The 144,179-nt window shown below is 40.5% G+C and overlaps 2 protein-coding genes across 7 annotated transcripts; both read left to right on the top strand.

Annotated features, from left to right (window-relative positions):
* The first annotated feature begins 23,966 nt into the window (after positions 1–23,966).
* LRRC8D (leucine rich repeat containing 8 VRAC subunit D) lies at positions 23,967–81,095 on the top strand. Its single transcript, XM_063136512.1, has 2 exons — positions 23,967–24,057; positions 78,444–81,095. The coding sequence occupies exon 2, from the start codon at positions 78,446–78,448 to the stop codon at positions 81,026–81,028; it is 2,583 nt and encodes an 860-aa protein (XP_062992582.1). The 5' UTR covers positions 23,967–24,057; positions 78,444–78,445; the 3' UTR covers positions 81,029–81,095.
* Positions 81,096–109,537: 28,442 nt separating this feature from the next.
* On the top strand, positions 109,538–137,478 carry ZNF326 (zinc finger protein 326). Of its 6 annotated transcripts, none has more exons than XM_063136467.1 (12): positions 109,541–109,666; positions 114,200–114,320; positions 116,548–116,953; positions 120,564–120,759; positions 124,101–124,135; positions 126,125–126,209; positions 128,994–129,090; positions 130,785–130,932; positions 131,678–131,777; positions 132,464–132,594; positions 135,469–135,564; positions 136,793–137,478. In XM_063136467.1, exons 1-12 carry the CDS (start codon positions 109,651–109,653, stop codon positions 136,964–136,966), a joined length of 1,605 nt encoding a protein of 534 aa, XP_062992537.1. In that variant the 5' UTR covers positions 109,541–109,650; the 3' UTR covers positions 136,967–137,478. The 6 variants fall into 6 exon arrangements, with proteins under 6 accessions (XP_062992545.1, XP_062992537.1, XP_062992529.1 ...); XM_063136459.1 differs by having other exon boundaries at positions 109,542–109,666; positions 128,994–129,108; XM_063136475.1 differs by lacking the exon at positions 135,469–135,564 and having other exon boundaries at positions 109,538–109,666; positions 128,994–129,108.
* Positions 137,479–144,179: the final 6,701 nt, after the last annotated feature.

Raw genomic sequence — 144,179 nt, 5'->3', positions numbered from 1 at the left:
AAAATTTTCTCCGAGCACAAGGAGCCCCAGTGATATATTGTAGGATACAAGCGAGTTAAGCAACTGGTCAAGGAAAGGTAAGTGAACTTACTTAACTATTTAATTACCTGAGGTAATCATTTATAATCTAAAATTCATAAACAGCTGCTGAAGCCAAAACAAGGCCACAGCAAAGGGAGCTAAATCGCAGAGGAGTAACCACTTACAAACTTACAATAGAGAGCTAAATATCAGGGAGGGAATCCAGCAAGAATTTACAGCTCTTGTTGTAAGACTACAGAGTAGTTGCAAAGAATCCCAGCTACATATTTTAACTAATCCCAAGCTAAAGGGAGGGGGAAGCAATTCGTAACTCTGTATTGATAGGAGCCACTGTACAGGACTAAGTACTGGAGGTGTCTGCTTAGAAACATTAAAAAGTGTACACTAGCTTCAGTTTAGGCTCAGGTTTGGGGCCTTAAAGAGCACTTTATATAAACCAAGTGTAAGAATTTCAGCTTATTGCTTAGCTAAAAAGCAGCAACATATACACAGAAAAGAATAGAATGAAAAAGACTCACTCCATGCTAGTTTCAGTTTAGGCTCAGGTCTTATACCCTAGAGAGCAACCCATTAAGTAAAGCAAGTTTAAGTAAGTTTAAGAACTCAACTTATCCCTTGGTTTTCATCTTTGGTTTTAAAAAAAACCCCATACACATATGGAAATATGTGTATGCTTTATTTGCTAGCTTTATTTTAGGCTCAGCAGGGCTAGAAAGCCAGGGCGGTAAATTCTTCCCTTCCCTACTCTGAGTAAGTAACTTTAAATTAAAACCAACAAACAAACACTAAGCTCTAAATAAACTCCCTACCTTCTCCCAGTAACAGAGTTCTAGTAAACAAACCCTGTAACAACAACAATAATAATAGAACCCAGTTATGAAGGTAGAATGCCAGCAGGTGTATGGGGGCTTCCCAGTGTATTGCACTGAGTGCCACATGTATGGTTATCTGCCTGCTGGACAGAAATCATGGGTGTGTGCCCAGTGTAATAAGTAAATCAGAAGTGCCATGCTGGATCAGACCAAGGGTCCATCTAGTCCAGCACTCTGTTCACATAGTGGCCAACCAGCCCATTTCCACAAGGCATTAGGATTTTTTTAAGGAATGAATTCCTTTATTTATTTATTTTAAAAAAGACATACTACTTTACAATCAAAATAGAAGGAATTATAAAGTCTTCAAATTATATAAATCATATTACACCTGCACAAAATTATATGTTGAATTTAACAAACACAATGTTACATTATTGCATTGCTAATATGCAAAGCATTAGGCTAGGAAGGGGAAGGAATTAACCTACTTCCTTCTAGGCCTTTTCACAGAGTATTATAGGAGTGGGGATTAATCTGTATCTTCCTCAGGCTTTCCCCCTTGTTCTCCCTATGCCCTACAGGCTTCACTTAGGAAAAGGGCAATTGATCTGGGCCTGTGAAGGCCTTTTCTCTTAACAAAAAGCCTTCAGAAGACTTAGAACCAGCATGGAAACCTACAAGGCCTCTCTACCTCTAATTAGTAGTGATAATGTTGCTGCTTTATATTGTGGTTGTTTTTAAAAAATAAATGCATGCATAAAGGTTGTGTGTGTCTTGTGTGTCTTGTGCTTTGGAAGGATCTCAAGCGGGTCTGAAACCTTGGCTGCCCCTCTATGTAGTCTGGTTTGAAATCTTTCCTGTTCGCTAGCTGTGCTGCACTCCACTTTGGGCTGCAATGCTACACTTTTGTCCCTAGAATCATAAAATAGTAGAGTTGGAAGGGGCCTGTCAGGCCACCGAGTCCCTAATGACTTAATAGTCTGCACTTCTTTGCAGTCATAGTTTTGCAGGAAATGTGGCTAACAACAAAACTTCCCCCTCCTCTCTGCTCTCCTTCCATGATAAGTAGATAGCTTTATGATGCTAACTAAATATATTACAGTACACCCTCTTTTCAGGACTCCTGTAGTGCAGTTGCAACTCTAATAAATATATTTCTGTCAAGATGTGAAAACTGAGAAGAAGCAGGTTTCCAATAGCAGGGGGGAAACGACTTTATGGAAAGTAGGTGCAAATGTACATGCAGTAAAATAAGATGGGAAACATATAAAAATGTTACTTTCTTTTAAACAAAATTTCAGTGATTTTTTTCCCATTTCAAATGCCATGGCCATGTGATCATATACTGACTTTAAAAAACCAAAATAAAACTCCCTTAACATTGAGGCCCACTCCATCAGGCTGGCTGGCACCAAGTAATCATTTCAGCCAGTCACTAGGACATCCGTACAAGAACAGGTTGCTTACCTGTAACTGTTGTCTTCGAATATACATCTGTGCAGTCACAGATATGGGTTCTATGCCTGCATAGAGCTTCATTTGGAACATTCTAGAGAGCTAAACAAAGATTCTGGCAGGAGCCCTCCCTCCCCCTCAGTGCACATGCTCAAATGGCTGTGGCTCCTGCGAATCCTGTTCAGTTTCTTTCTCGACTGCAGCATCTTTTTGGAGCCCTCTCCATCTTTCTCTATTAACAATAGGGTGAGGAAGAGGAGAAGAGAGAAATGGGAGGAATAGTGAATAGAGAGAAAGCTCAGCCCAATCTCTTGAAAGAAAACACTAGTAAAAGATAGAGAACACTAAAAATAATGTTCACGCTGGTGGTCAAAAGGAACTGAGCAGGTTTAGCAGAAGCCATGTTCCCTCATTGTGTGTATGGAGTGAGAGTGGGGGCAGACTCCCATCAAAATCTTTGCTCAGCTCTGGAATGAGACGAATGAAGCTCTCTGCTGGTGCAGAACCCATATTTATTGACTGCACGGAGATCACTAAAAAGAACTTTTTGTAACTTCAGAAATTGGTACCTGAACTTGCTTCTTTACTCCCGTTCTTTTCTTAGTTTTGTATTGTGTCTCTTAGATTATGAGTATGCTAGCAGGGATTGCCTTGGTTTTTAGTCTTTGTACAGTGCCTAGAAAATGTTAGAAGTTTCATAAAAGATTAGGAATACTGTCTTTTGAAAAAGTATGAATTAAATATCATTACTGAATTGAAAAGGTGTGTGTGTCTGTGTGTGTGTATTTATTTAAAGTCATGGTTATATTAAGCCACTCTGTTTCTATTGCTTTTGTTGTAGGGTTTATTGGATCAGGCTTATTTCTTGTACAGCTTTTCTCTCCCTTCTCCTTGATCACATCTGCTGTTTGATCATTTCCCCTTCTAGCTCTGTAGTGGGTTGAGAGAGGAATTTCTTCCAGTTTAAGAATCCTCAGTCATTGCTCACCCTAGCAGCTGCAAAACAGTCCTCCTCCTTGTTACTATGTTCTATGTTACTAACTTATTCTTGTTAATATGCCTCTACCAGCACCTGAGAATTGGCTTGCCCTGGCTAATCCCTAAAGAGTAAACAGGGTCTTGAGGATTTAGGCTGTAAGCTCCATCTGACGAGTGTTTTGCTGCACGTTCGGTACTGGGCACTCGCAAATTACTCACATGACGCCCTCTGCCTCTCTCGCATCTTCTGCCCCTTCTGGCCATTATTGCGCTGCAAAAAAACCCTTGTTAAGTCCGGTTGCTGCGCTCTTCTACCGGACTGAATGGGGCTGATTACTTCCTGTTTTCAGGAAGTGATGTGGGAGCGATGGAGCCGCGCATTTGACTAGATCTGATGGTCCTTTGTGTTTGGCGCTGATGAACATTCGCGTTACATTTTGTGCTATTTTGACTGCAGGGCTTACTTATACTTGCAGTGCTTACATATCCCTTTTCTTTTTTCTCCCCCGTTCCTCTAGTTAGTGCACATTTTCTCTTATGCATTGGATTATATCAGGGTAGTTGGCTAGTTTCTTAGGAAGGAAGGGAGTTGTTCATTTGCTACTCGCCTAGAATATCCACTTTGACCTGTGAAGCCCTGAGAGACTTGGGTTCTACATATTTTGAGCAACCAAAACTTTATGGATGCTGTTGCATTCATGTCCTGCTTAGGGGTTTCCCTTGGGCAGCTGGTTGGCCACTGTGTGAACAGAATGCTGGACTAGATGGTGTCTTGGTCCGATCCAGCATGGCTCTTATGTCCCTTAGTTACTTTACTTGCATTTTCTTCTTTCCTCTTGCCCCGAGGAGCAAACAGCAGCCTGGTGTGTGTGTGGGGAAGGCAGGGGGTTAATTAGGGAAAAGGGTTAAATAGTCTTTCTTTCAATACCTCTGCATTGATCATATTCATTATCCCCTGCAGCTGCATTTTGTTAATAACAAAACGCTGGGAAATCGAATCACGGATCTTCTATATAACTTGTAGTTTGGCCCTTTAAGAATACACTTTAATTAGAGTGTTTGGGGGGGAAATGTGTCTGCTACTGCAGAACTTTATTGGAAAACAGAGACAGTGTTATTCCGGTTTTGCTGTGAAGAATCTTCATGTGTTTTGGCAAAATTTGTCTTGCAAGTCAAATTGGCAGCTCAGCACAATGAGTAATGCTTATTTCCACATCACTAATTTTAACTGTCACGGCATGTCTAACTCTAGTGGCAAAAGTTGCTTTCATTCAAAAGGAATCAAAGTTCTTTTTGAGCTACTGCACCTCTGTTTTCTGCAACAGCATTCTTCAGGTCTTGAAAACTGATTTCTTGTCCCTTTTGACAAACAGCTGGGAAAGTCAGCCTGGAAGGATCTTGATCTTATAGCTGTGGAAACTCTGGGGTCCAGGAAGTTGAGGGAGTAGGTTGTATCTCTTGAAGCTCCTGTATATGAGTAAACGAGTTGCTTTGCTGTTTATCTTTTAAGAACCAGTACAAAAGAATCAATACAAAATGAGCACCATTGCATTTGCCTTATAAAGATACTCCTCCCTCTCCTTTTTTTCCTTTCAGAATGGGCCTTTTTTGCTAGTGTTGTTACTTTCAACTTCTTCTTTTACTCCAGGGAGTAAAGCAGGAGTGGGCAAATTTGGGTCTCCACATGTTTGGGCCTACATTTCCCATCAGCCCTAGCCAGCATAGGCAATGTTGAAGGATGACGAAAGTTCTAGGTTAAAACATCTGGAGGGCCATAAATTAACTACGCTTGCTTTGCTCCCTGCCTGCTGTTTTCTCATTGCCCTGCAATGAACCTAGAACAGGCTTTGGGCAATCTGTGGCACATCAGATTACCCAACAGGTTATCAGGTTACTCCCATCATCCCTCATTGGCCAGGTTGGCTGGGACTGTGGAAATTGGAGTCCAGCAGCATCTGGAGGACTACAGTATTCTGAGCCTTGATATAGAAAGTTAATTTTAAGGGGGATGAAGGGTAACCTCTAATATGTCAGTTCCAAGGGCTCATCTATACCAAGCAGGATATTCCACTATGAAAACGATATATAAAAGGCAGGAGCCACACTACTGCTGTATCACAGTATTGAAGTGCACTAGCAACTGTTGGGGTCCATGACACATACATATACCGCTTTCATACCACTTTCATAGTGTTATATCCTGCTTGGTGTAGATGTGTCATGGGCCCCAGCAGTTGTCAATGCACTTCAGTACCACTATGAAGCAGTTGTGTAGATCCTGCAATGCACTTCAATATCGCTATAAAGCAGTAGTGTGGCTCCTGCCTTTTATATACCACTTTCATACTGCTTTCTTAGTGGAATATCTTGCTTGGTGTAGATGAGCCAAGTGTAGGTGAATTAAAGGTGTAGATGAGTTAAAGATGCAATTCACAGTGAAACAAAGTGTAATTTGAAAAGCTTATTTGGTGTATTGGCTTGTTTACAACCCTGTTAATAAACAACAACAACAATGATAGAATGGGTTGGCTTTCTATTTAGGACTGAGGATACCATATCAGAATACCATGAGTTAGAAAGCTGTCAATAGTTTGTAGCCTATGTAGTGTTTGCATATAATTGAGATCTATCATATTTCTGACACTGTAACTGCAGTTATTCTTGTACTACTTCGATAGAATCTATCCAATTCCACTATTTTTGGAGTATAAGCATTTTATCTTAGTGTTTGTGTTTTTTTTTAATGAAGCTCTCCAACAGTGAGAACCAGGAACTTTATTACCGAGAGCTGGGTGTGCTGGTGTTCCAGTTGGTGTTCAGAAGTCTCTTGGGAGTCACGTAATAATAGAGACAATAAAAGGCCATATTATGCAGCTTTGGGAACATTCCCTGGTGCATTCTAATCCTGTTGACTGCAGCTACATTACTGATTGTACTGTAACCTGGACACTGGGAAAACAGTGTAGTATTTTGTAGTTCAACAATGTAATGCAAACATTGTAGTTCAAATTGTACTGTCCCCAATTCTGTGTAATAATGACCACAAATTCTGTGATTAAGATAAAATGTCAGAAAACTCATGCAGAATGTAAGTTAAGTGTGAGTTTTGGGTCTAGGAAGGAAAGTTGGGATATACAGAGTTGCTATTCTAAATGTAGAAGTAAATCCAAATGAACTTCTGAGTAAATGGAGTTGAAATCGAGCTGCAAGTTTACGTTAATTTTTTTGTTCATAATGGAGTGCTAAAAGTGAATGTTTCTATGGGGGCCACAATGTTGCCCCTTAGCGTGAAATCCTATGTATACTCACTGGGGAGTAAGCCCCATTGACCACAATGTAACTAACTTCTGCATAAATATGTGTAGGATTGCGATGCTTGAGATTATATTGAGTGATTTATATATGCTATGATCATGATCATGCAGATCCTTAAATCATGAAGAAATAGCACACAATACTACATCCTTCTAGCTCTCCTATTTCAGAATGTTCCCAAACCCAGTTTGGTTTAAAATTAATTTCTTCCTTTTAAAAATGTATTTATTAAAATGAATTCCTTGTGGCTTTCAGTTTTTCTGCCATATCCTTTATTAAGACTCATAAAATTTTGTGTATAAATAAAATAACTTCTAGTGTGCTTCAGTTTGCTTTTAATCTCTTGCTTAGGCAATGATAGCCTGGACTTTGCTTATTAAATGAAAAGAAGCTGGATTTAAGAGAGTCTGTGTATGAACCTTACTTACAAGGTAGGCCTTAGCCAGATCATCTGAAAACTCCCTCTTGTTCATGCTTGGAGTATAAGCATAAATGATTTCAGGAGTAGTGATTTATTAAGGCAGCTTGAATTTGACTGTAATCTCAGAATGTCTGAAGTCCAGAGAGTGGGTCTAACAAATGCTGATTGTGTATGTGTTTGTGCTTCTGAACACTGGTTTCAAGTAATGAGCAAACAATAAACAAAGACAGCTTGGAATATTCTGGACAACCATTGTCGTCTACTTTAATACCGAACAGATAAGTTGTTCTAAAATACAGGATGTGAAAAAGTCACTTATAATGTCACTTTCTGTTTTGCTGATTAACTCTGCCTCCTTTCAGTCCAGTTATTTAATGAAAATCTGAAACATTCGTTCATATTTCCGTGACTTCTTTTCAGTTCTTATTCTATACAACCATTTATCTTGTAGATGGTAGGGTAGCATAAGAAATTTTCTGGACTGGTATGTAATGTTCAAAGGAAAATTACTTGAACTGTTCTAACTGAAAAAATCATACTTTCATGCCTATTTACTATTAAAGGACCAATGTGGCTAGGACCATTTTCCGCATGCATTCCCAATTGGCTTCATAAAACATTCTCAGAGGACCCTGATTTCATGCTTAATCCAGCAAAGATTTAGAATTACAAAACCAGAAATCATCATGTGTTCCAAACACTTGTGTCTCCCAAACATATATGCATGGTCTTGTTTCCCATCCCTAACTTCATAAGAGACATGGATAAAGTGAGTTTTTTGCTGATCTGAAGAACTTCTGCTTCCAAAAATGCAACTTCTGTTCTTTTGTCCACCATAACCCTTATTCTCCACCCCCCCTCCACAAATACTAAATCTGGTCATAAGTACTTATCTTATTAATTTCAAAGGAAAAGTTAAGCATGTGTTTAATTCTTCCATCAGCTTCAAAGAGATTAAAAGTGTTTAACCTCGGCTGGATTTGTGTCCTGTGATGATTCATTTTTTCACATCACTTGACAAATACCTTTGAACATGATCATATATTCATACTTGGCAAAACTAGATTTCCTTTCTTGTGAAGTAATGAGTTTTATGGATTAAGTAGATAGAAACAGAGAAGAAAACCATGAAATAATTATAGGGAGGAGATGTGAAATCACTAGGAATCTGTTCCTTGAATGAATTCAATGGAAAGATTTCTAGTGACTGTTTTTCACACAAGTGGCAAAGAGAAATAAGTGTAGCATACCTTGGACTAATTTTGGCTGCATATTTTAGCAACAAGCCATTAGTTAAAATGTTCCAGAACTAACAATATGGAATGAATACCAAATTTATATTGATAGATTTCTTCCCTTTTGTCAATTTCCTTCTCTACCATTTCAAGAATTACAGTGCTGATTCTTGCTCTAAATGATTGTAGAACATAAGCTGTAAAGAATGAGAAAACAAGAAAATGTGCAAGGACTAGAGAGAGCAGATCTGTGAAGAGCGATGGAATTTATTTCATTTCTATCCCACCTTTTTTCTTTCAAGGAATTCAAGGCGGCGTACATAATCCTTCACTCCATTTTATCCTCACAACACCAAGCCTGTGAGATAGGTTGGGCTGAGAGTCTATGACTGGCCCAAAGTCACCCATGGGTTTCCATGGCCAAGTGGGGACTAGAACTCGGATTGATACTATAGATAATTTTCAAGGGCAAGGCCATAATATTCTGCCACAAGAAAGGATGAGGACTTGGGTGGGTGAAGGGGTTTCCCACAGAGAAAGAGGAGTCTACAAAGTAATTATGCATGGAATTCTCCGTTGCTGCCCTGATGTTTAGAACAGCCTTCTAGAACAGCTCTGTGATCCTGCCACCTCTTTTAACTTCCTTCAAACCCTCCTTTGGGAGGAGCCCTAGTTCTCCCCCCTTACTATAACGAAGTCTATAATCAAGTACAGGTAACTGAAACAATCAAATATTCTTCCCATTTTTACCCCTGCATCTCCTTTCTCTCCCTGTGTTGTTTCCCCTTTGTTTAATTTTAGATTGTAAGCTCCTAAAGCTGGGAACTGCCCTCATGTACTCTGAGTGGGCATGGGGGAACTTCTTACCCATGGGCCAAGTACAACTTGTAGGTGTTCCCTATCCAACCCACCAAGGCGTAGGACCCTGTGCCAAGTTCCTGTCCTAGGCCCTGCCCCTTTTCCCCGGCCCAGTACTAAGTGGGGGAAAGGAGCTTACCTTTGTTCTGCTGCAGATCAGAAAAAGCCCTTTGCCCTGCTCAGTGCCGAGAAAGAGAGCCACTTTCAGTGCTGGGCAGAGAAAACACATGGATCAGCTGAGGAGGTGGGGCTGGGAAGTGTGCATGTACATGTAGGAATGGGTGTGTCTCTCTGTGTATGAAAACAGGGTGCATGACACTCGCAGCTCCACCCACTGCTGGCATATAGTCCCAGCATCCTGTCCAGGCCTAACTTGGCCTTTCAGGTGAAAATAGTTCTCCAGCCCTGCTGAAAGCATCCTCCACACTGATGTGATATAAAATTATCATTGTCATCATCATCATTCCTATCGCGCCCTGTCTGGCCACTACTGGACTATGGTCAACAGTACCGAAAGCTACAGAGAGATCTAGCACAACTAACAGGTGTGTGTCATATTGCAGTGTTGTCCTCTCTCTCTCCCTCCCTCCCTCCCTCCCTCCCCCCCCCCCACCCCCACCCCCACCCCACTTTCAAATCTGTGCTGGTATGCAACAAGCCACCTGATTTCCATGGTAGGGTGTTGTATGCAAACTGTTCCCTCCACAGAAACAATTGCCACGTGGTGTACTTCTGAAAGTGAGCTCTCTGTGGTGTCTAATATGCATCATCTCTCTGCTGCACTGCACAAGGTCTTTTGTCTCAAAATCAGTCAGCTGTACTAATGTCTATTTATCTAGTGGAATGACCTGCAATAAAAGATTTTGAAGAGCAAGAGCTTGAATTGCTGTTTATGTAAGTACCTTTGTGTTTATGTACTTGGCATGCAGGAAGCATGAGGTAGGAAACACCCTTCTAGAACTCTCTCTGATTACACCTGAAGGTTTATAGAAGGGGAGGTGGGAAATCTGTTGCCTTCCAGATGTTTTTGGGACTCAAGCTACCATCATCTCTGACATTTGGCCCTGGTCGTTGAGGCTTTTGGGGGTTGTAGTTCAACAACTTCTGGAGAGCCAAAGGTTTCCCAAACCTAATGTATGAGTTTTTTATTTTCATTTTCACGATGTATTTTCTGTTCTGTTTTGTTGAGATTCACAATAGAAAATTTTTAAAAAATAAAACAAAAACTAGTTCATAGGAGTGGGATTTCTGTAATATGTTCCTGTCAGTGATGTGTAAAAGGCCAGTCAATTTACTACTAGAAATAACTACTGTGATGCACAAGAACATTTCTTTGACACTATTTGGTGCCAGTAGAGCAGAAAAAGTACTATATAAACATCTCATAATACACCAAGTTGTGTGTTCCTGCAACCAATGCTTTCAGTTGGTAATAATCCTATTTCTATGGCAAGTGGAGTCCAATTCTCATTATTGTCACCTCTGATATGTTAATATATAGAACTTGGATCTGAGCATCATTGAGGGATTTTGTAGGACATATCTTTAGTAGAGCAAGAACCCATGAGACATTTGCCCCCCTCCATAAGGCACCTATTTTTACAATCATTGCAACTGATGAGCTCTTGTGTGTGTGTACAAGAAATGTGAGTCTTCTTAAACAACCTTTTGAGTTCTGGGATCAGCCTTGGAGGGCCTTCTTCAAGTCTCCCTGCCTTCTCAAGTGAAGTGGCTGACAAATAGGAAAGGGCCTTCTTTGTTGTGGCCCCCTGGTAATGGGATGTTTTCTCTAAGTGCTTACCTGGAAGCACTTTCGATGTATTTGCACTTTTATCATTCATATACGATGTGTAAATTTTCTATGTGTTTATACTGGAGTTTTTATTTGTTATTGATACTGTTATGGTACTGCTGCTTTATTTTTTTTTAATTATTAAATAATTTTAAATGTTTAGTTGATGCTGATGCTGCTTTTAAATTGTACCCTGCTGTGATAGTCTGCAGCATGAAGAGCAGTTCAGTGTAAATATTTGTAATAAAAAAAAACTTCCCAATATTTAAGCTGTAAGATGCGCTCTCCACTACCTCTGATTTCTGTCTAAAACAATCTCCTTATGGTCATGCTCCTTCATATCTATCTCCTCGGTTCCTCTGTTCATCAAACACTAATCTTGTTCTTAAGTCATCTTTATCCTGTGTTGTTTCACATCTCCATGACTTCTCTTTCATTGCCCCTTATGTGTGCAACTTTCTCCTCTTAACATTTGGGTGCCTTCCTCTATTTGTTTCACTTAAAATATATATTAAAAAATCATATTTTTCTATGCTGCATTTCCCTCTTGATGATATATTTGTTTTTTAAAACATACTTTCCTGCTTCTAGATTAAAAATACATCAACATTTCCTCCTTCTTTTACTATCCCAGCTAGCGCAGTTCTCCTTTTTCCTTCTTCTTCCCCTCTCCTTTTGCCTCCTATCTCTTAGACTGTCAGCTTGCAGGCAGGAACTTATATTTGTTTTGTAATTATTGTGTTTGTACAGGACCTAGTGCACATTAGGAGCTTTTTTTAATATAATTAATTGTGATTAAGATTAATGGTGCTTTAAGATATTAAAATATAAAGTTTTAGGGAAGTTTCCCCTGATTATAAACTCCCTTGTTCAGATCAAAAGATACAAGATTGAAACTGGTCTCATTTTTTGTCTAAGCCTCTCTTGCACCTTCTGTACTTTGCCTTCAAAACAAAGACCAAACTCGGTTTCAGCTCCACCTGGAGTTGAAACTTGTTTTTAATCAATCTAAGTTAATGCAAATTGGTTAACAATACTTAGCTGAGAATTGAATCCAAAGAACATTTGAGAACTCTTCATGGAATCTTGTTGACCTTCGAGTAATGCTAATGCTGCAGGTAGGCTGAGAGAGATTATAGCATTCACTAACGCTCTCTCGGCATGACAAATGTGGACTTGGAGCCATTACATAAGAACTAGTCTACTTACATTTTTGTTGGTTAAACAAATATGAATCCTGACAGCTTCAACTGCACCAAAACAGGGTGGGGAAAAACGAAGGACGTTGAGATCAATGATGGAGTTCATCAAAGGTATCTCAATCCCTTTGATGACAGCATCAATAATTAATGTCTCTTTGAAATTGCTTCTGGAAAAGTTGTATTAATTGCAAGCAGGAATTTTCTCCAGAATGTCAAATTGGTCAGTAATGTCAGGAAGCATTTTTCACCGAATCTTAGTGAGGTAGTAAACCTATGTCCGGTCTATTCCATTTCAGGCTGTGGTAGAGCCTTACATGATGAAATGCTTTTCCATACAAAAGAATTCTCTCCACTTAGAAAATTAGCACACTCTCCTTTCAGGCAGTAATGTACCTGGAGTTTGAAATGGTACAGCCCAGACACAGCTTTAGGCCTGAATTTGTAATAGATTGTAGTAAATATGAAAAGTCTGTGGTATTACAGAAAGTGTCGAGTTTGCTTTAGAATGTGCTAGAAAGAAGAAGAAAAAGTTGATGGAAAAGTACTGTAAATGTGTCAGACCGAATGGTGTAGTGTGGTGTGGATTAGGGAAACCCAGGTTCAGGTCCCCACTCAGCCATAAAGCTCACTGGGTGACATTGGAGAAATCACTGACTCTCAGCCTAACTTACCTCACAGGGTTGTTGTGAGGATAAAATGGAGAGGAGGATCATGTACACTTGAAGGAAATAGTCGGATATAAATGTAACAATTAAATCCTATATGTTGGACTTGAAAAGAGAACAGATATGGCAGGGGTAGTGTGCCCTTGCTGGTGCTTTTGGATCTCTCAGCAGCTTTCGATACCATTGACCATGGTATCCTTCTGGAATGCCTGGGAGATTTGGGAATCGGGAAACTGTGCTTCAGTGGTTCTGGTCCTATCTCTCGGGGAGGTTCCAGATGGTGATTCTTTGGGATAGTTGCTCCTCAAAGAAGGAGCTGTTGTATGGTGTACCACAACGCGCCATCCTATCCCCATTGCTATTTAACATCTGAAACCGCTGGGAGAGATCATCTGGAGGCATGGGGTGGGGTGCTATCAGTATGCTGATGACACCCAAATATACTTCTCTATGCCTTCAACAACAGTGTCAGCTAAGGGCAGTGTGTCTCCTCTGAATGAATGTTTGGAGGTGGTAATGGGCTGGATGAGGAAAAACAAACTGAAGCTGAATCCAGACAAGACGGAGGTGCTTACTGTCAAAGGCCATAATCTGGGTTTGGAGGTGTGTCAGCCAATTCTGGATGGGGTTACACTCCCCCTGAAAGACTGCATTCTCAGCTTGGGGGTGCTCCTGGATCTGTCGCTCCAAATGACAGCTCAGATAGATGCGACTGCCAGGAGTGCCTACTATCAGCTTTGGCTGATACGCCAGCTGCACTCCTTCCTAGAGTTGGAAGACCTAAAGACGGTAGTGCACACGCTGGTAACTTCAAGGCTCATCTTCTGCAATGTGCTCTATATAGGGCTACCTTTGTGCCTAGTCCGGAAACTTCAACTAGTGCAAAATATGGCAGCCAGGCTGGTCACTGGTACACCTAGAGGTGACCATATTACCCCAGCTTTAAAATCACTATACTGGAGTTCCGGGCAAATTATAAAGTGTTAAGCTTTAAAGCCCTACATGGTTTGGGTCCAGGTTACCTGCGGGATCGCCTTCTCCCATACAGTCTGCCCCACACACTCAGGTCCACTGGGAAGAATTTACTTCAGCCAGCAAAAAGTAGATTAACAATTGTTACCCAGAGGACCTTCTCTTCTGCTTCTCCCAGACTGGAATGGCATGCCGGGAGAGATTCGCCAACTCAGTAGTCTTTCTGAATATAAAAAAGCAATAAAGACTGATCTCTTCCGGAAGGCCTACGTAGTTGAATGTTAAGATGTCTGGCTGTTATTTTAATAATGTATTAGTCTTATATGTTTTAATCAGTTTTATGTATTTTATAATATTTTTGTATTCCATGTTGTTCCCCACCTTGTTCCAAAGGGAGAGGCGGGTTATTATTATTATTATTATTATTATTATTATTATTAAAATGCTTCATTATTTACTGATTCCCTTATTACTTCCTTTGTATTGTATTTATGTTTTGATGAATAAATGAGACAAATCCATACTCTTAAAGCACTTGGAAAATCATGTGAGTTGTAAATGATAGTGGATTGTATGACCGTAGCATCAATGTTTTCTCCATCTCTTTAGAGCACTGTCAGTCATGTTTTGGCCAGCTCTCTCTCCACATTGTGCCATACATAATCTGACAAAATTGACACTGTGTTTGACAGAATGATTTCATCATCTATCAAAAGATCTGATCAAGACAAAAGAAGTGACATAGATAATAAAAGATCTTATTTGATCATTTTTTGTGCAGTTCAGGAAAGATCATCTGTCTTTTTGGACATCATTCTAATGACAACTTCAACCATTGAGTTCAACTGTCGTTTATTGTAAGCAGGATGACAGCATTTCCACCATACTTGGGACCCAGGTGATCTTTACTGCATCTTCTTGTGATTTTTATTCAGGAATTTAAATGGAAAAGTCACTTGAGAGCAGTTGCAAAAACGTAGATTGAAGATATGGGATGCTTCTAGACAGACGGCACCTGGCACTACCAATTGAAAAAACTCACCCCCCCCTTAACTGATTTTTCCTGGTAAGAAAAAAGATGGAAGAAGCTGTAAGAAAATACAGCAGGGTTACAAATGGAAGATGACGACATTTGGATCCACCATAAAATGTTGTAAATGAGGCAGGCCATTGCTCAAAAAAAGCCTTGTCTGGAAGCATCCATGGTTTTCTATTTGGGTTAGATTTAACCTCCAATGAATGTTGTACTTCAAACATCAGACACAGATGTGACGGCTATCATGGCTGAAAATCTGTAGATGTACAAATATATAGTTAGAAGTGGAACTGCAATTTAGTACTCACTTTAGCACATTGCTACAACAGTACTCACAAATTAGCTGACTTTCTTACTATGTAAAACCATTTACTGGATTCTACCTTATCTTCAAGAAATAGAGATGTAAAGCCATTTGCCATCCCTGAAAGGAATGAAAAGGCCTAGAAAACCCTCACTTCATTGGATTCAAAAGAAAAGGAGGGATATCTGGATATTTGAGAAACTTGTCTGTGAATTATTGTATGTGAATGAACTTTTTAATGCATTCTTTAAAAATGCTTCATGGCAGCAAGCAAAAGGGTTATTTTTTCCATGGGCCTTTGCTCTGTCATATAGCTGGAGATTTGGCATAACAGTATAATCAGTGGATTTGTGCAAATGCACCCATGAGCCATAGGGTGATACACACACCCTCGATCCAAAATGGCTGGGAACTAGTTTATGCAAAGGTACATTTGCTGATGGTTTAATAAAGAGCAAACCCTATCATTTGAGGACCTTCCTAGTACCAACACTGAAAGGTGTGAAGTATTGGTGAGAAGGTGAGGATACCAATGTGAAGATGGGTAAACATGGAGCGAAGTGCAGCCTGCTCCACTGGATTTGTCTTGTAAAGCACAGTACACATTTTTTTGGGTAAGGAAATAAGACTGCACTGTGACAGCTTGCTTATTGTCACGAAAAAAAAATCCTGAATAAATGCAACAGCATAGTTGAGGAAAAGGACTTCCTACAGTGGTGAGAAAAAGTTTGTGAATCCTAATAATAATTATGGAAATCCCATAGTTTTACCATGATAAGCCTTTGTGAATCAAAACACTCCTGTTCTATGTATTCAATAGGGTTTATATTAACCAATTCCATGTCTTGTGAAATAAAACGATGTATAAATTAGGCAAACAATGAGTACTTAAGAATCAGGTTATGTGCAAAGTAAGTGAACCCCTGGTTGCATCAGTTCAGTTAAAGGGAATAATTAGGATCAGGTGTTTAAGTATTAGGTATATCTTTGGGGGGGGGGTGTTTGGGAGCTCTCTCCTCCCCCACCCCATAAAAATATCAGAAACTTAGTAAGTTTGATCTTCACTATATGGCTCTCAGGAAACATGTCATGCCACAATCAAAAGACATCTCTGAAGATCTCAGAAAAGCAGTTATTGCTGTTCATCAGTCTGTACGGGGTAATAAAACAATTTCTAAGGGTTTGGAGATCCACCAATCCACTGTCACAGATACTCTACAAATGGACAAGCTTCAGAACCACAGTCACTCTACCCAGGAGCGGTCGTCCTACCAAAATCTCTTCAAGAACTAACCAATGCACCATCCAGGAAGTCAAAAATAACCCCAGTGTAACACCCAAGGATCTTCAGTCCATACTCGCCTTGGCTAATGTGAGTATTCATGACTCAGTGATCAGAAGCAGACTGAACAAGAATGGTGTTAGAGAATAGCTAGGCAGAAATCACTGCTCCCTAAAAAGAATATTGCTGCCCATCTGAAATTTTCTAAAGATCATATCGATGATTCCCAAGACTTCTGGAACAGAGTTATTTGGACAGAGGAGTTGAAGGTAGAACTTTTTGGCTTCAATGAGAAATGTTATGTGTTTTTTTCGCCGAACACTGAGTTCAAACAGAAGAACCCAACTCAACCATGGTGATGGGAAGGTGATGGTTTGGGCATGCTTTACTGCTTCAGGACCTGGACAGCTTGCCATCATTGACACAACCATGAATTTTGCAGTGTACCAGAAGATTCTAGAGGAGTGTCAGGCCATAAGTCTGCGAGCTAGAGCTGAACTGAAAGTAGGTCATGCAACAAGACAATGATCTTAAACATACAAAAAGTTCTACAAAAGAATGGCTGAGAAGGAAGAAATTCCACGTTTTAGAATGTCCTAGTTAAAGTCTGGACCTAAACCCCATCGAAATGTTGTGGCAGGGCCTGAAGTGAGCTGTTTATGCAAGGAAGCCCTCAACTTCACGGAGTTGAAGCAGTTCTGTAAGGAGGAATGGGCCAAAATTCTTCAAAACTGACCAGCAGTTACAGGAAATGCTTACTTGAAGCCATTGCTGCTTAATCTAAAGGTTTACATACTTTTTTGCACATGGATATTGAGTGTTGAATCAATTGTGGATAAATGTTGAAAAAAATATGTGTGTGTCATTTAATCAGGTTCTTTATTGTTCTTTATCTAGGATTATGGGGTTAGATTCAGTTCTAATAACATTTTCGTTTGAAAATCTGGCAATCCTAAGGAATTCACAAACTTTTTCTTGCTGCTTTATACAATGAATTCAATTTATTAGGCTTGCCTACTTCATTTAACCTATTCAAGGAGCAGGGTAGAGCATGACTTATCTTCTTTTGGCTGGAGGGAAGGAGATTATTCCTATCCTATTATTTCCTTCCAAGACTCTGGCACACCATCTTTAGGCCTGCCAGTGGAACACTATGAGTTACTTCCTCCTTGTCCTTGCTTATGACTAGGCTCTTACTCATTAATAGGCCTGTTCACTTGCAAGAAGGCTATTAGTCACAAGGAGACCTACAGTATGTCAGGGTACAGGTTGATGGGGAGAATTGCTGGCTTTATCTCCCACTTCTTTTGACCCTGATGTTTCCTTTAGGGCATCCTTTCCCAATTTGGGTTCCCAGGGGACATTAAGTAATAACTCCTCTCTTCTTTAAATACGATGGCCAAGATGTTGTAGTCTAACAACATCTGAGGACCCAAGGTTGTCAAAGGCTGATCTAGGGTTTTTGGAAAGGTAGAAGTACCACTGAACACCCACACACTGTTCATGTAGTGAGTGTAAAAAGTTTGTTAAATCTGTTTGGTTTCATTGGCTCTCCAGTTTTTGCTTTCATCACTAATTGAACAAATGCATTTTATATGGCGTGTGTATGTGTGTGAGAGAGAGACTGGCGGATTGAGCTCTAAAATGTTGGTTGTTTTTTGTGTCGGAACATGCTGCCATAAATTTAACCTTATTCTGTAAAATGAAGATATGGGGTGGTTATGAGCATAAGAATTGTCTAGAGTACATATATAGACATACCAGTTTATATATTTTATATATCCTGGATTTTATGGATTGGGACTAGAGATTTTGCCAAGTTTCATAATTCCTGATTTGACAAATCCTCTTTAGTCATAATCCTCACTTCAAAAACAATGAGAGCATTAAGGCCCTGAGGGTTCCTTCTCTGAGTCAGGATTTTAATCCAAGCTAGAGAAGAAATCCACTCCCTCCCATCCACTTCTTTTGCTTTCTGCTGCTCTATCATAGTCGCAGTTGGTGGTCTCTTCTTCTCACAGCTGACTCACAAATTTAGGAGTATGCCAGTCACCAGAGGGCGGGGCAACTTTCCCTCCTTTCACTGCTTGAAGGGTTTGGAGGCTTACTATGGGTGGAGCAGCAACCATTTGGGCTGTAACAGAATTTAGTGGCTTAGAAAAAAGCTAATTTACAAGTTTTGGTGAAAATAACTTTGTTTTCTGAGCCCAGTTATAAGCCCTAGCCTTGGTGACAGTAGTGTTTGCATGGGTTAATCCTAGGATGTTTCAACCATGAACCTTTTAATGATGTAGATTGGAGGGATTTCTGTGGTTTGGGGGTGGGTGGAGTCTTTCTAGCAGGGGTGCAAAACCTCAAACCTGGGGGTGAATTCTCTAGGCTTCGCCAGAAGGGCCTAGGGCTCATCTACACCAAGCAGAATATTTCACTATGAAAGTGTTATACTGTATAAAAGGCAGGAGCTACTGCTTTATAGCGGTATTGAAGTGCACTGCAAGATCTGCACTACCGCTTTATAATGGTACTGTAGTGCACTGACAACTGTTGGGGCCCATGACACATCTACACCAAACAGGATCTAACACTATGAAAGCGGTATATGGTATGTGTCATGGGCCCCAGCAGTTGTCACTGCACTTCAATACCGCTATAAAGCAGTAGTGTGGCTCCTGCCTTTTATATACCTTTTTAATACCGCTTTCATAGTGGGATATCCTGCTTGGTGTAGATGAGCCCTTAGTCTCTCTTCCCTATTTACCAATTATTTGCTTGTTTTCTGGCTTTTGTGAAGTTTTCCCTCTGTTCTAAAAGATTGTAATGCCTCTCCTAAGGCTTAGTTACCAGCAGTATTTATTTACTATGTTTCTATACTGCTCAGTAGCTGAAACCCTCTAGGCAATAAGAGTTTACAGCTATGATATGGTGGTATTTGGGGTATTTTTTGGCCTCATCCCTTTTGTTTTTGCCCTCTCCCCCGCCCCCCAAACTGGAATGTGTCCCTAGAGAGCTTATCCAAAATAGAATTTGAGCCTCAGGCTGAAAGAGGTTCTGCACCCCTAAACACCCACAAGCTGTTGCGTTTCACATTATTTGTATGCATATGCAATAGCTCATCTGTTGCATTGTTAGGGAAATACCGTATTTCTTTGATTGTAAGACGCACACTAATTTCAGTACCACCAACAGGAGGAAAAAAAAAACACTAAGACACACCCGCGATTCTAAGACGCACCCCATTTTTAGAGATGTTTATATGGGAAAAAAGTGCGTCTTAGAATCAAAGAAATATGGTATGTCATTTCTGTGCAGGGGAAGTGCAATACAGCTTTTCTAACTACAAAATGTGCAGTGGATCTTAAACTGAAGATTGGACAAAATGCAATATTATTGCATTTTGAAATCTTGTAAATATGGAGTCCAAGTGTATATTCATACTTTCAGTTCTTGGCTTGTAGTCAGTAACTTAAAATGAATTTTCAATCACTGCATCAGGTTTGATTGTTCCCTAAAGTGAATAAAATATTATTTATGAGGCATTCTTATTTATTTATTTGCTCCATAATCATTTGCTTCTACCTATCACCTATTTGCTTCTTAGTATACTGTAATGGAACATTAAAGATAGTGCCTAAAGGGGAGGATTTGCCCCCAAATCAATACATTTTCAGCTTTCAATTAAGAGATTTGAAATAGCACAAAAAGCTTTGCAATGTAGAGAGACATGGGGTTGTTTGAAATTACTCTTGAAGATATATCACAATCTAATGGAAGAAAAAGGGTACAAAGATCTGTTGTTGAGGAAAGTACCACTAGCTCCAAATTGCTTGTTCCTTCAGTCAGGATTGCTGTAGGTGTTACATTTTTATGGGGCATGTTAAAGAATAAATGTTCATCTGAGGTGAACTCTATTCCAGGAGTTACAGATATGTGTGTGTGTTGTTGCCACATGTAACATGCTGTCTGGACGTGAGGCTAATTGTAGTTCTGTAGTTTTCTTTTGTGGTGTATATGCAATTAAATAAATGCATGTATCCACCACATTACTGGGTACAACTGGGCACTTGTTCAAAGTGTAATCCATATCCATTAAGGGTGTGAGCTTGTTTTCCCTGCCTGGAGTCAGGGCAGGGTTTGAAGGCGCCAGTCCTGATGGGCAAAGAGCAGTGCTTGACAATGACAACACAAGGGCTTCTGTTTCTTCCCTATGCCCATTCAGACAGGCTATTCCTGAAAGGAATTAAGAGTAAACTTTATGCACATTGAGGGCTGAGTCAGATAAAGAAGACTGGAGCAGGGAAGCAGCGGTCCGGTCCGTGAGTGGAATGGGGTTAGGGAGAAGAGACTTGGCAGTATTGACTTCCTTTCTGCCTTTCCCTTCACTTGCTCTTGGGATAATGGCTGCTGAATAGGCTACTTGGCTCACATGTCAGCAAACAGAGCAGGAAGGCTAAGACCTACCTCTTGGTCCCCTGCTATGTTATTGGCAGAGGGTACACACCTTGCTTTCCATGTAGATTGAGCAGGACTGTGCTCAGTCTTCAATTACGTGGCTAAGACTCAAAAGATGTCCCTGTTTATAAACGTTAGCAAGGACCACATTTCATATTTACTAACGGAAAAGCTCACTACCTGAATTTTTGAACTGTAAAACTCCATGGCTCTTGGAGCTGTTTATTCATGTCATATCGATTTAGGATTAGAAATCCTGCTGTTGTTTAAATGCGTGTTCGTTAAACTCCTGAAGAAGAATGCATGAAAAGATTTGTTTTGTAATGCACATAGCGATTTAAAATTGGGAGTCTGGCTCAATTTTACACACGAGCTTGGAAGTAAGGGATGAGTTACACACTACTCAGTGCCTATATACAGTTGATAGTGAAAATCTCTAGCCTTGTATGTCAATAACATTTGAAATGCCTCTGCCTTAGGCGTAAATCTGAATTCATGAACAGTTGGAAACCCTTCAGGGGAGCTGGCATGTGAATACCCTTTGTGCTCACTGCTGGGTGGCTCACCTGTGTGCAAAAGGAGACTAATAATTTGTAAAATGATCTTCTCTTCCCCCAGGCCTATAAGCGCTGTTCCTTCACTGCCTTTAACAAACAGGAAGTGCAACTGTTCCCCTGCAAGTCAGCTGAACTTCCTATCCTTACCCTTCATCTTGTCCACAGACTCACCAGAATGAAGAGGTTAAATGTGTTGCTGCAGCCAACTGTTTCTGAGATTACAAGCTATAGACGGTTTATTAATTATTATTTATTTATTACATTTTTATACCGCCCAATAGCCGAAGCTCTCTGGGCGGTTCACAAAAATTAAAACCATCATAAAACAACCAACAGGTTAAAAACACAAATACAAAATACAGTATAAAAAGCACAACCAGGATAAAACCACGCAGCAAAATTGATTTAAAATTAAAATACAGAGTTAGAACAGTAAAATTTAAATTTAAGTTAAAATTAAGTGTTAAAATACTGAGAGAATAAAAAGGTCTTCACGTTGGGGATGGGGTGAGGAAGAAGCTGGGAGGGGGTGGCCAGAGTGTAGTTCCATTATTAGTATGTCTAAAGCTGCTAGTTTCCTCATCATCACTTGCTTTAGGGTGGATTCCTGCATTGAGCAGGGGGTTGGACTCGATGGCCTTGTAGGCCCCTTCCAACTCTGCTTTTCTATGATCACAACCCATCCCCCTGCCTCCTGCCTTGTGTGATATCTTGAGGCCTGTGGTCCTTTCATATCTATGGACTAGGGACAGCAAAAACAGAATATAGGAAGGTGAAGAGATTTCAGTGGTGGTGGTCCAAAATTTACAGCAATGTTCAAAGGCTACTTTTAAGTTTAAATTAAAACTGCTTATGCATTTTTAGTACCTCCATAATAAATGAGAGAAGCCATATATTCTTCCAGATGGAATATATGACCTGAAGTAGCTTCTCTTGATGAGCTGCACAATCATCTAGTAGGACAACCTCTACTCTGACACTCATTTGGATGGATGCTGGGAGCAGAGTTTATAGCCTAGGCTAAATGCCAATGTAAGCCCTATGGAGATTAGGCCTGGGTGCATAGGACTAAAGTTGGATTTTATCCCATGTCTCTAGTGGCATGGCTGCATGAGATTCATTTGAGTGTCTGTTTGGATAGCAACCAGATGATCCTAGCCCCTGCCCTGGTTTAAAGGGTACAAGCAGCTCTTTGAACGCCTCTGGAAGGGCCATGATTTCTCTCTCTGCCCTAAAAAAAAAAATTGTTATGCAAGCAGATGTAAGCTCAGACGCAGTGTCCCAATCTAGCCACTTCTGCAAAACGAGCCGCCCGCTTTGAGGCTGCCGCTCGCTGCAATATGTCCGAGCCTGCTAGTTCCCGCCTCACCTCCGTCTGCAAGGTGCCGCTGTAAACCGTTTTTCATCCCGACCCGGGAATCAGCCTAGGTTGGAGATTTAGCGGGGGAAGGCAAAGCAGAGGCGCCAGAAATTGGAAACTTTGCGGTCTGTGCAAAAGAGATCAGCATGGAGCCAGCTGAAACTCAGTTAATTGGGGTGCGGGTGGGGTGAATGGGAATGCACCACCCAGGGGACGCATTGAAAGAGGAAGGGGAGGCGGGCTAGTGGGACCAGGAGCACTAAAGTCCGCGGATCAGTGTAATCGGTATTAAAGGAGAGAGGGTGAATGAGGAAGATCTCTGTTCCAAGAGCCTTGAGGGAGGAAACGGAGGGAGCACCGCGTTTTAAAGCGGCCGTGCAGCTAGCCGAGTGCAATCTAAATCCGCCGCCCCACCATCTCCTTTTCATTTCTTAACAGGAAGCGCCCTCGTGTCTGCAGGGCCGGCCAAAATGACTGAGTGACTCTCCTCTGGGGTTCGCTTCTTTTGTGCTTCCTCCTCTCGACCCCCCCCCCCCCGTATCACAACCTTCGCCGACCGGGGAAGAGGAGGCTTAATCAGGTACAGAAAGGAACCGGCGTGCGGTTGAATGGCAGCCCCCCCCCCATGTGCTGAGGTGGGGTGCCGGGACTCTCGGCTGTCAAGTCATTCTTGCAGCCCTACTGCGCGGGGCTGCCTTTAGCCTTGGACCTGTTAGCTGGAGGTGGGTGGACGGGTGGGCGATGCGCTTCTTCTAACCATTCCGGCCCCGGCTGCTTGTTTGCTGCGCGGACCTCTCGGTGCTTTTGCCAGGCGCAAATGCGCAGTTGATAAGTCTCGGGCGGGAGGAGGAGGAGGAGGCGGCGGCGGCGGCGGCGGCGGCGGCGGCGAAGGGAGGGGGAAAGAGCGAGGCGGCGATGGGAAACGGCACGTTGTTTTCCTCTATTGGGGCTTCGCAGTGAGCATGCTTCTCCGCGACCGGCTTATTCCAGCCTGTAAGCGCCGGCTGCTGCTGCTGCTGGCGGCGGCTCTTTGTTCGTCCGTGCAGCCACCCGAGGGACTTGATCACGACCCAGGGAGCCTCGCAGACAATGGTGGTGTCGGCCAGGAAGCAGCCAGAAAACCACGAACACCAGAGCACCCCGGCCGAGGACCGGAGGACGAGGAGGGGAATTGACACTGCCGAACTGCAAAAGCCACTTTGAAGAGGAGCAGGCGCAACTCTGGGGGCGCCTGCTCTGCTCCCCTCGATATATAAAAAAAGAAAAATAGAGGGGGAAGGGCCTGCGGTCGCCTTTGTCACCTCTTCCCTGTCAAAGCAGTAAGTTCAGCTTCTTCAGCGAGAAAGAAACAGCTGGCCAGGTTTAGAGTGTGTTTGATTTTAACGGCGATCATTTTATGTATTAGAGGCAAATAAGGGTTTCCGGTGCAAAGTTCTTTTGGCTCAGCCATTGAGGGGATGGGAGGGCTGTATTTGTCTGTTTAGCATACATCTTGTCCTATCGCAGCTGCAAGCTCTAGTAGTGATATGTCCAAAAGCAATGATGACTACTTCTTTTTTTAAAGAAAAGAACAACCACCATTAATTTTTAAATATATCCGTCAGCATTATTGGATTGTATGATTGTACCATTTAAAATCCTAGTTCCGTAGACATCAGTGTCACTGGCTGCATAGGTAAGGGCCGGTGTTTTTGTGCCTGCTGTGATGTCCCTGCAGTGCTCCATACTGTGACAGTTCTGTGTCCCCTCCATTTGCTGCCTTTTAATATGGCAAAGCTGCAAAAGGTTGGCAAGATGTGAGTAGCTGATATAGGAAAACAAGGCCTGAGCAGAAAAAAGCAAACCTACTCTTGCATTGAGGAAAGCATCTACTGGGCTTATTTCTGGCCAGGTCGACTCTCCTCCCCTGTTTCTGTGAATACAAGGTTAATTGATTTTGTAAGGAGAGTTTCTGTTCTGAATGTGGGAGTGGGTCTGTAAACAGCCACAATATAGATCAAAGAAGGACTAGAGACTAAAGATCCCTGATTACAAGCGAAGACCTTTCATTCTGTCTTCTGTGAAAAGACATCTTGGTCAGCAGAATTTGGGGGAGCAGGGGTCTTTACCTGTATAAAATTGCAGCCTCGGTTTCTTGTCTCCACTGAATAATTGGATCTGATTCTACAGTTTTGATAACTTTCCTCATAATAACTTTGCTTCTACGTCATTTATAGTTTGTTGTTTCTAATGTGTAATGATTTTTCCTTTTCCAATATTGCTAGGAATAACTTACCTATACATACTGTCTTGCAATGTGTAAGGATAAACAGGGTTGGAAAATAGCGACATTATTCATAACACCAAAACCTGCAGCTGCCATTTTAACAATGTTTCGTCAGGATGCCCAGAATTAATGATGACTCTTTGAGTGATCAAAACACAATTTTCTCACTGGGGCAGGTGAAATGTTTGTAGTGGTAGTTGCAGAGGTAAACTAACAATGAAGTACTAGTAATTGCTGCATATCCAAACAATGCAAGGCTGCAGAGAGAGAGAGAGGGAACGAAGAGTACAATCCTATACTCTCAGATACCTGGGAGTAGCTACCATTGAACTTAATGGAACTGTTTACATGTGTAGGATTGCATTATAAGAGCAATGTCTGGAGTCCAATCTGATGGGTTGTGTTTAAAATCAATGGGGAATGGATGTTTCTGTGACTGGATTGGATTGCATCCCTTGACTTGCCAGGGTTTCAACTTTAATAGCAAGCCTTCGGTGCCTTTAGCAGCTAGCTGACATGCAGAAAGTTAACGGATGATGCTCTTCCTATCATATTACATTCATGCCTTGAATATTTCTGAGTAGCACAGGAACTGTGATGGGAGAAAAAATGGCAACCCTGTGTATTGCTAAATACTACTCCAATTTTTCAAGCAAGTCTGTTAAAAAAAATTACTGCCCATTCTCACTCCAGCACCCAGAGGAGCTTTAAGATGGTTCTGGCTGCAGGCTTCACATTTTGGAAAATGAGCCCAAATTGCTTCCCCCTCCCTTCAATCCCTATAAATGCCTGAGATTATGGAAGAAGGCAGATGTCTGGCTGTACTCTGCAATTCAAGAGTGTAAGGTGTGTAAAGAGTGTGTGTGTTGCAGTTATGTAGAAAATGTTCAAATCTGCTTGAGTTTGCAGTGAAACTGGAGGGGAGGAACCCTCTTTTGGTAGCTTGATTGCTCACATCAATGAATATAATACATATGTGCCAATATGCTTGTGAGTCCACAGTTAGAAATTTTGTAGAGGGAATATAAAGCCTACATTGCTGTATCTGGCCTACAAGCTTTTTCTTAAGGACCAAACTAGATATGATGGCAGCAACAGATCTTGCGTAGTAAACACAGGTCTTGATCAAAGGATAGAAGGCAAGGTAAAAATGGGTTAACAAAAATGGGTTTGGCTATACCTTCCAGCCAGGAGGCATGGCCAATACATGGTGGATACCTTTTTCCCTATTTCAGCTTGGCAGAGCTGAGCCATAAAGCCTGGAGCAGAGAGTTTTTTTAGGTTGTTTTTGTTCTGGGCATGTTTTTGTTTTGTCTTTTGCTTTGCTGCAGCAGCTTCCCCTCCTAACCCTTTTCATTACTCCTCCGCTGCTGGCCACCCTGCGCTCCCACCCCAATTATCTTAATTCTTCCAGCATGATTCCTGCCAGTGTTTGGTTCTGCCATTACCGTTATTTCCCTCCTGTCCTGTTCCCAATGGGAAAGGGCACAGGAGGGTAGTCCAGTCTGCACCAAACACACTCCATTACCTCCAGTTCTGTTCTAAGGAAGAATTTGGTGCTAGCAATACCATGGTGGTTAGAAGATCCTTGCACTGAAGAAGAGCAGCCAGAGGAAGAGTTTGGTGCTAAGGACATTTTCATTAATGGGGTGTGTGTGGCCTTAGGGCGGGTGGCCTCCTGGTCCCACATGAGGGCTCAGTGATAAGGAGTCCTCCACAGAAGAGTCAAACATGAAAAACATCCCAGGCATGAGAGCTGTGAATGCCTCTTTCCACATACCCTGACTGCTGTTCATAGGGGACCTGCCCTTCTTTTCTATTGTCTCTGTACAGTCCATGGTCTGGATTCTGTGCTTGTGCAGAGCAATGTTCTGAATCTTCTAGGTGGTGAAATATGCTCAAAGGGACAGGGTCTCTGCCTTCTTGCTTCTTTCTTGACTGCTGCAGCAGTTGCATTGTTGGAACTTGGTGTAGAAATTCTTCTATGGAAAGCTGGGCCCTCTCTTTCTACTGTCCTCCTTTTCCCTTACTCCCAGTTCTTTACCTTTTTCAGTGATTACGTTTTATTTTACCTCAGTAATTATCCCTGGGAGCGTGAGGCCTCTGTGTCATTTTGGCACCTTCCCAGCAACAACTGAGCATCTTTGTCAACATATTATAATATGTTGAGGCAGGGTACAACACAAATGGAAATGCCATAAAATACATATAATTGATTAAAACATTTAAAACTAATACATTATTAAAAGCAGCACATTATTAAAAGACATCTTTTAATGGGTGCCCTTTAAAAAATGTTAGATTTCTAGCCGCAAACACTCCCCTCTCTTTTTTCTTCCTCAGTGAGGGGCACATAGTGAATATCTGCTTGTATCCATGAGATAGGCATGAAGAACATATCTCTCCATCTTTCGGTAACCTTGTAGGAGCAAGTGTTATTGCAGCAGGCTCTGAGAACCAAGACAGTTGAGCTCCCTGAACACCAGCTACATAACTGCTTGATTCTAGCTCTGCTGCTTTCAGTGCTCAGCTGAACCCTTTCTGAGTGTATATTACTCTGCAGACTTCTGGAGTGGTGGCAAGTGCCATGGGCTATGCTAAAACAATGCCATGGCGGGAATTAGCCCTACCCAGCCATGAGACGTGATTAGATGTGGCCTTGCTGATCTCAGTATCAGTTCTGGCTTCAGTAGTGGAGCTCTCTGTTGAGGCTGTTCCTTTGGCCTTGAATGCCAGTAGACGTACAAAAGTGAGGCCACTTCATTGAAGGCATCACTCCAATGACTACTCCTTACCTACTAATATATCAGATCTCCAAAAAGGAACAGCTTCAAATGCTACTTCCTCATCAAGTCAAACAGCTGTGGATGATGGATTTTTACCCCAGAACTTGTCCAAAGGGGTTCACCTCTGAGATCCCAGCAGGACAACAGGTCGCTTACACATGCAGGTCTGCCAGGCTGAGGAGAGTCTTTCCAAGAAGGGAAGAGGCAAGACATTTGGCCCTCAGCAAAGGCAGCCCATCAATTGGCTGGAACTTGAGTTGCCCACCCTATGGATACATGGATACAGAGCCAGTGTGGTGGAGTGGCTAAAGTGTTGGACTGGGAGTTGGGAGATCCGGGTTCTAGTCCCCACTCAGCTATGGAAACCCACTGGGTGTCTTTGGGCCAGTCACAGACTCTCAGCCCAACCCACCTCACAGGGTTGCTGTGAGGATAACATGGAGAGGAGGTGGATTATGTATGCCGCCCTGGGTTCCTTGGAGGAAAAAAGGTGGGATATGAATGCAATAAATAAATAAATAAATATGCCAAACTGGCACAATAGAGTTAAGCAGACTTGTATTATCAGTGGGTACCCTGCAACGATAAAAGCTTCTCTTCATGCCTTGCAAAAAGGTTTTAATCCTGAGACTGTAAGATCTTCTTAATTGGGTTAGTTTTAGTGGCCAGAAGTGTGGGTCTGTTCACACAGTGCTGGATATGTGTTGGCCCTGTGTGGAAAAGTATGTGGATGTAACTTGTGATAGTATTTGGATGTGATTTCTGATAGTTGTGAGTACCCACTTTCAAATAAAGTATTCTAGTATGTATTGGAAATCACATTTTCTTCCTGGAGTTCCTCAATGGCAGTTGATGTACTTGCCATAGGCTGGGGGTGGGGAGCACCACATGAAGGCTTTTAAAGTGCTTTTCATGCAGCAACCACATGCCAATATAGTCATGTGCATAAGTCCTTATGAGGTTATTCTGAATTTAATTCAGCATATTTAGTGGACATTCTGTTTTAAATTGTGCTAGCTGTTCCTTTGGGAACAGGCTAGTTTACAAATCTCCCCAAAATAAGTTGAGTGGTTTGAGAATTCTAGATTCCAACTTCTCATTACAATCCTTTTGCCTTGGTCTAGCTTTTTAACAAGACCCGTTGGGGCTAGGGAGTGCTATGATAATACTAAATGAAACTTGTCTAAATTGTCAGGTTTAAGGCTTTGGGTGTCCTCATCCCTATAAACCGACATTTTAAAGGTAGCTGGAGAGAAATGAAGAACTCTTTTTTTTTCTTTCTTTTTACTGCTGAAGGTAAGTAAAGACGGAATGGATTTTAGATGCCGAAAAGTAGATTTTGGGAAGATAACCCCTGAGCCTCCTTGTAGCATTTCACCTCTGTGTTTTGTTTCATTTTCCCCAGATTTCCAGGGTTTGAAAAATGCTGCCTCTTGTTCACAGAACCTGCAATGAACTGTTTCATTGGAGCCTTCAGAGATCAATTACGCAGCATTTATTTATCTTTAGTTCTTCAGCTATTGTGTGCTTTCCACGATAAGCTGTGTCCCATAAGAAATGTTTTGAGTTCATAGATAACAAGGCAAAATTCTTGAATGTAACTAGTAATTTGTGCCTTTGCTGTTTTTATGTATACGAAGCATGTAGTTTGTTTGGAAGTTTGCCTGACAGAAAGCAAAGCATTTTAAGTAACTTGCACCTAGTTGTGAGCTGGTTCTTTCTGTGAGGACTTCTGATGTTCCTGCAGAAGCACGGTCATCCAGCACTTCTTCATTCCACTGGTGAAGCTGCTTGTAACATTTGAAGGGGACCCTTGGTAGAGCAACCTGTTCAAGTTGTATCAATTAATGCAGCCTGTGCACAGTCCCTGCTAAACCAGCTCAGTGTGAAAGTAGAACTGATTGCACACGTGTCTGGCCGTACTTGTTCAGTAGCATCTGAAGCAACTCTTGAGTAAATTTAAGGTTACATTTGTGGTTTCTGAATTGGGACATTCAGAATTACATACACATTACTGGTGGGAGGAAAGGCATAAATCCTGTTGTAAGATTAGGGGAGGCCAATCTTGCTTGCTTATTCTGGAACTGGAAATATGTGGATGTAGCTACATTCAAGATGGGTCTAACGTTGATCCTGGCAGTGTGCAGGATCAACTGGGTTTCTATCCCTAGGCTAGGCTAGACACCTTATCCCTTGCGCTTTTGTCACTGTGGTCCAGATAAGGTTGAAGATCTTCCTCATCATTTGTTTAATTATTCTTTGATGCAAGACACTAAGCCAGTCTATTTTGTTGGCTTGCTAAGCATTGGAACAAACTCCATAAGGTGGACTTCTTGATTTATGACAACGATATTGAGATCATGAGAAGAGTCACCACATTCCTACTAGCATTAACTAAAGTCCACGCCAAACTTAATAAGGAACTATCTTACATTGGAGAAGATTGATTGTTTAGATTATAATTTTAATCTTGTATATTTTTATGTAGTTTGGTCAATAGACACTTTTATAAAAGATGGAAATTAGTCTCACAGAATTTTTATTATTAATTTGAGTTTGTCAGCGCTGACTTACCAGTAATTGTCTTTGTTCTGTGCTTAATTCATCTATTTTTACTTTTGTAATATTCTGGATGGTTTCTTTCAGATGTATTGTGATGGCCAAGGGGTCTAAATACTAAAACTAAACTGAAATATCTCCAGGTAATGCTTTTATCTAATGGGTAGTATCCTATGGGGCTGCTCTGCTTGCATCAATTCCATTGTGCGAACAGGAGTCACTGCTTGCATAACAGAAATTTAGTGCTTTATAAAGCAAGACCCAAAATGAGTGGAAATGCTCGTTTCCAGATCAAGACAAATTGGTGGAGCCCCATGATGCAAGCTGCACTGACCTGTCCTGTTCTGGAAATGAGTTTATCTGCTCATTTTCAGTTCCTATCCAAAGTGCTAAATTCCCTTTATCCAAAGCACTAAATCCCTGTTGTGGTTCTCACTGGTGCTTGGGCAGTTTTGGATACTGCCTAATATTAAATCGCATATCTAATTTAAATCCCATTCATTTAAGTGGATCTACTCTAAGTAGTATTAAAATGAGATATAACCCTATGGATGGGAGAGATGCATAGCCTAAATTTCTGGAGAAAGCAATTGTTTGTTGAACGATTAGGATGTCTGTTTTACTCACTTTCAAGGATACAGTGTGATATTAAACAACACAAAGTCTTGTATAATAAATGTGTTGGTCTTTGATGTTTTGGCAGCAAAAGACTAACTTGGCTGCTGATTTTAAGATAAATACTAGCATTAAAGCAAGCTACATTGTTTTAAAATCGGGAAGTGGTGGTTTTGGGGGGGGGTGTTTTTGTCAAGACATCTGACCTAGCCTAGATGACTTTCTATATGTGTGTGTAAATGAACTGCAATTCATTCAGAAAGCCTGGTTGTTGTTTTTTATTCAAGGGAACAAAGATCTATTGGGGTGTGTGTGTGTGTGTGTGTTTGTTTGTGTGTGTGTGTGTGAGAGAGAGAGAGAGACAGACAGACAGATATCATAGAAAGGTTTCAACAAACCAGAACTATTTTGTTTGTTCTTTCAGAAGAATGAATATTTATGTCGGATATCCTGCTTTTAAGGATTATAATATTAGTGTTTCAGAATATCTCAGTTCTGTAGCATTCTCCTGGTTTTGAAATGTTAATTTGTGCTTCCTGTTAGAATCCCAATTATCCAAATCTCAGTTACCTGTTCTTCTGAATGTTCCTCGTGAATCCTTTGTCATTATAAACATAAAAGAATGAAACAAAGGGTTTAGATGTCCCACGTTTATAAATGTTTTGATGCACTTTAATGAGAAGCAGACTATACCCTGAGCTATTTCAATCTGAAATGTCATTTTAAGATTCCAAACACAATGTATTTTCTTTCTTGTTTGTCTGGATCATCCTATTAAGAAGTTATTGGAACCAGTAAACAAATAATAAGCTTGTTCAGTTTTCATTTTTTCCCCTCTGCTGTCTCTCTCCCCTCCCTCTGCCACATTTTCAACATGTGTTACATGAGATGAAATGTCATTCTATGTGAAGCAAAGCTAGGAGAAAACCACGTCATTGGGTCAGTTATGCAAGTTTTAATCAATGTAACAGGGGCATCCTAACTGTTTTCCATCAGTCTGGCTATCCTATGTATGCTGCTGTTTATGCAACATCCGTCCTGGTTTTTAATATTGATTCTCTCTTTTATTTCACACACCTAAACCATGTAGGAGGATAATCACAAGAGATGGTAGAGAATGTAGCCAGCAAAGGCTACTGCCATGGTCTTTTGTGCTGCTTTACAAATGAGTAGAAAGGAATAGAGGTGAGAATGAGTTCAACAACAAGGTCCTTCTTTGAGCCTGGCAGTAAATCTCAGAGGCCTTGGTGATCTGCATTTCTTCTGACCCCAACCCTAGAAGCAACCTTGGCAGCATCCTTTATTTTAATGCCTTATTACTGAGAGAAGGTTGCATTTGCTTAAGCAACAGTGAAATAAATAGCTTCTGCTTAGGCAAGAAAAGTACCCATGTTTGTCCCCCAAATTAAGGTTGCAGTCATAAATGCACTTACTTGAGCGTAAGCACCATTGAACACAGTGGGACTTCCTTCTGAGTAAACACGCATCGGATTGTAAGTATAGCAGAGCAAAAAGTGAAAGAAAATACCATTCACATGGCTTTAGTTCTGCTTTTATGACTGTGTGGGAATCTCAAGTCTTCTGTCTCGTAGCCATGGATATCAAATCAAGCTCCTACCAAGAACTCCGTCGTGTCTCTCATGCAAGCGGTTTGTCCCCTTTTTGAAACAAACCATAATTTCTGCTCCATTATTAACACCAATGATGGTTAGGTTTAAACTAGATTTTGCAAACCCATTTCTAACCATGGTTACTAACTCTGGCTTGAAGCAAACCATGGTTAATGCCAACGTAACACTACTCTATTATTAAATCAGACAAAGAACGGGAGTGTGGAATTGACATGCAAGGGAGAAGGCCACAAAACTCACTGCATGTTCTCCAGTCTCTTAGTTAGGAGACCAGGAACATTACAACTGCACTGGACAGCTAAAAGCGATGTGCCTTCTTATGTGAATTTGCATAATCCTTTGCTAGGATCCTTAAGCTGGAGCCAACTCTAGAGCATGAATAGAATGTAATGTGTAAACAAGGCCTAAGTGAACTGCAAACAGTGAACTGCTTAGGCTACTACAATGTATTCAAGATCCGTAAACATGGGTGGAACATCATTTTTATAATCTGCTTAGGCATCCATGTACATTTGGCATCCATACACTACACTCAACATCTAAGGTCCTCCTCCGGGTGCCTATCCTGAGGGAAGCTCAGAGGATGGCAACAAGGGAGAGGGCCTTTTCAGTGGTGGCCCCTCAATTATGGAATGATCTCCTCAACAAGGCTCGCCTGGCGCCAACATTGTTATCTTTTTGGCACCAGGTCAAGACTTTTCTCTTCTCCCAGGCATTTAACAGCATTTAGCGGCATATGCTGAGTTTTTTTAACTGACCCCAGAATAGTTGCTTTAAATGGATATTGACTGTTTTCATTTGTATTTTATGCTTTTTATGGTTTTAAATTTTGTATATTTGTTTTTAAGGTTCACTGTTTTTAACTTTCGTAAACCACCCAGAGAGCTTCAGCTATGGGGTGGTATATAAATGTAATAATAATAATAATAATTTCCATTACATATTTTATGTAATGTAATTTCAAAACTATAAGTACTAGAAGTTTTCTTTCAAAAGTGAGATTTTCAATGTAATAAAAATCATTAAGCCTAAAACATTATTTTGGAGAGGAATGGGGGTAGTAGGAAGTTGATAGTTGCTCCATTTTGCGAACTCTTCTCAAAATTGGTTCAGGATGCACAATACTCAGCCATGTGCTAATAGTCAACTCCACGGATGACTATTAAGGGGGCACTCGCCACACAACATGCTATTAGTCATGCATGGAGTTGACTATTAACACATGGCTGGGTATTGATGATCTCTGCCCACCTGCTCTCTGCCCTCCCCACTGAGTGGCAGCGTTGGTTCTCATGAGAATCCCCCTTCGTGTCAGGTCTCCCCACTGTCCGTACCTGACGCTGTGCCCTCTTCCTCCTGTTCCGATGGTGGGGTGACCTGGTATAAAAGGGGGTTCTCATGGGAACCAGCGCCACATGGAACAATTGCGGCACCCCCATGTTCCCTGGGAACATCCATTTGGATATGGGGGTTGGGATGCTTCCATCCCCCCACAACACCCTATCTAAATGGATAGAATAGCATGGGGGAGGGAGAGGTCTCCCTCCACTCTGTGCTGATATCCACAAATGGATAGTGGGGCGGGGTGGAGGGAAATACTCACCTGACGCTATCAAGGACAGAGTCAGGTGACCGTTCCCCCTGCCCCCCGCTATCCATTTGGATATGGGGTCTGGAGGATGGAAGCATCCCCCTGACCCCACATCCAAAGGGATAGTGGGGGGAGGGAGATATCAGGCAAGTGTCTCCTCCGCTCTGCCCCACTATCCATTTGTGGATATTGGCACAGCCTGTGAGTGTCTCCCTCCGCGCCATGCTGATATCCACAAATGGGCTTTGGATATTGGGGAGGAGGGATGTATGGATCTGTCCGGTGGCTGTAATGTCAAACTGTGGAAGAAATCAGTCCGCCGTTTGACATTACAGCCACAGAACAGATCCATACATCCCTCCTCCCCAATATCCTTTTGGATATCGGGGCAGAGGGGGAGGACTTCTCCCGTGGTTTGATGCTGCAGCCGCAGGAGAGAGCCTTATGTACTTTCACCCCAATCACCATTTGTGCCCATCCCGGGAAGCGTGGGGGCAGCAGCTCTCCACGCACTTCCCAGGATGGGTGACACATGCCTACAGAGCCCCGCTAGGCAAGAGCAACAAGGGTTTCTGTATTATTATTTATTTATTACATTTATATCCCACCTTTTTTCCTCCAAGGAACCCAAGGCAGCTTACATAATCTTCCTCCTCTCCATGTTATCCTTACAACAACAACCCTGTGAGGTAGGTTGGGCTGAGAGTCTGTGACTGGCCCAAAGTCACCCAGTGGGTTTCTATGGCTGAGTGGGGACTAGAACCTGGACCTCCTGACTCCCAGTCCAACACCTTAGCCACTACACCACACTGGCTCTCTCTATAGGCACGTGAAATAGTCTATGGAACCTGCCACACGACACAATAATCAACGGTTGTGCAGATAGTCAGCTCTGTACACCGTTGATTATTTGCATTGGTTATTTCTGGGAAATAACCAACGCAAATAATCAACAACTTATCGAGCATTTTCCAAACAAGAGCTGGTTATTTTCCAGAAATAACCAACTGTTGTGTGGAAAATGCTCGACAGACGACACAATAGTCAACCGTGGACTATTTAATCAGCCATGGTCTATTTAATCAACCTTTGACTATTGTGTCGTCCAAATGCAGTCAGTGAGATATGACAATATAGTATGAGCAAAGTAGTTGAATCTAACTGCTATTGGTATAAACATATGCCACTACAGATAAAACCTGAGCTGACTTTTCTAGAACAATGTGGTGTTCATTTTTACCCTTTTTGTTATTTGATCCATTTTGATACAGGTAAGAGTCTATCAACTACTCCTAGCAATCAAACAAAAGGCAGGTCTTGTCACATCAATAATGTATTGAATCGTCTTACTTGGTTCTTGGCTTTTATGCAGCTAAGCTGCAGGCGGGTGGAGGGGAATACAGCTCTTGCTTGTTCGGTCACAAATAGACTATGATTTGAATAGATGATAAATTTGGGGCAGGTTACTTTTTAATGTTCATGGTTGACTTAGATTCCCCATTATGCATTTCTTTCAAGGAGCTTCCTCTCCCTTCTCCCGTTGGGATTTTCCCGTATGATAAGGGAGAGCATTTGTCTGAGATCTGATTCTCACCGTCTTTGGAGGGGCAGCTGCTGTGTATGCTGTCTTCTAGCCACAAGTGCTGCATGTGAGTCATTCACATGCGCAGAACTGTTTGTATCAATGTTGCCCAACATCGGGGCATATAGAGTTCTGCACATGGCATCAACTTTCACAGAAGCAGCTCCTCTCATAAGCACCACTGGCTAGAAGTTTCTACAAAGAGTGGCCGCTGCAGAGGAGACTGCTGCTGTTCATGGCACTGTACAAGAGGACAGGTCGCTGGCCCTAGGACCTTACAGTCTAAAATTCAACACAGGGGAAATTGAGAAAGCGGAGGCCAGGTTAAACAGGAATAGAATATTCAGTTCCTTCAGTTACATGAAATTAAGCTTAGTTGCAGTAGGTGTTTTGTGAAATTTGCCTCTGAGATAGTATTCATTGCAGGGTGATCTTGCCTTGTAGTCTGAAAATGAGTTTTAAACTATTGACCAACAACTTCTAGGCTGCAACAGAGAGAGCCTTATTATCGAGCTCTTAATGTAAAATATCAAATGAGATTTGAAAGTTGCAAACAAGGTCCTATTCACTGAAAGTGCTGCTGAGTTCAGTATAATATTCCTAAGTGTCCTCTATCCTTTGCCAGTTTTCACTTCCACCTCATGCAACAGCAATACTTCACTCACATCATTCCTGCAAAACACTAGCTGTGGCGTTACACCCCACAAGTCAATTCCAAATGTATGTCTGCAGTTTGTAAGTCTGTGGTTTTTAGAATGTTGGCCTGAGTGGGCGGAGTTAGAATGTCTTGGGAGGGGGGAGGAGTGCTATATATAAGGGAATGACTGAGGGGATTGGGAGTTCTTGTTCTTGTTCTTTTCAGGAAAGCTTTTCAGGGAGACTTGTTAGGTACTCTTAGAGTCGGTAGTGCTCTCTGTATTAATGGTACTTAAGTTCTGGGAAATTTGAGAGTCAGTGTAGTGAGTGGTGTCTTTAGAGTGTGGTGTGCACGTAGTGGAAGTATATTAATCAATACTGATAATAAAGAAGGTTCAAGAGTGATTGTGTGAGAAAAAGGAAAGCACGAATGTGAGAGTGACAGGATTGTATGGAAGGTTTCAAAAAGGTTTTTAAATGTTGTTATTTGAAACAAAGCTTATGAACTTTTAAAAATAAATTTTGATTGTTTGTTTTAAAACCACCACAAAAATCCCACGTGTCTGTTTGGTGTTTATCATCTTAAGTTTACACATTCAGCACCCACTCTGACAATCATTCACCTAAGCAGATATAACTCACAGCGCATTATTATATATATTAAAATCCATTCTCAATTTTAAACCCCTTTCTCCACATAGTTTGGAGGAAGGTGGGCTTTATCCCTTGCCTTAGGCGTATCAAGCGGTGGTGCTTGGCTTGAGCAGGGAGTAGCCTTGGCCGGGTCTGGTGTTCAGAGCCTGTGTCGCCCCATAAGAAGTGGTGGCAGACGTGAGGTCTGGTGTTCAGAGCCTGTGTCGTGGCACTAGCATTACTTGGCTGTTAAATATTTATCTGGGATCACTTCTTCTCTGTTGTGTAGGGTTTAGCGGTGTATGCGTGTGTATATATGGAGTGAAGAAAAGTCGAGTATGGCAGCGTGTGAAAAAAGTCTTATGCGTTGTTGATTCTAAAAATTGGTTCAGACAAATCATTTTTAGCTTAGTAAATCATTGTTTATTAAGCCAGAGAATGAGCTTTGGGCCTGCACGCCTCCCACCCGCTCCTCCTCTCAATGTTTGGCACTTTGGGTCTGTTTAAACCACAGTTTGGCATTACATCTGGAATGGGGAACAGTGGTTTAATGTCGGTTTACTAACCAGCATTAGAAAATGGTTGATTAAACCATGGTTTACTCATCTGGGAATATTGCATCTGAACAACTCTTAAGAGTTGCTTCTTGCTTCTTTGCCTCAGTTAACTTGTAAAATGGCGAAGGGGAAGATGATGAATCTCCAGATACTTGGGGCCATGCATTTGAGAAACACTAGGGAGGCAGGGGTGGTTGTTTTTCATGGCAGATGTCCACTGCATATTTAGAAGTGCATGACTTCGTAGCAAACACTGGCATACCTGTGGCACTAAGTGTGCAACAGCTCTTAGCCACTTGTTTCACATAAAACACTGCAGGGTAAAAATGGTTCAGATATATACATGGAGTTGTTCCCGGATGATCTTTTCATAAGCTTTCTTTTCCTGTGTGAATGTTTCCTTTGGAGTTCTATGGCCTTTTTATTTGTAATGTTCTATCACCTGAATATTAGGGCTTCCAATCTCCACATGGAGTAAGATGCTTGTGCTGGTCAGGGATGGCCTGGTTCATTTTTTATTACTATTGACAAGTCCTGGTTAAGAATGAATGCACTATTTTCAGTGGTCACATTCTGTAATTGACAATTAGAGCTATTAGTCCACTTTAGATGCATCTGATGCAAGCTATGTAAGCACAACCTTTTCCATTAATTAATAATTCCTTGGCTCTTTGCCAGTTGTAGCATTAAGCACGTTGCCCGTATGGCATGTGACTGCTACTGCTGACTCGGGTTTCTCTTTATGAGTCTAACCTGAGTGGAATAGTATTTTTTCCACTTCTATGTACTTGGTATCTATAAGTAAGAGTAGTACGGTACTGCTAAAGTAATATTTTATAGTTAAATAAGTATGAAACAAACTAGTGCAAAATCATAATTCTTGCACCCATTTTCTGTGACTCTGCTCATTTAGACAATGTAAGCAAGAAAACTAATGAAGCAAATTATGGTATGGATTTTCTTATTTAGAGTCTTGAAACTTGAGTTTTCAGAGCGGTTCATTTTTGTCTCCTAATTTTGCTTGGAACAGAAAGTGTGTTTGTGTGTGTGTGCGTGTGTGTGTGTGTGTGTGTGTGTGTGTAAAAAGGGAAATAATATAATGGAGCTTTGGTTGTGATGTCAACATACTCAGGGGTCCACGAATCTTAGCTAGGCTTAGTAGTCATTGATTATTTCTAGTAACTAGCAAGTGTTGGCTTTCTCACTTCCTGCTCTACACAGGAAATGAGATGTGTCTTTTTATTTCCACTCTCTAGTGAGGTAGTGAAGGGAAGTTTACAAGTGAGGATTGGCAAGTGAGGGATGTGTCTGTATATGGATTTGTAGCAACCCCTCCCCTTGAACCCATGTCACAGATGCAGTATCCTCCCGCAAGACACAACCTGGTACCATTTTGAAAGAAACACACTCTGCCTCCCTGTGCTGCTAGTGGCTTTAAAAAAAATGTTATTTCTGTGATACTGGAGGCTTTCCCTGCTCATTGCTCGTTACCCTATCTGTGGGTCCCTGAATATATTGATAAGCCAATCAGCAGAAATTGAAGCAAGGCTCAATGGAATGTAGATTCAGATGACTACTAACTTTCTGGTAGCCTTTTGAAAGCTTGCCTTGTGAGAGCTAGTAACTTGGCCCAAGGCTACCCGGAAGGTTTCATGCCTGAGTAGGGATTTGACTTCCAGTACTAAAGCCCAACATTCTAGCTACTGCATCACAGTGCCTTGGAAATCTGGAAGAGTGGGAAAGTGGTAATGTTGAACTGTACTATGTGATTTGAAGCAACAATTGAGCAGTTTTACAAGTGGTTATAGGTGCTAGGCGGTAAGCTTTTAAATGCCTACTGTTTGGTTCTTTGAGTATCACTGTTACCATCCCTGGAGAAATAAGATGGGATCTAGATACTTGGGGTGCACTCCTATGAACGTTTAGATGGAAAATAGATGGAATTCCACAGCCAGCCATGATAGGGAATGGTATGAGTTGTAGGTATATTTCTAAACATGCATAGGATTGCACACTTAGTTGAGTTGATGAATTTGGGGGGGATACTCAGGAGTAAGAATAAGAGTCATGGCTATTACTAGGTGACAAGCCTTGGACAATGCAGGATCTGGATGCTTCTGAATGAGATTTAAGATATCGCTGTGTAGACTCTGTGGAGTGTTTTGAAAGTTGAGTTGATAATTCACTAGGGAATTGTGTAAACCAAATTTAAGTTCTGTTGCCAGAATGGGGGTTAATAGACTTTTATACCCAGAAGACATCTCCCCTTGACAGAGAAATAGACATTTAGGGGTCTGGTGGCGGCTGTACATTTGCAGTAAGCTTATTCCCTTTTTTGTGAAGATACTGTATATAGACATACTTAATTAAGATAAATCTTTTCTATATGGAAAGTAATCTTATTGGAATTCTGAAAAACACTCTTAATCTACTAGAATTGTCTGATAGGGATTTGGAAAGAATTAATACATCCATAGTGAGCTTGCATTCCTAGAATTACTGAACTCATACTGTTGGACTAGTTTTGCAGACAAATTCCAAGAGGTCAAATACCCATTTGTGATCTCTTTGTCTGTTGTAATCATATATGCCATAGGAGGTTGTTTTTGGCATGTATTTAAAATGTCTTTGCAAATTCGAACGTTGGGTTTAAAGGCTTAGATATTTGTTTTATTGGTAACTGCCTTAAATATAATAAATCATGGGAACTGTCTTTAGTCCATAAATTAACCATTTTCTCAATAATAATAATAATAATAATAATAATAATAATGCTCAACAGAAGTTAAAACAAGTTTTTTTAAAAAATGTGGGTAGTCATTACCCACCAGTGGCTCAGTTTAGGCAACACATTAGTCAACGCAGTATGAAAACTCCACTCAACAGTTGAATTTTAGGAGGTACGCTCCATACATCATGTTCTAACTCCATAGTTGTGTGATTGTGGGCTACCGTGGAGTTGAGTAAAATCCATCATGATGTTTGATTGACTCCTCCACCTTCTCTCCTCCCCCGCTCCTCCTGATGGTATCCCATCAGCCATTGCTGCAGAAAAATAACAATTTGCTCCTTTTGCTGCTCTTGCCAGGGAACTTTGTAGCCAGTGGGAAAAGTCAACTCAACACAGTGGAAAACTCCACGGAGCCCAACACACAGCACTATGGTTGTGCAAGAACTGTCCTCTGCACAGTGTGGATATTCTACGTGGAGTGTTGTTTTTTTAAAAAAAAAACCTCCACTGTTGCGTGGAGTTTTCCTGCCAGACAACACGTTTCTCAACGGTGGTGTAAAACTCCACTGTGGAGTTCTAAAACCACCATTGAGAAACGTGTTGTCTGAACTGAGCCAGAGACATGGTGATTCTCAGATTAATTCTGTAATGAGTGTCTAGTCTCTTCTGTTTGGCAGAAGAAACAAGCAAACACTTCCATGAACATATTCAATATTTCAATATTTTTCAATATTTAAATTGGTGAAATTTGGTGCTTGCTGCATTCTACCGACAGCCTGAGAATCTCTGCCTATAAGGGACAAAAGCAAAATAATTAGACTGAGGCACCTGTTAATGTCCATACATGATGGAAGCTGGCAGAACCAGATTTGTTGGAGACCACGCTCATGGCTTTCTCTTCTATAATTTAACAACAACAACGGCAGGTACTGCTGTATGGCCCAATTGTCTCAGAAATGTGATTTCTCCCAGAAACCTCTTAAAACTGAAATGAGGTTTTGACATTAATAGGGAACCTCTTGGAGCAGTTGTCATGTTTGCATATGCTTCCTGACACAAAATTATGACAAAAGGTGGTTCTTTGAATGAGTCCCCAACTTTTGTTTACCTCTGAAAGTACACTTATCATTAGCAATTGGGAGGTGATACTTGAAGGCTGGGATACAAATGTAGACTGCCAGAAATCTCTTTAGTTTTGCATACTTTTTGCTTTTAGGCAAAATAACTGTATTCTCTTGCATCAGTATTTGGTGATTGAATTGAACCTCTATATTTGCTTTTGCCAAAGTGATACTATATAATTTTTATATTTGTATTGGATTATTCCATCAAGTGGGGGGAAAGGTAGCTGGTCCGCTGTCCCCTTCCAGTATATTACTCAGATGAAAACTACAGCTAGATCATCAGCACCTGTATTCTAGCTTTCAAAGTCCAAATTATAAAAATGTTGGAATGTATTTATTTTGATGTCATATTCCTAAGCACTGAAACCTTGTTAGCTCAGTTGTTAAAATAAAAACCGTGGGCATTTTTTTTGATACGGATATGGAATGCTTCTAAATTGGGCTGTATGCTTACATACAGAAGATGCTGGGTTGAGTCACTAGCCTATTCCTAGCTTGTAAGACATTGATACATCTTTAAAATAGAAATTTGAACATGCTGGCAGTCTCTCCTGCATAGAATTATTTTCAGGGATTCTAGGGAAAAGCTAGATTTTTTTTTCTTATGTGGTATCTCTGTTGCTTTAGAAAAGGGATGGGAAAATTATGACCTGGTGAGGTGCTACAGTGACTCAGAGGTTTGGGAGATAACAGAAAGCCACCTCTTCCCACCTCTCAACCGTGCAAATGTTTTATGAGTCAGACTCCTAGACCTCTTGTGCTACAAATAGAAAGCAGGAGTGAACAAGTTACCAGTAGAGTAGGTTGTTCCAACAAAGTCAAATAATGGGGATTTTAGGCACACTGGTTCACTTGACATCCACAAGCTATATAATGTCTCTGTTTGTTTTTCTGCTGATTGGTGCTAACCCAAATGACAGGATGAAACTAAGCTGGTAGTTTCAGCATGGGTGACATAGTCCAAAACAACAACTGCAGCATAAAACTCTCATGCTAGTTGTAGAGTTCATTGGTACATTCATGGCAAAACAAAACCCGTGCAGTGCACGTTTTATGCAATGGTGCAAAAGCTTTTGAGTACCCGAAGGTTATGTCTGTGTAGGCCATGTGCCACATGTATAGAGTGGCTTCAGTTGTCCTTGAAGAACCCTTGCTGTCCAAGGTGCTGAGGGTCCTTTTGTCATTGAGGGTACCGTTGAATTACATACCTGTACTGCAAATGTGGATATAGGCTTTCTGCACAACAGGTTATTGAGAGAGCCATTTGCAACTAATTGGGTTTTTTTCCTGAACACTCTTAAGCATAAACTGGTTGGTCAGAGAACTTAGTGATTTTTCAAAGAAAAGAAGTTGTCTGATGATTATGCTGATTAATTTATCAGAAGTTCACGGTTGCATAGCTGAGCAAAGCAATACTGGTCTGATGGAGGCTTAGACCTTTATTCATTTAAACAATTATAAGTTGCCTTTCTGCTCTCCAGGGTGGCTAATAAATAAACTACAGTCAATGATTATAATACAACAATAGCAACTGAATCAGCAAAAACCAGATCAGTAAAAATACTATGACAATTGATATAATATTGGTTCAAAAGCCTAGTGAAATTACAAATAAAAGTCAATGCCCCCTGGAGGGAGCCTTAAGAGCATCTCTTGTGTCTTTTGGTCTGCAATAGCTTCTTGCAATATGTCAGAACCAAACTTTGGTTTGGCTCTTCACCATGTTTTGCCTTTCTATACCATCTAAAGGAACTGATGGGGAACTGGTGAAGGAGTTTGGTACATTTAGCCTGGAAAAGAGAAGAGTAATGTTAGGTCCCTTTGGGGTGGGGATTCAGAGGGCAGAAAGTTTTTGCTGGCTGGAGTCTGAGTTGCAGATGCTGACAAAGCTGTGGTCAAGTTGTGAAACAATGGACCAGTGTGAGAAGATACAATGCTTGTTATTCCTTACAGCTAGCAGCTCCATGAGTCTGGAGTGTTCCTGTGTACCTTGATAGGGAATCATTGTCTGCCAAAAACTATGGCAAAAGACTGTTTTTGCAGTTTTCTGCCAGCCCAACATTTTGCAGTCTAGAACCGAATCTTACAGTTGCTGACTAGAAAGAAGGAAAAGGAAGTTGGTGGTGGTGGTGGCTTTTAGGCCATAGTTTGCATGTTGGCTTCTTCTTTTTTTGAAAGAGAAAACATTTTAAAACATTTTCTTCACTTCCTTTCTGGATTAATTTTCCTATCTGTACTTTGTTGAGTTCTACACCTTGGACCCTGGTAAAGGCCTCCTCCAGTCTTCATTTGGGTCCACATGGGTCTGTTCGTCAGATCTCTGCTTGGGATAGGTAGCTATAGTTTTCCTTCCCCCCTTCCCCACCCCCCAAAAGGTTTGGAGGACACTATTTATGTAGTTGAAAGCTTTAGGAATTTCATTTAACTAGTTTGGACTGGTGGAAGTTTAAGTGGGCTTAGTAAGAATTCAAACTGCTGTTAGTTTGGCCTGCTGAAATTTTTGTATGCTATGGCCATTTCATTGAATGCACTGATATAGTTTTCCTAATATTGTTTTCTAATAAACAGCAGCAAGAATTCAACTGTAGTTTATGGTGTAATCTCTGCATGTAGCAGTCACACCGCTTTTGTGGTTCTTGGGTACAAATGTATTTTCTCTGTAATCATTGCATGTTTCACATTTTAATACTGCATGTTCTTTTGCATTTACTTCTCTCTATAAACCATTCATTAGACTTCCTGTCTATTTCAGCTTTGCTTACATTCTCTTGCTCAAACCCAGAACCTTATTTTCAGTGAAGAGGCAAGCAGGGAGGGGACATAGCTCAGTTGGTAGGGCACTTGCTTTACATGCAGAAGTTCCCAGTTCAATTCTCAGCAGCTCCAAGTAAGGCTGGAAACACCCCTGCCTGAAATCCTGTGCTGGTCAGTGTCGCCTATACTGGACTAGATGGACCAAAGCTCTTACTCAGAATAAGGCAGCTTCCTATTTTCTTACCTTCAAATATTTGAAGTGTGATGGAACAATGCATAAATGTGGTGTTTCAACAGCCCCCCCCATCTAGTTGTCAATCTTCCTATGCTTACAGCTTTGGGTGGCATTTCTATTCCTGTTGTTATGACTGAAAATGTGAAAAACATGCATATAAAGGTTTAGGGTCAAAGCGATCACGCTAAATACTTTTAAAATGTTTTAAGCGACAATCCTATGCATGTTTAGACAGAAAAAGCATCCTATAACTCCCAGCATTCTGCAGCCAGCTATGCTGGACATTGTAGGACTTTCCTCTGTCTGAACATGTATAGGACTGCACTTTTATTTGTCTTAATATCTTGAGATGCTTAGCTCTGAACCGGGTTTTTTTCCATGTCTTGTGAAAAAGGAGTGTAGAGAAAACAATGTTTTACCTGTTTTCATAACAGACAAATTGCTCATTCTTCTTGTTCACTATAAACGACATTAGGGTTAATAGTAGCCCACAGGTTTACAATATTTTAATAACATTTTCTTTTTCAGTTAGAACCTTCCTTAGGACCCAGCGAAACTGATCTCCCCTCCCCCCCACGGTTATTTTCTGAGTTCATGTTGAAAAATACTTACCGATTTTGCTTTTGGTGTCATTATGTTTGCCTGCAACCTCCATCTTCACCTCGGTAGTGGCCAATCTAAATGGCCACTTTCAGTCAAGCACCTTCAGATGGCCACTTACCTCTGTGTACAGGATACTACCAAATGTGTTGTTGGGAGTTGCCCTCAGGCATTTTTGTAGCCAGCAAGCCCCAGAAGTTCAAAACCTAGGTCAGACAGTAGTTAAGAAAATAGAATGTGTACACAACTCTGGAAAAAACACATATAATAACTATTAACTTCTTCACCAGCATGCTGTGAGGCAGGGGATTAGCTAAGAAACTCAAGTGTGAACAGCAGCATTTTGAGTTTTTCAGAAAATTTGATACTTGAAAATTTTGTGTGAAAGAAAGACAGTGATTCTACTTGCTTCAATGCATAAATATGGAGCAATCTCAGACCACAATTCCCAGCCTGAAATCATCTTTATTATTTTAACTAAACCAAAGGTTGTGTGGGCACCTTTGACTCACATACACATCCAAGTGCATGATCAAACTTTGGTGGCCAATTGTGGTTTTTTAAGATGTATTAGAAGAACCCACAATGGAAAGAACATCCCAAAAGACATCTCTTACTAGTAGACGTGTGTCTAGTACACCGCTCTGAGATCTTATTGATATAGGGCGAGATAGAAATGTTTTAAATAAATAAATAGTTGATCAAACCTTTGATTCAGTCTAGAGACATAGCTCACTTGCCTCAGAAATAGTAGTGCCTGCCACTATTCACACCAAGAAAAGGGGCAGGTTGACCCAATGATAGGAAACCATAGCAACAAAATGCATTGTATAATCGTTGTATTTGTCCAATTGTGAAATGTGATTGTCCATAGGTTGTTTGGGTATCATGTGCTAAGGTGGCAAATTAGTCAAGATTTGTTGCTACAACTCTAGATTATGTAACTGTTATAATTATTTCATATGTATGTTAATGGCACGATAAGTTTAATGATTTAAAATCTGTGAGGTCAGCTAGACTCCACACACTGATCTTACAGGTGCTATGTACTTCACACTGTGGTGAACTGTTGATCATGATGACCACTTTGCAAGTATTTTCTTCTGCAGGAGAAGAAAGGTTCTCAATGAAGGCATAGTGTTGTTGTTGTTGTTTTTAAATAAAACTTGCAAGTGTGAGAGCCAATGTGGTGTAGTGGCTAAAATGTTGGACTGGGAGTTGGGAGATCTGGGTTCTAGTCCCCACTCGACCATGGAAACCCACTGGGTGACTTTGGGCCAGTCATAGACTCTCAGCCCAACCTACCTCACAGGGTGGTTGTTGTTGTAAGGATAAAATGGAGAGGAGGCAGATTGGGTTCCTTGGAGTAAAAAGGCGGGATATAAATGCAATAATAAATAAATAAATAAATAAATAAGACTTTCCTGGGTTCATTTCACCCTTAAACCAGATTGATACTGGTGGAGGGTTATGTATTAAAACAGCTTCCTTTTTGGCTTAAGGCTTTTGATCTCTCCACTTTCTCTTTTTCATTCTTCCCAGAAACATCTACTACTACTACTACTGTATTCTTTTGTGGGAAATATGATTGTAATCTGTATATGCGTGATTAGTTAATTATTTCTTGTTTGAATTTTTGTCACACCTTTATTTCTAAATGCAGTGTAATGCAGCTAACATAGGCCTTAGCTAGACCTAAGGTTTATCCCGGGATCGTCCCGGGGTCGTCCCTGCCTGCTCCTGGGATATCCTGTTTGTTATTTACATGAACAGGGATGACCCCGGGACAATCTCGGGATAAACCTTAGGTTAGCTAAGGCCATAGTCTGTAAAACAGCAAGCCAAATCTACTACAATTCCAGTCTTTAGCAAAACATAGGATCATGAACCTTAGGCTTCACGTGTTTGTGCAAGGACACAGCTTGATTGAGTTCTGAGAACTGGCCCTTCCCTGGAAAATTACCTACATGGAGGAGAAGTGCAGAACGTCCCATGGAATCAAAGAGTAGGGAGGGAGCTGAGAGAGGAATGTAACTGAGAGTACTATTTCATCCTACATGCTTCCATGCCCACTTCAGAACTATTAATTTTTAGGTGGCTAATATTACATTATATTATACACCAAGATTGTTAAAACACTTTCAGCCCAAGGACCAGAATCAGTTATAGAGAAGTTCTCAGGGACCTCATTCCATGGTGAGCAGGGATGAAGGCAGAGCCTAAGATACCAGCATATTTTAGCTTGAAGCTCTTATTGCCAGTAACTAAGACTCAGGAGAGGCATTTCTTCCTTATAGAATGGGGGGGAAATCTGCACCAAAGCCGAGAAACCACCAAACAATTAGTATTTGAGGGAAATGGGGTAGGGCTCGGGACAGAGGTGTGGCCCCCTAAGATTCCCTTAATTTGACCCCTGGGGCTGAGGTTCTGCACCCCTGTTGTACACCTTTATAGTTACTGTCAAGGATTTCAGGCCTTGAACCCAGAAACCTCACGGTCCAAAGTGGGAGCTATCATGAAGGGTGTGCCCTTTGATCTTGGAGCCATCTTCAGATCACAAAGAAGCATTGGGGTGTGCAACATTAAACTATGTTACTGGTAGGCAGTGTGAAGCCTCTGGATTGGCCAGGGCTGGGACCTGACTTACCTTGCTTGGTCCGTTCAAACCACTGCACTTCAGGTTCCAACTTCTCCAGTTTTCGGGCTCATCTACACCAAGCAGGATATTCCACTATGAAAGCAGTATGAAAGTGGTATATAAAAGGCAGGAGCCACACTACTGCTTTATAGCGGTACTGAAGTACACTGACAACTGTTAGGGCCCATGACACATCTACACCAAGCAGGATATAATACTATGAAAGTGGTATGGAAGTGGTATATGGCATATGTCAATTGGCCTGAACAGTTGTCAGTGCCCTTCAATACTGCTATAAAGCAATAGTGTGGCTCCTGCCTTTTATATACTGCTTTCATAGTGGAATATCCTGCTTGATGTAGATGAGTCCTTCAGTTCAAGATCCCAGCTCCAGCTTCCTCTCACACAGTCTAGACAGAAAAGAAAAATAACCTTTTTTTCCTGGCCAGGGTAATCATAGAGAAAGAGTTGCTCAAAAGAGTTGCTCAACTAATTGAAGATGTACTTCATAATACACTCTGTTAGTCTGAAATGATTACTTTTCAGCAAAAGGGCTTTTGTTTATTTTTTTGCTAATCTTGCTAAGAGCTGTAGGCAAGCAATAGAATTGAAAATCCAATCACAGGCAAAGCGAAGTCTTTCTAGATTTAATTCAGCTTCTCAAGCACAGAACATGTCTTTATAACCCATCGTTAGTCTTCTCTTTCAAAGTTTACCTCATCATTCTTGGTGTTATAACCATATGTTAGACAGCAATGTGAAACTCATTGGACCTATTCAAACAACACGCTAAGCCATGGTTAGGCCTCTAACCCTTTTGTAGCAAATGGTTAGTGAGTGTGTTTAAACCGTGGTTAAGAAGCCACCATGGTTAGGAATGGTTCACACAACACGCTAAGTCATGGTTCACACAATGTGCTACGCCATCATGTTTCACTCAAAATGCTTGAACACCACGGGCATGAAGTATATGGAATTCTTCTGCAGAGCGCATAAACTAGTATGCATGCTATTGTTATATGCTAAACAATACTTAGCTGTGCCCCTTCCACCTCTCTTTGTCTTCGAGTATGAAAGAAAGTGGCTGTTCTAATGAAGTTTTTATTGCACTTAAAATAACATTAGTTTGCAGATATGCTGTTGGTATTGGCAGTGAAATTCCTAGAGCTATATTACGTTCGAAAAGAGCTGTAGTGGGAGCCAAATACATTGCATGGTGGTGGGCTGAGATTTGCTGAAGATAACGTCTTTTATAATAATTCATACATCTGCTTTTTCCAAGGCTAGCAAAACAATCAGTTTGGCAGATATACCATCCTGAAGAGCTCAGTTCCAAGGCAGCCTTGTTGATTAGAAAGTACACAAGGTGTGAAAGGAGTATAAATGAATTACTCTGCTTTCCCTCTAATCCGGAAGTTTTGATTCACTTCATGTTGCTCTCACAAACTTCCTTCACATTATATAAGTAATAGCCTCTGAAATATGGCAATTCCTTAAAATAGTTACATCTTCAGAACCCCAAAAACCTGTATTATGAAATGAAAAGTTGAAATATTAGAATGCTTTCCCATCTGGTACAGTTCTGAATGTTTTGAATAAATAACACATGTATTTAATCCATTTATTTATTTATTTGATGCATTTTTATACCGCCCAATAGCCGAAGCTCTTTGGGCGGTTTACAGAAATTAAAACCATAAAAATCACAGTATAAGGGTGCCAAAATGGCAGGAAACTGAAAAATCAGGCATAGGACAAAGCGCTTGATGGTAATAGGTCAAATATGAATAAGAGGAGATAGATCAGTTTTTAAAATAAATATTTGGGACAAATTTGATCAGGAGGAAGGAAAATTAGTGAGCAAACAAGTCATGCTGCTATTTTTCCAAAGTTGAGATAAGATCACAATGTAACATCCCCACAGAATTCACTGACGAATACAGCATGACTACTCTTTGAGTAATATACTTGAGATAAAAATCTTCTTTGAAGATCTTGTCCAGCATTCCTAAAAGCAGAGTAGAAGCAGCATGTTTAAGTCTTATTGATTGCAGTGGGAGAAGTAAGCAGATGCTTAAATCTATCCCATTGTAATAATTGGTACTTAAATGTTGTACTTCAGTTGTGTCCATATAATGTGTATACACACACACAGACACATAATTTTTATTTTTTAAAAAAGACATGTCTTTTGCAATATTTTTGGTTTCAAGTCTTGTAAACTTAGCTCTCTTCATAATCTCTCAGTGAAAGACAGATTTGTAGGGTCTATGTGAAAACTTTCAGAAAATTTAGCAAGATCCAGTGTTTTGCCGGAAGTGTTAGTTCTGTATATAGCTGTTCTTTACTGGCAGGGGTAGGTGGGGGAAACCATACACGATTTTTCCACTACTATCTTCTTGCAGTGAACTTTATTTCTAAGGTGATGGCTTTGCTATTGTTGACAGGATCACTTATCCAGAGATGAAAAAGAGGTGAGTCATAACTCTTGAGCAGCTCTTGGTCTTGCTGCGTCCTCCGATTAACCTCTTGACTTGTTTATATGAACAGGGTTTGAAGAGATTTCAGGGCTTTATCTCAGGATAAATACCATTTGGAGTGTGTGATCTAGTGCTTGCCTTGAATGTGGCGTGCACTCAACCACAGCTCTGTGAGGTCAAGGGGTGGTGTGGAGAGGAAAGAAAGAGAGAGAGAGAGAGAGAAAATGACAGAGAAATCCCATGTAAAGAGGGAATGGTTAGGATGTACTAACCAGGGTGGGTAACTTGCGGCTTTCCAGATGTTTTGGCCTAAAATTCTGATCACTCCTAGCTAGCATTAGCAGTGGTGAGGGATCACAGGTAGGCCAGAACATCTGGAGGGTCCCAAGTGGCCCACCCCTGCATTACCCTCTTGGTTTATTAAAAATCGAAGGTGATCCAATTAAAATTTGTTTCCAAAGCTTTGCTTTTAACATCTTAAACATGATCCTGTAATTAAAGGTGTAGGTTAAATACTATGGGTTGTATCCAACCCTGAACATCCTCCAGCAGAACAGAACTGTTTCCCCCCCTCCACCCCAGCAGCCCCCCAAAAATCTGCTCCGAAGGCTTGAGGGTCCATCCAGAGCAGATTTGTAAGGGTGCAGGGGGAGGAAAGCCAGGAAGTGTCTGTCTGTTCAACATTGGTTTAAGCCTTTATCTGTAGCAATCTTGCCTTTCCCCCATCTCTGGAACTGCCTCAAACTTGCCTTTGTGGTCCACCGTTCACTTCTCCTTCCCTAAGTGCCTTTAAGAATAGCGACTACTCTGCAACATTCAACTAATGTAGGAGATTTCTTACGGCATGGCAGAAATGTATTCTGGGCTTTACATGCCCCTATGCTCTGTGTCTCTTTATTATTTCCTGTTCTGGTCCTTTGGGATTAGGTTTGTCTCCTATTGCCTTGTTGTTATATTCCCCTCTGTCTTCCTCCTTTTTTCCTTTGTTGTTGTTGTTGTTATTATTATTATTATTATTATTATTATTATTATTATTTATATAGCACCATCAATGTACATGGTGCTGTACAGATAACACAGTAAATAGCAAGATCCTGCCACATAGGCTTACAATCTAATAAAGTTGTAGTAAACAATAAAGAGGGAAGGAGAATGCAAACAGGCACAGGGAAGTGTAAACAGGCACCGGGTAGGGTGAAGCTAACAGTATGGAGTTAGAACAAACTCAATATTTAAAAGCTATAGGGAAAAGAAAAGTTTTTAGCTGAGTTTTAAAAGCTGTGATTGAGTTTGTAGTTCTCAAGTGTTCTGGAAGAGCGTTCCAGGCGTAAGGGGCAGCAGAAGAAAAAGGACGAAGCCGAGTAAGGGAAGTGGAGGTCCTGGGGCAGGCGAGAAGCATGGCATCAGAGGAGCGGAGAGCACGAGCGGGGCAATAGTGTGAGATGAGAGAGGAGAGATAGGCAGGAGCTAGACCGTGAAGAGCTTTGAAGGTCAGCAGGAGAAGTTTATATTGGATTCTGGAGTGAATTGGAAGCCAATGAAGAGATTTCAGAAGTGGAGTGACATGGTCAGAGCGGCGGGCCAAGAAGATGATCTTAGCGGCAGAGTGGTGGACAGAGACCAGCGGACTGATGTGAGACGAAGGAAGGCCAGAGAGAAGAAGGTTGCAGTAGTCCAACCGAGAGATAACCAGTGCGTGAACGAGAGTCTTGGCAGAAGAGACAGACAAAAATGGTCGAATCCTGGCAATATTATACAGGAAGAAGCGACAGGATTTAGCTACTGCCTCGATATGAGCAGTAAAGGAGAGCGAGGAATCAAATATAAAGCCAAGACTACGAGCTTCCTTGACCGGAGTAAGCGTGACATCGTTGACAGTAAGAGAGAATGAGAGGTGAGGAGAAGGTTTAGGAGGAAAAACAAGCAGTTCAGTTTTTGCCATATTAAGTTTCAAACGACGATGAAGTAGCCAGGCTGAGATATCTGAGAGACATGCCGAGATACGATCGTGAACATCAGGAGAAAGTTCCGGAGATGAGAGATATAATTGTGTATCGTCTTCTCGAGCTTTTGAGTATCATACTGTTTGTTTGTTTGTGTTGCTAATATTTTGGTTTCAGGATTTGCCAGATTCTGGTCTCTTGTCTCCAACTCTCTGGCCTAATTTGAACATAATGATAAATCGGGGTTCTGGGGAGAATTCTGGCTTATCATGCTTTAGCAGTGGATCTTTGGATTGCCTCTCCCCAGACAAGCCAAATTCACAAACCGTAGTTTGGGGTTGGCTTATGACTTTGGTTGTCTGGGGAAAGACAAGCCAGAGTTCCTTGTTCGCATGCAATGATAAACAAACCACAGATGGCAGGTCCGCAGTTTGTTTCGCTGCTCCTGCTTGCAGGAGGATCCAAGCAGGACCAAGAGGACTTGTGCATTCATTATGGTGTCCAGCCAGTGTTTTTTTTCCATTTAATTATTTGCTTCGTAGTACTCTGTCTTTTCTACTAGCTCCTCATGTTTTAGCTCTGGTTTTTTCCTGTTCATGGTAAGTGAGTTGCTGTTAATTCCTCTTATCTTCTTTGGCTTCTGTACTTGTTCTTTCTCAATCTTCCCTGCTGCCTACTGTTGGTTTTGGTTCTGTTTTTTTCAATGATCTTCCTTTCACATGAGGTTTTTATTGTTTAATCGCCTGTCCTCAAACACAGAGTTTTATAGGGGGATTCAGACAATGTTGCCTTCCACTTCTAACCCGCCTGAGTTTCCCATGTTTGTCCTTTTTATATTCCACAAAAAAAAGACTAAAGGAGGGAAAGACAGAATAACTGTGCAATGCATTTTGCTTAGTAGCGCTAAGCGTCACTGTTCTTTATCCAAAACTGTGACTTGTACTATTTTTCATATTCCTCTTTTTTATAAAACAACAACAACCTATCACTGACAATTGTTGCAGCTCTCTTTTTAACTTTCCTTCTTTATTTACATTTTAAATCTTTTGTTAGTTTTGGTGAGTTCCCTCTTGAATCAGCTTTAGTTTCTTACATTAAAAAGCAAACTATTGATTTGTCTTTGTTGGCTTCTTTATCATATATTTTCTCTTCCTTAATGTTTTTAATTTTCCTGTAAACCAATATTTCAATGTCTAAAAACACTCAGTGTTGAGAGCAGGGCTTGATAGGAATGGTGCCACAACAGAAAAGGTCCTGCTCCTTGCGGATGCCTACTACACTTTAGTCGGTGAAAGAACACTCAGCACATCCTCAGATGTGGATGGGGGATCTACATACAGAAGAAACCAGGTCCCAAGGCATTTCTAGGGGGTGAATACGTTGTTGCCTCAACGTTGTGTTTCTCTCTCTCAGTATTTGGGTTTTCTCTTTATCTTTTTGATCCTAATAACCCTTGCCAATCTGGTTTCTGTGCTTACAGTTCAACATATTCTATCTTCACTTCCTTAACTAATTTTATTTACCTGACTAAACAGTTGTTCCAGTATTTTGTTCTTATTCATCTATCCTCTACTTTCAGTAATGTTAATCATCCTTTTTTCTTCTTTGTATGGTCTTGGATTAGGTGGTTCTGTTCTATGTTTTCCTTTTACCTTTCTAATTGTACATATTGTATTTCCAATCATGAGTCTTTCTCTTCCTTCCTTTTTTTTCCTTTTCATTGGTGTTTCAGGATTCCTCACTGTTCTGTATTGGGTCTTCTTGGTTTTTATTCTTTATAGTTTAGGATCTTCTAAGCTGCTTCCAGATGGAGGGATCCTAGTGCTAACAATGAAAAGGCATTGTGCCTTATCAGATTTGTTTTCTGGTAAGAATAAAAACAGAAGAAGGAAGTGGTTGGAAAATACAGGTGAACTACAAATGGACAACGGCGTCATCTGATAAAAGGAGCCTAAGGGGAGACATGATAGAGGTGTACAAAATTATGCATGGTATGGAGAATGTGGCTAGGGAGACATTTTTCTCCCACTCTCAAAATACTAGAACCTGGGGTCATCCCATGAAGCTGATTGGTGGGAGATCCAGGACAAATAAAAGGAAATTCTTCACACAGCGCATAGTTAAATTATGGAACTCAGTACCACAAGATGTAGTGATGGCCACCAATTTGGATGGCTTCAAAAGGGGGTTGGATACATTCCTGGAGGCAAAGGCTATCAGTGGCTACTAGCCCTGATAGTTGTGTGCTGTCTCCAGTATTCGAGGCAGTAAGCCTGTGTGCACCAGTTGCTGGGGAACATGGGTGGGAGGGTGCTGTTGCACCATGGCTTGCCTTGTTGTTCCCTGGCCAATGGCTGGTTGGCCACTGTGTGAACAGAGTGCTGGACTAGATGGACCCTTGGTCTGATCCAGCAGGGCACTTCTTAGGTTCTTATGAACCCCATGTAAAATTCCGTGAATGAAGCAATGCGATTGCACAATACAAGCTTTGCCCAGAAGCACCCTTATTTTGTCTCCTGGTATTAATTACTGTGTATATACTGGCAATATTCAGTTATTCCAGTTTCTGCCATCATATTTTGTTAATCTTTCATCTTGTCTTCTTCCTATTTTCCCTTAGGGATCTGTTCACTCTGAAGTTTAATATTTCAAAAACAGAACTTTGTAATGTTTCCTCCTGACTCCTCTCATCCTGTTCCTTCCATTTCTTTGAATATTACTGATGTTATGTTTTCTTCCGAGTGAAATATCTTGGTGGTGTTTTTCATTCAGTTCTTTCTTTCTTAGCTTTGGTCCTCCTAAAATTCATTTTCTTTTCTTTTTGGCCCTTTCTAGACCTAGGATTTTTCCAGGGATCATCCCTGTGCATCCAAATGATGCACAGGGGATCCCTGGATCAGGGAGGGATGATCCCTCCATTTCCCCTGGATAACTGAGTTATCCTGGTTTTACCCGTGGTCCCAGGACAATCCCGAGGACTGTGGGCGGTGTGGGCACCCGTCCTGGCTTCTTCCCTCTTCCCCGCGAGTAGCAGGGGTCATCAGAGGGAAGGAGCTGGGATGGGGGAGTCCAGGGCCATTGGGGGTGGGGTGGGAAGCGGGGTCGGGGCTTCTTCTTTCTTTCTTTTTTGACCTTAAGTTTCGCTGGAGCGCGAGTGCACTCCAGCTGGTACACCTTTTTTAAAAAATGGCTGCCTCCACTTGCACAATGTCCTTCCTCCCATCCCGGACATCATTCTGGCCGTTTGGACACAGGGGACAATCCTGGAAGAAGATAAGTCCGGGATCGCCCCCGCCTCTATACCCATATGGTGTAGAAAGGGCCTTTGTTTCTGCCTGCATTGAATCTGCTCTCCTATTTTGTCCAGGTTGGATTATTCAGTGGTGTTGGTGATCATGATGGTGATAACTTTTTGTGATGCTTAATCAGAATTTTCTTTCAGTTATCTTACATCATGTGCTTGAAGAAATAGGGAGGGGCTTTAAATTGGAGAGTTCATGTAGTCTCTTGCTTTGTTACCTTATAAAGTGCTGAGGAATCGGATTGCTGTCACTGTGGAAGTTTTCCTTAAGTTTTAATTTATCTAATGAATTTAAAGTTTCTGATGTAGTTACTTACCAAGCTTTCCAAAAGCATGATAATCTAAGGAACAAAGCAGGTGTGAAAATTTTCAATTCCAATAGTTACTGTTCTACAATGTAAATAACTTGAAAAAAACTGTTACAGTCAAAGGTGTTAGGCAACCCAAATAATAGTCATTGCTATGCTTGTTCTCCATAATTAAACTGACTAAAACAAGTAATACAGGACAGTTTCTTTTGTCTCTGATGTAGACAGCTATAGAGTCAGAAACTGCACTTGAGGCATATGAAAAAGATTATGTGATAGGAAATGCCTGTACACTGTTTATGCTTCAGTTTTATAATAATGATGGTTAAACTGTTGTAGAGGAACTGAAGGCAAGCACAACACCATATCTGAAGACACTGCTCTCAGTAACTTGTTGATAGAAGTGCAAGAAAGCAGTAAACATTGCTGAGTGCTAAGACGTCACCAATCAAAAGTTTATATGTACCTTTAGGCTTGCAACTGCAAAACTGTCAAGTCAACTCATGTTAAATGATTAGGTGCTCAGCCTGCTCCGGGAATTCCTTTACATTCCTTAGATATACCATAGTAGGCAGCATGTACAAGCTAAATGGAATGTTTTTGGGCTGCTGCAAGATCTTTAGAGTCTTCACTGCAGATTCTCTGATTTTCCCATACCTCTTGAGAATGAGGCTGCTTTTGAGTTGGCATCATGTCAATACATCTCTTTGCATCTCCCACACAGTCTCTTTATAGTGTATTTTGAAAATGGATTGGGTGGAGACTACAGTGAAGGTCCCACAGAGAAATCAGATCACACTGTGTACTGGATCAGATTAGACATACATCAAGTCTTTGGAATTAACCAAGCACAGCCTCTGCTTTGAACTCTGAACATCTCAAATTCAAGAAAATTAAACAAAGAATTCTGGTTCTCATATAGACTTTTGGTGTGAATCATAGCAGTTCAGCAAATTAGAATCAAGGTGTCTGCAGTCTCCTGCAATTGCAATACTTGGCACTACAAGAACATTCCATGCTGCTATAGCTTAGCATAGTGAAAAAAAAATATGCAAAGACCTACTCAGGGGAGAGCTCTCACAATATAAAGGTTTGCTACAAGGCAACCGAGTTTATAGTTTTGATCTTTGTCGATGAGGAGTATCAAAATTTCAACAGGCATTATGGCTCTATGGAGCTGCACATTTCATAAATATGTTCAGAAATTTTAAAAAAAATGGCTCATTCAGAGTTTTCAGTAAGGCTGTGTAAGATGTGGACTGGTCGGAGGCATGGTTCTTGCAAGCTGGCTTTAGGTTTTGGGAGCCCGATAAGTCCCTAGTGGCATCAGGCACAGGGAAGGGGCAGGGAAGGCATTGGCCCCAGTGTGGAGTGTGTGGGTCCAGGCAAATGCCCCAATATGGCCAGGCCTGGGTTCTATACAACAATGTAGAACGCAGCAGTTGGAATTCACGAAATGGAAAAATGCTAGTCAGCACACAACTGCTAAAATGTTAAATAATATCAAAGCAACGGGTGGCAAACAAACATTTTATGTAAGTTTATCATAAATGAACAAACATTTTATATAATAATGATCAAACCTAAGTATTTGACAAAACTAAACAAATTGTTAACAGAACCAAAATCAAGTAGTTTACAATAACAAAGTGATAACTGAAAATTTGAGCTACAGGCCTCCGGTTTTATTTCTGCCTGTTTCGCAACAACTGCTTCATCTGGATCAGAATATCACAAACTGAAAAATATAATTTGAAAATAAAATAAAATGAGGATTACATAAAACCCTGAAGTGGAGGTTACACATCCAGAATGTTAATATATGTCAGCTATAATGTCAGTCTAACTCACCAGCTTAATGTTGCTTATGGTTGGGGAAAGAAGAGGATTTGTTGAGTTATATTCCTCATATATTCAACAACATTTTTAAATCCTCCAAACAAGGATTGACTATATATATATATTGTCATAAGAGAAAGGAATAGCAAATCTCCAAACCTTTGATCCCAGCCAAAAAGACGCAAATCTCCAGAAACGGTGAGCTCTTGACCAGCTGTAATCATTAAAGACTCAAGGATGCTTTATATTGTTTTCTTTAAAGGCAAATCACTGAAGTGAAAACAGATGATAATTAGCCCAAATAGGATGAAAATTCTAAGCTGGTGTTTAGACCATTGAGCTGCACAGCATTTAGTTTGAAAATCCATTCCGCCTCTCTTCTCAGAAGTAAATTATCATGGTCACACCAATTGTAGCTGTGAGGATAAATTCTATCAATGACCAGGAATCTAAAATCATCATGATGGTGGGAATGGTCAATGACATGTTGTACCAGATGTGCTTCCACAACACGGTGCTTTAATTTAGAGCGATGTTCAATAATCCATGTGCGAATGCTGCGTGTTGTTTTACCAACATATATCAGATTACATGGGCAGATGATAATGTACATATCTCGGCTGGTGGAACAATTAGAAAAACGCCGCAGCACAAACCTCCATTTGTCTGTAGGATGTTGAAAAACCTTTGTTTGTATAGATAAGGTACAGACAATGCACCTACTATATCGAAAATGTCCCCTAGTATCTTCTAGTGGTTTGGGGGGGGGGGGGATCAACATCAGAATGTACCAATTGATCTCTTAAATTTTTAGTTCTTCTTAATCCTAATTGTGGCCTGTTGTTGCAACCTGGAAGATGACTGACCACATGTCATTGTTTTCGTATGATTCTCATGAAGGCATGGGATAAATGGGAATGTTCAAAAGAACATGCAATTCTATTCACAGGGGATCTGGTTGAACCCTCCAATAGTCTAGATCTAGGAATAGCAGGGGATGCAACAGGGCCTAATTGTAAACTTGTCATCTTATTCATTATCCCAGGACGAAACAAGAATTTTGAATTTAGGCTTAAGTTTTGTTCCTGCCCCACAATATAATGCTTTGCACACTCAAGTTGACTTGTTTAGCCTTCTTCGTCAAAAAAAATTATGGAATTTTTTCGTTGGGGAGGCTTTATGTAGTCCATCCCCTTTCTATTCACGTTCCAAATTTGTTCCTGTGTCCTACAACCCTCATATACAGGTTTTTGAACATCTGGTTTTAAAGTACATTGGCCAATTTAAGTAATCTTTAAGAAGTTGGCAAAATTGCTTAACAAAGGTCAAGTCATTGTTAAGCAATTGTCCAATGATCAATCCATTGTGATTAAAGAAGCTGATAAAGGAGGTGCTCCGTGAGCCCCTGCCAAAGGAAGTGAAGGCTACTAGGAGGAGGGCTTTCTCCGCTGTGGCACCCCGGTTGTGGAATGAGCTCCCCAGAGAGGTCCGCCTGGCGCCTACACTGTACTCCTTTTGTCGCCAGCTGAAGACCTTTTTATTCTCTCAGTATTTTAACACTTAATTTTAACTTAAATTTAAATTTTACTGTTTTAACTCTGTATTTTAATTTTATATCAATTTTGCTGCGTGGTTTTATCCTGGTTGTGCTTTTTATACTGTATTTTGTATTTGTGCTTTTAACCTGTTGGTTGTTTTATTATGGTTTTAATTTTTGTGAACCGCCCAGAGAGCTTCAGCTATTGGGCGGTATAAAAATGTAATAAATAAATAAATAAATATTGTTCTGTTAAATAAGGAGGACTATTTAAAGGAGATACATAGATAATTGCAAGATGAATCATGTTACAAGTCCATTCCGTCAGATCCTACTAAACATTTCTTCCATTATCAGAACAGTTGTTATTGAGGCAATGCTTATGGGACTAATAGATGAACAAACCACAAAATTTCTACAGAATCTATATCCGTGTATACCAGTACTATATATTCATCCAAAGATTCACAAGCCAGGTTTTCCTCCCCCTGGCCATCCCATCATTTCAGACTCAAATTCAGTATTGGAGCCATTATCACAGTACTTGGATTACTTTCTATGGCCCTCTGTAATCAAAATGCGCTCCTATCTAAAGGACAGCACTGAGTTCATTAACAAGGTTGAAGGCATGAACATTCCCTCTGATGCTGTTTTGGTAACTTTAGATGTCAATTCCCTCTATACTAGTATCCCACATGATGAAGCCCGCACAGTAGTGGAATTATATCTGAATGCTTGGGATGATCTTTCTCCTCCAACATTTTTCCTTTTGGAACTTATGGATATTATTTTGGAGAAAATTTATTTCAGATTTTCTAAACAATTTTTTCTACAAGTTAGAGGTGTTGCCATGGGGAGCCTGTTTGCACCAAGTGTGGCCAGTTTGTGTATGGCTTCTTTGGAAGAATCTTCCATCTGTCATTCCAGGAACAACCCTTTTCATAGTGACATTTTGTTTTACAAACGATTCATAGATGATATATATTTCCAATGCACTGAGGTCAAAAGAATTTTTTGAATGGATGAACACAATACATGCCAACATAAAATTTTCTTTCCATTCAGACAAATACCAGATTCCATTCCTGAGCACAGAAGTCTTTCGTTGATATGACCAATTGTGTGTGAGAGTATTTACAAAACCGACTGACAGAAATTCTCTTCTGCATTATTCATCCTTCCACTTGCTGCAATTATGAAAAAACTTACCATTTGGTCCGACTGAAAAGAAATTCATCCCAGCCTACGGATTTTTCCATTCAAAAAACCAGATTCTGGCAGCAGCTACTCGACAGAGGTTATCCTGCCCATGTTATTAGGGAAGCTGAAAAATGGGCAGATGCTATTCCTAGATCTAGACTGTTGGAGGACTTAAAAACGTTGTTGAATATATGAGGAATATAACTCAACAAATCCTCTTTTCCCCCCAACCATAAGCAACATTAAGCTGGTGAGTTAGACTGACATTATAGCTGACTTATATTAACATTCTGGATGTGTAACCTCCACTTCGGGTTTTTTATGTAATTCTTTTTTTATTTTATTTTCAAATTATGTTTTTCATTTTGTGATATTCTTATCCAGATGAAGCAGTTGTTGTGAAACAGGCAGAAATAAAACCGGAGGCCTGTAGCTCAAATTTTCAGTTATCACTTTGTTATTGTAAATTACTTGATTTTGGTTCTGTTAACAATTTGTTTAGTTTTGTCAAATACTTAGGTTTGATCATTATTATATAAAATGTTTGTTCATTTATGATAAATTTATATAAAATGTTTGTTTACCACCCCAGTTGCTTTGATATTATTTAACATTTTAGCAGTCGGGCCTGGGTTTTTGCAATGTTGGCGTGCCATAAGAACATAACATAAAAGGTTGCTGGATTAGGCCAAGGTCCATCTAGTCCAGCATTCTGTTTGCACAATGGCCATCTAGCTGCCTGAGGAAAACCCACAAGTGAGACATGAGTGCAATGTTGTCCATGTTCCCTAGCAACTGGTGTATATAGACATACTGTCTGTGATACTGAAAGTAGCATATAACCAGCAGGACTGGTAGCCATTGATAGCCTTCATCTCTAGGAATTTCTCCAGTGGTTGCCACTACTCTATGGTTTCCTCTCACGCTGCTTTGGTAGTGTAGGAATGAAGAAATTCTATGTGAGGGCTAGGATCATATGGGAAGAACCACTTCTGCCAACTCCTCACTACAACTACTACAGGGTTCCCCAAGATTTTTGGATTGCTGGACATATTTGGAATTTTGATACTACTATGGGTGCTCTCACAAAATGGTTGCCATGGGGAGGGCTTGCCCATTCATAATATGGCGGTTATGGGGGGCATCGCTGGACAAAAACACTCATTCCCAGTAGGCAAAGTGGTCAGACTAAACCCCCCCCCCATAAATTACCCAAGAAGCTAAGTACAAGGCAGAGATGGGGTCTGAGCGCAAAAACATAAAACCATTCTATTAGTTAAAAATAACAACTAAACAAAATCTTAAAATAAAAAGCAGGAGGAGCAAGAAGCCTGGTGAGCACCAAGAGAGATGTCTGTGGGGCACATTGGTACCTATAGGTACCATATTGGACACCCCAATGCTACTATTGCCACCACTGCCCAGCCTTTGATGTTGGCATGGCTCTTTCCACATGCTCCTGCATAATTTCTAAAATTCCTACACATATATATTCTACAACTGCTTTGATTTTACTTTACAGGGAAAACTTACTTCCCATAATGCTGTAGGAATTACATATTTTTTATACAAAATGCCTTGGGATTCATCTGTACGTTAAAAACCAGATAATATTTGCTTCTGTCTTCTCAATAGAAAAGGTCAAATCTCCTTTAAAACATACATGCACAATAACAGAATTAATTCAGCAACATCTGCTGTTCTGTTAATTTGCTTGCAGGAACATGTTTCAATGGGGAAGTAAACATGTTCTTTCTGGGCTGATTGTCTGCTTGATTATGTACCTGAATTCCATGTTAGCCATGAGATTTGGACACTGCCTTGCTGCTTCCTGTGTATTAATGAGGCATAATAACAGGGTGATAAAAATCTAGACTGAATATAATGGAGCCAGTGGAAGGCTTCTGAAGGCATTTGTTTTAAGCCCCGCAGACATTTGAGAAGGACACAAAACCGGATTTAGTGCTGACAGGAATGAAAGTAATTCTAGGCTAAGATTAGGCCAGATTCTTTTGCACTGTATTGTGTCTTTATGTTTTCAAATAAGAAGTAAACATTTAGAATGTCTTGTTAACCCTGTTCGTTGAAACTAGCACACCTACGAAGGGCAGTTCGAAGGTATGGATTTTTTCTTTTCTTTTTAAAAAGTAACATGTCTTATTTTTGAAAGGAAAACAGCGTAAAGCCATTCCTTGTGATGAATGGTGAAGTCTCAGAGTTTGTGGGACATCTTCCAAGGTTGTTATTCATGAGAATGTGAAATTAGATTACATTTTAGCTCATGTTGTTGTCCTCTTTTTACAATTAGTAACCTGTGAAACCTATTTTTTTTTGCTATCTTTTAAAGTGCAATTGCATTTGAGCCTAGACAAACGAATTATAAATCATCCTTTTGTAAGTATCCTTTGGGAATGCAGCCCTAACTATACTATCAAGAGTCTACAACTTGACAGGAGATGCTAGGAGTGTAATGGGATATATGTGCATGTGTGGTGGTGGATTGTTCTCAAAACCTTTGTGAGAGGGCCCTTGTTGGACACTGGATCTGTGCCTTGGATGGTAAGAGAGCCTAACATGGGCAGGGGTGAGGAGTACTCCATAGCACTAAAAGAATAATATGATCAGCTGTCATTGCCTGTTGTAGGAGTTTTCTTTCCTGCTGTAGGAAAATATTCATGGCAGAAGAGCAAACTTGCCTGGTGAGCAGAACCAGAATACCACAGTACACTAGGATATGTATTTTCATCTCTTGATTGGTGGAGAAAAGCTTATTTTAATTTCTTCTGTGCACCCTTAAAGCTATAGTAATCTACTGTCATTATATCCTCTAAAAAGGAGTTGATATACACAGTATCTAGATAGAAGAGTGTATAAGGAGTTAGCACTGTGGCTTCTCAGGACTCCAGAAATATCATTTAAAGGCTCTCCATTCATTAGTAGAAATCTGGAAGGCTGCTAACTGGAAACTGAATCTAGTTCTTAGCTAATGGGCAGTATCCAGTGCTGCCCGTATACTAGTGGGCCTGACTGCTGGCGCAATGGGAAGGTAGTGCTTCCAAAAGCAACCGGAAATGAGCCAGTGCTAATTTCCAGAAGGAGCTCCACTGACCTGTCCCGTTCTGAAAACTAGTGTTTCAGCTCATTTCCGGGGTTGATCTAAGAAGTACTAGAGGCAGTAGTAGCTACCGATGGCTACCGGTCTAGGGGCAGTATTGGATACTGCCTAATATCTGCACTGATTAGATTTTTCAGTGCTATTTGTATTCAAACTTTACACTCAGTCTTGCAGGCGCTTTTGGTCCTCTGCTATTGTTTATGTCTACATTAAACACTGCAGAAGTGACTGAATACAAAATGTGGCCGAGACTATACGATCTTGAGTTTTTCTCTCTTTGGCTGACTGAGCTAATAAATCCTTAATGTGTGGCTTTCTGCATTAACTTCCTAGTACAGGCTGGTTAACCGTTAAGCATTGCTGCACTAGAACACCTTGTTATATTTAGAACTGTGCATACAGGTCTCCTTTAGGGCTCAGTAATTTTGATCAGAAATGAAATAGACTCAACTCCAGCTGCTAATCCAGGGCTGAAGAAACATTCAATATTTGATTTTCCAATACTTTGTATTTTATAGGCTTAGCTTCTTAAAACTTTGTTTTTATTTTGCTGTTGGGTTGATTGAATTACAATACACTCCAATATGTTAAAATATAAAAGAGTATCAGATAACCCCTAAATCAGATACACCCAGTAACTGACTGCATCCATAAACTTGAACAGGAGGATAAGTCTGTTTCTCTTCACTTTTCTTCTGCTCAAGAGTGTTGATCTTATACTTGCATGAAGATAGATCAAGTTCTTTTAGAAAGAAAGAGGTGGGGGGGGGGGGGGAGAAGGCCAGGAAAAACAGCAGGAGGAATCACTAAGAATTGTCTTCTGCTCTGGCAAAAATTTTGTAAACATATTTTTAATCAAACATTCAAAAGGGAAGGTCAACATATTTTGTAAAGTTACTAGAGCTTGTCTTTTTAAGATTACTTGTTCCTTAGGAGCCAAACACCATCAGCAATTGAATTTCAGAGGAATATTTGGCCTTGTATGCAAAAGGAAAATTAGCTAGACATCCAATCAAGAAAATGACACTTCCCCTTCTGTATTAACTATGTGCATCTTGGCTGTGTAAGAGGGGTGTTGTACTGGTTTATATTTGTGGTGTTTAGTTTGGTATTATTTTTATGTTTTTGAGGAAGAAGGCCACAAGAGATCAGCATTAGAGAATATGCAAACCAGCAGTAGAAACTAGAGGTAAAACTGCAATCCATTAAATGCATATACTTTGGTTATAATTTATCATTTATACTGAAGTATTACTGTCATGGATAAAGTGCACGCAATTATCTCACTTCTCTATATTTTAGGAGTGATGTGTAAGCCTATTAAAACTTTCCCACAAGGACAAAAATAACCTCATGGTATTGTGAATAACAGGCTCACGTAAAAAATGACACAGAGGTTGCATATGGACAACACCATAGTCACACATACACCAGTCTTCCTGCTGGTATCCCATCAGCAATTGTGAGTTCTGTTGGCTGGACTAGATTGGCAGCCACCGCTTCGGTCACTCTTGCCAGGGGACTCTGTAGTCGCAAAAAATAACCAACTGTGGACAACAAAATAGTCAATGGTGCCGGACACATGACAGGATAGCCAACGGTTGTTCAGATAATCAACTCTGCACAGTGTTTGTTATTTGCGTTGGTGATTTCAATTGAATAACCGACTATGGTGTAAAAAAAATTCCGACAGATAACACAATAATCAACCGTTGACTATTTAACCCACCATTGGTTATCGTTTTGTTCGAACCCAGTCACATTGTTTATGAGGAGAGAGAAGAGTATGAACTAGAATTAGGCTTCTATACAGACTTACCTAGGGGAATATCCCATTGAACTTGGCCTATTTCTGAATAGGATTGCACCACAACCCATTTTTAAAAAAAGGATATTTGCAATGGGCTAGACTTAGGGGTAGGTAACATGCTGCCCTCTAGATGTTTTGGACTACTACTTCCACTGGCTTCAGTACAACTGGAAAGCCTAGTAAGGGCCTTATGATTGTGTCTGGATAGAGACTGGTACATTTGGTAAAAATAACTGCTTGTTCTTCAGATTGTTGGCTTCTCAGGGAAAGGCAACCTGGTGCCCTCCAGATATGTTGGACTACAATTCCCATAATCAAAATTGGCTCATATTGACAAGAGCTAAGCAGAGGTATTTCAACCTTTTAGAATGGGGAAAAAACCACAAAACCTGGGAACCTATCAAATGGTAGTTAGTTGGGGAAAGGTGCCAAGGAAAGGTGAGGGGAAGATTCGCCCCACCCCCACCCCCACCCCCGGGCCAGAGAATTAGCACCCCTGCTTTAAAGAGACACTTCTGTTGCTTTTGAGATACCTGACTTCGTGTCTTAAACTAGGGTGACCATATGAAAAGGAGGACAGGGCTCCTGTATCTTTAACAGTTGCATAGAAAAGGGAATTTCAGCAGGTGTCATTTGTATGTATGGAGAACCTGGTGAAATTCCCTCTTCATCACAATAGTTAAAGGTTCAGGAGCTATACTAGAGTGACCAGATTTAAAAGAGGGCAGGGCACCTGCAGCTTTAACTGGTGTGATGAAGAGGAAATTTCACCAGGTTCTGCATATATACAAATGATACCTACTGAAATTCCTTTTTCAATACAACTGTTAAAGATACAGGAGCCCTGCCCTCCTTTTCATATGCCCACCCTACTTAAACTGAGCTCCTATTGTATCAGTCATGCAAGACCAACTTGATGAGTGTGCTGTGCTTATAAGTGCTTCACCTGAGCTTTACCCTTCAAATGAAATTGGAGTCTTGTTTCCAGGTTGCAACTGAACACAAAGTGTTACCTTCATCCATTGTGTACTCTTTATGATGTTAACGCAAGCAGTTCTGGAAAGTTTTCACAGTATTGGGAAGGGCAAAATGGGAGCCAAACAGCTGTTTCAGGAAAAGGAAGGCCAAGGGGATGAACTATGTCAAGAACACTATATGGTTTTAGAAGTATGTCAGGAACATTATACTAACTTCTAATCATTAGTTTAGGTCTGGACATTCCAGGATAAGTGAACATCACTAACTTCCAACAGTGTTTGTGCTCAGTGAGTTGAACAATTGCTGATTTTTCCTATTCCCCATCTGTATTGTGTTCCAACACCAGGCTTTGCAGATGTTTAGTCATACCGCAGCAGCTTGTGAAGCTATATTCCATTTGTATTCCATCTTTCCTTCAAGAGGTGCTGTGAGAAATGTTCTAGCCCAGCCTTTCCCAATTGGGTGCCCTCCAAATGAGCTGGACTACAAATTCCATCATCCCCCAGGGTGGCGGGGTGATTATGGGAGTTGAAGTCCAACACATCTAGAGGCTGCTCTAGCCCCTACACCACATAGTGCCTGCCCATAGTCTCACTGTTCGTTGTAGCGTCAACGAAACCAGGCCCCTTTAAGTACTGCTTTCTCCTGCAGCCGTTCAAATAAAAGAAACTGCTTTCCTAGGTGACATTATACTTTTGGGTCATTGGGTTCAACATAACATTGCTGCTGCCTCATTGCTCACCAGCCCACCCTCTGAGGTCAGTTAATAAACTGCACTTTGGAACCTGTGTGAGTTACTAATCAGTGATAAATTAGTAATAAGCAATGGAGGCTGGTGCCTTTTGAACATGCCACTAATCCATTGCTGTCCACATTTTCCCAGCTCCACCCAAACCAAAGTCTAGGGAAAGTTCATAGCTGAACAGATTTCACAGCCTTTGCTTCTTGTGCCTCTCAGAGGGCAAGATATTAGCTGCACCAATATTCCTTTAATTTGGGGAACAGATATAAGGAGCTGTTTAATACCATCATACCATTGGTCCATCCAGCCTTGTATGGTCTCGTGAGTGGCAGCAAGACCCCTAGTTCTCAGGAAGAGGTCCTTTCCATCTTGGATACCTATATTCTTTAATAAGCAATGCCAGGGATTAACCCTGGGGTGTTACACATGCAGAGACGGAGGTACCACTTTTGGGATTATTCCTGTACAGCTGTATGTGTTCAAAATCCTCTGTTTGAATTGTTCATCCCCCATAAGAATATTTAGCAAAACCCCTGTGAGTGCGAGCATATGGTGTTTCTTATCATGGATCTACATCGATTGGTTTGTGAGGGGGAGGGGATTGAGATGGAGGGGAGCAGGAGGGCATATGGAAATTATTCTGGAAGTGTCTGAGTTGATAAGAGAATTTTAGTAGAATTCCCAAATGCACTGTGTTGTACTGTTTCCCCAATACGTCTCTTGACAGCTGAGTTGGGAGGTGGGAGTTGGTTCAAAACTGGTTTGGGTTGAAAGAATGCTTTTTCATTCCGTGACTGCAGATAATTCCAAAAAGTTAATAAGAGTAATGGCAGTGGATTTTTAAAAAAACTTTTATTAAAAGTCAAAATTATTAATTTGGAAGTGATGAGTTTTATTTAAATAATCTCCTGTAGGGAGCCTGAGTCATTGGTTTGAAATTCTTGATGGTTTGGTAATATTTTTCAGCCTAGTCCTGAAGGGATTCTTTGAATCTCTGGCTGCAGTTTAACACCTGTTCAAACAAAAAAACTATTTTTTTGTTTTGTTTTGTTGTTCTGAATTGAGAAGGAAAAGATGACAGGCTTTTTTAAGAGAGGAGTTTTTACAAAGAAATATTGACATTGACACTATTTTACAAGCAATTAATTAAGAGTGATAGTCATTTCAAAAGACTTCGTTTTAGCATTATAAGTTGTTGATTATGTGGATCTTGGTGATACATATTTGTCAGTTGTAAGACCAGAAGTGGGAAATGGCTTGAGTTGCTTACTTGCTTCCCACATATTTCTTTTGTACAAAGCCTGTAAAGCCCTCGTTGGCAAGTTTACTGGATGGCCACTGTGAGAAGTGAGTAAGGGGTGATGTACCAGCAGTTAAATCCCCTAAATGCCTTGACTACAAATTATGTTGCCATAGATGCCAGTTTCACCACATCTGTGTTTTCCTCTAAGTTGGAAACTATTGGGCCTGGTGGTACCCTTTAGCATAGATTTGGCTTAAACGCCACCAGTTACTGACTACTGCCCTGAAGTGGTACAGAAAAGGGAACTCTTTGCTTTTATTTTTGAAAATATTATGATCTGCTTCAGGAATCAACTATGTAAAATTAATCTTGCTATTTTATGCCATGGTGATTGGTTTTTGTTCCCCGATAGAAGCTGTAGTCTAATGCCTAACTGACATGGTGTTTTGACTTGCATCTATGAATGATCCGTCCAAGATCAACGGTATAGGGAGCACTTTCATATTGCCTTGTTTCATTCACAGACAACATTGCTTTTCAGTGGAAGTTCACACATTCAGCTAAGAGTCATGGACTGGGTTCACATAACATGTTAACCCACCATGGGCTATTGTGTTGTCTGAATGCAGTGCATTTTCTGCAGGGTGATTTCTTAAACATGCTGTGTGTTTTATTTTCTCGAACAAGCCACCTTGAGAACACATGGCTTGTTGTTGGGTTGTTCATGGTGGTTAACAAGCCACACTGCATGGTTAACGAGCAACCCTTCAGAAAACGTGCTGCGTTCAGACAACATGATAACCCACCTTGCAGAAAAAGCATTGCATGAGACAACATGATAACCCATGGTTCAACAACAACCCACACTGGGTGGGTTAGCATGTTGTGTGAACCCAGCTGAATAAGAATAGATGAAAGGCTTGAAAGGCCAAAGGAAAAGAGAAAAAATAATATAAATCTTAAAATCTGTGCCTGTTTGTAATTCCTGACATGTTCCCTCAAAATAAAATGTGATGGAGGCAGGAGAAGCCAATCCCAGCTATTTGGGAGCATATAATATTCAGTTATGCCTCTTCTTTCTATTCAGTTGCATCAGCTGGCTAATCAATTATAACTGGAAAGGAAGAGTTAGTTTCATAGTTAACTGCAAATAATGATGCCCAGAAAAACAGTATCAAATGGATACTTCTGTGGTGCTATAACCAGTCCTTGTTACATGAGAGTCAGATAGCGTTGTGGTGTCTGTGTGTACGCACATAAAATAGGACTTGATGGGAAAGTGACAGTCTTCCTTGGGACTTTAACAATACAATCCTTTGCATGTCCACTTGGGAGTAAGCCCCATTGAATCAAAGTGGCTTATTTCCAAGTAAAGAATGAGATAGGATTGCAGCCTATCAGTTTTAAAGAACAATGAGAATTACACTTCTGGAGCCCACAATCTTAAATAAATACATATATTTTAATGGGTGGTGGTGGTGGCAGAAATGCCCATGAAATGTTAAGGCCATTGATTTGGATCCAGGCACTAGTCCTGCTCATGTTTACCAATTCCTGGCTGGATGTTTGGTTTTAAGTAATTCTGGTCTTTACTGGTTGTGCAAGGGGGCAGCCAGCCTCTTAACAGTTAAATCATATATATGTTTTAGTATCACGGGAACCAGAGAAAGGAATTCTATTCATTATGATATTAAAGTCAGTAGCCAAGTGATGCTGGTGACATTCATGGAATTAGCTTGTGTGTGTGTGTGTGTGTGTGTATATATATATATATATATATATATATATATATATATATATATATAGTGACTTATTGCTGGGGAGATGAAAGTTCCCTGCAACACATGTGCTAGTTTGGAGAAAGATCACCTGCAGACACTGAATAACAAACAGTTGCGCATATATTGTGCAATAAACAGGATCATCTGGAATAGCTCTGAGTGGAAGGTTTATTTACATGCAAACCCATCTCTCTTCCGATGTAATAAGAAACCCAGGAGTTTGTCATCTTGGAGTAACTTTAATAGCTGTGAACTTAGGCTTTGTCACAAAAAGTCTTGGTCTCTCAGGGGGTTGTACTAACAGGGCTTTTCCTAACATCTAATTAGAGGAAATTTAATTGGGCAGGCAATACTATTTATATACTAATAGTTATACTTACTAGCTTAACCTAGGCATGCAGTTTAGTTTCTTGGTATTATCTTTCTGTCTGTGGATGTGTTAATTGCCACTGTTTCGTATTCTGACCTGATTGTTTTATCTGCACGTAATTTCCTTTGAATCCCTCCCCCCTCCGCCTCATTTAAGAGATGTGTGTTTTCTTTTGTTGGTTCCCTTCTCCTTCTTCGCCAGCAGTACAGGTGCTGTTTTAGTGAATTGTGTTGGCGCTTTTCCTAAAGCTTTTAAATAACCTTGTTATCAGCCTACTTAACAAATGATTCATTTGGTGTTAATGAGAAGCAGGGTTGGTGTTGAGGTCAGGCATGGTGGGCACCTGCCAAGGGCCCACACCTCAGCACGGACCCACTGACAAGACCCCTCTGGAGTTGCCCCTCCTCACCACTGCAACATGCTTGTTTCATTGCCTTTCCCTCTGGCCCAGACAGTGGTGTTGAGAAGGTGGAGGAGATGCCATCGCCTACTTACTGGCTCTATGCCTATCAAGCAAGCAAACAAGTGGTAGCAGTGATGAGAGAGAGATTGAAGAGCAATAGCAGCTGGTGGCAACAAGTGGCGAGAAGGTAGATTTGCTGAAGGTGGGGGGTTTGATCCTTGGAGCCAGCACTGAGTAGAAGCCCCCCTTCTTTGTGTCATTCCTCATAATGAACAAAAAAAACCCTATAATAATAAAATAGTATTTTCCTAAGTTCTTCAGAGCACATTTATCTCTGTAATAACCTTGAATGGCCAGTGTTATCTTTGTATGGCTGATGTGAGAGGAGACACAGAAAGTAATTGAGGACAGTTTTCGGAAGGCCATCTTAAGAGCTGATAGCTGAGGTAAAAGTTGAGCCAAGGATTTCTTAGTTCATTGTTCCTGGTCTTTGCCATTCCACTGTACCAACTATGTATACCCAAATCTGCATGTATATATTCCTTTGAATGCAAACTTTCATCTGTTTCTAATAGTAGTAGTACTATTTCAGGAGTGCCTAGCATGCTGTTACTACATCTAATGAAGTGGATTCTAGCCCACAAAAGCTTATCCCGTAATAGGTTTTGTTAGTCTTTGAGGTACTACAGAACTCTTTGTTGCTTTTATTAAACAATATTGCTATAGATTTAGAAAGAAAACAGGACTGTAGAGATCTCATCTGTTTCAAACAGCATCACAAATACTTAAAAGATACACTACTAAGAATGGAAAGTTGTTGGTGAACAGAGAAAAACTTAAAAAATTAGTTACTTAACACTGATAAAGTAAAATGATTTCACAATTGAGCATTTGTTCAGACTACTCTACAATGAGTATGGAATCACATTACCATTGACTTAGTTAGCACAGAAACTCATGGTTTGTTAAACGGTGGGTTATTATGAATGGAGTGGGAGCGAGTGAGTATGGTAGTTCTGTTGCCACTTGATTGTTTCCATTGCAGCCAGGTGGAGCTAAAGAACCCATCAATGCTCTGTGCCTGCATTATGTATTGTGACTTCTGAACCTGGAATTGTGGATTGTTGGGGGACAGACAACCCTGAGTTAGATCCTACAGTTTGTTCTTGGGTTCAAACTCTAGGTTGTCTCTCCAAAGATTCACAATTCTGAATTCCTAAATCAAAATAAACAACCCAGCTAGTTCATAACTCCCCAGGGGAGTTAAGCTCTGTCCAAAGCTTGGACAGAGAGCTTTGGCTATTGGGCAGTATAGAAATGCAATAAATAATTAAATAAAAGTTGTGACATGCATAGAGATGTGAAGAACACCCCCCCACACACACACAAAAAAAACCCACCCTGCTTCCTTCAGAGCAGATTTCCTTAAGCTGCACCCTACTGCACAAAAGGGAACATGTTTAGGGATTTCCCTAAACTCATTACAAACAGGAACAGTTCCTGTACAACAGTCTTTGTCTGCCTCCAGCTCTTCCTCCTCCTTCTGACTTCTAGGTTGATTCAAATGTTCAAGAAAGTACTTGCTGTAGTTTCCTCTGGTCAGACATAAAATAGGAATGCATTATGTAGAACTTGTTTCACTCATAACTTAATATAATTTATATTTCTACTAAAGCAGTCTTCCCCAACCCAGTTCCCTCTAAATGTTTTGGACTACCAACACTCAGCATTCCTGAGCATTGGCCATGTTGCCTGGAGCTGATGGGAAGTGACGTCCAAAATATTAGGCGGTCACCAGGCTGAGGAAAGCTTGTCCTAAAGCAGTAAAGCGACTTTAGATCGCTAACTTTAGCGACTTTAGTGCTAAAGAAGTAAGGGCTCATCTACACCAAGCAGGATATTGCACTATGATAGTGGTACGAAAGCGCTATATAAAAGGCAGGAGCCACACTGCTGCTTTATAGCGGTATTGAAATGCACTGACAACTGTTGGGGCCCATTGACATACCGCTTTCAGAGAGTTATATCCTGCTTGGTGTAAATGTATCATGGGCCCCAAGGGTTGTCAGTGCACTTCAGTACCAAAATAAAGCAGTAGTGTGGCTCCTGCCTTTTATATACTGCTTTCATAGTGCAATATTCTGCTTGGTGTAGATGAGCCCAACGTATTGCATATTTTCCAACTTTCTCCTAGGAATTGCGGCTTGGCAAGGCGCAGAGCATTGTTACCCCCCACCCCCACACACACTCTGCAGATTTCCAATGACTGCTTTTCCTGCATTATGCAATATGGATATGAGGGTGAAAAGTTGACTGGAAAGCGCAAGAAGAGTTAGAAAGCTCCTTGTGTGAAACAAAGTACAATAAAGCTTAAACAACTGAAATACCAGTATTTTTGCTGACAGTCCATAATTTCTCTAGATCCTTTCTTAATTTTAATTAATTTTTTTTTTGAAGCTGAGTGTTTTGTTCAAAAGCATAACTTTATGAACATTACACGGACCCAAGCTTTAATCTAACTTTGGCCTTTGCACAAAATACGCTTTATTACTCTTTCCCCAGAGGTTGGATGAAGGTAACTCTCAGTCACATATGCATGGGCCCCTGCCAAGGAACACGGAAGGAGTTATGAAATAGAAAATGCTTTCCAACCTCCACAGGTTATTAAGAGAATCTACAGAATTTAATATACCAGACTAAACTGGCTTGGTAAGCAGTTATGTCTGCCAATCATAAAACCGAGTGTTTTTGTTTTGTAAAGGTATCCAATCAACTGTTTAAACCTAACACCCTCCAAATCTGCATTATATAAAATGCACCAAGATGGTTTTTGAGTCAGCGAAATCAAGGGACCGAGAGGCCCTGTGGAGCAAAGGGCTACTTAGAAAACTAATTTAACAACTTGTCAAAACGTGGCTTGTAAACTGTGCTTCCCCTTAACTTGAAATATTTCTCATAAGCCTTCTGAGAATGAACAGGGGGCTTTGTTTTTCATCATCTTAATTTCCACCCTTGTTGTTCTGAAAGCGTTATTATTGTTATGGAGAATAGACTTTTCTGCATTTCAAATAATGCTGTAATTGTGAAAGGGGAACATTCTCAAATATGGAAGGGTTTAGTTAAAAGGAAGCTGGAAAAGGATAATTTAAAAATAAAATATATAAAGGCATAAACAAGAAAGGGCAAGGAAATTCAGAAAGATGGCAAACATGCTTAAACAATTTGATGGCAAGTGTTTTGCTCAAATTAAGAACACTTTTTTATCTAAGAGGGGAAAAGATTACAAATTCTGGTAAATGAATCAAAAATCTACAATAATGCAAGTAACGAAGGGATTTGAAGACAACGCAAATTGGTGGGAGGTATTTCTAAGGCTACAATAGTTTGGCATATAGACTCTGTTCAGACAACATGCTAAGCCACGATGATTAAGCACTTTGAGCCATTTCTAACCATGGTGGCTACATAACCATGCTTTAAACATGCTCTCTAATCATTTGCTGCAAAAGGGTTAGCGGCCTAACCGTGGCTTAGCATGTTGTCTGCAGAGGCCCAGTGAATAGGAGTGAGCAACTTGTGGCCCTTCAGATGTTTTTGTCTGCAACTCCCATTACCCCTGGTCTACAAAGCCAATGGTGAGCAATCATGGAAATTCTAGGCAAAATATCATGGTGGTGATGGGGGCACAAGTTGCTCAGCCTTGATATAGAAGAATAAGCCTTGCTGACAAAATACTAGCATTGCTTCTGCAAAAAGAAGTCTTGCATCTTCTCTATGCCTCCACCTTGTGGTTAGCACTCTTAGGTTGTACAGCAGTTCTTCATGTGCTTGTCTTGCCACCAAGCAATACCATTTAGCTATGATACCACCCAGAACACAACTGGGAAATGAGCACAAGAGAAAGAATTAACATTGCTTGCAGAGCAGTTAATTTAAGCAGGTAAGCCAGCAGGAGAGGCTACACACTGTCATATCCAACTTTCTCTAACATGAGCTCTCTCTCTCTCTCACACACACACACACACACACACGCGCGCGAAGCATATTAGTAAGGCACTTAGAGGACATTCTAGAAAACACCTATTTTCCAAATGGATGAGGGCTAAACTCCATAGATGACATGATAAATGCATTTATGCTTCATTTTTTAAACACACACACACACACACACACACACAACTTTGGCCTTATCAGGATTAGGATCATAGCGAGAGGGATGGGGTTAAGCCTTTCTTCTGTGCTGCACTCCTCATAAAAACCCTACTTCCTTCCAAGCCGCTTTGTGCTTGCAGGAAACTGCAAATAGCAGCTGGACGTGTGTGGATTTTTATGAGCACTATAGCGTACAAGGGAGGACACCCACAGCAGTTGCTTTTTATGGCAAAACCCAAAACATCTAATGGATCATCTAGTTTGGCCCAAGAGCCTCTAGTCCAGGGCTGTTGAACGTTTTCCAGCCTGCAGGCTGAATTCAGTTTCAGAGAAGCTCTTATTGCCAGGAATTAAGCTTTAGGAGAGAGGCATTGCAGCCTTTTAGGAACGGGGGAAAACTGCAAAAAAGCCAGGAACCCAACAACAATTAGTGGTTGGGGAAAAGGGAGTGGGGCCAAGGAAAAGGAGGGCATGGCCATCTGGGGGAACCTCAGAGGATCATATTTGGCCCTGTTTGTGTTGCAGAGAACTCCAAATGCACACAGAACAGGTCACTTAAGACTACAGTCAAAGTTGCACATAATTAAGACCACATGGACCAGTGGTGCTCCCCCTGCCCTGCCCAAGCTGGCTGCTGCTGCTGCTGCCTGAGTCCTCTCAGTGTTCCTGCCCTGCAGCCCTCCACTCCACACTTTACTATGGCTCCTGTTGCTGCTCAGGTTCATCCCTGGTCCCAAGGCAAGAGCAATACCAGACAAGCTTTGTACTGTGGGTGGGCTGGCTTGTGGCCAGGCTGCGTTTGGCTTGGTCATCAAGGCAGATGTAAATTTCACACCTGGATCCTTTGCCACGCATCCTTCAGGCCCATTTTCCACTCCCCGCATGTGCATGCACATCATATTCATATGCAAAATGAACCTATTTTTTTTTTTAAAAAAAACAGATTATATGTTTGGGGAGCAGTAGGCTCCCCAAAACTGGTCTGACCAGTAGTATTGGTTGATAACCCAGTTCCTTACCCGTGATTCTCCTGGCCATCTGTTCCCTATTTGCTATTGACCGTTCCAGTTTAGGGGGCGGGGAGCAAATTTCTATAAAAACTGTACCTTGGAATTAAAAATAAGTTATGCAGATTAAATTGGATATGGTTAAAATGGAAAGCATGTGCAAGTTAATTTAGCCGGAATAAGTTTGAGCTCCTCCTCCTTGAAGGCTATATTATTTACCATTTCTCTTCCTGGCTGCTAGGGCTGTAAAAGTATTTTAAAGGACCTAGCAGCTCACTTCTATGCATGTTTACTCAGAAGTAAGTCTCAGTGAGCTCAATGAGCTTGCAGCCCTGAAACTGATGATTGCCTAGGCTACACTCACTCACTTTTGGAAACCTAGCTTTCACCAATCTTGGCAGTGATGAATAGCCAGGAAATATTATTGCGTTTAGTTAACCAGCTGTTAGTGGCAAGTTGGCATGTATGTGTTTTAGAGACTGCCTGCTCATTATTATTGCCCTTTCAAAAGCCAGGAGCCAGATCTGCTTGTAAGATTTGGAGTGAAGAATGCTGGTTTCGGAGTGACTTATTTGCCAAATTCTTACATTGTTGCTGTGGAACTAGGACTTCCTAAGCTGGTGGTATATTGGATAACAAGGACCTGATGTGTTTGGCATGCAACATTTCTATGAAGGAAAACCTGCTAGTTGTGTGTTTAGTTAAAAAATGGCAGTGGGAACTAGAGAAGTCAGTGAAACAAGAACCTTAAACTGTTTTGGGCACTGCTTTCTTCAGCAAAGAAACAAAAAGAATTCTAAAACTTTGAAGGGTATTTAATGCAAAGATATTAGAAAAACAGCATTTTAGTAAGTCTGACATCAGTATTACCATCTTGGCTTGTACCACAGTAATAATAATAAAAATTCTGAAGAAAAGCAGGAATAAATTTTTCCATTTATGAACACTATTCCTTTTGGGTTTCAGAGAGAGAGAGAGAGAGCTAAACTTCATGGTGCTTCCTCCTTTTTATATGATTTCAAAAGGAATGTTCTGAAAGTGGGTAGGCCTTTTGGCCCTGTTAAACTGGCCTACAGAGCTGTTTTTAGTGACCTGATCTTTCTCTGAAGGGGTGGGTAGTGTGGTCCATAGCAGTGCTGTTGACAAGTAATTGTACCACATGGCCACTTCTGACAGGCAGTACTGTTGTGCTTAACATTTATCTCACCATTATTATTATTAGTAGTAGTAATAGTAGTTTTCATAGACTCAGAAGAGACTAAGGCTGCAATCCTAGGCTTGCTCACTTGAAAGCAAGTCCCACTCGACTCAGTGGAAACAGTTTTTAAGCAAAGAGGATTAGGATTGGGGTTGTGTATGGAAGGTGCAGCACAGCTATCAAGTCAAAGGGGGGTGATCCAGACCAAGTAATGCATTTTCAGTCCCTCTGATTTCAATGGAAGAGACAAAACATGGGTTTAACGCAGGGGCATTAAACGTCTTTCAGACCAATTGCCAAATTTAATTTCAAGAGCAGCTCTTGGGGGCTGCATCGCAGTGATGGGCAGGTTTGAAAAGAAAAAGATGGGGTCAAGATACCAGCGTATTGTACCTTAAAGCTCTTACTGCCAGTATTTAAGCCTTAGGAAAGGTGTATCAACCTTTTAGAATGGGGGAGAAACCCCATGAAAGCTGAGAAACCACCAAATGATTGGCAGGTGGGGAAAGGGGGTGAGGCCAGGGAAAAGGGAGTTTACTATCTTGGGAACCTTGGAAGGGCTGGATTGGATCGCCAGGGAGCGTGGTTTTGACATGTGGGCCTGAAGGCCTGAGGTTCAACACCTCTAGTTTAACATCGAATATAATGGCCTTCCCTCCCCACCGCCTTTTGGTCTTTATTTTTATGACAGTTGAATTTCTTATTATTTGTAGCTGCTCTTTAATTTATTTATTTGATGTTTTAAGTCCCTGTGCTGCTACTTTGTGAGCTAGCTCTCATTTTTAATGGATTGTCGTTAAGTTTTAATTAATAAACCCAGTTTGTTTTTGTTTGTACTGGTTTGTGCCCCTTGTTCTCTCACAGCCGCTTGAGAGTCTGTTTGTGCCTCTTGGGAGACCGCAGATATTATGCGCTAAGCACCCATAATTAATGGCCACACTCTTAATGTGGTTTTACTATCCTGTGAACCCCATGACCTCGGTCCTTGCCATGCTCTGCATTTGCAATATTTTCTTTTAAGTTGTTCAAGGCCTCACTCTAGTGAGTATGGCATGGTAATGTTCCATCCAGATACTGTTGGGCATTCAGGGTTTGCTTACAAAATGAATTGGCACCGAGTCATCACTGATGGCTCTTTGACTTTATTTTCATTGAGAAAATAAAACTGACCAACATTGAGTCAGTCCATCAGTGGTGCTTCTCAGTCTGGGAAATGATAAGGGTTAAGCATGTATTCCTCTTGTTCTTTCAGAAAGCAAACAGTTTTCACTAGCAGATAAAATAATTTGCGTTTAAGAATATAAACTGTACTTGTATCTGCCAACAATAAATGACAGCTCTTTCTTTCGTTTTGTTTCAGGAATGTTTACCCTTGCGGAAGTTGCATCCCTTAATGACATTCAGCCAACTTACCGTATTCTGAAACCATGGTGGGACGTATTTATGGATTATCTAGCAGTTGTTATGCTAATGGTCGCCATTTTTGCTGGAACCATGCAGCTGACCAAAGATCAGGTGGTCTGTTTGCCTGTGCTGCAGTCCGCCGTCAATGCAAAAGGGCAGCCCAGCTCCTCGGGAAGTGCCAAAGTTATAAACGTACCAGAATCCGAAAGAGCAGCTGTTCAAGACAAAGAACCGCAGGCAGCGCAGACAGTTTCCTTTGACAGAGCGTCTGTCGTTACACCTGACATACCTCTGAGCAGGACTACCTTTCCGCCATTGCACTCCACCATCCCAAGTCAGGAACCGAAGAAGGAACAGAAAGATTTTCTGGGTCGACAAACTAACTTGGATTTTCAGCAATATGTTTTCATTAACCAGATGTGTTATCACTTGGCTCTTCCTTGGTATTCAAAGTACTTTCCCTACTTAGCTCTTATACATACTATTATCTTAATGGTCAGCAGCAATTTCTGGTTTAAATACCCCAAAACTTGCTCAAAGATCGAGCACTTTGTCTCTATCTTAGGGAAGTGCTTTGAATCTCCTTGGACTACAAAAGCGCTGTCTGAAACAGCATGTGAGGATTCCGAGGAGAATAAGCAGAGACTGACCGGAGCCCAGTCTCTGCCAAAGCATGTGTCAACCAGTAGTGATGAAGGGAGTCCAAATGCTAGTACCCCTATGATAAACAAGACTGGCTTTAAGTTTTCAGCAGAAAAGCCTGTCATTGAGGTCCCTAGCATGACTATTTTGGATAAAAAAGACGGAGAGCAAGCCAAAGCGCTCTTTGAAAAAGTACGGAAATTTCGGGCCCATGTGGAGGACAGTGATTTGATTTATAAACTTTATGTTGTCCAGACTGTCATCAAGACTGTGAAGTTCATATTTATTCTCTGCTACACAGCAAACTTTGTCAACGAAATCAGTTTTGAGCACAGCTGCAAGCCCAAAGTGGAGCATCTGACTGGCTATCAGGAGTTCGAATGCACCCACAACATGGCTTACATGCTGAAAAAGTTGCTCATTAGTTACATTTCTCTCATTTGCGTCTACGGTTTTGTCTGTCTGTACACGCTCTTCTGGTTGTTTCGGTTACCCCTGAAGGAATACTCCTTTGAAAAAGTTAGAGAGGAGAGCAGCTTCAGTGATATTCCAGATGTTAAAAATGATTTTGCCTTTCTCTTGCACATGGTCGACCAGTACGACCAGCTGTACTCCAAGCGGTTTGGCGTCTTTTTGTCAGAGGTGAGTGAGAATAAACTGAGGGAGATCAGCTTGAACCATGAATGGACTTTTGAAAAGTTGCGGCAGCATGTTTCCCGCAATGCCCAGGATAAGCAAGAGCTGCATCTGTTCATGCTGTCGGGGGTCCCGGACGCGGTCTTCGATCTGACAGACTTGGACGTCTTGAAACTTGAACTGATCCCCGAAGCGAAAATTCCTGCGAAAATCTCCCAGATGACGAACCTTCAGGAGCTCCATCTCTACCACTGCCCCGCCAAGGTGGAACAAACAGCCTTCAGCTTCCTCCGTGACCACCTGAGGTGCCTGCATGTGAAGTTCACTGATGTGGCAGAAATCCCAGCTTGGGTGTACTTGCTTAAGAATCTTCGGGAGTTGTACCTGATAGGCAACTTGAACTCTGAAAACAATAAAATGATAGGACTTGAATCCCTTAGAGAATTACGGCACCTTAAAATTCTCTATGTGAAAAGCAATTTGACCAAAATTCCCTCTAACATCACGGATGTGGCCCCGCATCTCACCAAGCTTGTATTTCATAACGATGGCACCAAGCTCTTTGTACTGAATAGCCTTAAGAAAATGATGAATGTAGCAGAGCTAGAATTGCAGAACTGTGAACTGGAGCGAATTCCCCATGCCATTTTCAGTCTCACTAACTTGCAGGAACTGGATTTAAAGTCCAATAGCATACGCACAATTGAAGAAGTCATCAGCTTCCAACATTTAAAAAGACTGACTTGTCTGAAGTTGTGGCACAATAAAATAGTCAACATTCCTCCTTCCATTACCCATGTGAAAAACTTGGAGTCGCTTTACCTTTCCAACAACAAACTCGAATCCTTACCAGCTGCAGTGTTCAGTTTACAGAAACTCAGATGCTTAGACGTAAGCTACAACTCCATTGCAGTGATTCCTGTGGAAATAGGCTTGCTTCAGAACCTGCAGCATTTGCATATCACAGGAAATAAAGTGGATATTTTGCCAAAACAGCTGTTTAAGTGCACCAAGTTGAGGACTTTGAGTTTGGGGCAAAACTGTATCACCTCGATTCCAGAAAAAATTGGCCAGCTGTTGCAGCTAACCCACCTGGAGCTGAAGGGGAACTGTTTAGACCGTCTCCCAGCGACATTGGGGCAGTGTCGGCTTCTCAGGAAAAGTGGACTCATTGTGGAAGATCACCTCTTTGACACGTTGCCTTCAGAAGTCAAAGAAGCATTGAACCAAGATACAAACATTCCCTTTGCGAATGGGATTTAAACAGAGGTTGAACTCCAAGTGACTAACATAGATCATATTAAAGTATGTGTTGTTATAAAAACAAAAACCCTGTGTTAAGAATTTGGAACTCTTTTTCTTTTTTGTAAGAAAGGACTATTAAGGGTGGTAGAAGCTCGTTCGGTGTTTGTAGTATTTTAAAAACATCATTTCCAAAAATTTTGGAGGGGAAGAGGAAGAGGGTGGGAGGGGATCCTTAAAACAATCTTGATTCTTTTTTTCCTCCTTTTAAGATGTTTGTAACTTGGATGCTGCCGCTTTTGAATGTTTACAAATTGCTCGCCTGCTTAATGTACATGATTAAACTGGTGACCTTTTTCTTACTATAAATAACTTTTAATGGCTCCACTCCTTTTAGAGACAATAGATTTTTTTAAAATTAAAAAAACACTCAGTTTTGGAAAGTGAAGCACCATTGGCACTAACCCAGCGAGGGAAATCTATTCTATATGTGCATCCATTAGTGAGTTGGCCAATATAATCTTCATCTGCCCTGCACTACGTGAATGTAGCTTCTGTCTGTCTTGCAATATATATCCCCTTCTGTGGTTTAAAGCTGCACTCGTTATACCCACTTGCCTAGCTGTAAACCCCATTGAACTCAGTGGGCTTAATTCTGAGTAGACACGCTCAGGATTGTGCTGTAAGCCATGAACAGCATACATATTGCTTGTGATTCTGTTTTCTGGATTAGGGCCAATGACTCGTCTTAGCTAGGTATATAGCAAAGGGATGATTTTATTTATCCTTTACCATCAAATAATTCAAACTTCTCTATGCTAGTTCCCTCCCTGTCTCTAGAATAGATCACCTGCTGCTACTGTGGATGGCACATTAGAATGTAATATGAAAAGTGGGGTTTACTTCCACTTTTGATTGTTTGGGGTTTTTTTAAAGAGGATTTTCCTCCTAAATAAATAGTTTAGTTTAGAAATAAATAGTTTTAGAAGTGGCTTGCCAAAAAATTAAAGTACGGTGGCAGGGGAGACCCAGAAGTGATAAAATTCTCTACTATGATATAAAAAAATCAGTATACCACTCAGTAAATCAATGGGGCCACGTTATGCTTATGTATCATCAGCAGAGCTTAGTCAGTATCCTCTACACTTCCAGCCTCCATGTTGAGAAAGAAACAAATCATCCAGCAATACTGAAAACACAGCCATGCCAAGAGCCACATTCCCAGTGTCTTTGGCAACAATGTTCACTCCCTCTGCACAGCAACCAGCCGGCCCACAATGTGTCCCTCTCCCTCCTGCATCAGCCAGGTACAGAAGAAGCCAATAAGCACAGTGACTGGGATATGATTTCGCGATGTTATTCTGCCCCATCCCATGCACAAACGATTAATCCACAGACACTGAGGTTTTCTACAGCACCCTCAAGCATAAGAGCCTCTGGTGCAGGCAGTAAGAACACAGAAATTGAGAGACTCCAAGGAGCCTTGCACACACAAGTTTAATTCCCCTTATATTCCACCCATCCCAACTTCAAATAACAATTTTGACCAATCAACTCACAGAAGGAAGGACAGACAGTACCATAGAAGACATAGACAGCTTGCTTGGGAGAAAGAACATATAACAAAAGATCCAGGCTTCCTTGGGGCAAGAGTACATGTCCAGTTGCGGGAGCAATTCCTATCTAGGTATTGCCAGGGAGGAATTATGACAACCAACCAGGAATGCCACAACAGCACAGGATTACGTGCTGGTAGTTCACTGCGTAGCGACATGCGATAGGAAATTCTGTCCAGCCTATGGGTTCCTGGTCAACAGCTGTTTGGCCACTGTGAACAGAATGCTCCACTAGATGGACCCTTGGTCTGATCCAGCATGACTTTTGTGTTCTTATGTAAATTAGTGCTGTATGGTCAACCTCAACCAAGAGCACCACTTGGCCAGCAATATCCATGTGTGGACAGCAATGTCCATGACATGGGCAAGAGAGCAGGTTGGACTAGAACTGCAACTGCAACTTCTCTGATCATTCAGGACCAACCAGATGTGCCATTAAGCATGAGATTGGTCTTTGCATGTTTTGTTGTAGACAAACTAATAACTGTAGATGGGTCACTCCTGATGAGGACCATGACAAGGGGGGCTTTTACCACCCCCAGTACCGATACAGCTTCCCCTGATGGGTGCTACTTAGCAAACAAAACCTAATCATGCAAGGGCTAATCATGCACTTGATGTCACATCTAGTTTGGCCCTTAGCCACAGGGGAAAGACAATATAGGACAAATAAAATCCTGCCAGCAGCCCACAGACCCAGCTATGTATGCCAAGTCCGAGTAAATTGCATGAAGAGTCCTTCTGCTGTGGAACATCACAGGTATCACATGCAGGAGATCCCAGGTTCAAGCCCTGGATGTGATCTCTCACTAGTGAAGACTCTGCAGCCAATGCACTTGTGAGAGTGTGGCATTGGAGTGAATCGGAGGGAGTGCTTCACAGGCCTTTTACTGTATCGCTTTGGCCTCATGCTGTGCCACTCTCAGAGCACACGAAAGAGGAATTTTGATGATGGAAACCGTGCTAGAAAAACCACTTTGCATAAAGAGGAAGCTCTTTAGGCAGCACCTCAAATCATGCTTTGAAGCTTGTGTGTGTTACAGTCCAGTTAAAATGAAAATCAAAAGGCGTCTTTTAAATAAAATTAAAATAATTTTTAAAAAGCATCAGCAAAGCTTACAGCATTCCTTCCAGAATCATAGAGCAGAAAGCAGTGACTCTATTCCCCACAACAACAATAAACAAGCATTGGACCAGCCAGACTTCACATTTTAGAGGTTGGGTAGAATCTGATATGGAAGCCTGCCACCATCAAGGCCTTTTGATGGACCAGCTAATTTAAACAGGGATGGATCCATTTCAGGGGCTAAAAACATGCTTTAAAATGGACGGCTGCAAAAACTAGCTATAAGCTGAATTTAGCCTTCTCTTTCTAGAACTTCCTAGTACATGATTTTGCTCCTCTTCCAAGCCAATACCTTGAGTCAGACATGTGGACTAGTTTTGGACAGCAAATAAACAACAAACAAAAAGCACTTTCCTCTTAGTTTGCTTCCTCGGCAATAGCCCATCTCGTTCCTGTTCGTTCCAAAAAAAGCAAATCATGGCAAATTGGTCTCCTGAAATTATGTACTTTCTAGTGCAGATCTACTTTTCTGAATTGGAGGAAGTGCTTTGAAGCAGAAAGGGAGAAGTGGTGGGGAGGGTACAAAGTACCAGAACCCCAAAGGAACTCTACTCTTGACAGCAAAGCAAGCAAAGGTCTGGAAGGCAGGCTGGTGGGGAGAGGTTTGGCAGGGGAAGGGTTAAACAGACCCCTTTCTCTGTTACAAAGCTCCCCTTTCCAGCACTCCTGTGAGTAGGGAAGAGGCTGTTAGCCCAATATTATACACAGCTGTTCTACATGTTCTTTAAAAATAAATTCAACTTTTCAATATAAATACTTTCATGGGGAAAGATAGTTAACTCACACGCATATTGCTCCAAACTGCTTGTCAAGGTTGGCTTTTGTTCTACCATCATCCCATGCAACTACCTGCTACAACTAGAAAGGAGGTATATTGCAATTCGTGTTACTGAGCTAGTAGCTCTAGGTCAGTGGTTCTCAAGCTTTTATTCCCCATGGACCACTTAGGTAATGCAACGCAAGCCACTTAATAAATGTCTTTGTCCTACCAATTTAAGCACATAACTCATACTTCAATATCTTATCTATCTTCAACCCTGCCACAGTTGGCAAAAACAGTGTTGTATTATGAAAATCATGGGCCCTAGGCCAATGTCTAGTTAGCCTCTTTGATAATCCGGCCCTGGTCAGAATGGCTTTGATTTGCATCGTCGGAAAAAATAAGTCAAGTGCAGGGCCAAGTACAGGTATCCTCAACTGTTCTGCAACCTTTCCATGTAGCTCATGGCCCGCAGATTGAGAACCACTGCAACAGATGATTCAAGTGGTTGAAGCACATACTAGAAGTGAAAATGCCGCCCTCAACAGGAGAGCCAGCGTGGTGCAGTGGTTAGAGTGTTGGAATGGGACATGGGAGATCCAGGTTCTAGTCCGCACTTGGCCATGAAACTCAATGGGCTACCTTGGGCTAATCCCTGACTCTCAGCCTAACCAACCTCACAGGGTTGTGAGGATAAAATGGAGAGGAGGGCAATGTAAGCAGCATATAAATGTAATAAAATAAAAACTTCAGTAGCTAATTTGCAATAAAGACTACCTAAGGCTGCACTGCAGTCTTATATGAAGTTACCTGTGAGTAAGCTCTATTGAATTCTATAGGAGCTACTTCTGAGCAGACATGTGCTGTAAGTCTTTCTTGGCTCCTTTTCTATATTAGAATAATATTTCAAAGCAATGTGTGCTAGGAAACTCTTTTCTTCCTATTCTAGGGTGTCAAAATTTTGATTCTCTTAACTTTACAGATAAACTTCCCCACCTGTTTTAAAATATGTATTTATTTGGAGAGCACTTTCAGACAGTATTCAGTTTGTTCTTTTCAAAGGGGGAGAATAACACCTGCAAGGCTCCACCCAGACACATACATCTTCTAGATCGGGATATTCCATTACTAGTGCTGCGTGTGTGTTGCTGCAGATATAAGCACTGAATGGGAATGGAGAAGGTGGACTGGAGAAGGAGGAGATTAATTTGAAAAATGTCCTGAATGAAAATAAAAAGGCAAAATGCAGGTGGTTGTCTTTGCTGGATTTTTTTGCTAGCTTCCAAATTTTGTTTTTATTTGGTCTGCCCAGGGAAACGGTAGGTTTGTTAGAAGACAGTTGGGGCAAAAAAAACTTCCATTGAGGTCATCAACGATGCAAAGTGTTGCATGCATCTTTCCGAACTGCTTTTTGTCTGTATTCCAGCTGCTCCTTGCTTCATTGCTGGAAGAGACACAGAAAGAGACAATTAAAGGAATGTGTCCAAATGTGGTGGAACCAGGGCAGGATCTACACTACTGCTTTAAAGCGCTTAAAAGCGCTTTATAACAGGTTTGACAACTGTTGGGGCCCAGGACACACTGCATATACAGTTTTCAAAACGTTTTCAAAGTGCTTTAAAGCGCTTTAAAAGCAGTAGTGTAGATTATGCTCCAGAGGTAGGAGTAAATAAAGGCTGTTTTTTGAAGGAAGAAAAAGGGTAGCACAAATGGGTGCCCGGCTGTGAAATGAACGATTTGGAAATCTAGCTCCACCAGAAAGGTTCATTATGGAGTTCCGGCTACCATGGCCATCACATAACACTAGAAAATGAGCCACATTTGGCTGAAACATGTAACACCACACTGCTTTTTCTTCTTTAAATCACAGATTGCAGGATGAATAGATAATCTGAATTGTTCCTTAGGAGTACACTGTGTTGCTTTTCTTGTATGTGGCTGTTCAAACCATGCCAATCTACAGCAGCAGTTTATGAAATCACAGTTGGGCTCATGATTCATTTGTGAGTGAGTCCCAGTTCCCACGTGTGCCATCATGTGTCCAGACTAACAAAGCATCCCTGCTAGGCACAGTGGGGTAGTGTGGAATAGCGTTTACTTACCATTTTCTCTGATATCTCAACCTCATTTTGTGTGTGGGAGACATGTATTGGCAGGGTTCTGAGTCCGGAGAGAAGTCTGGGAGTGTGAGTGGCAAAAAAAAAAAAAAGCCTAAAGGGTTGGGAAACAATGAAGAAGAATGTTTTTTTCTGGATCCAGGATCTGCCTTTCGCAAGAGTAAGGGCTTCTCCACACTGGGCTTTTATTGTGTGATCAAGATTGGTTACTCATAGACATTTGTGGGTCCTTCACACAACATCATCAACCTCCAGGTCCTCTCCCGTGGTTTATGACCTTTATCTCACCATTGTAAAACATAGGGGAAATCTTTTTTCCCCCTCTAGAAAATGCTAATGAAGAATTTTACTTGCTGGGTGTATGTCTGTAGTGGCGCTATAACAGCAGCACCATCTAGTGACTGTAAGATGAAACATAGAACTTGCTGAGAAATAAAACAGCCTGTGTCAGCCTGTGTAAAGGAACTGATCTTAATCCCTCAAAGAATTTGGAAGCAGAAGCCCTGATAAGGATGCGGGATTTTATCCTTGTGTGGTGAAGCTTTACTTGTGAGGAAAGCCTCTGCTTGAGGAAGGTCCCTCTGCCTGATTTTTGGGGCACCCCTCCACCCACAATGTAGCTCATGCCATACACCAGGTCTGCTACAGAGAGGTTCAAATTAGACATGGTGGCAAAGACTGCATATAAACAGGCCAATTGCCCCAATAAAATAGGAAAAGGAGAGGTGGGGCAGGCTAAATTTAAAAGCAAAGGGAATAGATGGATGCGTATAGAATCTTCTCCACCCACACCTCCATCCACCCTGCAGGGATGAAAGTGGCTGCAGGCAGGGTGCTATCTTGCAGGAGGGGACTGGGTGCAGCTCCCTTCAGTCCTTTGGTATTTACCGTAGGATCTACATCCTGATGCATCTTTTTTAAAAATATTTTTAATGTATTTATTTCCATTTTTGCACCTTTTCTCCAAGGATATCAGAGTGTGCTCATGTTTTCCCCCTTCCCATTTGCCCATCAAAAGAACCCTGTGAGGTAGGCTAGTAGGCCAGTCTGAGGAAGAAGAGAACGGAGAGAACGGGACTATTCCAAGGTCACTCAGTGGGGATTTGAATTCAGGCCTCTCTGGTCCCAGTCTGGCATTCTAACTATTCCACCATGCAAGCTCACATTTCAATTAGGGCCACTCAGTGTCTTTAAACATCCCTACCCACTGATGGTAGAACCCTGGGGGCAGGGGAAGGAAGGGGCGTTAGGCATGCAACAATTCTCAGCACCTTACCAAGGTACAATTCCCAGGACAGGTACAATTCCCAAAGTACAATTTCCAGGACAGCCTTCCCCAAACGGATGTCCTCCAGATGGGTTGGATTGCAACTCCCATCATTCCCAGCCAGCATGGCCACTGGCTGGGAATGATGGAAATTGCAGTCAAACCCATCTGAGAAGGCACCAAGTCTGGGAAAGGCTGTCCTAGGATTACATTTTTACCCCACCCTTCCTGCAATAGGTTCAGGGCAGCAGGAACGGTTCCCCCATAAATGCATGATGCCAGTCTGGTACCCTCCACATGTGTTGGGTTACTTCTTCCATCATCCCCAGCTAGCATGGCCAGATGATGGGAGCTGTCATCCAACACATCTGGAGGGTGTCAGGGTATGCATAGCAGGGGCAGGCATGCAGGCAGCCTACTGCCTTCCGGATGCTTTGGACAACAATTCCCATAAACCATGACCACTGGCCATGGTGGCTTGGGATGATGGGAATTGTAACCCAAGATATCCGGAGAGGTAGGTATTGCCTACCACTGATGTAAGATTTGGCCCTTGCATTTGATGAGTGTCCTAGTTGAGACCTTTTATCCTGTTCCTATTACAGTAAACAGAAGGCAGGCCAGAATCCAAAATATTTCCTTCGGGATTCCATTGTGCGCTCCAAAGGAAAACATTGACAATCTGAAATGTTTGAAAAGCCAGGTGCCTTAGATCTGTCTTGTCTAGACGATGGTGTAAGGTTGTTTTAAAAAATACACTAGTTGTCTGTTGCCAATACAGTCACATTTAAAGCAATCTGCAGCCTGTTGCTATGCGTATGACTTCAGTGGATTATGTTCCATTGAAGACACTCTCACGTAGTAGGAATAGGTGAGCAATCATATTTAATTTTAGTATCTTTAAGAAATCTCAATCTATTCATTGAAGAGTGACATTTATTCACTTTGGTAATAATTTCCATTAATTAACGTCTCCCTTTTTGTTCATTTTAAAAGCTTGTCTCTACTGGTGGTGTCAATCCAATGCCTACGTGAAAGGAAACAGGCTACTGAGTTTCTTTTAGGTCGAGAGGCTTTATTCTAGTGGGAGCAGTTAAAAGTTTTATAAGTGAGGCAGCATTCCCTAGTGGTGAGGGAACATTATTAAAAACTGGCAATGAGTTTTACAGAGCCACAGTTCAAGGTTTATTAAAATAACAACATAGATGGGATAACCCACATGCCATTCAATCACATTTGGTTGGCCATCAGGATCACCTACAGTGTCCCTTTCATATGTGGGTTTTAGATTAGAACGATATTACTTGACTGCTTCAGCACCTAGCCAGAACAAGCCCAATAATACAGGACTCTGTAGAGCAAAACGCAAGCTCAGTACAATAAAACCCAAATGTACATTTCCTTATTATGGTATGGTGAATCCTCTCAATACGTTGGGAAACTGAATAATGCCTTGGAGCGTCCCTAAATGTCTATCTGTAAAAGATACATTGCAGTAATAATTTTTAATAAGGAATGGAAGAAATAACTGCTGGGAATCTCACAAAGGATTTTGAAAACATTTTCTCACATGGGTTCATTGTTTCCAGAATTTTTACATCCTTAGTCTTGCTATAAAAGTTTTTGAAATCATTTGGGGGAGTAAAGGCTGGGAAACAATCTATAAACATTTTGTCTAAAGTATTTTATTCATTATTCTATAAGAAAATATTTCATAATCCAAAGCAGTTCAGTTCTTTGGGAGAAAAAATAAATAGCCCTTGAGGAGGGGAAACGGTGGGGAAACCCACCCACCCCTATTTCTTCGGAGGTTTTTCTGGGCCTTCACATCTCTAGCAGTGACGAACCTTTTTGGCACATTGTCATACAAATCAGCCAGATTGTGAGAGACGGCCACTGTGGTGATGGTGTGATAAAATTCACAATAGTACATTTGTATCCCACCCTTCCTCCAAGGAGCTCTCAGTGGAGGCTGGTAGCTCCTATGTCAGTGGGGTAGTGAATCTGCTCCGAGTTTCAGTCACAACCTGTCAGAACTCTAAAGGAGTTGTCCAGCTGCTTCAGAGTTCTGGCTGGTTCTTACTCAAACCTGGAGCGGATTTATCGCCCCACTGACATCGGAGCCACCAGCCTCCCCTGCTCATTCTATCTTCATAACAGCTCTATGAGGTAGGTTACTCGTGCTCTCATCTAGCATAAGAACTTAAGAAGCGCCATGCTGGATCAGACCAAGAGTCCATCTAGTCCAGCATACAGTGGCCAACCAGCTGTCGACCTGGTTGACCACACTATTGGTCTGTGTATCACTGTATCGTCGATCCTTACTGGCAACAGCTGCCCAGACAGCTTTGGCTATTGGGTGATATAGAAATTAATTAATAACAGCAACAACAACAACTCTCCAAAGTTTCAGGCAGAGAAGGTTCTTCCCAATCTCTTGCATTAAATGAATGGTCAGCTTGCCTTAATATCCTTTTTCCAAGCAGGGAAAGTATGAACCTGTACTATGGCCTTTTGTTTCTAGTTCAGGGGTGGTCAACCTGAGGCCCTCAACCTAATTTCAAAAGCCATCAACAAGCAATCAGTTCAGATCTGCCATGAGGGAGAGAGAGAAGAGGTTGTCCCACCCACTTTTCCCTCTGACTCCACCCTCACTTGGCTTTGGCTCCACCCACCCCTTGCATGCAGCCTTCAGAATACTTTTGAGGTAATGTTGCCCTCAACTGGAAAAGGATTCTCCACCTCTCTTCTAGTGTCACGTGAGCATCCAAATCCAGGATGACCTTATGACAGAACAGGGTAAGGTGGCTGTATTGCGTTAAACCTTTTCCCTCAATCTGATGGTAATGGTCAATGTAGAGTTGACCTTGGCTTTGATGGTAAAAGGGGGGTTCTAATATTCTGGAGGTGACAGACTTGACCTTGGGGGAGCTAGGGGTGGCGACAGCCGACAGAAAGCTCTGGCGTGGGCTGGTCCATGAAGTCACAAAGAGTCGGAAACGACTGAACGAATAAACAACAACAAAAAATTCAAACGTTCTTGTCAGCAGATTTAGTAAGGGGATCCTTCGTGCTGTCAATTCTTGTTCTGCTGCAAGGGTTTGTTTCGCTCTGGCTAATCTGCTTAATTGAAAGTTTTAGCATCACTTAGTCTAAAAGAGCAACTAATTGCTAAGTCGGTCTATGGAGTACAATTAGCATCAGCTGTGGAAAGATGTCGCTCAACACCAGGCTCTGCAGATGTATTGCACTGTGGCACCCATCACTCTCAGGCACCAGGGCCAATGGTTAGGAATTCTGGGAATTGTAGTCCAAAACATGAGGCTTGAAGAATTCAGAACACTAGATTTAAAAAGAACTCGACTTGTTGGAGTGAGAGGATAGAGGGGCTGTCTATACACGGAGGAATCCCTGTGGTGGCTGCAAATCTGTGCTGTGTTAGTAATATCACGCAGCCACTGCGGGGCTTTCTCACAAAACTGTGCATTGAAAAAGTCGGGGACTTCTCCCGACGTTTTCAGTGGGAGTGAGGTCAGTATTTCTTTGCAGCATGAGTGCCTAGGTTAGCTGGAGCATTCTGGAACTTGCCTATATTATTAATGCTTAATCCAATGCTGATCAAGCTGGAAGCACACTGATGACATGTAAAAGAATCCATTCCTTTCCCAGTCTTTGTCTGCTTTTAATGCGAAGTCCCTAATACAGGTCTTCAATTAAGTACTTGACTGTTTATGCACAGAATAATTTCTGTTGAACAGTTCCTTATTGTACTTTAACTCCTGTTTGACAGATGTGTGTATTTAAAGGTATGTTTTAAAGGTAGGGTTCTTTCCAGGGTGACATTGTCCACTATCCAGATAGGTACTTTCACTCTAGAAAGCTTTGAATTGTGGGATACTGCAACATAACGTCAGCTTTTTGTAGGAGGAAGTGGAAGATGGTTGGTATGTGAGTGAGTGAGAGAAAGGCAGGCAGGCAGGCAGGCAGGCAGAGGCCTAAGGTTGGTGCTCCTTAATGACCCTTCTGTAGCCATGTGGATGTCACCTGCGCCTCTCATTTGTAAAACACAAACATTTATTCTTGCTGGTATACATGCCACCTTTTTCACCACTTCAGAAGAGTATCTAGATATGTTGGTTTTGTTAAAATGTTTCTTTGCGATAAAGGAGCCACTATGGCCTAGTCCAGTCCTGAGGTTTGGGCAAGGAATGCTACTGGGAAAACCCCAGAAACTCATGGGGGAGGCATGAGATGGGTATGTGCCACATCAGCACTACCAAGAACAACAGCCCAGTGGTCAATAAATGCTGCATTTGCAAACATTAATGGAACTACAAGAGGCCAGACCACCTGGCAAAGGTAACTTTGGGATCCTACCTTTGTCTATAGGGAGAAGATGTGATGTCTCTTGCCCTTTTGCTTTGTACGGGAACATAAGCATCATGCCTCTGAATACCAGCTGCCAGAGAACGATGGTAGGAGAAGACCATTACGCTCATGTCCTACTTCCCATAGGCATCTGGTTGGCTACTGTGGGAAAGAGGAAGCTGAGTAGATAGGCCTTTGGTCCGATCTAGCAAGGCTCCTCTGTTCAGTGAAAACATCCCTACATTTCGTTCATCTCAAGTACTAAAAGAGTGGTTAAAATATTTTAATAAATTAAAGTAATTGTGAATAGACCTTTAAAAAAAAAAGGGGGGGTTCTTCAGATGACTAAGATAACAGCGTCTCCAGCCACCATGAGTAGGTGTCAACACAGGACGTTGCACAGGCATTACCTCTAAATCCCTCAAAGAGGTACTTCCTAGTCTGAAGACTGGCAGAGGTTAACATGAAAAGTGGCGCCACATTATAGTGCTTGGAGGTGTTGAATCACCGAGTGCCTGAATCAAGCAATTAAAAGACATGCCTGTTGGCAGTTCTGAAGTTAATGAATAAGCAAAGCAGTTGAGGCATATTCATTCTATTCCTTTTTGGTTGTCTTTTCTAACCTTTTATCATGCAGGTACTACAGCGGACATGAAACAAGCCCAAACACATCACGCGAGGAATGGGAAAATACGAGAAATGGCTGCAATGCTTATAAATTAGGGTGACCATATTTGGGAAACCAAAAAAGAGGACACCTAGTGTGTGTGGGGGGAAGCAGTTTTCTGAGTCCTGCAGAAAGTACGTTATCCCCCCGCCACCTTAAAGAACCCGATTGGAGTGGAGGAGGGGAAAGGATTTCATTCTGCACCACCACCACCACCCACTCCAATTGGGGCCTTTTCTATAATTTCCACGAATGACCCACTTTCCCCTTTAAGACCTCAATTGGAGCTCGGGGTGGGGGAATGATGTGCCTCAAGAAAGCATGTCACTCCTTCCTGCCATGCTAATGGCAGCCTTAAAGGGGAAGGTGTGTCATTCCAGGGCATTATTGAAAATTATAGAAAATCCCCCCTGACACTATGGAAAGAACAAAAACCAGGACAAATCCGGGGAAATCCTGACAGTTGGTCACCCTATTATAAATGGCAAACTCTGCACCCATCCGAGCTATGGAGGTCCTGTTCCAAAACGTCTGGAGTACCTTCTGGAACATAAGCAGCATCAGTGCCATGTGTAATGGGGGTGAAATCCACATTGGGGATCATTTGGAAAGGGAACTGAAATAAAACAATCAAAGCTGTAATACCTTTACACAAATCTAAGATGTGACCACACTTGGAATACTGTGTACAATTCTGGTCGCTGCATCTGACAATGTATATTTATATTGTATTTTATATCATGTTTTATACTGTTAGTTTTATACCCCGAATGCTTTTAATTTTTGTGAACCGCCCAGGGAGCTTCGGCTATTGGGTGGTATAAAAATGAAATGAAATGAAATGAAATAAATAAATAAATAAATATTGTAGCAGGTTGGAAAAGGGCCACCAAAAGAGTCAGGGAGATGGAGCAACTTCCCTACTAAGACTATTTAGTTAGGAAAATAAAAGATCAGTAAGGGTGGATGTGATAACGGAAAAGATCAGTAAGGGTAGATGTGGATAGGAAAGTGGATAGAAAGATGTTTTCCGCCATCTTTCATAATCCTAGAACCCAGGGTCATCCAATGAAGTAGCTGAATGGTGAGAGGTTCAGGAGAGATCAAAGGAAGTGCTGCCTCACACATTGTTAACATTGTTAACATATGGCATCTGTCAAGGGGAAGCTGCAATAATCTGTTGCAGCAAAAACAGTCCTGTGATGGGTTTCCCCCCAAAAAATAACAGTTATGGCATTTTGAATGAAGCTGTCCTTCAAGTTGGTAAGTATGGATACCTGAACATGTCTTGCCAGTTTTGACAGAACTCTACTGTTTATCAGTTTGTTTCTGGGCCAATTCAGTGTCTTGGTATCTGAAGGTTGTCTTTCCAACATTAAGCTAGCTGGTAGTTAAGATTGTCATCCATGCCCTTCCCTGAATGTCCCCACCTTCTGGGGCTAGGTGGGAGGCTACTGAAGAGATGGCCTTCTCAGAGGTGGCACCCAAACACTAGAACTCCCTCCCTAGGCATGTGGGCCTGGCACTGTCATTGTTATCTTTTAGATACCATACAAAGTCTGTCTTGTTTTGTTGGTCATCGAATGACATTGGCCATTTTTAAAATATTTGCTCCTCCTATTGACAATTTGTTTGCTTGCCCCTAGTCTGTCTTGCTGGATTTATGGCTGCTTCTTTCTGTTTTATTATTGATATTCGTGGTGATGTTTTATTGTTTTATTTTCGTTCTTAGCCATCTTTGAAACTTGCGTAAAAAGGCAGGATATTGTCCGGTTCTGTTTGTATTTTATGCTTTTTATGGTTTCAAATTTTGTATATTTGTTTTTAATGTTTACTGTTTTTAACTTTTGTAAACCGCCCAGAGAGCTTTGGCTATGGGGCGGTATGTAAATGTAAATATAATAATAATATACATTCTAAAATAAATTTGCTTTACAGAAAAAAACAACCAATGGGGGATCCCCTTCAAACCCTGAAAGCAAATACAAGCTTCAGGTGAAGGATTTCCCTCAGGACTGCAGCAAGGAAGAAAAGGACTAAATCTCCACATCTGTGCTGACCCTATTATCAGCCTAATGCAATTTGCATGCCTAAAAAACCCTGTGGTCCATGCAAAGGCACGTATAACTTTGAGTGACATTTGGACCTCACATCATACCTCAATCTTTTCTCCCTTTTAAAGTACTAGGAAGCGAGTGGCTAAATGAAACATGACAAGAAGCTGATTTAGACATAGCTATGATTTCACTTTGGTTTTGTTTGGGTCAGTTTCATCTAAAACATTTCGGGCTGTTATGTCTTCACTGAGATTCCTGAACAGTGTTATCATTCCCTCTGATAGGAGAGTGGGTGTCCTTGTACCAACCAGTAGGGCAACAAAACAGAGACGCTCACACAGCGGGGGTGAGGTTGAATATAAAAATACTGGATTATTATTGTTTAAAAAATACTGAGGAAGAAAAAACACACACCCAAATTGAAAGGCTAAGGCCTGCACCTGCTGCCTTTGTGCTACCATGATATAGGCTGACAAGGGAGCATGGTAGCACCAGGCTCAAGATATATTTTGTTTATTTTTATTTTATTCATCAAAATTATTTCTGAGTCACCTTTTGGCTGAAAGAGGGACTCCGAGGCAACCTACAGTTTAAAACAACGTACACACTTTAGAAAATGGAGCAGGGTCAAACCAATCATAAAACTGGAAAACAGAACTGATGCATTTAAAATCACTCAAAAGCCACGCAGAACAAAAGAGGTTTTAGCTCACTCTAAACGAGAAAGCAGCCACTCTAACCTCTTTAGGGAGAGAGGTCCATATTCAAATTGCCACCAGAGAGAATACGGTCCTGTGTTCCCAGCGCCCTAGCCTTACTTGGTGACGGGACATACAGGAGGGCCTCCAAAGCAGAACTATGGGCAGATACATGCAGGAAGAGACAATCTTTCAGATATCCTGGCCCCAAAACATTTTGGGCTTTATAGCTTTACACTGCAGGCCATTGCAGGTCCCTGCTTCTCTGCTACGAATTTCTAAATGGTATCAAGCTTGCTAGAGCTGTACTGAAATGAAGCTGTTTGCAAGAACTTCTCTGCAAGTTAACTAGAGCATGTCCAGTGTTCTCAGCTCAGCGAAGCGGAAGGCATTCAGGCGGGCACTTTAAAAAGCAAGTATCCTTTACTGCAGGCACAATTGGCATCCTGCCGGACAAGTGTGCAAAGCTGCTGCAAAAACAGGCGGGGCTAAATGGTGCTAGCATCAGAGCATATGCATCTTCTCTCATTCACGCACCCTTTCATTCTTTTTTTTTGAAGTAGCTGCTCGCTTTCAGTAGGAGCTTTCTAGCTTTACCTGCTTGATTGCTTTATCAGTGCGATGGCTGCTCTACTCTGGGCTACCAGAGGAGACTTCAGGGGTGGACGGTCTGGAGACCTGCCTCTCATCAGCTGTAAGGTGGCTGGGGGAGGAGAGGAGAATGTACAAACAATCGGCCAGTAAGTTGTGGTGGAGGAGGAGCCCAAGAGGCAAAGAGAAATAAGATTGCATAAGGCAGCATCCAACCTTAGCTCAAGCCTGCCTTGAAGCTCTGGTAGCCCTCCCTACAATACGAGACAGCTGTGGATTCCAAACTAAGGGCTCCTAGTGCTACCAGTCAAACGTCATGGTGCAGCTACTCCATCTTTTCTCCCTTAATGGACTTTCTGTGGACAGAAAAAAGATGGAACTCTTAGGATTGGATCTAAAGAACTGGGCTAAAAACTTAGAATTGGATCTAACCCATAATGTATGAAGAGGCTTTTATTTAACCATTCTCAAAGAAGAGGCAAAACAAGGCTAAGGACGGTTTTAGCGAATGTTTTAGAAATTACAGATAAGATCAGGCACTCACCATGGGCTTGTCTATATAGCTTGTTTACCCCGACCTAAATGCACATATTCACGTTTTAGGTTACATGACGCAGCTGCCCATTTGCCACAGCACTGGGTTTTAACTGCAATAATGTGAATCTTCGCATTTGCGATTTACCGCGACTTTTAGCTCACCTCCAAGTTTGCACCGCGTTATGGCTATGTGTCTTAGGGGGAGTTAAATCGGATTTTGACATGTAGGTGGAGCTTTGAGCTTAGGATAACGTGATTGGCCGATTTCCCGCCAATTAAAACAAAGAGCAGGGGACGGGCAGCCAGAGGGAGGAGACGTGTTCAGTTCCCCTCTCGCGTCCTCCTCTGCTGCTTCGTTCCTTTGGTGCGTATATACGGGGTGGGGTGGGGAATCTTAGCAGCACAAACTGAATCCTCTGTAAAAGAGAGAAGGGAGGGACCAAAGAAGGAAAAAGAAACAAGATTCTCCCCTGCAGGCTTGTTGGGTCTGAGCTGATAGGTTGGCCTTGCTTAGTTGCCCATGGAGGTGGTGACCGGGGCAGCTAATGAGCTGCAGCAGGAGAGGATCGTCACATCGGAGCTGGTGGTGGGGGAATGGACGGACCACAGCAGTCAGAGATTTTGAGAAAGGCCGGAGAACTAAATGTAGAATAGCATATGCCGACAAGGAAGGAGGAGCAGAAGAAACCATTGGGAGGGGAAAAGAAAGGAAGGGCTCTGCAAACTCTCTCGTATGAAATTCAGGGGATAAATCACTGTTTGCTGCTGCATTGTGACACTCTTTTTCTATATTTGAATCTACGAAAAATCCAGTTTATATTAAATGAGGAGCAATCCCATTGTCATATAGTTGAGGGCCATGTCTCAGCTACGTCCTTTCTGTAACATCTGCAGAGCACTTATTTGCCTTATCTAGGAGTGGCTGAGTGCTAGCTTGTATTCACATGCCCTTTGGATGTTACAGAAAATATGTTGCTGACCCACGGAACAAAATAAGAACCATCTTTGCATTTTCATAGCTGCATATGAGTTCTCTGTATAGCCAAGTTAGGCATAAAGGCACCCAGTCTTCACCTTTAGCTGCTCTTTAGCTCCAAACGTCCTTCAACTTGTATAAACTGACTGCTGACAAATCCGGTTTTTGTATATGAACACACACACTCACACACACACATGTTTGCACACAAACCTTTGCATATTTTCTATAATGGTGATTAATTTGACAGATCTGTGTAGCTTGGATAAAGATCGTATTTTTGCTGATTTGGGACGTTTGTTCTTCAGTGTGAATTTTGGAGAACATGAACCAAGTTATATAAAGGGCAAAGAAAGAGAATGAGTGTAATCTTTCCAAAACAAGCAAATGAGGTTTACTATTTGTTTAATGTCTCTGCCAGGTAGACAAGTTTCAGCTGTTTTTAGTTAGGTACTACTGGGATGCTGAAATCGTAGCATATCCCTGGAAAACTCTAGCCCTTAGTACTGGGTTTTCTTTAGGCTCCAACACAGAGAGAGAGGCCTTAGCTAGACCTAAGATTTATCCCGGGGTCATCCCTGCCTGCTCCCAGGATATCCTGTGTGTCATTTACATGAACAGGGATGACCCCAGGACGATCCCAGGATAAACCTTAAGTCTAGCTAAGGTGAGAGAGAGGGGTGTGTGTTACATTATAGATGTATTCAAGTGGGCGGATTCAGGCATCTTAGTGCACAATCCTATGCATGTTTAGACTGAAAAAGATCCTAAAACTCCCAGTATGCCCCAACTAGTTATACTGGGTGGGGCACACTGGGAGTTATAGGACTTTTTTCTGCCTAAACATGAATAGGATTGAGCCCTTACTTGACAAATGTCATCCAATGAACTGCAATGAAACCATTCAGCAATCCTTTGCTCAGAAAACAGAATGTGAACGTGAAGCTGAGGGCACAGGCAAACTCCAGTCTTCTGGATTACTGTAAATACAACTGGAATACCACCATTGGTGTGGTATGCAGCGACTCTTGAGTGTCATAACTGAAGGCATGCTTAGACTTTGTTTTTACATATATAAAGTACCATGTATGCTAGTGAAGAATTTGTTTCCAATCCTGGGTTATATATTTGTTTAAAAATGTCTACACAGCCATTCCAATATTAAGCGCTCAAGGTAGTTTACACGAACAGTAGCATTATTCCCTGCAGAACACACAATATGCCTGAAAATCCAACCTGCACTCCTGCACCCACTCTTCAAGCAAGCCTAATTCCCTTGGAACATAATCCACTAAACCAGGGGTGTAGACCATTTTTGAGTTGAGAGGCTGGATTGCAATCGGGGTGTAGCCATGCCCACAAATGTAATAGCCCCGTCTCTCTCACTCCCCCCTTCCTTCTCTCTCCATGCTGGGAGAGGCATGGAGTTTCATGCTGCTCCCATAATGGAGCAGAGGCTCATCCTGGTGCCAGCCAAATCTCAGATTTCACACAAGTCTCAGTGCCCCATGAAACTACTTGGCTCATGCCTGGAAAGTGTGTGCTCCTCTGAAAGAACCATGGGAGCTTCTTCAGGCCAGGGGAACCTGGAAGGGCAAATTAGGTTCATGGGCTGGAGCTTCTGCACCCCTACCCTAAACCAAATTGCCAAACAACTAGTAGTGAATTTCTGAAATAATTTCACCACTCTTAGTGCTGCTAAATTTACTTGATTCAATCAGGCATTTAATCCACTAACCATTTATTTGCAGGACAAAATCCCCTCCCCCTTTGCAGTTCAGGCAAGGATTCTGAGAGCTGGGTCTTCTGAAGAGTCGACCATCACCCAAGCTGTGCTTATACAGGATCCTCCTCCTTGCACAAATGATAATGAAGAAACTTTGCTTTCCAGGTTCTATCAAAAGCTAGCATAATTTGCCTTTTGTAGTGAAATCCTAACAGCTTCCCTTCTAATTTCAGAAAAAGGCAATCCAAATGACCAAAGGGTTGGAGCTACTCACCTAAGAGGAAAGGTTAAAAGTTTTTGGACATTTCAGCTTGGGAAAAATGGTGAGCCAGAAGGGACAAGACAGAGATGTATAAAATCATGCATAGCATGGAGAAAGCGAGTAGGGAGAATTTTTTCTCTGTCTCTCATAATTCTAGAACCTGGGATCATCCCACAAAGCTGATTGGTGGGAGATTCAGGCCAGATAAAAGGAAGTATTTCTTCACACAGTACAGAGTTAAAGGAGATTTAGGCCAGATAAAAGGAAGTATTTCTTCACACAGTACAGAGTTAAACGATGGAATTCACAACCACAAGATGCCTCTCTCATTGGTAATTGTGCCAAAATTTCTACCAGCTGCTACTCCCTCCTTCCTCTGCACAAAGAGCTCTGGAACTGGTAGTCCTTGTGGGAACATGTCACAAACCCCCTCTGCCTTTCAGACTATAAAAGTCCTAGCTTAACTGAACCAGCGCAATTTGTCTGGGCTAGAGGAGATCCTGGGCCAGCAAGTCACAGTTCAGAATGTTGCTTGTCCTTCCCCAATGCTAAGACAGATACAGGGAAAGACGTTTCCATGAATATTCTTCTTAAGCATGATCTACAATTTAACCTCATTTCCCCTGTTACGGGAATGGGGTTGCAGCCTATGCTGGGTGGCCCTGGATCTCCAAGCCTCAGTAAAACAAACCTTCCCCCTGCCTCCATGCTTAGGCCCTAAAGGTGATAGTAAGCCAGGTACAATAGAGAGGAGGGGTGACTTTGCTGTGGTGTGGTGGAGTGGAACTCAATTTGCTTATTTAAGGCAAATAGGGAGGGCATGATGTGAACTTTAATCCTGGAAGAAGTGCATTCCCCCCCCCCCCCGGTTTTTAAATGGCTATATGAATGCTTCCAAATGCACGTTTTGGTTCAAAGCCAATGTTTCTATACATCTACCATGTGATTGTTGTACTGACACTTATTTGGATCTAGCTTAGCAAGACACAAATACACACACACACACACACACACACACACACACACACACTCCTGCGTTTGGCCAATGCAAGTATACTGAGAGAACAGTGGGTGAAGTTCTTCTTGAAGTATTCTGGCCAGATTCCCATCCACTAAAAAGCAGCCCTTTCATTCACGTGTAGATCAGATAACAGCTGTTCCTGGCATCCAAAGAGCAGGCAACAAACCAAGCTGAAAATCTAAAAAGCACGATTGTTAGGTGTTTGTATGCCAGTTACTATTCTGTTGCTGTACATAGACGTTTATTCTCTGGCAATCAAGATAATTCAGTCATTATCTTGCAGAAGGGGATGGAAGTCATGAGGGCACTTATTGGACTGTGTCTGTGACATCCATGCGCAACAGGTCCTAGCAAGCATAATTATATTGTTACCTGGGGTTTTGTTTGTCAGCTCTGGTAGCTGGAAATCTCATCTTGATGCAAATCAAGTTATAAAAAGAACATGCAGTCTCTAGTTTGAGAACTCATGGAGATATACAAGATTTTACCTCTTTTTGGAGTCTACTTTACACCCCCAGACACTTTCAGATTCTGAAATATTAGCATTTCATGTTTATGAGCAGGAGTGCCATCCAGTAAAATAAAATGCAATTGATTAATCATATGAGTTTTAGGCCGCAGTGCTGTACTGTGTATACACATTTATCTGGAAGTGAATCCCACTGAACTATATGAGTCTAAGTATACATACATAGAATTGCATTGTTTGTCGATCAATTAACTAAATTGATTACATTTGCATCAATTCACATTTGGGTAAGAAAAACAAGAAAAAAACATATTTCCTTTGTTTTTAGATGATGCACACACTTGTAGCAGGCACTTTAAAGGAATAATTCCCCTGTGTGTGAGAGGAAAAAGCTTCTTTTAGGTTTCAATCCTTTAATTCTTTCCTTGGAGTTTTACTGCTGCTTTTATTGTTGTTTTTACTGTGTTCCTATTGTGTTTTTATCATTTTTAACACCACATCAGTTTTTATTATGTATTTTATTGTTATGCCCCCCTTGGGAGTGCTCCTGCCCTGAAAGGTGGCCAAGAAATATTTTAAATAACAACAACTCCCATTTAACTCAGTAGGGTTTACGTTTTAGAAGACATGCATAGGATTCCACTGTTAGAGTGGTGCTCACCATCTGAAACTTTTATAAGCACATGTTTTACTCTGTTTCTATTTATATAAACATTTTATCTCTGATTAATTTGGGGGGACTTTTTAAGTTGATTAGTTTTTTAACTGAATAATCTAACCAATTAGTTTCCAGTCCTAGCTTTAAATTCTATACTAGGAATTCCAAAGGGTGCATCTATGGTACTACTAAGATCTGAAACAGAAATTCTATCATCTGAAACTGATATTTGAATTTATTCAACTACTGGATTGAACTACTGTATCCATCGGAGAATCAGGGCACAATCCTACGCATGTTTAGATAAGGGGGGAAACTACAAAATAATAATAATAATAATAATAATAATAATAATAATAATAATAATAATAAGGGATGCTGGGAGTTGTAGGACTTCTCTATATCTAAATATCCATAGGATTGCACCCTTAGTTACTAAGGTTTAGCTGGAACGACTAAGTAGTGTCTGCAAATATTTTTCTTGGGTCTAAAAAGTGGGCCACATGAAATATACATGCATGCACACACACACTTTTCTATAGATTAGTAGAGGATTTCCTGCACAATATGTTTCATTGTTCAGTCTCTAATGGTGTGAGGTGAAAGCCCATCCTTCAGCTAACTCGAATAGGGAGTCCTCCACTCTAACCAACAAAACCCAGAATATTTGCTGGCAAGCAGCGTTGCAGAGATAATGGTGGCTATTTTTGCCCTCACGGTGGTGAAACCTCTTTTGATGCTCATATAATAGTTTGTAAGTTGGATCATTGTTCTATGGCTGGGCAATACAGAAATGCCAAAAAAGAATGTGCAAGCTTTTGGATTTGCCAGGACTCTTCATCGCACTAAATGGTAGCTGGTGGGCAGGGGCAAAAGTAACATGAGCTTCAGTCTCAAGATAGACACTGCAGTCTGAAAGCTCCATATGACGAGTGTTTTATTGCACGCTTGTTACTGGACATTCACGGATTCCTCGGAGGTAGCTCACATGACATCATCTGCCTCTTGCACGCTTTCCACCCCTTCTGGTCTTCCTTGCGTTGCAAGAAAAGCCAGAAAAACTCCAAAATATTTTTTAAACTGAAGTTGCTGCTCTCTCCTGCTGTGTGTGGGAGAAGCAGTGTGTGCACAATGAGGGACTGAATGGCCCTCGTGCACCATGTTTACTTCCTGTTTGAAAACAGGAAGTAACTGAGTGTCCATGGAGAAGCGACAGTAGCCAGTGTTAGCCAACGTTTCTTCCAAGGTGTGATGGAGCTTTGAGTTAATCAGTCACTGGTAGGTTTTGTAGGTATCATACAGACCAGTAGAGCTATCTTTGTTTTTCCCCCCAATGTTTTGTTGTTGATGCTTTCTGAGTCTCCTTTGATATGTCACTTCCATATTTATTTTAAAAGTTTTATGGTTATATTCACTGGTTTGTGTGTTTTTTAAAATAACTAGGAGGGCTTATGCCTCAGAGAAAACTATACTGATATAATTCACTCAGGAGAATACAAAATATGAAATAGGATGGTGAGGGAGAAGAATTTAGGAGGATCAAGGCAACCATGGCTGAATATTCTTAGTGCCAAACATTTTCTTCAGAATAACACAACAGAACACGGTCACAATAAGTGATTCCAACAAATCAATAGCCTCCACCCTGTTCAGATCAATTGCCTCGGTGCTGCAATGATCAGAACAAACAAAAGGTTGTTTGCATCTGGCCCAAGAAATTTACAAGGGACAAAACTCCAACTGTTACTGGAATAGCCTACAGCTTCCATCTGATGCACCTTTACCTGGGAATATGCCCTCACAAACATAATGACACTTTTTTATGAGTAAATATGACTAAGGGCTTCTTTACATTGAAGCAAAAATTGCGCGCTCTTAGAAGGGTTTCTTCTTCCAGAGTCTTTGCGGAATTACAGTTGGTACAATACATGTGTTTCCCCCACCCCTTTTGGGACATTTGCTTGTTGGGCAAGTTCCATATGTTCCATTTATATGGCTAGTAAATGGCACTACAATATGGTGTGATTCCATAAATATCACTGAATTTTTGGAGACTTAAAAAATGGTGGAGTAAAGCTTTGAAACATGGTGGAATAAAGCTTTAAAACAATGGGAGAGTCACTGGAGGTTGCTGATGTTGTGAAAAGGACCTGTAAACTTCCATGAGTGTTCAACCACTAGTGCACAATAAGTGAAGACAGCCTAAGACTTCACTGCCCAGGTCAATCTTTCATAAAAGCAAAATTCTGGAGGATCTTGGCTGAATCATTTGTGGTTTGGATCCTTTCCACTGCTGGCAATAACAGCCCAATGCCATTCTATCCTCTCTCTTTTTTGATCTGTTTTTTCTTCTCCTCCCTTGCCTTTCACTTTTTGAAGTCCTGCGGGGAGAAAAGAAGGAAGCTTTGTTTTAAACAGACTCAAACCAGTAGAAACCCGCTGAGAGTTTCTCAGGCTAAAATAATACAATCTTTCTGACCTGTTTGTCTCAGACGGTACACCTGCTACGCCCTCTGTCTGACTCTGGATCCAATTTCTTGTCACTTTCCCCTTCCAGCTTTCTGCTTATCTCGGATAGCAACACTTAATATCAAAAGCTCACATACGTTCCTGCGACTCTGTGCACTGTTGCTGAGGAGATCAATGTGCCTCTTTGTCCTGAACTATAAAGCCTGTATTGAATTTTCACTGCTTTTTCTATTGCTGAACATCTCATTATTTGCTATTTACCCACTACCATTATTTGTAATGAGGTATGCATTTCCTTATTTATTTGTGACATTTATATGCTGCTGAATATAATAAAATCTCTCAGCAGTTCACAATATTAAAATATATTAAAATTACAGCATTAAAAACATTTCCAATTATAGTGAAAAATCAAGAAGCAGTAAAATGGAGTGGGACAATTAATTTACTTACAGTCCAGGAAAAGCCTGGGTGAACAAGTGTGTTTTCGGGAGGCATTTAAAACATCACATTTTCTGCCTCTCAAATTATATGAGGGAGGGTTTTCCAGATGGTGGGTGCCGCTGCAGAGAAGGCCAACTGTCTGGGTACTTCATGGTGACGTTCCATTCATTTTGGAATGACCAGCAAAGCCTTTTCTGCTGATCTGGGCAATTATAAGGGAAGGCGGTTTGCTAAGTATCCTGGTCTCAAGTTGTTTAGGGCTTTATATGTCAGTAACATAAACTTGTATGTGGCTTGGTAGCTAATAGGCAGCCTTATCAGCAATGGCATCATAAGTGAAGCAGGAGCACACTGCACTGAATCTAATCACAACCTTTGTCTTTGTATTTCATATTTCCCTATGATAGTAATAATAATGAATACAAATAAAACATTTTTATAGTGCTTTCAAGAGATTGAAGCACTTCGTGCACATTGTCTAGTTTTAATTCTTACAACAACTTTATAAAGTAACTATTTTATGCCCCATATTGCAGATGGGGTGGGGGGGGGACTGACCCTACATCTGGCATTTGTTATGCACTCCCTATTCATGGTTGTTTATGGGTTCTTTAGATAATATTACAACCTTCCAGTTTTGCTTTTGTTTGTAAGCACCATTTTGTGCGAGTTCTTTTAGGGTAGGGAAAATGGAGTATTATTTCTGATAGTGAAAGAAAGTGAGGTTTCCTCTTTGTGCTATTCCTCTATACCACAGTGCCACCTAGAGGTTATGTAGTGGAAAAGCAGAAAAGGAAATACTCCTCACATAGTGCTCAGATCTCATTTCTGTGAAAACCCAAAAATAGATGCAGCGGATTAACAGCCTTGTGTAGAAATGCCTGCTGAGAGCATGTGGATTGACTAAGGCTAAGACTAGCCACGTCTTTGCTCAGTTTTAGGTGGGTGGCAAAGATATTTTTATTCTGTTGGTTTTTAATGATTTTTAATATGGCATTGATTCTGCTGTTTGGTGTTTTGATGATAACTCTGCTGTTAATTGGTTTGTTATTTTGAGCCTATTTGGGACAAAAGATGCATTATGTTTTCATAAATAAAAAATGAATTGTGAGATTGTGGCAGAGGCAAGATTAGAATCAGGGATTTCTTGATTAGCAACTGACAGTTTCTTATTATTTATTTATTTATTATTTATTTATTACACTTATATACCGCCTCCACAGCCAAAGCTCTCTGGGCGGTTTACAGAAATTCTAAAATTGAGATAAAAACAAGTATACAAAATTTAAAATTTTAAAACACAGAACATACACACATAAAGCATTAAAAACCGTTTAAAAAAACCTAAACATGTGGGTGATTATTACATTTATATCCCACCTTTTTTCCTCCAAGGATCCCAAGGTGGTGTCCATAATCTTCCTCCTCTCCATTTTATCCTCACAACAACAACCCTGTGAGGTAGGCTTGGGCTGAGAGTCTGTGACTGGCCCAAAGTCACCCAGTGGGTTTCCATGGCCAAGTGGGGACTAGAACCTGGATCTCCCGATTCCCAGTCCAACACTTTAGCCACTACACTGCACCAGCTCTCTGTTTATAGGTGATCCTAAACCTGTTAATGATAACAGGTCTTCTCAATGACTTTGAAAGGATTCTGATTAAACTTTGTGGGTGGACGTGTTGTGCTTTTTAAATTTGTGGGTTGCCTCTCCTTTCTTTTGGAGATTACTATTGAGAGCGCAAGAAAGGATTTGACCGCAGAGATGATTAACAGCATTGATTTACAGGCTACAGGGGCAGGAGGAAGTAGATATGCCCAAGATAGACAGTGCCAGTGCCTAATGGTTTGTGTGCAGTGTAATCATATATTATTCAGAAGTAAGACCTACTGAAGTTCATGGGGCCTACTCTCAAGTAAGTGTGCATAGATTCCAGCCTTCATACCCCTCTGTATTTGCACTGAAGATTTTGGCTACCTATATATCTGAATAAGTTTGTTCTGTTATAAGCAAATGGTCTGTAGTGAATTTGCATCCTTGTTCTGTTGGCGATTATCAATAGAATGATTCAAGGTGTAGTCTCATCAAACCAGAATTAAGAAAATAATGTGAGGCCTACGTATGCTCCTCATTAGTTGTAACTAGTACCCAACTCTTATATTACATGTAAGCAGAAATCAATGTTGTGTATGTGGGTGGGGGCGGGAGTATAAATATAATCCCATGACAATCTCATAATTTGTTTCCTCAGTCTGAAGTGTTTCATGGAGCTCCCCCACACAGGTTTTTTTCTGAGTGCGATTGTCGTTCTTCATTCATTCCTGTGCACAATATACAACATTGTTGTCCTTTAGCAGCTGCCCTTTGCCTTCCTGGTTTGTGAAATTTCTGTATGTGGAAAATGCAGTATTATTTAGAGCTGTGCAACGGATCCACCATCATCTGCCCATATATTGCTGACATTGCTCTACGACATGCTTTGTGTAGGTGGGTGTTGGGAGGTATGGTGTTGATTTCACCTAGTGATGAGGATCGGGTGGGAGTGTTACCCTCCCACGCCTCCCCTGACCTAAAGCCCCTTCTCCAATCTTCTCCTGGGAATAATACTGAGAAGTTGGAAGTGCAGAATACCGGCATTTTACTAGAACAGCATGGCAGAGACTGCTGCTTTGCCAAAACACCCACATTGTTGCACCCCTTTTGACTCTATCCCCTCTCTCGGTGTATACTGCTAGCTTTTACAGGGATAATATTGACTTGTGCACATGGGGTGGGTGCATTGGTAAAGCAGACCTCTGAAGTTGCGAGAGTACTGTGGACTGTATATAGAAGTTGTGGAGGTAGAGACTGGAGGCAGTGGAATGAAAAGGGGAGGTAAGGAAGCTGAAATGGGAAAGATCATGCTGAGAAGAGGGGCGGGCTACCCCAGAGGGGGTGGACAGTGGGCGCACATGACATTGGGGCTCCTTTCAGCGCACGGACTCCCTTAACTCCTGAAGGGGAAGGCAGCAATTTTATCTGCTTCAATATCTGAATTATGAGCAATTAAAAATAAGTATCCAACATGCTTTGGTTAATTTCTGTTTTGTGAATTAAAGAAGATAGGTACATATCTTTATGGAGGTGTTGAGTTATGGCTTTAAAAGCTGATTAGTTATGGCACAGACTGGGATTCTGGCACATAACCTTTTGTGTTGCCTCTGTCTGGGCCTTCCAGAGACTAGCAGAGATTGCAGCAGTTATCAGCCAAGAGACAGCAAAGACGTGAATTAAGACAAAGATTCATGTAGGTTAAAATAAACCTTTTACTGGCAAATAAATATATAATTTAGTTATGGCAGTACAGATACAAATACTTACAAACGGTCAGTCAATACAGCTCACATCAAGTTGGGAAAGGGACATGGAAGTAGGGTGAACATGAAAACACATTTACTTTTATAGACAACCTGTACAATGATGCAACTCCTTGCAATCCTTAATTGAAGACAATCAGTTAGACAATTATTCAATTATGACACTCAATGTCCAGGTGTAGAGTTGACCTTTAAGTTTCTGCTGAGTCCTCTGTTCTTCCAGATCCTCAGCAATTAACAAAGCAATGGAAAACATAACCAGGATCCATTCCAGGATCCAACAGGAGGGACTATGGGCAATGACACAGCTGACAGGTTACCTAAGAAAGTAATTGCTCATGGGGTTATTAGATTATTTACACTCAACTTTAATGTTGCACCAAAAGTAGCTTAAGAGGCATAAAGCCAACAACACATAAGAAAAAGGGCATCTCTAGACAAGGCTTTATGGTGCCACACGCTGCCTGCCTGATTCTTAGAATGTTATGGGGGATCCAGATGAACGACTCTTCCACTTGTAATCTCCGTTTGCCACCTGCTGCGTCCATCTTTTTTGTTACCACAGAAAATCTGGCAAGGAAGAAAAGACAGAATAACCGTGGTAAGAAAAAAGACAAAGAAACAATGGAAAAAACAAGAAAGACATTGTCACATAAAATTCCGTCAATAATGGCCGAAACAGACAAGCAGTTGTCTCCTCCTCCTTCATTTTTACTCTAGAGTAGGCACCCTCCCCAATTCGGATCTTAAAAACACTTCCAAAGTTCCCAGTGCTGTTCCCAGGAGAAGAATGGAGAAGGGGCTGGAGGTCAGGGGAGGCGTGGGAGGGTGACACTCCCACCCGATCGCCGTCACTAGTCCCAAAGTTAGGTTCTGATCTGAACTGGGGACCCTGCACCAGTTCTAGGGTGAAAATGGAGAGGAAAAAAGACATAGCTGCTAGACACATATTTAAAGGAATGTCTGTTAAGACTCCGAGGCAGATCAACTGCACAATAAAAAGCCTCCTCTGCCAAAACTGTGCTTCGTGTAGACAGCGGGACTGCCCTATTCTGCAATAGGATCCGTTCAGATTCTGCTACTCCATTAAATAACAGGAACAAGAAAACTCGTCCCTCCTCCGGAGGGGCGGCGGCGGCGGCGGCTTCTATCACCACCAGAGGGCCACAGATGCTTCTCCTTGCCAGGGCACGCCTTCCTACAGACTTTCTCTCTCTAGGCTCCTTCTCCCACCGACTCTATAGTCGTGACGCTCAGCCGAGCGTTTACGTAGCCAATCAGCGAGCCAGGAACCATGTGGGCGGCGTCTACTCGTTTTGTCACGCTCCTCTTAGCCTCGTTGCGGAGGAAGCTGCGTCACTGAGCTCTTGCGGCAGCCGCAGCCTGGAAGAGGCTGAGGAGAACCTCGCCGCCGCCCCACCTTCTAGTCTTGCGCACAAACCCCGAGGCTGTCGCCGCCATGGATTACGGGGAAGGTGAGCGCTTTCTTTTGGTTTGAAGGTCGCCGCTGCCTTATGGCGAGGGAACGAAAGGAGGCCGAAGATAGGTTCTGGCTCAAAATGGCGGCGGGTCTGCTGTAGAGGCGGGAAACGGGGGGCGGCGGCCGCGGCCTAGCGGAGAGGCCTTTGCTCCGAAGGAGAGCCTGTGCTTTGGCGCGCCATATTGACGGGCCTCTGGCTTCCCGGCAGCGGCGTTGCGTTGTCGGGTGTGGGATGTAGCGCGTTCCTCTCAAAGGCGACCGGTGTTGAGATTCGGTCAGCCGTGAGGAGGCCTCGCCTGGCCTCTCTGTCCCGACTCCGTAAGTCCCATTGAGCTTCCTCCCAAGGCAGTGGGAATAGGAATGCCGCCACATGCTAGTGGAGCCCGCAGGGAGGTTTTCTCCGTCCTCATGGAAGAGTGCAGTTGTGGGGTTGAATCCAATGACAAGCCTATTAAGGCAGACCCATTGAAATGAATGGAACTCCAGTCATTTCAATGGGTCTGCTCTATGTAGGGGGGTTCCCATTTATTCCAGCAGGTCTGCCCTGACTACAGCTACAATTTGATTCAACCATCGGGAGTTTCGGAGGGGTTCAAAAGATGGCAGTGGTAACGGCGAGGGCATTTGTAACGGCTGAAAACGGCTGAAGATACCCTTGAAATCTGGCTTTTTAAGCTATTCAAACCATCGTTCTGGAGCCCCTCCCCTCAGCCCGTTTCTTCCCGTTCTTTTTAAAACTGCGCAATGGTCTTCAGAAATGTATGAAGGAAGTTGAGCGCAAATATTTCAAGCTATTGCGCTCCAAAGTAGAGGAAGGTTCTGTTTTCTCCCGCGCTTCTCCCCACCCTAATACAAATTGAGCCTTGAACAGCAGATATAACTGCAGGGTTTAGGAAAAGTACAAGGTGTTTCTTAGGTTTGCCGAACTGCCTCGCTAGTTTAGGATTGGCTGCTGTTATTCTTATTTCACACATAAGGAAACCGCCCAGAGAGCTCTTGCTATGGGGGCGGTATATAAATGTAATGAATAAATAAGTTGAAGCGCATTTGTATTCCAGTTCTCTGCGCTTTGTTTAGAAGTAAGCCTATGTGCAGAGACGAATGCATTTGAATAGTTGTTACAGTTAGACTTAAATTTAAACTTTGTGTTAATAATTTTTGTCTTAAAATAATGAGGATTTGATAGCAACTATTTTCCTTGACTGTCTTTTCCTACTATGGTTGGAAAACCTTCTCGATCCTTTTTATCTTCTCTGATAAAAGAGAGACTGAAAAAATGCAAAGGGCCTATCCTCAAAAGCAGTTGGTATGACTTCTGTAAGGGCTTAATATACAAAAAGATCTAAAACTATGTTGGGATTCTATGAGTTTGCTTCCAGTGCAGATGATCATGTGAACAGATGTGTTGAACCCAGCACAAATGGAGATGCTTTTCTGCTCAGTCTATATTGTACAGAAGGCAGAGAACTATTGTGTTCAGCAATGCTTTTCCCAACCCTTGCCATCATGTCAGTGTGCAGCTGCACTAAGCAAAGTATAAATCCTGTGATCGTTATTTTTACTCTTATTCTATGGTGTCTCCTGCTTTCTTCTATATACACACTTTCTTGTATGTATCTAAGTCAATCCCATTAGTTTCATCAGAATTTACTTCCAAAGTAGAAATATATGGGATTACAAATTTAATTTCTTACATTACTGATTGTTGAAGTAACTGTAACTAATTTATATAACACACACAAGTAATAAGATTAACCATTATATGATATATTTAACAACACCTTTCTAGAAATTTCATAAAACTAAGTTTTATTTAAAAGATTTCTAATTTTTAGAAAACAAAGAATGTTTAATATACTTAAAGGTGATGCATGTATTTTATTCTGTTGAAGGAAATTAAATATTTCATCTTTAGAAGACATTTCTGCAAGATCAAACTATGTGCTACATGGGCATAATTACCTTATGGGACTGGAAAAGACAGTGCCTTAATCAGCTTTTTAGTAGAGCCTGAGAAGGGTCAACTGAGTATGTATTTGTTCTGGATAAAAATGTAAAATGATTGAATTATTGTATTTAACAGAACAAATACATTTTGGAGGTAACAGGGTACTTTACTTAAAAAGCTTAAAAATTACTTAAAAAGCTTAAAGCAATCTTGCTGCAATTGGCGTGTAATGCAAAAATAATACCTCCTTGGTCCAGGATGTTGGTGTTACAAATGCCTTTCATTGTTAAATCATGAACATTAACCAATGAACTGTTTGTTGATGTAAATAGCAGCCATAAATCTCAGCATGAAAGAGGCTTGAAGGCAATGTGAGCTCCACGTGTGAAAAAGCTTTTTTTATGCTAGGAAATATGCATAAAATGTTGTATTACTTATGTCCAGTAGGTGGCATTTGGAAGCAGAACAATAAATCTGTAGATTCTTTGCCTGCATATTTCTCCTAGGTTTGGAATGTAGTGTTTTGATCAGTCATATTCTGGCTGTTGAGAGATCAGTTAACTGCAGTCATATAATTCCATGAAACCAAGAATGCTGTTTTGTTGGTGGGAAAAGTGAGCTTCATGCTCTGCAGTTGCTGGTGTTCCAGTACAGGACACACACTTCTTAATTTAAAAATAGAAAACTGCAGTTAAAATGACCTTGTCAATTACCCCTTGCATCTTCCTCAAACTATAGGTAGTGGTGGGAGGTGCTGTAGTAATAGTGTATAGCTGTTTGTGTTGTTTTTTTAAAAGCAGCTGTATTACATTTATTCTGACTCAGTTCAGATGATCAGCTAAACCTCCTTCACTACTTTTCACTTGAGAGAAGGAAAGTAAAAGTTTTCCTGAACGTAATGCAAAAGTCTGGTTTGTTTCATTTATTTATAGCATTTTTATCCTGCCCCTTAGTTAGAAAGGTGCCCAAGGCGATGTACAAAAACAAGAAATAAGACAATTTCTGCCGACTGTCTTACAAAAGACAGAAACAAAAGGAAGGGGAGGCTTACCGTGCCTCATTGCTGATAACCTAAAATAACCTGGGTTCCTCGAGATGTTTTGGCCTAAAATTCCCATCATCCCTGGCCATTGGCCATGCTCACTGTGACTAATTGGAGTTAGAGGCCAAAGCCTCTGGTAGGAGCCTACTTTTAAGGCCTCAAACTAGTTATCGCTTTGCTGTTAGAGCAGTGGTCCAGACCCGAAATCCACCTCAGACTCCCAACCTGCAACATAAAACCCAATTGTGCCCAATTTGGTGGCAACAGCTTTGCTGTTATCCATCTGGAATTGGTCATGACACACCAGTTGAAGACCATTGAGATAGAGTAAGCAGGAAACTGTTGCTTTAAAAATATTGGTGCCGTTCCTGCAAAAGATCAGGTTGATTGGTGTATCCAAGTTTCTATAATCCTCTCCGTGCTATTTCGCTTGTTTGCTTAAAAAGCTGAGATATGAGCAAGCCCCTCTGCTATGAGCCATGATTAAAGTACAGAATCTCTAATCAGTTTCCTATTTCATGTGGGAAACTGGTGGGAAACTGGTTACTAGCTTCATGAACTTATTAAAGTTTAAAACAGAAGTTTGTTAAGCCAACTTAAAATAGTTGTTTAGGATCCTGTCTTGTTCCAAAGCGTTTCCCACTTCACATGAAATAGGCAATTGATTAATTAGAAACTTCTCATTTTATTCAGGAATGTTTAGAGATGTGAAGTCGGGGTGGGTGGGAATGGAAAAATTCAGGGGGAAAACAGTCCCCCCCCCGAGGGGCGTTTTTGATTTTTCTTTAAAAAAAAAAATGGAATAGTTTGGGATTATGAATTATTTTCTTTTGGAATGTAAATCAAATTATGTAAATATAACTATCCAGCTTTTACTCCCTCTAAAATGATTTCTAATCAAGGGGTTAAATCCAATGGTGCCCTTATGCCACCATAAATTCTCTTACACCCTGTCAATTCCATTGCGCTGGTGCCTCCCTCACCCCCACTTACACAGTGGTGATTTAGTGCTTCCAGGGCAGCCTGAAACATGCAGAAATGCTCATTTCTGGAAGGAGGCTGGTTGGTGGAGCTCACATAAGGGAGCTCCGCTTGTTTCCCATAGGAAGCACTAAGTGTTACTTGCATAAGTGATGGGTACTGCTTGTGGAACGGAATTGGCGGCATCCTCTGCTTGCAGGGGGTGGAAAGGATTCTGCAAGGGCTTAAGTGCACCATTGGATTCTGCCATATATCTGCCTAATTTCTTCCTCCCACTGCAGCTTTACTTTTCAGGCCTTTCCTGAAGGTCTCCCAGCCCCCAGAAAGGCTTTTCAAGGGGCACAAGGGTGTATAGTGGCATGTTGATAATTCTCTTTGCACTTATGGAGCATTGTTCTATGAAGGTAAAGATATTTATAGTGTCCTGCCTGTTCTACACAACCTCTTTGTTAGAGCTGAGATGAAATATATCATTGACTCTCTAATCAACAAGGAGATGATGACTGATAGATTTGTCTCATTTTTTTTTAAAAAAAATCTAATTCTTCCTTCCTTAGAAATGGACCGTGACTATGGGCATGGTGCCTATGGTGGCCCAAGAGCTATGGACTCTTATATGAACCAATCATATGGAATGGAAAGTCATGGAGGCGGTGGAGGAGGTGGTGGTGGTAACAGGTAAAATACTGAATCCGTTGCTTTTATATCCAACACAATATAATTACAATCTACAGTATATGTTTTTTCTAATATAAGTGTTCCTTGAGAATGTTGCAGAGATTCTGTATGCAGCAGAACAAAGAAATGTATAGTGCAGCATTTTTTAAAAATATCTTGGGTTTGGTTTCTTTCAGTAGTGTAGAGTACTGTAATGCATGTTCTGTTGCAAACCTGTCTTGACATCAATTTGAATTATATCCTTGTTATATTGGGGGATTGCTTTAGCATTTAAGTTTCAGTACAAAAGCTGTAGATGAAATAGATATGATTTGGACCAACATTGCTGCTCTTACTTAATTCTATTTGAAAGGAACACTTACATTTAATTTTAGTGCTAATATTTTTTGCAAGAATTTCACTAGTAGACAACTTGTCATGTCCAGATTATTTTACTGGCAGGTACTAATTACACTAAAATGTCTGTTTTGGCTACTCTATAATTTTTGTGTGTGGAGTGATCTCAAAATTTATATTGTTCTTAGCACTATGTCTGTAGTTCATGTCTACTAACGTCAGGTCATTTTATGCAAAAATTGGCTTTCTTTCAAGGTCTTTGCATTTTTTAAACAAAATAATTAGATGAAACATTTAAACTGGTTGCATATTCTAATTCTTGTATGACAGTGTAAGACCGTAGTTTGGCAACTCTGAATCTGTAAATTCTGTGCTGACATTTATTAGTACGGAACTAGGAAACTCTGGGCAGAATCCAGCAGTGTGCTTATGTCCTTTCTGCTCCACCAATTTCTTTTCTGTATGCCGTGGGTCCCACTGATTCTGTTGTGCAAGTGGGACCCAGCATTTCTGCAAGGGAGATTTAATGCTCCCTAGAGGAAGTCTCAAAACGAGCGGAACACTTGTTTCTGGAAGGAGGCAGGTCAGCAGAGTTCTGTCACGCGAGCTCCATCAACCTGCCTCCTTCCAGAAATGAGTGTTTCCGTTTCTTTTGAGTTACTCCGGAAGCGCTAAATCATCTTTGCACAAGTGGTAAGGGCTGCTTGCGCAATGGAAATAGCATGGTGCAAACAAACTGGCAGGGGCGCAAGCAACCTCTTGGATTCTGCCCTTTATTACTAATTCAACAATTGATTGAATTATTTAACGCTTGTTCATATTAAACTGTCCTGAGAATCAGGAATAAGCTGTACCTACCATCTAGTAATCTGCATATGACTGGAGTTCACCGATGACAATTAATACATGAACATTCTTTGTTATGGGCTGTTCTGTAAATAGCATTTTAATATGCAAGTGACTGAAGTTTTAAAAAAAATGAAAATAAAACTGGTTATGATATTGTAGGTGAAGACAGTATATATAGTCTTGTTTTTTAAGTAAAGGAATGTTTCTTGTTTCTTCTTGTTAACTATATTTTAAATCTTTGTGGAGAGCAGTGAACTCTCCTTTCCAGTGCAGTTGTACATTACATTAATGTCCCTCTGCACTTGCCTCTTTCTATTCTGCAAAAAATAAGTAAAATATTATTGCATATGGCATCTTGGTATTGGTTGTTTTGCACGTAATGCACAGCCTTTTCCTTTACCAAGGATACCTGGATACTGAAGACTTACTTTGGTCTTATCAGATCTATACTAGGTATTTGATTTATCTTCTAGACTGTGCTAAATGTAATAATAGAAGCTGAGGCATGTTGGCAGTTGTTACATTTGTTTTTGGAAGATTACATCTTACAAAAGCAAAAGATCTGAATAAATGAACTGTGAACTTTTCAATGTTTAAGACAAAAAAAATCAAGTTGTAGTAATTGCCTCTTATTATTGATATTAGAAGTTTCCCAATTGAGGGTAAAGCCTTTTAAATGCTGTTGAACTGTTGTTAGGTATGATTTTAAAGATAGAATAGTTTTATTAACCTTTTAAGTCTGTGCAGGTGCCTTCATTCATAAGACTAGGTCTGGGCTCAAATAATGAGGTTTAAATATTGAGTTAACTAAATTTAGTAAACTTCAGGCATTCTGAAATTTAACATTATTTTTTACTGAAAAGTGGCTCAGATAGCTTTCTGTCTGGTCACAACTTGAAATTGCCCAGCCCTAATCAAGGCAAACCCTACCAAAGTAAAATATACATTGATTTTAGTTGATAAATGTCAACTGATAACTTGTCTTTTGAAATGTTTAACTTTAGTAAGCTTACTTTTTTTTTCCTCACTGCAACTTTTCCAGGTTTGGACCTTATGAGTCTTATGACTCCGGGTCTTCTCTGGGTGGGCGAGATCTGTACAGATCTGGCTATGGTTATAATGAACCCGAACAAAGCCGCTTCGGAGGTAGTTATGGTGGTCGATTTGACAGCAACTACCGGAATAGCCTTGACTCTTTCGGAGGTAGAAACCAGGGCGGGTCTAGCTGGGAAGCACCTTACTCACGCTCAAAATTGAGGCCTGGGTTTATGGAGGACAGAGGAAGAGAGACTTACTCTTCCTACAGCAGTTTTTCTTCACCCCATATGAAGCCTGCACCTGTAGGCTCTCGGGGGAGAGGAACGCCTGCTTACCCTGACAGTGGATTTGGAAGCAGAAACTATGATGCTTTTGGAGGACCATCAACAGGCAGAGGCCGTGGCCGAGGAGTAAGTACAGAATCTTTTCAGATTCTTTTCACTAGTCACTCTTTTAAACCCTTTCAAGACCATAGCATTTAAAACAAATGGCACTGTACATCACAGTGCACTTTTGGCCAAACTGTTAGGATTGATGACCTTCCAATCCGGTTTGGTGTTTACCCAGAACTTAGTACCCCTTCTCTCTCCATTTACAAGTAAAAGCACTAAGAGATTAGTTGCTAAGGTTTTATAAAATCTCTCCTTTTGTTTGAAAGGTGAAGATTAAGGCAATGGGTTTGGTCTAAAAGGGGTTAAAAGGAATTGCATTTTTCCTTGTTAACACTAGCATCTTGGCTAGTGGGAGAAGTCTTGAAACATTGTAAAGGTTAATTAGAACCTTTCTCAGTTTTGAGTAGGTTAAAGGTGCAATGTATGTATAGTATTGAATTTTAGGGGGTGAATGCCTTAAAAGGAGATTTTGTCTAGGGAGACAGGCAGTCGGTTCTTCGTACTCATTCTTAGCTAAACTTAAGTTCACTAGATTTAAATGTAGGGATGGGTGTAATAACGGTAGGTGATAAGAAATAAGATGATTTAAACCCATGGTTAAAGGGACACCATCAGCTTCAAAACTAATTATTTCAAAATGAAAACTAAATGCATTTTACAGTTTTGTCTAACACTTGTATTATAAGGCAGTTTCCAATACTGCCCCTGTACTAGTGGAACCTACTGTTAGCACAACAGGAAGCTAGTGCTTAGTAAGACAACCAGAAAAGCGGAAACACTAGTTTCTGGGTTAGTGGAGCTCACAGAAGGGAGCTCTGCTGACTTGTCCCATTCTGGAAACAAGCATTTCCAGTTATTTGCAGAGTTGCTTTCGGAAGTGCTAGCTCCTGTTGCGCTAGTGGTAGATCCTGCAAGTACAATGGAATTAGCAGAGGTACAGCGGCAGTATTGGATACTGTCCATAATTCCCTGCAACTTGTTCTTGTATGCTGGATGTGATGTTTCAGTACAACTTCAAAAGTGCAATTGAAAGAGAGTGAAGAAAGTAAACTTAAAATTTAGCATTCCACTTCTCCCAAATCATTAAAAGCTTCTATACTCTCTATGAAATACTTCAGGTTTATAAGGTGATGATGTTCCATTAACTTTATAATTTCATATCTGATTTTAGTACAAATAGTTCAGCTATTGATCCTACATATGCTATCTTAAAACTTATGAGTATAATCTGCTTCAAGAAGCAGACCTTAAACATACCTGGTAGCTTAGTCATAACTTAAATGTAGAGGGAAAACTAATTTGTTTTTAATAGATCGTCTTGCATGCCTAATATGTTCTTTCAAAAATGTAGCATTCTGAAGGGTATAATTGGCATAATTAGATTTAACCCAAAGAGATATAACTAGGAGCTTTCTTGTGGTTTGATAATAGACTACTCTACAGATTTGTGTAGTCCTTTTTATCAGACTTTTTTTTAAAGGTAGGTTGATTAGGTTGAGTAAGTAAAAATCTTAGGGAATAACCGACTAGCTTTTTAAAGCTTAGTGTTCCTTTCTTGAACCCTAAATACTTTGAGGAATAAGCTACTTACTGTATTTAAAATGCATTGCACCTTTAATAGATTCTGGAAATATTTGCTCATGCAAATGTAAATCATCTAGAAAGTGTCCTTTGATTTATGTATATGCAACATGGAGATATTGCTAGATTGTGCTGTATTAGGGCCCAAATTGTAGACAGACTGAAATGTAGAATTTATGCATGGACTTTGTTAGCATAATTATATTTTAATGATCTCTCACATAATCTGGTCTGCTAGGGCTAAGTGTTAGTCAAATTAGGAAAGCATTTTACAATTATTCTACTGCCTTTTGGGTGCAATCCTATGTATGTTTAGACTGTCTGGGGAATGCTGGGAGTTGTAGGACTTTTTCTGCCTAAACATGCATAGGCTTGCACCCTTGATGTGTCTAGTTTTTAATATTAAAAAATTGATATTATGGCAGTATATGTATTTCTGCTTGTATGATTTCATTCATCCAGTCAGATGAGCCTTTCTTGATATACATATAGGAAAGCAGGCCTGCATTTTGGCATTCTCCTGGTACCTTCTCTTCAGTTCATTCCTCTATTCAGTGCTTTGAAATCTATGAAAATATTGTAATCTCTTTACATTGTATTGTATATACCTGAGACAGGAAGAGAGAGAACAGCTTTTTCAGACACGACACAGTTTGATTCTTCTTACAAAGTTTTCTTTACTGTTTTAGAAAGAACATGATATAAGAAGGTCTTACATTTTACTCACTGCCACAATCCTTTTGTTCTGATATAGGAGTGAAAGGGAATATTTTGGTAGTCTTCAACCATTACCTCACCATTGGATAAATGTGTAGTACTTACCCCAGAAACGTATGTGGTTATAGATGTAACAGTTCCCAAAATTTTGAGGGGAGAAAAGTTAAGGGGAAATTGAAATATATGCTATCATTACTTAGAAACCTAAACTTATTTAAATGTTTTAATAACATAAAATGCTTCATTTATAACATAGCATATACAATTTACTAATAGGCATATTTTACAGGGTAATTTTATTTATTTAAATACTCTACACTGCCTTTTAGGGCAAAAACCTTTCCAAAGGTGGTGTACGGAGTGGAGCTTACTCCCAAGTAAGCGTGCATAGGATTGCATCCTAAAAAGTATAAATGCCTTAGTGCAGTACTCTTGAATATCTATTCACAAGTAAGTACCATTGAATTACATGGGGCTTACTGTCAGGTAAGTAAGGCTTCAATCTCATTCACAATTACCTGGGAGCAAAACTCATTGAACTCACTTGCACTTACTTCTGAGTAGACTTGCATAGTATTGTACTATTTTGTACAATTATGAAATTCAAAGCTGTAAGCTGCTACTTTATATGCTACCAAAGCATATGTATATTATTAGTTTTTGCTATCTGTGAAGTAAGAAAATATTAAAAATAAGATCAACAGATTTTGTAGAAGCAAGGAAAGTGTGTTTAGATAGAAACAGCTTCATATTAAGGACTAGCAGCATATTTTTATTTAAAGTTAAACTTCTAGCATTGAACTCTACAGTATACATGGGGATTATTCTCTAACACTGTAGATTGTCTTAAATTAAAATGTTCATACAATCACTTTGCTTGAGTAAAACTTTATTTTAAAAAGCATGCCACTAATTTCTAAAGAGAAAATATTTTGTAGGAGCCCTTTCCCCTCAAACTGATTTTCTGTTTTTTCCTGAGCTTTCACATCTCTTTTCTCAGCTGGTAGTTTTGTAGAAAGATATTTTTGATTTTGTCAAAGGTATTACCTAGAGAATCTGAAGAGAGGAAATGCAACTCAAATTCTAATAAGACTCATGGTCTGGATTAATGACTTAGAATAAGCAGAAATGTCAGAAATGTATTTGATATAAACATTTTCTGTCAAGTAACTGAAAAAACTAATAAGCTTGCAGTTCTGATATGTGTTAACTTACTAGTATTGTGTTCTTTTTCCTGAGTTAAAATATTTTAAAATATGTTGATGTTTGAGTTAGGTTGTTTGCAGTCAGCCACATCATTTTCTAATACTTGCTCTTCACCCATTTACAGTACATGGGAGACTTTGGAGGCATGCATAGACCTGGAATTGTGGTAGACTATCATAACAAACCCAGTTCTGCAGCAGTAGCTGCACGAGGAATAAAGAGAAAAATGATACAGCAGCCGTATAATAAACCAGGTGGGACATTTATCAAGAAACCCAAACTGACAAAACCTAATGTGAAGATGAACCAAAACAAACCTAGTAAGTAATTGAATGAAAGATGCGAATTATAGCGCTATTTAACATTTTCTGAGAGGACGCATTTATGATGCTTTGCCATTCTTCATTTTTCAGCCTCAAAGCCCCTCGGAAACCAGCTATTCATAGACATTGGTGGCACAAATTAGAAATTTTATTCTGGTTCTTCAAGTGAAGTCACTTTATCAGCTTTGTGCCTATATACTATGCTTTTGTGTTAAAAAAAATTTGGGAGAAATTTAGCTTTTCTAGACATCCATACTCTTTAAAACCTTTTCTGGCTTTTATTGTGAAGACTGCTTGCTAGATGAGATGCTATAAGGGTGTTATTAAGAGAGCAATTAATACTGAGACTAAGTTCATATTTTAATGTTTGAATGCTTATGGAATTTGATACTGAAATCAGATTTGCACAGATAATGTAGGAATGTAATGTTTGTCCCCTCGTGGTTGCTTCTGCAAACATTTTATAGTGTGTCCTCAAGGTGGGGCCAGCTGGTAGATCACTGTGATTGTGGACTTTACTATTCTTCAAACAATCAACCCTTTCTCTACACTAACTTCATTGTTGGGAATTCATATTTTAAAAGTGTGTGTGTGTGTGTGTGCATTGTTTTGTATGTCTTTTTAATCATAAAAGATTTCCGCTAGTATTATTTGGATTGACTGTATGTATAGATGGCAAATTCTCCCAATGGAGGGAAGTAAAAAGTGTAGTCCCACAGGGACCAATGCTTTTCAACTGGTTCATAAATGATCTGGAATTAGGAATGAGCAGTGAAGTGGTCAAATTTGCTGATGACATCAACTTATTTAGGGGTGGTTAAAACAAAAAGATGTTGTGAGGAGCTTCCAAAGGATCTCTCCAAACTGGAAGAATGGACTTCCAAATGGCAAATGCAGTCCAATGTAAGCAAATATAAGTGATGCACATTTGGGAAAAAAATCCTAAATTCAAGTATAACCTGATAGGACCTGAACAAGTGGTGACCAACCAGGAAAGAGATTTTAGGATTGTGTTGGTAGCCCACCCAGCATGCAGTTGCTGTAAAAAAAAGAAAACTCTATGTTAGGCATAATTAGAATAGGAATTGTGAATGAAACTGCCAGTATCATACTGCCTTTATAAAATCTATGGTGTGACCACACTTAGAATACTGTTTACAATTCTGGTCACTCTAAAACAACATATTGTATTGCTGGAAAAGTGCAGAAAAGGGCAACTAAAATGACCAGGAGGCTGGAACATCTCCCCTAAGGGAAGTTTATAACAGCTGGAATTGTTTAGCTTGGAAAAAAGAAGGGTAAGGGGAGGCATTATAGAGGTGTACAAAATTATGCATGGTGTGGAGAATGTGAATAGGGAGACATTTTTCCTTCTCTCAAAATACTAGAATCCAGGGTCATCTCATGAAGCTGGTTGGTGGGAGATTCAGGACAGATAAAAAAAATACTTCTTCACAAACTGCATAGTTTTTTTTAGTATAATAATGGTTTTTTAATTTTTGTATCTTTTGCTGTTTTAATTCTTATGTTTACTACGCCGCAATCTGTTTCAGATATGGAGCAGTATACAAATTTTGTTGATAAATAAATAATACGTACATAGTTAAAACTATGGAATTCACTACCTCAAGATGTAGTGATGGCCACCAATTTGGATGGCTTTAAAAAGGGGTTAGATAAATTCCTGGAAAAGAAGGCTTTCAATGGCTACTAGTTCTGATGGCTATGTGCTACCTGCAGTGTCAGAAGCAGTAAGCCTATATACATCAGTTGCAGGGGAACATAGGTGGAAGGGTGCTCTTGCACCCATGTCCTCCTTGTTGGTTCCCAGTCAACAGCTGGTTGGCCACTGCATGAACAGAGTGGTGGGCCAGATGAACCCTTGGTCTGATACAGCATGGCTCTCCTTATGAGAAGATGGGATATTTGTTCTATAATAGCTTTCTACTGGTGAAATGCCCGTAATTTCAATGAACATTATATCTATGGGGATAATATCTATTGCAGGGATATAAGAGGTGGAAGGAATAGCTATAATATGTTGCATGACACTCCCACATAAATCCCTAGATGGTGGAGGCTGGGCCACTCAACATCAGTGTTTATGGACAGGTTTTGCCATTACTGTAATGTTACCTTAAGGTACAATGCTTTATTCTCCTGGTATTTATTTATTTATTTAGTTATAGCAAGATATTGTAGAGCTGGTAGAAATAATAACTGCCATATGAGAAAGTGAAAGGTTGTTAAAAGGATACAGTGTGTGTTGGTATGAAGGCTAAATGCTATATTTGTGTGTCACTCAGTGACATGTTACGTTCCCTATTGTCTCCATATTGCACATCAGGTATAGTTTGTATTCTACATGGGTAACCTATGTAATAGATATTTACACAGATATAAAATACATACACTGAAAAATTTAGAAATATTTCCTGCTGCAGTACAAACATACTTGGGTAGGTTTAGAAATTTTCCTTTATAGTTCAAACATACTTAGGTAAGTTTAGAAATTTCCTTTTTCAAAAGGCAATATGTGTTCATCATGCTTTCCATTTTAGGGCAGATTTCCCCCTTTACTGAATTAAAGACCAAATCCTATCTGTACCTTGTGTTATGATATATATTTAACCAGAAATAACTTGACAATTAAAATTCTCTTATTGAAAACATGTGGCTTAAATTTACTTCATTTCATTAAAACTAGCCACCGTGGGTTTTGCCTTAAATTTAAAAGCTATTCTGAATGTCAATGCACTAACTCTTTTAATGGATCATGTTCTACTGCTACGTGTGGCCTTGTTTTCTTGATGTAATCAGCAAGCTAATCTAAAATTTTATTTACAACTAACTTCTCGGACTGGGTTTGGTGGTCTGGTGAAATGCTAGGAGTTGCTCAAGTATGCTATTACTGTTTGGTCTGAGATTAAATGTAGACAATTCTACTGATCTTCTCATGCACAATAATGTGAAGACTAATCCGGAGTATAATATTTGCAACAGTTGTGAACTGAAATTAAAAGATATATAACTAAGTAATGGAAAACAAATTACACAGTATGATGATATAATCCCACATGTTGACCTGCATTTGTAGTTTTCTATTTAATTTCAGTGTCTGTGAAACAGCTTCGCTAAGTCCAACTATTTCTATTGTTTGTAGTTTTTGATATAACCTGTTTCTACATGCCAATTTCTTTTAAGTTATACTTTCAGTTTTCTTTAACCAAGCTTCCTATTTTCCCAGTTTCCTAAGGATTTAAACAGTGCTAGGTGAGATAAAACAATTCACTGCAGTTTGATTCTCTTTACATTTCTTCCTCCTCTCATGCTAATAGACGCAAGGACGCCAAGCAAGGAAACTACTGCAGAGGTAAACATCTCTAGTTTTGCAAGATACTGTACTTTACAAGACACATTAAAGGGCATCACAGTAATAATTGCCTGACTTTATTCAGAATGCCATGAGGCAGAGGTGATGTCTGCATGGACAATGGGCTTTCTCAGTCTTTTTTCTGGCAGAACTGCCCTGGAAGAATTTGGACTGCAACTTCTGGTATTGAATGAGAAAGTGCTGCTGGAAACAAGAATGAGAATCCTTTTGTGTCATAGAGACATTCTTTAAACAGAATTTTATAAATTCTAGTAATGGTATTCTTTGTGAAGGGCAGTTGTGTATATACGTTACTGTGGTTTTAGTCTTAATAAGGGCTTATTAAAAGGCAAGATGCAGATAATATATTTGGCAACTGTTCTTCTACTTCCAAGGTCATTATCCTCCCACCACTTATGCAATAGCGATTTAGTGTTTCCTGGGGCAACTTAAAATGAGCAGAAACTGAGATCTTTGCTAACTTGCTCATTTTGGGGCTTGCCCTTGGAAGCATTAAAGCTACATTGCCTTATGCCGTGAAATCAGCAGGGCTGGCCATTTGCAGAACAGAAGTGGTGGTGGGCCATGCTACAGACAAGCAGCATTGGATATTGCACAAGCCTAGATTTCTAAAAATCATTTTGTTAAGCTAGTAACTTGATTAGAAATTAATTATTTGGGGGCTTTTGTAGTAACTTACTAGAAAATAGTTAGGCTTATATTTGGATTCCATTATAAACGTGTTAAATTTCACAATATTGGTTGCATAGGTAAATAACAAATATTTAAGCAAGTGGTCAAAATAATTAGCGTGCATTAATTTAAAAACTGTTCAGTTCTTAACTTAGCTCTGACCAGATCATAAATACTTATTTATTTACACAGCTTGATTAAATATTCACTGAATTCTCAGTTTAGAATTAAGCATCTTGATCCGTGCTAAAAATACTAAGTATCTGGCTGTCATGGGACGTATGAAATTTGAAATGTGTTTCTAGCTGGTGTGAAGCTGATTCCTAACATTTTATGTGTGTATCACAAACTCTAAACTACTTCTTTATATATTTGTTTATTTTTTAAACTTTCTTATCCATCGAATGGAGTCACAGACATTCAGGCAGCTCCCAATTTAAAATGGGAATATACACAGTAATAAAAATCTGCAACAATTAAAATGCAATATAAATACATAGTAGAATGAGCAAAGCTAAAATATAAAAATAATTGTATAAACTTGACACAACCAAAGTACTAGTTCTTGAAAAGGCTGGCAGAAGAAAAATGCTTACATGTGTTTTCCTGAAAGCTCGGTGGAATGGTGCTGCTGTTCCATGAGACAGGTGCCATCTCAGAAAAGAATTTGCCTGCAGTCTGACTTCAGATGATGAGGGCCTTTTAAGTAGGGCCTCATTTGAAGTTTACAGCACATGGGAAGGGTCATATAAGAGTAAGCACTCCCTGATTTTGGGTGCAGTACAGAAGAGTATTGAGCCTGAAAAAGTGAAGAATGGAAGATGAAAACTTATGAAACGAGAGTAACACCGCATATAAGCATGGTAAAATATATGTGGAAATATACTTCTGTTCCTAATTTGGGCAGTAATTGTAAATGCCTGGAAAAAGTAAAAACGTCAGTCAAGTCTTGACTGTAGAACAAGATAAAAATGTCCTTGTAGGTGCTGTGCTTGATTGATGCCAGGAGGAAGCATCTAGTCAGCATAAACTAGATGTCCCAGATAATGTCTTAAGTTGGATAATTAACAGCTTTAAATGCACTAAGCTATATAAAAAACAACCTTTTGAAGTTACTGCTTGATCATTAATGCCATATAAAGAAGTGGAACCAACTGTTTTTAAATTCTCGTAATTCAAGCTAGTCACCTCAGCTAACTGGATTGAAATGAATACTTCCTTTACTGGAATTAATGTGACAATTTTTGTCAGCTCTTCTGTTTACTCTGGAAACTTGTGCATTTGACCTTTCATTAGGGTAATGAAGCTGAAGCAGGTGACACAATTACGGATGAAGACTTTACAAAAGATGCCTATGATGGCATCTATCATGCCTTCGAAGGTAAGCCCACTTGTTTTATCAGGTAAAACTCAAGGTACAGTGCTGCTAAAGTTTCACCTGGTGAAATTTATCTGGGAAAACTGCACTTGATTGTGTCCTTTCCTGCGGTACTAATTGTTTTTCCCCTTCAACACAGATAACTTTCAGGTAGCAGTATTGTTGTCTTTAATTGTAGCAAACATTTTTTTTCTTGTGGTAATATTTTCTTTTCTACATCCAGATCATGTGTACCCTGCGCTTATTTGACTTTGCATTCGTTAGCATTAGTTGTCACTTAAATGAGTGTTATAGTATTGATCATCCTTAACTTTGTAGTTATTGAATATTTCATTAGAAATTGATTTTAAAGTAGACCAATTATCAGCTGTTCTGCACCATAAATTGGTTGTTTTTATACATGCTGCTTATTAAAACAGGTAAACTATCTATTTCTAGGAGACTGAAGTTTCATTTGCTAAACCATATCTTCAAACCCACAAGCAAGAAAATTCAACATTGAGGCTGAAATTTTGTCCTAAACTTCTTTCCCCCTGATGTACTTTGCTATTGTATACGGTCTGTATGATATGAGGAGTGCTACAAATTGTATGGAGTTTCTTGTCTTGAAAAACTGTGGGCATATCTCATACTGTGTAATAGGCTTTCCATTAAACTACTGTGCACTGTTTTGTTTGTGCTGCTCTGATTACAAGGCCAAGAGTAATCTTTTTTTACCCCCCAAATTACACCATCCTGAGGTTACAGCTTAAGTCTGTTTAGTGTAGGATTAAATCTGTGGATTTATCAGTTAATGGCACTAGCAAATGTGCAATTTTTCTACTTGCTTCAAATAAATAAGGCATCATCTGGAAAGTAAGGAGTCCCAAGTTCTTATCTGGACTTGAGCTTCCATTCCTCTGGACTGTACTAGGCTAGGATTTAAAGGTGTCTGCTGATCTTGAGAGGCAAGATGCAGACTATCTCTCTCTACAGAACTCGGGTCAGATGGCTTATGCAGCAATTAAACAAGGACTCACTTGCGTATCCTTTGGGCTTTGGAGGTAAGGTGCCATATTGCAAGTTAGTCCCTATTGAGTTATTTGGATGGGCCAGGGATTCTTCTTGGTGGAAGGGACTGTAGGGTGTGGGAACCATGGTGGAAGGGACATTAAAAGGTCGGGGAACACTTTTAATGTCAAGGGGACTTACTTCCCTTGGGTAAACTCTCTCCCTGCGTACAAAGGTTGGGTGGGGCCGGAGCTGGTGTGGCACCAGCCACTTTCTTTCTGCTATCCCTTCCTTCTTCTCCCAACCCCTCCTTGCACAGTAATTTGGCTTAGGAAAAAAGGTCACATTTATGTGAATTAGATGTGTGTATGTATGTATGTGTGCAGGAAGAAGGGGAAGCTGTGGGCTGGATCCAGAGATGACATGGAATGCATCTGGCCTGTGAGGTGGTGGTTCCCCACCCTTGGAGTAGAGTATGCATGATGTGTGTGGTGGTGGTGGGGGAGAAAAGGAGTGCTTATTCTATAGTTTAGGGCAGAGGTGGTGGGCAGACTTTAAGCTTGTGAGATCTACTTTAATATTTAGTAGTCTCTCAAGATCCATCAACTATAGTCTGGTGCAAATGATTTCTGAGCCCAAGAGTTTGTTGTGTATCAGAACTGCCTGGAGCTCACAGTCCTTCCGCACAAATCCAGTCCCGGTCATCCCAATCTTTCTTTGAGACGAACTGCTCAATATAACGCAAGGTTGGAGTCATGTCATTGCTACTGTTGTTAAGCAGTTGGGAGTCTGATTTCCTTTTCGATCTACTGAATATCAACCAGAAATATACCAGTAAGGTGCAGATCTACCTTTTGCCTCTCCCTGGATTAGGGGAATGGTACTTCAACCTTCTTATCACTTTCAAAAATAATTGTAGGCTATTCTGATTACTATACGTACATTTCTGCTATTTAGCAATCAGAAAATCGCTGGTACCTGTTTTTAATAAGGCAGACTTCTTTCAAAGTGACATATAAAGGAGAGAACAGCTGTTTGGCTGCTTGAAAATCATGTCCAAATTGACATTTAAACCTCTGTTTAACATATGGATTGAAAGCCTGCCTCCCCTATAAATCCTTGACACATTCTCTGGAATAAAAAAATGAAGTTGCTTTTTCCAGTATGTAATCACAAGTTCGGAAGAATAAGGAATGTTTGTATGCATTGATATGTGTGTTTAACCCCATCAGATTGTCGCCTATACAGGGGGAATAATAGGAAATCTGTAATTGGTGTTGCATTATATTTCAGGGTAGTAATTGGCATTTTTATTCATTGGAATTTTAAAGATTGCATGCTTTTCCTTTTCAGGTTATCTGTTTGTTCTATTCTATAAGCTGTCTTCACAATAAAACCAGCAAGCATCTAGCTTAAAAACAAACAAACATGCAGCAATACTTTTGAGATTTCCTCAATTGTAGGCTCTACAGTTATTGTAATTTCCTATTGTCTCTGCTGGTCACTTGCTTAGTGCCTTTAGTATCTAGGCACAATGACGTTAGGTTGGCTTTAATTCTGGATTTATTTTTTGTGAGCATGGCCCTTGATCACAAACCTATGCTGAAATGATTGGATGTTACCATTTGCTTTTAATTAAACCCACACCTGCGTAGATGCCATTGCCATACATGGCTTGAATTTATTCCTCCTTATGAGACCATAAATAATAGTTGAGATAGGGTAAGTTGAACTTCACATTTCTCCCTTGTTGGAGTCCAGAACTCGAATATTTATTTAGCTCTTAACTGTTTTTAGGTGTTAAGCCAGAAGTGAAAAATGAAGAGGAAGAAAAACGTCGAATTGAGGCAAGAAGAGAGAAGCAAAGACGTAGGAGGGAGAAAAACAGTGAAAAGTATGGTGATGGTTACAGGTTTGTGGTGGAAATGTCATGAATTTGCCCCCAGCCATAATTCACAGGCATGCACAATGGCAATAGCATTTCCCTTAAGCTGCCTTTGCTCTGCCTGCTCCATGGTGTCTTGTGTCTCAGCCCCACTGCCATATAGACATTGTACTATGTTTTAATATTTCTGGAAACGTGGCCACTACCTGTGTTTCATGGGGTGTGATATGCCATTGTATCCTGAGCTATCAGAAATACCCAAGGAATCCTTTGCTAGAGCAGAATGCTTATACACCATGTTGAGGAATCTCCCAAATAATTATAATTTAGGTTAGGGGAAGATTGCCCTTTAGGTATTTTGGACTACAACTCAAACAAGCCCCAGGCAGCATGGCTAATGGTCAGGAATGTTGGGAGCTGAAGTCCAAAATGTTTAGAGATCTACTTCCTGCCCACCTTGCACTTTATGACATGGCTACTATAAGAGTTAATGAGATAATTTTGTAGAAACACTTTGAACATTTGAATTGCTAAATATAATGCTTGAGTATTATGATTTATTTTTATTACTGTGGTTAAATGTTTGAAAAGAAAAATTCATTGAGCAGTGAAATGTCTGGTTCTTAGATTCTTTATAAACTTTGATAAAGTCACTAGTTACTGTGTTTTGCTGACAAGCTTAAATGAATAAATAAAATCGCTGTTGCCTTAACTAAATACACTGAGAGACAAATGGGTTTCTTTTTAAAGTACCATTACTAGCGATATTGAGTCAACTGATACATTAAAGCTGTAGATTTCTACTGTCTTCTGGTTCTGTGATTGTGACGCATAATAATGTGATGTCTTTTGCTTCTCTGCCTCCAGAGGTTGAGAAAAGATAGCCACGTGTCTGAAGCATAGTCTTGTGTCATCTTAAAGCGTAACCACTTTATTGTGACATAAGCTTTTTGGGGCTAGACCCACTAAAACATGCTCTCTAGTCCATGAAAGCTTGTGTCAGAATAAATTGGTTAGGATTTAAGGTGTTCTTTCTTGAGCGGTGTTAACTGTTGTTTCTGCAGGTAGTTCTTTTAAAGCTGACACTAAGCCACAGTGGTTAAGCATTTTGAGCTAAACACTATGGCTTAGTGTGTCATGTTACCCATGGCTAAGACTAAGAACAGCAGACACCACACCACATCTCAAACTGCTTTTGAAACACTTCTCAATTTTTTAGCAGTTTGCTATATGGTATGGGGAAATGTTTGAGAAAAATGACGAAGCCCTAGACTTTGCAGTGCAAGCCAAAACAGTTTTATTCAGAAGTAAGACCTAGTACGTGTGCTCCGCATTCCAACCTATGTTCCAATGCAACGTAGACATAGTTCATGGTTGTTCGATGCAATTTATCTCTAGTGCAGTGCCAATAGTGCTTGCAGCGTTACAGGAAAGGCAGTCATGCCAACAAACACAATTGGTGTTGTGCTAGAGATTGTTTATGCCAGCACAACTTTACTTACGTTAATGGTAGTGTTGCATTGGATTACAGTCCAAAATTTAAATATTACCAACTGACCTGTATTATTGTGTTAGAATTGTTTCTATATTTTTATCAGCTTACATGGAATTTTAAAGCAAAACTTTGTTAATGAAAGGGATTTAAAAATGGCAGAATTTTAATAAAAATGATATCTATGTAACATGCCTATATTTTCTGCTAGAATGGCATTCACCTGCTCATTCTGTAAGTTTCGAACATTTGAAGAAAAAGACATTGAAGCTCATCTGGAAAGTCCTGTTCATCAGGAAACTTTAGATCATATTCAGAAACAAACGAAATTTGACAAAGTTGTGATGGAGTTTCTGCATGTAAGTAGCCAACTTGTATAAATCCTTTTAATGGAGGGAGCTATAGATGGTGCGTTCTTAAAAATAAACAAAGCGCAACGGCCTTAATCTTCAAATATGGAAGTTGAGCAAAGTATATCACAAGTACAAAGAACTAAAAGCGATGCAGGCAGTTCTCTAAAGATAAATGTAGGTAATGTGATATCTACTTAACACATGCTTTATGTGTTTTATACCATGGAGTATGTTGCATGCTTGCCAGAAATGTGTGATCAGAATCAGATACTTTATTGCCAGAAGTGGAGCCCAAATGGCACCTCCCCCCAACACTTGCTGCACCATTCAGGCTTCAGTTTTTGCCTTCATCTATTCCCCCTTCTTAATGCCATCTGAATCAAGCTATTCCATCATGCTGCATGACAGGACTGGCCATGGCTAAGAATAACCACATATGCTACGATCCTAAGAGCTGCCTAGTCTCGTGGAGGCAGCTAGTGATTTAAAAAAATTGAACATCGTACCCCTTTGTTGCATTTAAACTGCTCAGTTGTAAAAATCAGTTTGCAATACTGTTTGCAGTGCGGTGGAGGGTGGCGGCTTGGGGATTGGAGGGAAGGACTCTGCTGATACAGAAAGTGTGTAAAGCCCCCTTGGACTTACAGACTAATTTCTTTGGATCCTGGCCAATGAGCTGGGTAGTTTCAGAGTATGGGATAAGTGAGTGTAATCTTTGAATACCTACAAATGTTGTGAATCTGCATTCTAGGAATGTATGGTGAATAAATTCAAGAAGACTGCTATGCGTAAGCAGCAGACCACCAGCCAAATGGAAGCTGCCCAGATTACTGAAAAAGATGTAATGGAAGGCAAGTGACGTGTGAAAGTGTCTATTGTATGTCAGCACAGCAGTTTTATCATGCAGGCTCAGTCTGGAACTGCACGTTACAAGGCCAAATTGTGTTTTCAAACTGTGGCCTCCACTTCAGAAGAAGCAGTGGGCATCCCATCCTACATCCCCCAACGTCCAGTTTGAGTTCCAGAATCTGGCCTGTTTTGAAAAGTAGATATTGGACTAGTTAGGCATTACCCATTTAAGAAAGAAACAATCTGTAACTTTGGAGCTTCTACTGCAATTTGGGACTGGTATGTTTTAATTTGTGTGTGTTCGGATGGCTAATGTTGAATTTTGTACAACTATACAGGGCATTTTATGGGCCAGTCCTGTAAAACAGTTTTTATAATTGTATGGGGTGCCCTGGTGAATTTTAAACTTGCTTGGAGTTCATATTTGACCACTCCCAGCATTGATCCCTACCAGCAATTTGGCAATCCACTGCAAGGCGCACATTCTCAATACTTATTTTTAAATCTCCCCTATAAAATAACTTTTATTAAACAATAATAGCATTACTTGAGTTGAACTTGGAAATGTTGTGTGTACATCCCTTTTGTCCCATATTTTGCTTGATTTAATATATAAAAAATTAGATTTGCTTCATAATTTTCTCTTGACATACTCTCAGATTCCCGTAATTCTTTATTTCGTTGCCAGGTGTCACAGCTGATGACCATATGATGAAAGTTGAGACTGTTCTCTGTTCTGCATGCAGTGTGTATGTTCCTGCACTACACAGTTCTGTTCAGCAGCACTTAAAGTCTCCTGAGCATACAAAGGGAAAGCAGGTACAATTCAGATTTATTTATTTATTTATTTATTAGGTTAGCTACAGAAACAATCAAGATTTTGTAGTGTGCATTCTGGGTAGTTGCCTCGTGGGATCCATACTGTTTTGCTAGAGATCTGAGCGTTTTGGCAACTCCATAACATGGCAGTGTCAGCATAGTTCATGATTGCACCATACATTGCAAAGTAGGCAGAAAGTGCAAAAGCATGTAATATACATTAGGACATACCAGCTCTAGCATAAATGGGGGTAGGCCAGGGGAAAGGATGGGAGTATTTCATAAGATGCATAATTGTGTATGTTTTAGTATGTTTTAGTAGTTCATTTTGCATACTATCCCAGTGGTGTAGTTGCTGACATAATCCCAAACCTTGTGAATGGCTCTCCAGCATTCCCTTGGTTGTGTGTATAGATACTCTTTCAAATTTGAGCAATTCATAAGCGTGCCTGAAGAACTCTCCTGGCCTTACCACCAGCGTAATGTTTAAATTGATCCAATGATCTTATCACTAAGGAAAGACTTGTGATGAGTACAAAATACTGGCAAGAGCTAACACTGGGATCACCTTTAGCACCACTTCCACTTGTCTTCCCTTCAGTTCCATCTTGGCTTGATGACTTGGCTTATCACATACCTTTGCACTTTAAAGCATTTGAAATGCATTAAGAATTAGGTCTAGCCCCTATTTGTACAGAGAGAAAAGTATACCCCCCACCCCCGCCCTTGGGTAACTTTGAGTAATAAAGAAAAATTAAATGGAGCCCCCTCCCTCTACCAAATAACAACATTCATAATAATTACAATTGCAATCACCCTCAAGCCCCCACCCCCTTTTGCTCACTTTTATTTTGGCTTACTTAGCATAAAAGTATAATTTGAGGCAATGAGTACAAATATATAGTTTTGCATTTATTTGTCTTACCTGACTCATTGCACAGTCTGAGTTGCAAAATATGTGAGTTCTATCCACTATTCACACTTCCTTTATAAATAGTGCCATAGGTAGCAGCTATGCACACAGCTATGGCTTTTCTTAGCATCCCTGTTGTACAGAGTTCCAGTTCTGCATCTATTCCAGAGCAGGCAGAATGTCACTTGGGCTCTACCAGTCAATCTCTGGCTGACTTGCAATAGACTGACAAAGTTTTCCGCCACTTTCCCCTTCAGCCTGTACTTTACTTCTTATTGGCTAGCTAAGCAGGGTGTATGGCAGTATCATTCTCAATATCTTTGGGTATTTGGTATTTTCTTGTAATTTTATGGTCCATAAGCGAAGTCACTTCTCCCAGGTATTGTGTTTTGCTCACCTGCTCCTGAGTCTTGGAAGATATAGCTATGGAACCTCTGCAGCCTCTTTTATTCTCTCCCTCTATCCTGCCTAATATATGTTGAATACTTGCCAATTAACCAGAAATACTGCAGCAGAGGGGGAAACCTCGGCAATTTGTATATTTTACAAATGAGAAAAACCAACTCCCATCAGCCCTAGGTCAGCATAGACAGTGCTGAGGGATGATGGGATTTGCAATCTAACATGTGGAAGGCCACACACGATCCCTATCCCTGATTTAAAGCTTGCTCGTGGTTTATATGATCCTCTCACATTGTCGAGAGTGGCAAAAATTTGCCCGGAAGCCTCTGTGTGGTGGGTGATGAGATAGAAACCCTGAGCAAGTTGTATTGACTCAGCCTGGAAAGTAGTCTTGGTGTTTATTAAAAGGGTGTGATTGTGAAGATTAAAATGTGATATCCCCCCCCCCCCCCAGATTGAGAAAGTTTTCCTGATTTTAAAAAGGAATTGCCCTCTGTTTTTATAAAATAAGAATTCTTCAGTGGCATTGAAAACAGTTTGGTGAAAATCAAATTTTGATGTGCAGGATGTTTGCTGCCCAGCACAACAGTTTTTAGTGGAACGATACAGTATTCAACTTCACTGCTTATAGACTAGCTCTAATCCAGCCTTCCCCAACTGGGGGATGTTGGGAGTTGTAGATGAAGACTTTTGGAGGGCACCAGATTGGGGAAGGCTGCTCCAATCAGTTTACCTTGATATTTGGAAGATGGCTAGAACTTCGTCATCACTATTTTCTCTAGGAGTCTAATCCTATTTATAGATAACGAATGGAGTAATTTATATCATCCTTTGTGTACAATTAATAATGTTCTAGATGTTGAAGCTTGACAATCTTTACCGTAGCATGTATACTTACTTTGAAGAGCTTGAGGATGTGGCTAGCATGAATTAAAATACAGAGCAGCTATAGTGCCTTATAAAACAAACTTTATTTCTGACTAAATGTTGACAATAACTCTTAAATGGAATGAGTTTGTACATTAAAAACCAAATGAAGAAATGCTGGCAAAACTTATTACACATGAAGTGAAAATCCCTTCTGGAGAGTATTGTGGATTTGAGCTGCTGTGAACAACCATTTTGAATTGAAGTGAAAAATGTATCTAGATTAAGAATGTGGTAGTTTTAAATATTTCTACTATAATTTATGAAGAAAATGGTTTTGGCAAAATTTACTTGCATGGACTCCTGTCATAATGCTTAGTTAAACTTCACTGAATGGGAACTTAATACTAAATTTAACTTTCTTTGCATTGTGCATTAATGATCCATAATAAATGTGTATCAACAGAGTTCCTCTTTTTGTAGTGTGTTCAGTAGAAAAGCTGTGTCCTTTTGTGAGTGTACTAAAGGCCAGTGTTTAAATTGGTACATAGAACTCTTAATTCAACCTTTTTTAAATATTTCTTTTTCTCCTCATTAGCAAAGTCTAATATAGCATTTGCTACAATGTGTATTGAATGTCCCTTTGGAATATGTTCGTTATGCTTGTTATTACAGTGTAATCTTATTTACAGACTTACAAAGAACAAATTAAAAGAGAGAGTGTACTAACTGCTACCAGCATTTTGAATAACCCAATTGTGAAGGCACGGTACGAGCGCTATGTCAAGGTAAGCTTGCATTATGGACCTAAATTTCCAGGAGCAGTCATTGATGATAAAAAAAAGGGGAAAAATGTGTGAAATTGGTTCCACTGCACGATTTGGTCAAGCTGATGTTTTGTAAATGAAGTGATCCCATATTGAACTTTCTTTAGTTAGTAAAACTAGTGTAGTCATCTGAAATTCACAGTAGTAGAAACTAGGCCTGCGAGCCAATTAAATACATTTTAATGAGTGTGTCTATTAATCAGGTAATTAAATCACCATATATTTGTATATTAAAACATTTTTGAAGCAATGCATACTTTGTTTTTAGATTATGCACATGTATATTGTCAGAGACATTAGAAGAGAGACCTGTGTGAGGGGGAGGGGATTCATGTGGTGTTTCATTCACATTTGTATGAAAAATAATAACTTTTTAAAAACTGTCTGATTAAGGGTTACCCTTTAGTCAATTAAAATATTTCTTATAAATTAAATGTTGTGTTTCTGATGGAAACATGAACTTCAGCTAGAGTACGAGTTCTCCGTATAGTTTGGTTGCAATTCACTTGGTCTAAGAAGAATGAAATTGAGAATAGATGAATGAATTGCATAGTAAGCCATGCAGGCGTCAGTAACCAACAGTAGTTTGGAGGTTACACTAATTGGCAGGACCAGTTGTTCTTCAGTTAGGAGGCAGAGCACTAGGGAGAGGTAGTCAAGTTCATCTTCCGGAAGAAAGACTCATTGGTGACTATGGTAAGTGCCCTGGAGTACTGCTAGACCATTATGGGGTCTGCCTTTCATTTCTAGCTAATTGGATTGTCCAGGAGATGAGTGAGGAAGAACCAAATTGAGCTTAATTTCTGGTAGTCCTCTACACCCACCCACCCCATGTTGCTTCTGCAAGTGCTAGAACTTATTCCTTAGTAAACATGCATAGGATTGTGGTGTAATGGCTACTTTGGGAATGGCTGCTTCTAGGATTCTGGGGTAGGGAAGCTGAGAGAGGGAAGTGGTTGGGATGCATGCTGGTTTTTGCTTTGTGTGCAGTCTGGTGATCTGGCAAATTACAGGGCAAATTTATATTGGCACACTTCCAAGCAAGTGATTAATGCATTCCATTAATGTTAGTTGTTCTTGGCTGTAAATTACTAGAAGCTTAGTGTGTTACCTGCCATTGCATTCTTCAGCTTACATAGATTAAGTATAGTGTTTGATTTTTTAAAACAAACATCTGTTTTCTTATTAGGGTGAAAATCCATTTGAGGTTACTGATCAAAATCCAGAGCAGCAAGGAGAAGAAGATGACAAGGCAAATGAACCTGCTGAAGAAGAGGAAGAGGAGGCAGAAGCTGAGGAGGAGGAGGAAGCAGAAGGTGAAGAACAAACTGACTTCACTCTTGACCAAACAGAGGATAGTTAAACACAAGGAGTTTTACATAAGCAGAGGAAAATGCTGCTTTTCTTTTCTGTTAACATGGCTAAATGTAAAATTCCTAATAGTTACAAATGAGGCTCATATTATCATCCCCTATCTTGTGCATGCATTCCATTTAAATTTAAAATACGTTTTATGTAATCTCTTTTCACCTTTGCTTAAAATGAAGGTTAATCCATTTTTAGTTCAGCTTTTATAGTAACCCAGCTGTTAGAATTGATATAATACTGTACTATGTATGTTTTTAAACATTAGTTTTCTTCTCTTGATGTTGAGAATTGGATATAAATAAGTAGAAAGTTTAAATCATTTCAACACAAAGATATTTCAAGTAAATGCAGTGTATTTAGTTCTAGAATGCATAAACTTAAAATTATGTTGTGAGTGTGCCTGTCTTTTGGACTGCGTCACTCATTGTAAAATACATGTTATGCTATACCTTGTAGTTTTTTTGGTGATAAAATGTACTTGTTTGTAGCAATAAAACATTTTAGGAACCTTAGTGTCCTGTAATTTTAAGCGGAGACCCAGCAAAAATTAGCTTGTTAAATATTGTTTAGCTGTTTATTGGATAGTGGTGATTATGGCATGTTGCATCTTTGAAATGTTCACTTGACACTACCTTCCAAGTGGTACTGTCCAAAACGGCATTTGGAGTTTCTGTGATGAAATAATAAGATCAATTTTTAAATAGTGCCCTCATATAGTCTTCCTTATGGATTAACTGCTGTGGCTAGCAGGTGCAGTTCTTGACAATCTCTGCTAGGTTTCCTCAGCCACTGTCTGCTGTGTCCCAGCAATGCTGTTATATAATTCATGAAAAGTTTGTGCTTACAGTAGATTATATTTCATATTTTCATCTGCTACTCTGATCAGACCCTTTCCAGAGATGCATCATTCTGTTACTGTCCCTTTTGATCTAAGATAATTAGTTTCTCGTCTAATTGATAATTTGTCTCAGTGTTGAGCAGGTAGGCTACTGCTATCTGGAATTCGTAAAAGACATAATTCCAGATCAAGACCAAGTCCTTTGTATTGTGCCCCCCTTTTGGGAATCAAGGAAGGAACTGTATTGTCCAGGAAGCATCTATGTTAAAGAAACTGAGATATAATAATTTGTGAATGAATCTTGTAATCTGTCCTAGAGCTGTTTGCCATATTGCATTTATTTTTCCATTTAACAGTCAGTGATCTGTAATCTGTTTGATTAAAGAAAAAGCCTAGGTCCTGGGTGCACAAATTAAAGGAATTATTGGGGCTTTTAAACTCTTCAACCTTCCTTAAGAACAAATACACTTAAAAGGTGTTACATTTTGAAACAGATAATTGGAGTCAAAGCCACTTAACTAAGATGGAAAATAGTTTCATGTAAAATACTAGTTAGGATTTTTTGGGGGCAAACACTGGTTCAGGTTGAATAAAAACGGATAAAATATTGCTGTAGTTGTTGGAGGCTACAAGTGATGCAGGCTTTTCTGTTCTAATAGCTGTGTTTGGATTTAAATATCTAGGAATGAAACTTTAGAGCTGTCTTGAGAAATCACTTTTGCAATAGTTGGATATGAGTCATGGTATTGGAATAGTTCTACACTAAAGGTGCCTCATCTTCTAAATGCAGAAGCAACTACTGAGATTCAACTCCTGAGACAGCTGGCACATAAGCTGCGGTACTGTGTACAGTGGAATCCTGCTACCCTAGAGCTCTACAATAAAAGATTTAGTGCTACATTTGACCCAGATTAAAGCACATTTTCCTTGTTATCCCTTCAGAGCATGTGTCAGGGTTCCTTTCATGTTCTGGACAATAAGGATCTCTCCCTCCTTAAGAGTTATTTCCTTCTTTTTACCTTCCCCTTCCCAATAATGTGGGGATTAGGCTGCAGACATGGGCTGAGTGACACTCCAGACACTTGTAGCTTAACACAACAATTTACTAGTGAATTAAATCAAGCAATTTCCAATTAAAGGTATTTAGTTAATAGAGTTGAGTAAGAAAAGACGTTTAAAAGAAAATAAAAGTTGCAAAAACACAAGTACTTTTACCCTAAGATGCACCTAGACCTCTTCAATCTGCTTTCTGCTCTTTCCTCATGCTGTGGTCTTCCCCCTTCTCTCTTTGGCTGTCTGGCTTTCTTCTCTCTTTTTATACCATCTTCCCCCAAAACAGTACTACTTGATCCTTGAAGAAATGATTCTTAACCATGAAATGAATCTTAATCAGAGAAATGAAACTACTTCTCAGGGATACCCCCTCCCAACAGAAGAACTGCAACTTCTGTAAAAGGTATGACATAAGCATGATAACCACACATGGACGTTAATGAAATAATCCCATTCAAATGAGACCTTGGGGTCTAGCAAACCTCAGGCTTGTCAGTTCTACCTTTTTTTTTAATACCACTAGAACCAAGTACAAAAGACATACATTTAGAATGAAAGAACAAGCACACTTTGTCTCCAGAACTAATCTTATGTTCCTTTCTCGCAAAAAATCTACTTCTGATTACCCCAGATTTCATTGCCGCAGCCTAATTGAGATGGTGCTGGAATGCGGAGACAGATCATTTGTCCATCTAGTCCGGTATTGTCGAAACTCACTGGCACAGGGTTTCAGGCAGGATTATTTCCAGCCATACATGGAGATGCCAAGGATTCAACCTGGGGCCGTCTGCAGCCAAAGCATGTTCTCTACCACTAAGCTATGGTACGGTTCTAACTGTTAAGCAATTGGGAGTGCCTTTGCCAATCTACTGCAAATCACCAAGAGATCTACCAGTAGATCCTGTTCTACTGCCTAGGCCTGATCTTAGCTTTACACCATCCAGTTTATTACTTTGCCTTTATTGTACATGTGACTAGAGGTGCAACTCTGGCTTTGTGCAGATTTGGTTGATCGTTCTAGATTGAAGTGCAAGACACTCAACTGAATACATGTGCAACTACCTCTAAGGCTTCATCCTGATGGCTGTTTCCTGTACTATTGGATGTGCAATTTAGTACTAAACCAGAAAAGCATCATAACGAAACAACATTTTTCTGTAATTAAGCTTTGCAAGCTGTCAACATCTTCGTTAAATGTGTTTACTTTTCCCATTAAAATCAATGTAACCTGCTTTCAATATGGATTGTACCATTTTAGATCACTGGTGATGGACTGCATGCTTAAATCACCATACCTGCTCTCCAAATACTCCCTGTGCTTAAAAATGATTCTGGTGAGAAGGCGATGCAACTTCTTTTATGTTTAGGGAAAGGTTTTTTTTCTTTTAGATGAGCATTTAATCATGAATCATGTAATCTACTGCAAGTATTCTAAAGTGATATAGTTTATAGAAACTTTTACCGTTTGTCTGAACTTGGACCTAAATGTGTAAATGTCTGTTGATTCATAAAAGAATAGTAAGTACTCTGAATTGGGACCTATAAATATACTAGAATACATGTAGTCACAACCAAATGTCACCTTTAAAGTCCCTGTTAAAAACAATCCCCCCCCATTTTTTAAATAAATAGAAACTAGTAAACTACCAGTTCACAGCTTTTGTGCAGATTTTCACTTAAATTATCACCCCTTCTCTGTTGTGATGCTAAATGTCTCAATTAATTGTGATGCTGCTGAAATTTCTGGAAGCCTTTGTGGGCTAGGGTTCTTGCCATCCACTAAGGGGTTAACATGATTCCCACCCGCCTTGCCCCCCAATTGGAGGGTGGATTTGGATTGCCTGTCTGTGTTGGGGTCATTGTCACTCTTAAATGACAGATGTCTTCCTGAAAATCCCTTGCATCTTCCCTTGTGATGTAAAGTTCAGCAACAGCAATAACAGGGTGGAGTTCTCTAATAACTGTTAAATTTATTCTTTAGAGATTTTGCAAAAATGTTCTATTGCTCCTAGAGGGCTCCCTTGGCACCAGATTCTGCATTTTCTTTTTGCATAATGCCTGTAGATTTAAAGTCACTATAACTCCCAGTTGTACAGCTTCAGTAGCCCTGGTTCAGTGCTGCTGAAATGCTCGTAAATCTCCTTTCTTTGAGCGGCTTTGTGCAGCAGCTGGGGTATGACAATAAGGTCCCTGATCTGTAATTCCAGACAGCCCCTGCGGGGTGTATAGAATGACCAATCGTGAGCCTCTGTGTCACTTTAAATAATGAAGCTCAGAGAAGTATGCAGTCCCCAAGACGTAATTATCTAATGCTTCCTATTTGTATTCTCCAGGACACTTATTTTCATACTGTACTGATGTTTGCTTTGGAGGACTGAATTACAGAGATAGAGACCAGTTTCATAACGCTTTAACTAAGAGCCAATACGCTTGGGGGGAAAAAAATTACGTGACAGTATAAATGCTCAAGATTCTTTTAAATATGGTATACATCAGCAGAACTACTCTATGGATCTTGGAATTACCATCTTCTTTTAACAAAACTTTGATTTAATGCCCCAAATAGTGTTCATTATGGGTGGTGCTCCTTTTAAGATACTTGTCTGAAAAGGTGCCTCACTTTCTCTAAGAGGGAAGGGTTCAAGAGAGAATGATCTTGAGCCATGTTTAGTTGAAAGGAAGTTGCATTGAGCTCAGCATCGAGGCTGTCAGTGCTAGGCAATACAGTGTGTAGTGTGCACATCCTTAATCCAGCATCTGAAACAACGCATGCAATTTTGACTGTTGGATCCACACATCCATCGAGGCAAGTGTGCTCCTGCAATAGCATGCATCAGTCTTTTCTAACCAAAAATGCTCTATCTCTTATTTTCTGAAAGATGGTTCATCTTTATTATAGTGCTGATACTTTCATTTAAGATATTATCGATTGATCATCTATCATATTAAAATGGCATAGAAAATAGTAATCAAATAGGCACATTTCTCTTACAGAAACTATTTTTATCTAGCATTTCCCCCTTTTTTAACCCAGAGTTTTCCTGGCTGCTGCATTTCCTTCTAGGTGGAAAATTTGAAATATATGTAAAATTGTGCCATCTTTATGTGAAAGTAGGCAGAGTATACTTGGGAAAGGGTACCAATTCTTCCCCTTCATAGCAGCGTCATGAAAAACTAGCTTCAGAATCTAGGGCTCTGCTTATGCCTGTAGTCCATGAACGATGCTTTAATGGCACCCTCGAGTTATTTCTTTCATCCTGCTGCCTCAAAGGTATTCCAATGCTTTTCTCCACACGCATGGGACTGTCTTTAGTATTCCAGTTAAGCAATTTGGGCAGCAGCTTTTTCATAATTGCTTCAGGGATCCCATATTTGCTCCCCACTGAAGGGCTCTGAATATATACGTTGTAGAAATGGGGCTATCTTTCTCATCTGTCTTCTGTATATCTTGACTACAGTTTTAACCAAAGATTTGTACTTAAAACATTCCAGATAGGAAGATGTCACCTCGTTTTGTTGGCTCCAGTTTTTTGGCCAATAAATTACCCCGTTTGTTAGCTTCGATTTTCCCCTTGCTGGAGAAGTAGCTGTTAATTTTACCTTAAAAAAAATAATAAAACAATCCAGAAATGTTGTAATTTTGCAAGATTGATTTTCTCCTTTTTCTATCTACTTTGCTGTTCTTGTGTGCTGCTAGAGTAAACGAAGTACTGGCTAGGTTAATATTATTTGCCAAGCATAATAAAAACTTTTATGATTGCCTGAGGGTAGTGCATAAAGAACAGTCACCTGATTAAATAAATTCTAGATTAGTGTTAATAGGATTTCATTTTCAATAGTGCTATCATATTATTTGTATTGCGTGTTGCTCCAGGTTTTTCTATTTCGTTTGGTAAATCATATCCAGAGGGGGGGGTAGCCATGTTAGCCTGTTAAACAAAAACAGGAAAGAGACTCGTTTCACCTTAAAAGCTAACAAATTCATGGTGTCAGCTGCCACCTCAGGATGATATTCCATGTATTTGGTGTAGTTAATTCTGGTTCATGAAAACACATAAACATACACACAAAAAGGTACTAGTCTTAACAGAATGCAAAGGTTGATAAAAACAAAGTTAAGGACCATAAAAAGTACAAAATTTAATACAAAGGAAATGAATTAAAATTGACTATTTTCACATAAGAGCACCTGTATTTCTAAATTGAACATCCAATGATTTGATAAAAAGCACTCTTTTTCTAATGGTGTTTCGACCAGAAGGTCTTCTTCAGTGGCCCAAATTCTAGGCTTGTATGTGCAAAAAATGTTTATCAAGTGGGGCTGACTGTTATTTATCATTCCGAAATAGGATCAATAGTGTACACAAGTGAAACGTTTCAGTCAAGCCTCAACTGTAGCATATCATACACCAAGCCTAGGGTGAAAACACATGCTGTAACATTTTTCATTTTTAGTCTTAAAGGTGCCACAAGACTCCCTGTTGTTTTAGGTAAATAATTGGCCTTCTAAATCCACTATGGTGGAATTTATGTAAAAGTTCTTTCAGTTTACTTTTCACAGTTCTGCAGCTATTAAGCGCAGCTTCCAAGGATTGGGTTCCACCTCCACCCCACTGCCATTTAGATGAGAACAGGGCGAATCCTAATGGCACCAGATGAGTGGCTAATTTGCAACCCTGATGCAGTTGTCCAACCCTCTTTTAGTGCAAAATCATGTCTGACACACTGCTGCATATTGCAGGTAGAAATGGTCAGCAGATGGATGTTTGTAAACCACGCAGGATACTTACAATTCAGATGAAACCATAAGTACCACTGAGATCAATGGGGGGCTGGTCATGACTAAACTTGAAAGTGAAACACCTGCTCAACTTGAGACACAGCGCACGTGTCAGCACTGACTGCATTATTTTCACAGCCACTGCTGACATCAAGTATTAAAAGGGTAGGCTTAATGTTGAATGTATGGGGCTGCTTTAGGTGTAATCAGAGCACTGGTCCATCTCTCACTATTGACACTCCAGTTGGTGACAGCTTGGGTAGAGGGCCATTTTCAACACCTGCTTCCTCCTGCAGAGAGATAGGAGGGGGTCAAACCTGTGTCTATGTTGTGCTCTGCCATGCTCCCATTCAAATATAGCACAACCTTTTGACCAATTTTATCCTTATGAAGGCCTGGAATGAATATAAAAAGTTATTTCAGGGTGGTTCCATTAGTGTTTCCAAATTCTGTGAGTTGGGAGACCCCAAGGCAACAGAGGTTGTGTAGGATGAACTAGAAAGGTGAAAAATGCAGACGAAGTTCCCAGTGAAGCAA

Source organism: Elgaria multicarinata, chromosome 1, assembly GCF_023053635.1.
Source record: "Elgaria multicarinata webbii isolate HBS135686 ecotype San Diego chromosome 1, rElgMul1.1.pri, whole genome shotgun sequence".
Classification (NCBI taxonomy): Eukaryota; Metazoa; Chordata; class Lepidosauria; order Squamata; family Anguidae; genus Elgaria; species Elgaria multicarinata.
Note: the sequence above shows the minus strand (reverse complement) of the source record. Positions and strands in the feature narration are given on the sequence as shown.

Excerpts from the sequence above, each read along its gene's own strand:
- LRRC8D (XM_063136512.1), top strand. The coding sequence starts at position 78,446 with ATGTTTACCCTTGCGGAAGTTGCATCCCTTAATGACATTCAGCCAACT.
- ZNF326 (XM_063136459.1), top strand. Across the intron at positions 126,210-128,993 it reads CATCTATCATGCCTTCGAAG|GTGTTAAGCCAGAAGTGAAA; the intron begins GTAAGCCCACTT and ends AACTGTTTTTAG. Across the intron at positions 132,595-135,468 it reads AGCATACAAAGGGAAAGCAG|ACTTACAAAGAACAAATTAA; the intron begins GTACAATTCAGA and ends TCTTATTTACAG.